This window comes from Adiantum capillus-veneris, chromosome 23 (assembly GCF_014529385.1).
Source record: "Adiantum capillus-veneris isolate H3 chromosome 23, ASM1452938v2, whole genome shotgun sequence".
In the NCBI taxonomy this organism is placed as follows: domain Eukaryota; kingdom Viridiplantae; phylum Streptophyta; class Polypodiopsida; order Polypodiales; family Pteridaceae; genus Adiantum; species Adiantum capillus-veneris.
In genome coordinates this window covers 6616210-6760388 of record NC_140953.1, presented here as the reverse complement: position 1 = coordinate 6760388, position 144179 = coordinate 6616210, and the positions used below count along the sequence as shown (strand labels likewise).

The following is a 144179-nucleotide window of genomic DNA, read 5'->3' as shown; positions in this document are numbered from 1 at the left end:
ATCTTCAATTAGACCCACACAAAATTGTTGTTTTTGCTCTCCAAAATCCATCTTTTTGAAGACGGTGGCTTTGAGATGTAAGTCCCAAAACTTTTCTACATATTTGTGAATAGATTTGTAGGGAGACAGCTTCAAGCTTCGCCATTCGGTGAGTACTTTGTCTTTGGCATCCTTAGCTAAAAACTGCTTCATGATGGAAGCTCTTAAAGCTTTCCATGTTCATGAGCTTCATCGTTCGCCCGTAGGCTAGACCACCATTGCCTGGCGGACTTTTGCAAATGCATAGCTACATGGCATAGCTTAGAGGACTCCGTGAAGCCCTCACCTCCAAACGCCGCATTGAATTCTTGAATGAAGGCCAAGACTTTGTCCGTAGCACCAAAGGTGCCATCATAGGTAAGGAAAGAGATGTTCCTTCCTCCCTCTTTGAACTTTTTGAGCTTGGACAACCTCTTCCATGCGGCATAGGATTTCCTATGGCCTCTTCTTTTTGGTGGTTCGAAAGATGCACCATCACTTTCTTCAGAAAAGGAAGAATTTGAGGAAGATGGAGAAAAGGGTGACCTCTTTCTCGCCTTTTTCTTCCCTTTTTTATATATCCTACCGGTAGGATGTTATCTTACCAGTAGGATTTCAGAGATAATCCTACCAGTATGATAACATCCTACTGGTATGGTTACATCCGATCGGTATGGTTAGATCCAACCGGTATGATAAAATACAACCGGTTTGATATTATGCTTTCGGTATACTGTTATCCTACCGGTATGATGTTACCGGATGTTATCCTACCGGTATGATGTTATCGGATGTTATCCTACCGGTATGATGTTATACTATCCAGTATAATAACATTATACGAGTGGGATAACATCATACCAGCAGGATGTAATCATACCGGTATGATAACATCATTATACCGATTTTCAAGAATTCATACCGATTTTATACCTGTTTGACATTGTCTGATAACAAAGATCTCTTGCCTACAGGAAGAATTATCCAAATGCTTGGACCGTGAGGAAACCTTTGGTCTCTATGTCACGTTTGTGACAGGCATGATTAGTCAACCAATGCTACCTGAAACCATAGTCTTGCCTGCACGAGTAACAGCTCCTGGACATAGTGTTGTTCTCATTGATGTGTGCAATGCTTGTGGTGTAGAAATTCATGATCACAATCGCTCAAGACATGTTGTTCTATTGCCTTGTTCACATGCAGACCATGCATTCTGCTATGCTCACTTGGCTGAGAAAGGAAAGTGCATGCTTAAGGATTGCCTCGGAGTTATTTCTGCAGAAGACCAATCCCTTGTAAAGAAGAAGCCAGTTGAACCATGCCCGAAAACAGGTGAGAAAATTGTTTCAATGGGTAATCAGGTGGTTGATTTTTGTCTTCTCTGATGTTTTTTCAAAGTCAAGCTGCTTCAGAACTACTGCCGGTAAAGACACAGGAAACGATGCAGTGACGCCTGCATACAAGACACCTGTGGAGGTATTGCTTGATGAAAATGTCCCTGGTAATGCTGAGAAACCTGTTTCGGAAACAACAAAAGAAGAACAAAACTTTGAGGTAAAGGAGCAGAGTACGACTGGTGCTGAAGAGAAAACCCAGAATGAGGAAGACGATGTGTTGCTAGACAGCGTGCGGGTGACAAGATCAAAGACCCCGAGAAAACGAGGCCAACGTGGAAAGAGTAAGTTTTTTCATTGATTATGGCTCTAATAAGTGATCTCTTGCTGCATAGCTTTCTAAAGCTGATGGTCGTGTAGATGTCAGGCTGGAGGGAAGTTCCGAGGAGACCCTTGCTCAGCATATAAGAAAGGCAAAAAGAAAAAAAATCGAGAAGACTGGAGATGAGAAGCCTGAAATGGAGCAAAAAAGCAAGGAAGAGGAAGAGACCCAGGGGCAGCCAGAAGAGGAGATGGACATAGAAGACACTAAGGAGATGCAGAATACCGGCACAAGTTCTGACCCTAAACCCAGAGCCTGCAAAAGATTATAGTTTTCCCCCCCCATGTTTCTTTTTATGTAACCACTTCTGAAATTAATATAGCTTTCTTTCCCATTCGACGTCTCTTTCATCTTGTGCCTAATTTTTGAACATTGTGTGTTTTTATTGTATGATTTCAATCTATTGATATGTCCTAACTGCATATTTAAATTTGAGTCTTGTGTAATTTTGCATCTGCAGATATGTTTTCAGTTGAAGAATGGCGCCTTGCAGATAGGTTCAGGGCTGACAAGCAGAATGGCAGGGCTGACATTCATGCAATATGGAATTGCATGTTGTCTCTTGCAGTGCTCGTGTTTCCTCTATGGTATAGACTAATTAAAAGAATCCCACTGATATGGCCAAGGCCGCCACCTCCGTTGAGCGTCCAACGTAGGCTTCTCATTTTGGACCTTAATGGATTACTGCTCAAGAAATTTGATGGAAAATATGGTGAAGAATTGCCCCACTGGCCATAAATGCGGTATGTTGTTGAAGGGGATACACAGTTTTGGGTAAGGCCCGATGCAGAAGTGTTTCTGAATTTTTGTTTCAGATGGTTCGAAGTGTGGATATGGAGTTGCTGCGAGTTTGAGAATCTCAAACGCACGCTAGCGACGACAGTGTTCCCTGACCACCACAAAAGATTCAATAGAGTGGTAAGTCAGGCGCAGTGCACAAGGGACCCTTTTAAATTGGGCGCGACAGATAAACCGGTGTTCCACAAGAATCTCGAAAATTTTCCTGACCTACCACCTGACACACTTATCTTTGATGATTCTGGATATAAGCTAATGTTTAATCCATTGGGGTCATTTCTTGTTTTTCCCAAGCTAGAAAAGAAGTCTAAAGAAGTGCGCGCCTGTTTTCTGTCAACCACTGTCATAAACTAGCTGGCACACTGGTTGTACTCTAAGGACAGAATTGAGTATACAAAGAGGACTGTAATTTATGCAGACGGACAACCTGACGACACCTATGTGCGTCGTTTTTATTGGAAATGGCGGATTGACTTTTTCAAGAAGAAAGGAATAGATTTTTATATAAAAAGAAAGCTTCATAAAGTCTATGAAGTGGGTGACTTTTGTCGATGTATTTTTTTGTCGATGTATGTTTTTGTCGATGGATGTAAATGGAGAATTACTCAGCCAAAAGGCTCAATCAATGTAACAGAATTCATGTATAATACATTTACAAGCAAGTTGCATGGAAATACGTTGTATTCTGTATTTGAAGTATATTGCAAATAAAAAGAGAGAGTGAGAGAGAGTGTCTGATAACGGTATTATACTGGGCATGACTGGTATGATACTGAGAAGTGAGAGAGAGAGAGAGAGAGAGAGAGAGAGAGAGAGAGAGAGAGAGTCGGATACAAAGAAGTGACATGTATGATACCGATATGATTCTTTCAAGTGACTGGTATGATATAGGTATGATACTGAGAAGTGACCGGTATGATATTGAGAAGTGACACGAGAGAGAGAGAGAGAGAGAGAGAGAGAGAGAGAGAGAGAGAGAGAGAGAGAGAGAGAGAGAGAGAGAGAGAGAGAGAGAGTCTTATACTGAGAAGTGACTGGTATGATACTATGAAGTGACTAATATGATACCGGTATGATACTGAGGAGTGATCGGTATGATACTTAGCAGTGACAGAGAGAGGGAGAGGGACTGGTATGATACCGGTATGATACTATGGAGTGACCGGTATGATACTGAGACGTTGCACACACACACACACACACACACACACACACACACACACACACACACACACACACACACACACACACACACAGAGGGGGACTTGTATGATACCGGTATGATACTGAGGAGTTACTGGTATGATACCGGTATGATACTGAGAAATGACAAAGAGAGAGAGAGAGAGATAGATAGAGAGAGAGAGAGAGAGAGAGAGAGAGAGAGAGAGAGAGAGAGAGAGAGAGAGAGAGAGAGAGAGAGAGAGAGAGAGAGAGAGAGAGAGAGAGAAAGACAGAGGAACTTGTATAATACCGGTATCATACCAGTCACTCCTCAGTATCATACCGGTATGATACTGAGAAATGACTGGTATGATGTTTAGAAATGACACACAGAGAGAGAGAGAGAGAGAGAGAGAGAGAGAGAGAGAGAGAGAGAGAGAGAGAGAGAGAGAGAGAGAGAGAGAGAGAGGGAGAGAGAGAGGGAATGTATGATATGGGTATGATACTGGGAAATGACTGGTATGATACTATATCATATTGGTATGATACTGGGAATTGTCTGGTATGATACCGGTATGATACTGAGAAATGACTGGTATGATACAAAAATGATACTGAGAAGTGACAAAGAGAGAGAGAGAGAGAGAGAGAGAGAGAGAGAGAGAGAGAGGGAGAGAGGGAGAGAGGGAGAGGGAGACAGTTCAGTTTACAGTAATAGGCAGATATACACAAAATTATGCATTATGCATTTCTTAAGATGGTTACAGCTCAAAAGGCATACTATTGTAGATAGACTCACTGACATCAAGTGATATTGTATATAGTTTTGAGTTGTTGGGATGGGGTATCATGGGGATTTTGATTGCCCGAACAAGATGTGAATATATGAACACCTCTAGCTTTTTGTCCAAAAGCTCGTAGGTCTGCTCATTTATCATACGATAGTAAAACCCTTTGATAGCATAGGATCCTCGCCCAATGATATTGCCCTAGTCATCTTCAGCGTCTGAATGAAACTCTTGAATAGCTGCAATGCATTTCACTATATAGAAATCCACTTTTTCTTCATTGTCATTTGGTGCGGGAACAACAAAATTATCACCAACAATAAGAGCTTGACTGAGGGTGTCATAGTGTCCTTCATATGCTGCATCCTCATTTATTTTGTCGTCATCGTCTTCCCCTTCTTCTGTAGGCTCCAAAATAAGGTATGTCCAGAAAGGAACGTGTGACTTGCTCACACATCTCCTCCACTTTTCCTGTTTACATGCACTACAGAAACAAGACAGTGAACGTGTTCTCAAAGCAGTTGTATCATGCTCTGAATATGGAGAAATAGAGTGCATTGAGCGGGTATTTTTTACAGCCTTCACATCCCAATTTTTTCCCCTTTCAACATCTCCCAATTCAATCACCCAAAAAATCCTGCTTACATAACAGGCCTGGGATGCATAGGTGGCTGTAGCACCATCTGACAAGGTCCGTCTCAATAATGCCACAACATCTGTAGCACAGTCTATCTTTGGGCAGTTTGGCTGCAATTGGTATTGAGTTAAAGACCTTTTTATCACTGCTCCCGCACCGTCGTGTTCTCCCTTACCATGTCCGGATCCAAAAAAGTTCCAAGACATTTTCCATCCCGTAAAAACACTGTATCTGCAATTTATTCAATGGATAGAAGAAGATTAATATACTCTTGGCACAATAAAATTACCAAAAAAAACACATATTATAATATTACTGATGTTAGACACTTTAATGCCACTATTATAGGTCTCTATATTAAAATCACCTTCAAATAATGTTTGTTAGAACATGGTATACCTGGCAAGGAAATAGAATGGTCTTCTTGCTTTGAATTGTGAAGCTGCTCCATCAGACCATACCCAATGATGTTTTATATTTAGACCAAATTTCTTTAGCCATTTCGCATGTTTCATAAAACAGTGTTGAACAAAATGTGTGTCATGTTGCTTGTCATCCGAAATGAAGAAGTGAATTGTCTTGTGGATGTCACCTACATAATATAAAAATCAGAAATTATTGAAGGCTTAATACAAAAGAAATAATATTGATCTAGGGTGATGTCGTTACCTGCAATTCGGAAATATGCTATGTGCACAAAAATAGTTACTTGATTTGAATACCAGTGCATGGACTGAATCTCATTTTGTTCTTTGAAACTATAATTTTCAGCAAAGTCAAAACTGACACAAAAAAATCTTCTGGAAAGCTTTGTATACATTCCTTATATTGTTCTGCTTGCCATCTATACACAAAATTATGCATTATGTATTTCTTTGAACATGACTGAGAGATCCTGGCATGATATTTCCTTATGCGACAAGACTTTCCTTTTCTTCTTCAGACCGTCACTCGTAGTTCCTACTTCTAGGTCCTCAAAAATCTTCACCACAATCTTTTTAGCAATAAATGCAGCCTCTGTAGCACAAAAGTCTAGCTTATCCGGGCCACACCTTTTACATTGACCACTCAAGCAGGCAAGAGCATGGAAGGTGGACGTATCTGATTTAGGACACAGTATAGAGTCCAATAAGGCTGTTACACTCTTGATAGGGTTTTTTGGTGCCTTGCATCCACCATTGTCTTTGCATATGTTGCATTGACAATGGCAAGCTTTTCCATGCAGACCGAATACAGAACTTCGCATGTGATTTATGGCATCCTTTATGAAGGACATTTGAACATGTGAAATGTAGCAGCAAGTATATCGGTCTCTCAATTTCCGCAAAAAATATGGCTTCATGTACTCAAACTCCCGCTGCCTTATTACAATTTCAGGGTATTGTTCTTTGAAGTTGAGAAAGAGCTCCACCTACAATGAAAGACATATATGGTTAAAGAACATTGAAGAAAACTACAGGTTTTGAGGAAAACTGTTACATTACTATAAACCAGTATTTTTATTTCAAACCACTATGTTTTTTCACTTAATTGGTTAGGTAAACCAGTATATATGAACACATGTCCTTGGTACGTACCAGTGGTATATAAGTGTCAACCAGTGCAAATGTTCTTACTGATGATGTAAACCAGTTTTTTCATTTATAACCGGTATGTTATTTACCTAACCAGTACAAGTGAGCACTTAACCACGATGTATACCAGTGATAAATAAGTGTTAAAAAGAATGAATACATGCCCTTGGTACGTACCCGTGGTATATAAGTGTCAACCAGTTCAAATGTTCTTACTGATGATGTAAACCAGTTTTTTCATTTAAAACCGGTATGTTATTTACCTAACCAGTACATGTGAGCACTTACCCATGATGTGTACCAGTGAAAAATAAGGGTTAAAAAAATGAACACATGTCCTTGGTATGTACCAGTGGTATAAAAGTGTCAACCAGTTCAAATGTTCTGACTGCTGATGTAAACCAATCTTTTCATTTAAAACCGGTATGTTATTTACATAACCAGTACATGCGAGCACTTAACCACGATGTATACCAGTGATAAATAAGTGTTAAAAAGAATGAACACATGCCCTTGGTACGTACCAGTGGTATATAAGTGTCAACCAGTGCAAATGTTCTTACTGCTGATGTAACCCAGTCTTTTCATTTAAAACCGGTATGTTATTTACCTAACCAGTACATGTGAGCACTTACCCATGATGTGTACCAGTGAAAAATAAGGGTTTAAAAAATGAACACATGTCCTTGGTACGTTCCAGTGGTATATAAGTGTCAACCAGTGCAAATGTTCTTACTGCTGATGTAAACCAGTCCTTTCATTTAAAACCGGTATGTTATTTACCGAACCAGTACAAGTGAGCACTTAGCCACGATGTATACCAGTGAGAAATTAGTGTTAAAAGAATTCAACACATGTCCTTGGTACATACCAGTGGTATATAAGTGTCAACTTGTTCAAATATTCTTACTACTGATGTAAACCAGTCTTTTCATTTAAAACCGCTATGTTATTTACTAACCAGTACATGTAAGCACTTAACCACGATGTATACCAGTGAGAAAAATGTGTTAAAAAAAATGAACACATGTCCTTGGTACGTTCCAGTGGTATATAAGTGTCAACCAGTTCAAATGTTCTGATTGCTAATGTAAACCAGTCTTTTCATTTAAAGCCGGTATGTTATTTACCTAACCACTACATGTGAGGACTTAATCACGATGTATACCAATGAGAAATAAGTGTACAAAAAAATTTATTGGATATGTAAACCGCTATTTTCCTTTCAAACAGATATGTTTTTTACCTATCTAACATGACAAACAGTACATGTGAACACTTGACAAGTATATGTGAACACTTAACCACTATGTATACCAATGAGAAATAGGTGTTAAAATATTTTTACTGGTTATGTAAACCAGTTTTTTACCTAACCAGTTTATACATATCATACGCGTGTGAAAGTATGCGTCTGCAAATGTATGTTTCAACAAACATATGCGTATGATAAAAACTATGTTTCCATTTATATTCTCCTTCACATCCAATATTTATCTACTCTTAGTCTAGGACCAAATATAGATTCCCCTTATTTCCATTTATAACTTCCTTCATATCCGATTTCATATCTACTCTTATCAACCCATTTATAGAGAATATAGGTCATGAATGCAAATATTAGAAAACAAAAATGGATGTAGTGAAGCAAGTTATTACTTGAGATTGTTCAAGAAGATGCACAGGATGTTTGACATATGAATTTCTTCCAATACGCCTTCTGCACACATCCTTCTTATTGGGTGAAACACGAGTGTTAAGACATCCAAAAAGAGAAGATCAACTCTTTCTCATCAGGTGTTATGAAGCCACGATCCATGGGCTGTCGAGCACACAAAGAGATTGGCAAATTGCCATCACCTGCTGCCCTCAACGGATTCTTTGCAGCTATGAAGTTCCTCTTGTGCAAATTTAGCAACTTAGATGTAGCTGAAACATTCACTTTTGAGGTAGATGTACACTCAACATTCATAAGCATTGTGGTGATGAACCTTTTAAGAAAGAGCTCCTGTCCGCTCTTGGGTAATTTGATTACATCTATTGTCTTGCTATGGCTTCAACGAAGGTTGTTTGTGCCCTGGGCATTTCAAGGTCTCCAAGAGAACGATGATTGACAAACTTGCACAAAATATCTGAGCGTGATGCAACATCGAGGGCCTTTGTACGCCGATTGAAGAGCATAAAAAGTTCATTGCAAAGTCTTTGACGCTTTGTATCATCAGCATCATTTTGATCATTATATTCCTCACGTGCTACCTGCTCAAGCTTGTTCTTAGCACACTGCTCCCTCTTTCTCCTAGCATGATATTCCTTGACCGCATCAACAGCGTACCTAGCACACAGTTCACAGTGAGGCTAAGAGCAGTCACATACAGTGTGAGATTCTTACTCCATGCTAGAGAGGGAGAGATTGAGCGAGGTGATAGGCCTACAGAGAGCAAGAGCAGTATATGACAGCAATAGATGTGTGATAGGCAAACAAAGGCAAACAGCAATCTGTGCTAGTACACAGAGAGTTAGAGAGAGACAGGAAAACGAGAGAGCGGGAAGACAAAGAGCTGGCTGACGTGCATAGTTAAGAGCTACAGAGCCGTCTTCTATATTTAACAAAAAGCTGTGGAAATTCTATATTTAATTAAAAATCTATTCAAAAGAATATATCGAATTGAACTAATAGAGATGGTTTTATGTACTGGTTATAAAACCTCTGTCCGGGACAAGGTTTTTGGTCCACCTATTCATGCATCCACCCAAAAATTGTCACAATTGTCAGATAAATGGAAATAGAAGGTTGGTGCATGGCCCAAGGCAAATAGTGCTTGCAAATGGACCCTTTGAAAAAAGGGACATTGATGCTATGGGTCCTCTACCTAGAACAAAGAATGGTAAACTCTACATTCTAGTGGTTGTGGACTACATGACTAGCTGGGTAGAGGCTCAAAGTGTGGCAAGGGTAAATAGAAAAACAGTGAGTAAGTTTGTCTACACTAATATTTGTTGTAGATTTGGCACAACTCTAGAGATTTTTTTGGATAATGTTCCGGGATTCAAGAAGGGTTTACTCACTGAAGTTTGTGAAGAGCTTTGCATTCTACATCGTCATAGCACACCATACTACCCACATTCAAATGGTTTGGTGGAGAAGGCTAATGGTGTCATTGCAGGAATCATTAGAAAGATGGTGTAAAACAAGATAAAATTATGGGATAACTTCTTGGATGGTGCCTTGTGAGCATATTGAACCACATATAGGAAAGACACGGAGTTCACACCATTTCACTTGGTCTATGGTCAAGAGGCTTTGCAGCCTATCGAGCTCAACATTCCAACAATGCGGCTTCATGGCAAAGGTGCACAAGATGATCAAGAGGTATGGATGGATCGACTTCTAACGTTAGTGGAGCTTGAGTGGAAAAGAGAAGCAGCTTACGAGTGCTACAAGAGGAAAGCCACACAAGCGAAAGAAAAGCTCGACAAGAAGCTAAAGGACAAAGGCATCAAGGAAGGAGAGCTTGTGCTAAGGTATGTCAATCGCGTTGACAATCGTTTTGTTGCCAAGTTTGAAACTAGATGGCAAGGGCCATACATAGTCAAGAAGGCTTTCAATTCAAGTTACTATCAGCTTATGGACTTGAATGGTAAAGAGCACTCTAGGAAGGTAAATGGGTATCGCTTGAAGCCCTATTTGAGTCGCCTTCTACCAAAGGATCTACTGAAGGACTGTCAAAAAGCGACTATCTCATGTAAGTTTTGTTGCATGAAGCATGAGTGTGACAAGAAGCCACACAATGAAAATCCTGTCAAGGGACCAGATATCATAGAGGACTCAAACGAACTCTCTTTGCAAAAGATGCTCTATGATGGTACATAAATATACCATCATGATGGGGGAGGGCTGATGATAGCCGTTTTTCGGCTCTCTATAATCGCCATAGTGAGTTATCTCACCCTACCAAAATCACCTAAACATTGTGTCTATTCTTACCTTTTCATTGTACATAGGCGTGTGTTAGTTAGGGGACTTTCCCCATATCTTCTTAAAACCCTCAGCTAGCTAGTCACTGAGCTAGTTGAGCCAAAAAAATAAATAAATTGAAAAAATTTAAATATATTATGGCCCATTTGTGTGTATATATTTCATTGTACATAGGGCCTAAATATAGGGACTTTTGATAATTATTTTGGTATTTATTTAAATATTTCTACCTAGGTTTGCGTTATTTTGCTATATAAGCTATGTACATGTACTCACCATTACCATAATTTTTCTTACCTATGTATTCTATAAAAAATCATTTCATGCAAGCTTCTCTTATTTTTAGGTGAGAATACACTCCAAGGAAAAATCTCAAAAATACCTTTCACCATCAGTCATTGCGTTTCACTAAATTCCTATTTCCTAGAGGTATTTTTTCTTATTCTTGTAAATAAATATACCTAAATTTAAAAAAATGAGGGTCCACTCATTTGATTCCTTATATTCTCATAGATCTCTTTTTTCCATTTTATATTTATAAATAGCTGCTAACACTATTCTAGATTCCGTGAATAGTTTATATATTAGCCTGTTTTTTCCCATCATATCCATGTATTATATTTATGCATAATCCACAACCATGAATATTTTAATATCCCTAAAAATCAATTAGGTCATGCTCTCATGCAAGGAGGGGCTCACCTTTGGAGCCATATGCAAATTCAACAAAAGGGGGGCACTAAAGACTTTGTTGTGAAGAAAAACAGGTATTTTTGTGGGATTTGTTATATCCATCTCCACTCCAAATTCATAGCGGTGGTCAAAAGTGAAAATGTGGACCAAGAGCTGAATACTCACCTCAGAAATCTTGGTGATTTTTGGAGCAACCACCGGTGAGCTAGGATTTTTTGAGTGGACCCCAGTCTGCCCACTTTTCTCACAAGTAGCCCATAGTCTTCTGTCACCTCTTTCCACACTTCTACACAGACACACACACTCATTCCTCTCAATCCCTCACTCAAACCTGCACCTTTCATGGTTTCTCTCACCTTCTTCACCATTAAACTCCCCTCTTACTCCCATAGCTCTCATATGAGCTCTCCATGTACATAAACCATCTCTATGCCTCTCTCTATTACTTCCAAAGTACAATTCCATCTTACCTCTCTTCTATATACATAAAATTAAGCATGTAAACCATGCTTAACCTTTGAAAATTGAGATATCTCATCAACGGAATTGCCATTTTCATTGCAGTAATCAACCTTGGCAGCGGTGGCGTAAAGAAAAGAAGACGAAGAAGAGGATCAATAGTCATTTTGGGAACCTACACAAGTAAGTCCTTCAAGCTTTACCATCACAAGGATTTCCTCACTTCATTCAACCATCTTAATTCAACCATCCACCTCATTCTACCCATTGTAAATACATCATTAACTTTCTAGTGATTACTAACACTAACCACTAACATACTAACACAAAATAGTCATTGACCTAACCATAAAAGGCACCTCACCTCAAGATATGTGCATAGTAACTCTCTCTCTCTCTCTCTCTCTCTCTCTCTCTCTCTCTCTCTCTCTCTCTCTCACTCTCCCCTTCATTAAAAATATACTTTCATCTTATCTACCATCAATAATGCTCTCTTTTGAGCCCACATCCATGATTCAAGCAGACAAAGAAGGCCCGCAATGTTTTGATATTGAAAAAAAATCATAATCCTGATTTGTTAGCTTGTAAATTAAGATTTTCAATAATCTTAATGAGGGGTCTCCAACCTATAAATAGATCCCTCTCCTTCTTGTAAAAGAAACTCGAATATCTCAGATAGCACCCCAACACTCTATGCGTGAGGAGAAACTTAGGCATAGCAACCACTTTGTGAGCTTCACTTTTGGTGTGAGAGAAGCTTTCAAGCTACACATTGCAAGTGAGAGAGCGTGAGTTCCAAAAATCTCAAAACCACTATTGTATATGTTCCTTCATCATCAATAAATTGAGGTTTGGTGCATCAAAGGCGTGATTCGACGTTCAAATCTTCGTCCTTCCATTTGTGCAATACGGTTTGGTGAATTCAAGGTGACTTGTGTATTTTAAATTTCTATCGGTTAATCTTGTTTTTAGAAAGTGTTTCAGTGTTGTTTCATTGACAATTTTGTGTCCATTGTAAGAGGGTATTGTGGTGAGAGGTCTCCCACACCCTAAAACAGTGTATGTGTTTTGGCAATGTTTAGCAATCACTAAGCAATGAGTGAGTTTTGTACATGCTCTACGATAGCATCATAACCAATCATCTCCATTTGCAAGTCACAAATAAGGTATTACGCAAGATCCATTCCTCTCTCTCTTTCCTTTGCTCTAGCTCTCTCTAGTCCATTTTGTGTGTGTCTTGGTGTTAGGTTGCTCGTGTGTGTGTTTTGTGGTGTATCTTCTTGGTTGTGAAAAACTCTCTTGCGTCGTGTTTCGCATACCATAACTAGGTGGTGCCCCTATCTTGTTTGGGTTTGGCTATAGGTTTGTTGTTTTGTTGTGCTTTTGGTTGCCCCAGTCCCAATTTAGCAGCACGGGAGCCTTGAGGGGTGTTTAGAGGTTGCCTCTCTTGTTGCCCGCCCCAGACCGCCTCAATTTTGGTGCCGCCACTGAGGAGGGTTGTGTATTTTTGTGTAGGATGAACCTTTAGCATAGTCAAGTAGTTTGCATGAATCACGAAAATTTGTATGATCCTTTCGTTCCCATTGAAAAACAAAACGTACACATAATTGTTAGTACTAAGTTGGAAGTTCAGCGAGTGATTCATAGATTTTTGGGCAAATTATTTTAAGCAAATTTCAAGATGTCTTGCCGTATCAAGAGGATAGTAACTGATCAAGAACATGTAAAAATGTTTGAGGTGGTCCTTAGGAAAGATGCTAGAACTTGGTTTGACTCTTTGCCTAAGGAAGTTAAAGGGAATTACACGAAAGTTGTGAATCATTTCAAGAGATACTTCTTTGATCCCCAAAACACTCAAAAGCTATGGCAAGACATTGTTTCTCACAAACAAAAAGACTTAGATGACTACTACATGTATGAACAAGAGTTTCTACGTCTTTGGGTTGTATGGGTGAGAAATGTTGCTCAGCTTGGTGATGGTGCAGAGTTCCTAAACAAGGAGAGGTTCATAGCCGGTCTCTTTCGTACACTCAAGATAAAAATTGAGGCGGGTGTATCTGATACCTTTGATGCAGATAAAACTAGGGTTGTTGAGAAGTATAGGAAACTCAAGTGTCTAAGAGAAGAGGTTCCAATAGAGCGTCCTAAACCTAAGGGAGAATTGCAAACATCAACATCCTAAGAGATTTCGGAAATAACAACATAGGTAATTGAAAAGTTAAATGAATCCTTAAGTAACTTGTCAATTCACCTTGCACAAGCTGCAGGTCCCAAGGGACAAGCAAAGAAGTCAAAAGAGCGAGAGCCACCACGACCTAGGAGAGTCTTGCAATGTTGGAATTGCGGAGAGTCTGGACATGGGATGTATAATTGTCCTTGGCCCCGTGGGGAGCCAGGGAGACCTAATTTGAATTACCTAGTGATGCATGTAGGTAAAGGAAATAGTCAACAATCACGGCTTCTACAAAGGCCAAATAGATCAAGACCACCTCTACGAGGAGTGGAAGGAGTTCCACGTTTGCCAGATCCAAATGTGCATGTGGTAGAGGTGAAAAATTCCAATGAGGTGGACATGGAAGCAAATGGCATTAAGTGTGGCCGTGGAAAAGGTAAGGAGAAAGAAGGAGTCACGTCACAAAGTTACTATGGACAAGAAAAGAAGGCAAAGGAGACCAAGGAAACCAAGAGGACTCGACGTCGTATCAAACTCCAAGACTTTCTTCTTGGACATGGTATGGCACCGTACAACTTGTTGGAAGACATGAGAGGTAAGGGTCCTGATATCTCATGGCCTTAATTTCTTGCATGATGTCCACAAGTTAAGAGGGATTTAACAAGGGCAGTTAGCACTAGGAGAAAGGTAAAAGAGAGTGTGCCTCTTGTAAAAATCGCACAAACTGAAATGAATAAGGACATTACACTGGTGCTAGACTGTTACATCAAAGGAAGATTGGTTAGGAAAGGTCTAGTGGATGGGGGTGCACAAATTTTCATCATGATAGAGAGACTCATGCAAAGACTAGGCATGCACATCCATGAGACACCTGAAATCAAAGTCAAGGTGGCAAACAATAGCAAGTCTAGGTGTGTAGGCATTTGTAAAAATGTTTTTGTGGAGGCCTTTGGCATTAGGAAGGCGGTGGACTTTTATGTTATGTCGACCAAGGGAAGTGGCTATCTATTTATCCTTGGAAGACCATAGCTAATGAAAATGCGAGCTTTGTAGGATTGGGAGAGTGGGAAGTTAATTTGTAGGAATGAAAATCATAAAAAGGTTGTCTTTGACATGAAGGAGCAACGCCAAGAGGAGCTCCATGAATAATCATCTCAAAGTGAGACGGAAGAAGATTGGACCGATAACACTTTAGAATAAGAAAGTAGCGGTAGCATTACTGAAGAGGAGTCTTCCATCGAAGTCATGGGGGTAAGGTTTAAGCCAACCAACCAAGAGACCTCTTGTCAAGGTTTGGAGGAGGTAGGTTCCCAAGAGAACCAAAATGTGGAAGATGAAGGAATGTTACAAGCTATGTTGTCTACAACACTTACAAAGGATGAAAGAGAAGAGTTCAAAGGTGTGTTAAGGAAATTTCCTAAGCTTTTTGCTAAAGACTACACCAACGTGTGTGGAGTAGATGATGTTCAACACAATATCGAGCTAAAGCCAGAGACCAAACCTAAAGCTCAAAAGCTACGAAGGTTAGGAGTCATCAAGGAGCAGGATTTACTTAAGGAGGTAAGAAAGCTTCTAGCAGCAGGTTTTATTTATCCAGTGGAGAATTCGGAGTTGGTCTCTCCCATTGTTGTCACTCCCAAGAAGAACGGCAAGTGGAGGGTGTGTGTGGATTACCGTCCACTAAATTAGGCAACAAAAAGAGATCACTTTCCCCTCCCATTTCAGGATGAGATACTGAATGAGGTAGCTGGTCGTGATAAGTGCACTGTGTGTGATAGCTACTCAGGTTACTTTCAAATAGGGATTGCATTGGAGGATCAATTGAAAACAACCTTCATCACTCCTTGAGGTTGTTATGCTTTTAGAGTCATGCCTTTTGGCTTGACAAATACTCCTGCAACTTTCCAACGTTTCATGAACATGGTGTTTCAAGCATTCTTTGGAAAGTCAATGAGGGTGTTCATTGATGTTTTCTGCATTTATAGCTCAAAATCATTACATCTACAAAGGGTAGAAGAAGGTTTAAAGAAGCTCTACGACATGGGAGGTCAACTCAACCCCAATAAGTGTCACATAGGTGAGGATGAAGTGATCTTGCTTGGTCACAGGGTTTCCTATAAAGGCATTCAGGTGGATCGTTCAAAGGCAAAGGCTCTTATTGAGCTCACATCACCCAATAATCTCAAAGAGGTCATCTGATTCATTCAAAAGGTGAAGTATATCTCACGCTTCATTCACTTAGCTTCGGAGTTGCTTCACCCTTTGCAAAAGTTGACACAACAAGTAGAATTTGCATGGTCTGATGAGCTTGAAGAGTACATTTGTAACATTAAAGTCATCTTCTCAGAGCTACCAACACTCATGCCTCCTTGTTGGGAGTACAAATTCTTTGTTAGCTCTCATGTTGGGAAAGAAATAATTGGTGCGGTTTTGCAACAACAAGATCCCCATAGTACCCGGATGCGACCCATCTACTTTGCTAGCAAAGTCATGAATGATTTGGAGAGAGGCTATACAGAGGTAGAACTCATGATGCTTTCTCTGAGAAAGTTTAGGTCCTACTCGCTACGAAAACCTTTTGTAATTCTCACAGTAGAAAATTTGTTTCCTTGGGTGTCATCTCAAATGAATCTTAGTACTAGGATCTCAAAGTGGATTATGGAGTTGCAAGAGTTCCAATACTCTTTCAAGGTAGAAGATAGTGTGCGTTCACAATTGGCAGGGATCCTTACTTATAGGGTACATGAGAAGGAGATTAAGGTGCCTGAAATAAAGACCCTACCATTGCCACCACCAAAAAGTATTCCTAATGCTTTTACCTTGTTCTTTGATGGAGCTTTTCGACGAGCCACAGGAAGAGTAGGGGGAGGCCTAATGTTGTTCAACCCAAGTGGAGAGGTGGTCATGAAAGAGAAGGTCAATCTACCAAGTTCAACTAGCAACAATGAAGTAGAATAAGACACTAATTCATGGTTTGAAGATGTGCATTAGTCAAGGTATACAACGTCTCATGGTAAAGGGGGATGCACTTCTCATCGTGAAGCAAATCTTAGGCATTTGGGCATGCAAGAATGAAAGCCTCAGGACAAAGGTTCATGCCATTCGTAGGTTGTTTAATCAGTTTGAAGAAGTGCAACTATATCATATTCCTAGGAAACAAAATGAAGATGCCGATTTACTTGCACAGCAAGCAGTTACATGTGTTGAGAAAGAAGTGCGGGTCATGAGGGAGAGTTTCCACAAGACTTCACTAAAGCTCAGAAGAGGAGACTCATGAAGAAGGCAAGTTTCTATCACTTCCTAGAAGGCTCCCTCTATCAAAGAGGGAAGGATCAAGTGTGCAAAAGAGTACCAACTATCGAGGAAATTCTTACCATTCTAAAAGGTTTTCCTGAAGATGCATGTGGTGGTCATTTTGCCCAAGAATTAACTGTGAAGAAGATTTTGCTTGCAGGGTATGTTTGGCCAAGCTTGCATGTGGATGCTCAACATTGGTGTAAAAATTGTCACAATTGTCAGATAAATTAAAATAAAAGGTTGGTGCATGGCCCGAGGCAAATAGTTCTTGCAAATGGACCCTTTGAAAAAAGGGACATTGATGATATGGGTCCTCTACCTAGAACAAAGAATGGTAAACTCTACATTCTAGTGGCTGTGGACTACATGACTAGGTGGGTAGAGGCTCAAAGTGTGGCAAGGGTAAATGGAAAAATAGTGAGTAGGTTTGTCTACACTAATATTTGTTGTAGATTTGACACACCTCTAGAGATTTTTTCAGATAATGGTCCGGGGTTCAAGAAGGGTTTACTCACAGAAGTTTGTGAAGAGCTTCGCATTCTACATCGTCATAGCACACCATACTACCCACATTCAAATGGTTTGGTGGAGAAGGCTAATGGTGTCATTGCAGGAATCATTAGAAAGATGGTGCAAAACAAGATAAAATTATGGGATAACTTCTTGGATGGTGACTTGTGAGCAAATTGAACCACATATAGGGAAGACACGAAGTTCACACCATTTCAGTTGGTCTATGGTCAAGAGGCTTTGCAGCCTATCGAGCTCAACATTCCAACAATGCGGCTTCATGGCAAAGGTGCACAAGATGCTCAAGAGGTATGGATGGATCAACTTCTAACGTTAGTGGAGCTTGAGTGGAAAAGAGAAGCAGCTTACGAGTGATACTAGAGGAAAGCCACTCAAGCAAAAGAAAAGCTCGACAAGAAACTAAAGGACAAAGGCATCAAGGAAGGAGAGCTTGTGCTAAGGTATGCCAATCGCCTTGACAATCGTTTTGTTGCCAAGTTTGAAACTAGATGGCAAGGGCCATACATAGTCAAGAAGGCTTTCAATTCAAGTTACTATCAGCTTATGGACTTGAATGGTAAAGAACACTCTAGGAAGGTAAACGGGTATCGCTTGACGCCCTATTTGAGTCGCCTTCTACCAAAGGATCTACCGAAGGACGGTCAAAAAGCAACTATCTCATGTAAGTTTTGTTGGATGAAGCATGAGTGTGATAAGAAGCCACACAATGAAAATCCTGTCAAGGGACCAGATATCATAGAGGACTCAAAAGCACTCTGTTTACAAAAGATTCTCTATGATGGTACATAAATATACCATCATCATGGGGGAGGGCTAATGATAGCCATTTTTCGGCTCTCTCTAATCACCATAGTGAGTTATCTGACCCTACCAAAATCACCTAAACATTGTGTCTATTCTTATCTTTTCATTGTACATGGGCGTGTGTGAGTTAGGGGACTTTCCCCATATTTTCTTAAAACCCTCAGCTAGCTAGTCATTGAGCTAGTTGAGCCAAAAAAATAAATAAATTCAAAAAAATTAAATATTTTATGGCCCATTTGTGTGTATATAATTCATTGTACATAGGGCCTAAATATAGGGACTTTTGATAATTATTTTGGTATTTATTTAAATATTTCTACCTAGGTTTGCGTTATTTTTCTATATATGCTATGTACATGTACTCACCATTACCATAATTTTTCTTACCTATGTATTCTATAAAAAAACATTTCATGCAAGCTTCTCTTATTTTTAGGTGAGAATCCACTCCAAAGAAAAACCTCAAAAATACCTTTCACCATCAGTCATTGCATTTCACTAAATTCCTATTTCCTAGAGGTATTTTTTCTTATTCTTGTAAATAAATATACCTAAATTTAAAAAAATGAGGGTCCACTCATTTGATTCCTTATATTTTCATAGATCTCTTTTTTCCATTTTATATTTATAAATAGCTGCTGACACTATTCTAGATTCCATTAATAGTTTATATACTAGCCTGTTTTTTTCCATCATATATATGTATTATATTTATGGATAATCCACAACCATGCATATTTTAATATCCCTAAGAATCAAGTAGGTCATGCTCTCATGCAAGGAGGGGCTCACCTTTGGAGCCATATGCAAATTCAACAAAAGGGGGGCACTAAAGACTTTGTTGTGAAGAGAAACATGTATTTTTGTGGGATATGTTTTATCCATCTCCACTCCACATTCGAAGCGGTGGTCAAAAGTGAAAGTGTGGACCAAGAGTTGAATAATCACCTCAGAAATTTTGGTGATTTTTGGAGCAACCACCGGTGAGCTAGGATTTTTTGAGTGGACCCCAGTCTGCCCACTTTTCTCACAAGTAGCCCATAGTCTTCTGTCACCTCTTCCCACACTTCTACACACACACACACACACACACACACACACACACACTCATTCCTCTCAATCCCTCACTCAAACCTGCACCTTTCATGGTTTTTCTCACCTTCTTCACCATTAGACTCCCCTCTTACTCCCATAGCTCTCATATGAGCTCTCCATGTACATAAACCATCTCTATGCCTCTCTCTATTACTTCCAAAGTACATTTCCATCTTACCTCTTCTCTATATACATAAAATTCAGCATGTAAACCATGCTTAACCCCTGAAAATTGAGATATCTCATCAACGGATTTGCCATTTTCATTGTACGAATCAACCTTGGCAGCGGTGGCGTAAAGAAAAGAAGACAAAGAAGAGGATCAATAGTCATTTTGGGAACCTACACAAGTAAATCCTTCTTCAAGCTTTACCATCACAAGGATTTCCTCACTTCATTCAACCATCTTACTTCAACCATCCACCTCATTCTACCCATTGTAAATACATCATTAACTTTCTAGTGATTACTAACACTAACCACTAACATACTAACACAAAATAGTCATTGACCTAACCATAAAAGGCACCTCACCTCAAGATATGTGCATAGTAACTCTCTCTCTCTCTCTCTCTCTCTCTCTCTCTCTCTCTCTCTCACTCACTCTCCCCTTCATTAAAAATCTACTTTCATCTTATCTACCATCAATAATGCTCTCTTTTGAGCCCACATCCATGACTCAAGCAAACAAAGAAGGCCCACAATGTTTTGATGTTCAGAAAAAATCATAATCCTGATTTGTTAGCTTGTAAATTAGGATTTTCAATAATCTTAATGGGGGGTCTCCAACCTATAAATAGACCCCTCTCCTTCTTGTAAAAGAACCTCAAATATCTCAGATAGCACCCCAACACTCTATGCGCGAGGAGAAACTTAGGCGTAGCAACCACTTTGTGAGCTTCACTTTTGGTGTGAGAGAAGCTTTCAAGCTACACATTGCAAGTGAGAGAGCGTGAGTTCCAAAAATCTCAAAACCACTATTGTATATGTTCCTTCATCATCAATAAATTGAGGTTTGGTGCATCAAAGGCGTGATTAGACGTTCAAATCTTCGTCCTTCCATTTGTGCAATACGGTTTGGTGAATTCAAGGTGACTTGTGTATTTTGAGTTTCTATCGGTTAATCTTGTTTTTAGAAAGTGTTTTAGTGTGTTTTCATTGACAATTTTGTGTCCATTGTAAGAGGGTATTGTGGTGAGAGGTCTCCCACACCCTAAGACAGTGTGTGTGTTTTGGCAATGTTTAGAAATTACTAAGCAATGAGTGAGTTTTGTACATGCTCTACGATAGCATCATAACCAATCATCTCCATTTGCAAGTCACAAATAAGGTATTACGCAAGATCCATTCCTCTCTCTCTTCCCTTTGCTCTAGCTCTCTCTAGTCCATTTTGTGTGTGTCTTGGTGTGAGGTTGCTCGTGTGTGTGTTTTGTGGTGTATCTTCTTGGTTGTGAAAACCTCTCTTGCGTCCTAGTTCGCATACCATAACTAGGTGGTGCCCCTATCTTGTTTGGGTTTGGCTATAGGTTTGTTGTTTTGTTGTGCTTGTGGTTGCCCTAGTCCCAATTTAGCAGCACGGGAGCCTTGAGGGGTGTTTAGAGGTTGCCTCTCTTGTTGCCCGCCCCAGACCGCCTCAATTTTGGTGCCGCCACTGAGGAGGGTTGTGTATTTTTGTGTAGGATGAACCTTTAGCATAGTCAAGTAGTTTGCATGAATCACGAAAATTTGTATGATCCTTTCATTCCCATTGCAAAACAAAACGTACACATAATTGTTAGTACTAAGTTGGAAGTTCAGCGACTGATTCGTAGATTTTCGGGCCCTCTTAGGTTGGCCGAGATAAACGCTTCAGTATCCTTTTATTTTGCCTCTCATTAGATACGACCTTAGTTTGGATGTCTATATTTTTGTTTTGTTTTAAGCATTAGGTCATGCATAGACAATGGATAATGGCCCAGGAATAGAGGTTTTTGCCTTCCATTTCACTCCACACATTAGAATAAACATTTCAATCAGTAGAAAAATCCATTTTTAACAACATATGGTGTTCATGTTTGGTGCCCAAAGAGTATGAGAAATTCTCACGTCACCAAACCCTGTTATCCTGCCTCTTATTGATAATCATAGGTCATTTGATGTGATTTTTATTTTTTTTTGTAGAATAGATTGCAATTTAGAAAACATTATTGTGTAAATCTTTTTAAGAAAGAAAAACAAAAACGTGTTGTCACTTGGAAACTGATTCAATGGAGGCCCAACGCCAAATGTCCGGATATCCTCTTTTCTTTGGAGAGCCTGGAGAGGATGGAGAATTATTTTTAGCAAATTTCAAGATGTCTTGCCGTATCAAGAGGATAGTAAATGATCAAGAACATGTAGGAATATTTGAGGTGGTCCTTAGAAAAGATGCTAGAACTTGGTTTGACTCTTTGCCTAAGGAAGTTAAAGGGAATTACATGAAAGTTGTGAATCATTTCAAGAGATACTTCTTTGATCCCCAAAACACTCAAAAGCTATGGCAAGACATTGTTTCTCACAAACAAAAAGACTTAGATGACTACTACATGTATGAACAAGAGTTTCTACGTCTTTGGGCTGTATGGGTGAGAAATGTTGCTAAGCCTGGTGATGGTGCAGAGTTCCTAAACAAGGAGACGTTCATAGCCAGTCTCTTTCGTACACTCAAGATAAAATTTGAGGCGGGTGCATCTAATACCTTTGATGCAGCTAAAACTAGGGTTGTTGAGAAGTATAGGAAACTCAAGTGTCTAAGAGAAGAGGTTGCAATAGAGCGTCCTAAACCTAAGGGAGAATTGCAAACATCAACATCCTAAGAGATTCCGGAGGTAACAACAGAGGTAATTGAAAAGTTAAATGAATCCTTAAGTAACTTGTCAATTCACCTTGCACAAGCTGTAGGTCCCAAGGGACAAGCAAAGAAGTCAAAAGAGCGAGAGCCACCACGACCTAGGAGAGTCTTGCAATGTTGGAATTGCGGAGAGTCTGGACATGGGATGTATAATTGTCCTTGGCCCCGTGGGGAGCCAGGGAGACCTAACTTGAATTACCCAGTGATGCATGTAGCTGAAGGAATTAGTCAAGAACCACGGCTTCTACAAAGGCCAAATAGATCAAGACCAGCTCTACGAGGAGTGGAAGGAGTTCCACCTTTGCCATGTCCAAATGTGCATGTGGTAGAGGTGACAAATTCCAATGAGGTGGACATGGAAGCAAATGGCATTAAGTGTGGCCTTGGAAAAGGTAAGGAGAAAGAAGGAGTCACGTCACAAAGTGACTATGGACAAGAAAAGAAGGCAAAGGAGACCAAGGAAACCAAGAGGACTCGACGTCGTATCAACCTCCAAGACTTTCTTCTTGGACATGGTATGGCACCATACAACTTGTTGGAAGACATGAGAGGTAAGGGTCCTGATATCGCATGGCCTTAATTTCTTGCATGATGTCCACAAGTTAAGATGGATTTAACAAGGGCAGTTAGCACTAGGAGAAAGGTAAAAGAAAGTGTGCCTGTTGTAAAAATTGCACAAACTGAAATGAATGAAGACATTACACCGGTGCTAGACTGTTACATCAAAGGAAGATTGGTTAGGAAAGGTCTAGTGGATGGGGGTGCACAAATTTTCATCATGATAGAGAGACTCATGCAAAGACTAGGCATGCACATCCATGAGACACCTGAAATCAAAGTCAAGATGGCAAACAATAGAAAGTCTAGGTGTGTAGGTATTTGTAAAAATGTTTTTGTGGAGGCCTTTGGCATTAGGAAGGCGGTGGACTTTTATGTTATGTCGACCAAGGGAAGTGGCTATCTATTTATCCTTGGAAGACCATGGCTAATGAAAATGCGAGCTTTGCAGGATTGGGAGAGTGGGAAATTAATTTGTAGGAATGACAATCATAACAAGGTTGTCTTTGACATGAAGGAGCAACGCCAAGAGGAGCTCCATGAATAATCATCTCAAAGTGAGACGGAAGAAGATTGGACCGATAACACTTTAGAAGAAGAAATTAGCGGTAGCATTATTGAAGAGGAGTCTTCCATCGAAGTCATGGGGGTAAGGTTTAAGCCAACCAACCAAGAGACCTCTTGTCAAGGTTTGGAGGAGGTAGGTTCCCAAGAGAACCAAAATGTGGAAGATGAAGGAATATTAGAAGGTATGTTGTCTACAACACCTACAAAGGATGAAAGAGAGGAGTTCAAAGGTGTGTTAAGGAAATTTCCTAAGCTTTTTGCTAAAGACTACACCGACGTGCGTGGAGTAGATGATGTTCAACACAAGATCGAGCTAAAGCCAGAGGCCAAACCTAAAGCTCAAAATCTACGAAGGCTAGGAGTCATCAAGGAGCAGGTTTTACTTAAGGAGGTAAGAAAGCTTCTAGCAGCAGGTTTTATTTATCCAGTGGAGAATTCGGAATTGGTCTCTCCCGTTGTTGTCACTCCCAAGAAGAACGGCAAGTGGAGGGTATGTGTGGATTATCGTCCACTAAATGAGGCAACAAAAAGAGATCACTTTCCCCTCCCATTTCAGGATGAGATACTGAATGAGGTAGCTAGTCATGAGAAGTACACTGTGTGTGATGGCTACTCAGGTTACTTTCAAATAGAGATTTCATTGGAAGATCAATTAAAAACAACCTTCATCACTCTTTGGGGTTGTTATACTTTTAGAGTCATGCCTTTTGGCTTGACAAATACTCCTGCAACTTTCCAACGTTTCATGAACATGGTGTTTCAAGCATTCTTTGGAAAGTCAATGAGGGTGTTCATTGATGTTTTTTGCATTTATAGCTCAAAATCATTACATCTACAAAGGGTAGAAGAAGGTTTAAAGAAGCTCTACGACATGGGAGGTCAACTCAACCCCGACAAGTGTCACATAGGTGAGGATGAAGTGATCTTGCTTGCTCACAAGGTTTCCTATAAAGGCATTGAGGTGGATCCTTTAAAGGCAAAGGCTCTTATTGAGCTCACATCACCCAAGAATCTCAAAGAGGTCATCTGATTCATTCAAAAGGTGAAGTATATGTCACGCTTCATTCACTTAGCTTCGGAGTTGCTTCACCCTTTGCAGAATGAAGTATATGTCACGCTTCATTCACTTAGCTTTGGAGTTGCTTCACCCTTTGCAAAAGTTGACACAACAAGTAGAATTTTCATGGTCTGATGAGCTTGAAGAGTACTTTTGTAACATTAAAGTCATCTTATCAGAGCTACCAACACTCATTCCTTCTTGTTGGGAGTACACATTCTTTGTTAGCTCTCGTGTTGGGAAAGAAATAATTGGTGCCGTTTTGCAACAACAAGATCCCCATAGTACCCGGATGTGACCCATCTACTTTGTTAGGAGAGTCATGAATGCTTTGGAGAGAGGGTATACGGAGGCAGAACTCATGATTCTTTCTCTGAGAAAGTTTAGGTCCTACTCGCTACCAAAACCTTTTGTAATTCTCACTGCAAAAAATTTGTTTCGTTGGGTGTCATCTCAAATGAAGCTTAGTACTAGGATCTCAAAGTGGATTTTGGAGTTGCAAGAGTTTCAATACTCTTTCAAGGTAGAAGATAGTGTGCGTTCACAATTGGCAGGGATCCTTACTTATAGGGTACATGAGAAGGAGATTAAGGTGCCTGAAATAAAGAACCTACCCTTGCCACCACCAAAAAGTATTCCTAATGCTTTTACCTTGTTCTTTGATGGAGCTTTTCGACGAGCCACAGGAAGAGTATGGGGAGGGCTAGTGTTGTCAATCTACCAGGTTCAACTAGCAAGAATGAAGCAGAATATGACACACTACTTCATGGTTTGAAGATGTGCATTAGTCAAGGTATACAACGTCTCATGGTAAAGAGGGATGCACTTCTCATCGTGAAGCAAATATTAGGCATTTGGGCATGCAAGAATGAAAGCCTCAGGACAAAGGTTCATGCCATTCGTAGGTTGTTTAATCACTTTGAAGAAGTGCAACTATATCATATTCCTAGGAAACAAAATGAAGATGCCGATTTAGTTGCACAACAAGCAGTTACATGTGTTGAGGAAGAAGTGCAGGTCATCATGGTGGCAGCACTTGTCAAGCAACCCAGATACCAGGGTTTGGAGTCATTGGCTCCCATTATTAGCTACATTTTGGAGGGAAAGTTTCCACAAGACTTCACTAAAGCTCAGAAGAGGAGACTCATACAGAAGGCAAGTTTCTATCTCTTCCTAGAAGGCTCCCTCTATCAAAGAGGGAAGGATCAAGTGTGCAAAAGAGTACCAACTATCGAGGAAATTCTAACCATTCTAAAAGGTTTGCTTGAAGAAGCATGTGGTGGTGATTTTGCCCAAGAATTAACTGTGAAGAAGATTTTGCTTGCGGGGTATGTTTGGCCAAGCTTGCATGTGGATGTTCAACATTGGTGTAAAAGTTGTCACAATTGTCAGATAAATGGAAATAGAAGGTTGGTGCATGGCCCGAGGCAAATAGTGCTTGCAAATGGACCCTTTGAAAAATGGGACATTGATGCTATGGGTCCTCTACCTAGAACAAAGAATGGTAAACTCTACATTCTAGTGGCTGTGGACTACATGACTAGGTGGGTAGAGGCTCAAAGTGTGGCAAGGGCAAATGGAAAAACAGTGAGCAGGTTTGTCTACACTAATATTTGTTGTAGATTTGACACATCTCTAGAGATTTTTTTGGATAATGGTCCGGGGTTCAAAAAGGGTTTACTCACAGAAGTTTGTGAAGAGCTTCGCATTCTACATCGTCATAGCACACCATACTACCCACATTCAAATGGTTTGGTGGAGAAGGCTAATGGTGTCATTGCAGGAATCATTAGAAAGATGGTGCAAAACAAGATAAAATTATGGGATAACTTCTTGGATGGTGCCTTGTGAGCATATTGAACTACATATAGGGAAGCCACGGAGTTCACACCATTTCACTTGGTCTATGGTCAAGAGGCTTTGCAGCCTATCGAGCTCAACATTCCAACAATGCGGCTTCATGGCAAAGGTGCACAAGATGATCAAGAGGTATGGATGGATCGACTTCTAACGTTAGTGGAGCTTGAGTGGAAAAGAGAAGCAGCTTATGAGTGCTACAAGAGGAAAGCCACACAAGCAAAAGAAAAGCTCGACAAGAAACTAAAGGACAAAGGCATCATGGAACGAGAGCTTGTGCTAAGGTATGTCAATTGCCTTGACAATCGTTTTGATGCCAAGTTTGAAACTAGATGGCAAGGGCCATACATAGTCAAGAAGGCTTTCAATTCAAGTTACTATCAGCTTATGGATTTGAATGGTAAAGAGCACTCTAGGAAGGTAAACGGGTATACCGAAGGACAATCAAAAAGCGACTATCTCATGTAAGCTTTGTTGCATGAAGCATGTGTGTGACAAGAAGCCACACAATGAAAATCCTGTCAAGGGACCAGATATCATAGAGGACTCAAAACCACGCTCGTTGCAAAAGATGCTCTATGATGGTACATAAATATACCATCATCATGGGGGAGGGCTAATGATAGCCGTTTTTCGGCTCTTTGTAATCGCCATAGTGAGTTATCTCACCCTACCAAAATCACCTAAACATTGTGTCTATTCTTACCTTTTCATTGTACATAGGCATGTGTGAGTTAGGGGACTTTTCCCATATCTTCTTAAAACCCTCAGCTGGCTAATCAATGAGCTAGTTGAGCCAAAAAGATAAATAAATTCAAAAAAATTAAATATATTATGGCCCATTTGTGTGTATATATTGCATTGTACATAGGGCCTAAATATAGGGACTTTTCATAATTATTTTGGTGTTTATTTAAATATTTCTACCTAGGTGTGCGTTATTTTCCTATATATGCTATGTATGTGTACTCACCATTACCATAATTTTTCTTACCCATGTATTCTATAAAAAATCATTTCATGCAAGCTTCTCTTATTTTTAGGTGAGAATCCACTCCAAGGAAAAACCTCAAAAATACCTTTCACCATCAGTCATTGCGTTTCACTAAATTCCTATTTCCTAGAGGTATTTTTTCTTATTCTTGTAAATAAATATACTTCAATAAAAAAAAAGAGGGTCCACTCATTTGATTCTTTATATTTTCATATATCTCTTTTTTCCATTTTATATGTATAAATAGCTGACACTATTCTAGATTCCATGAATAGTTTATATGCTAGCCTGTTTTTTCCCATCATATCTATGTATTATATTTATGCATAATCCACAACCATGCATATTTTAATATCCCTAAGAATCAATTAGGTCATGCTCTCATGCAAGGAGGGGCTCACCCTTGGAGCCATATGCAAATTCAACAAAAGGGGGGCACTAAAGACTTTGTTGTGAAGGAAAATATGTATTTTTGTGGGATATGTTTTATCCATCTCCACTCCAAATTCGAAGCGGTCGTCAAAAGTGAAAATGTGGACCAAGAGTTGAATAATCACCTCAGAAATTTTTGTGATTTTTGGAGCAACCACAGATGAGCTAGGATTTTTTGAGTGGACCCCAGTCTGACCCCAGTCTGCCCACTTTTCTCACAAGTAGCCCATAGTCTTCTGTCACCTCTTCCCACACTTCTACACACACACACACACACTCATTCCTCTCAATCCCTCACTCAAACCTGCACCTTTCATGGTTTCTCTCACCTTCTTCACCATTAAACTCCCCTCTTACTCCCATAGCTCTCATATGAGCTCTCCATGTACATAAACCATCTCTATGCCTCTCTCTATTACTTCCAAAGTACAATTCCATCTTACCTCTTCTCTATATACATAAAATTCAGCATGTAAACCATTGTTAACCTCAGAAAATTGAGATATCTCATCAACAGAATTGCCATTTTCATTGCAGTAATCAACCTTGGCGGCGGTGGCGTAAAGAAAAGAAGACGAAGAAGAGGATCAATAGTCATTTTGGGAACCTACACAAGTAAGTCCTTCTTCAAGCTTTACCATCACAAGGATTTCCTCACTTCATTCAAACATATTACTTCAACCATCCACCTCATTCTACCCATTGTAAATACAGGATTAACTTTCTAGTGATTACTAACACTAACCATGAGTTAGTTGAGACCTAACAAAGAAAGAAGTTAGGTATACACGGTCTGCCAACTAGAATAATGCTTTCGAAAAGCTTATCTCTCAACCTGTGCTTACATTGTCGGATCTCTCAAAGCCATTTGAGGTCCAATGTGACACTTGTTGTGATTTCCTTGGAGCTGTTTTGCTCCAAGAAGGGCGTGCCATAGCCTATGAATGTCGAAGGCTCGACCCTATTGAGCAAGCTCTAGGCATATATGAAGAAGACTCCTCGCAGCTCTACATGAATTAGACTCTTGGAAGCACTATTTATTGCGGACTCCTTTCATTCTGCGGACGGATCACCAAAGCCTTAAGTACTTTATGATGTAGACCAAGCTCTCCGACAAACAAATGAGGTGGGCAAATTTCCTTTCGCAATTTCATTTACATATTGCTCACATTGCTGGCAAGCATAATCAAGTAGTCGATGCACTCTCAAGACGGCTGGGAGTGAATGCGGTTTCCATAGCAACTCACAACAATGATCTATCTTCTATGATAGATGAGTATACTATTGATCTTGATTGTAGAGATGTGATTTCAGCCCTTGCATTAGGGAAGAAAGAGGAACCCTTTACTTTACAAGATGGCTATCTTCTCTATGGCAATAGACTATGCGTTACTAACTCACTACGTGAGAAAGTAATGTATGAATCTCATGCTCCTCCTTATGTGGGGAATAGAGGGATTCAGTCTACACTAAAAGGGATAGAAACATATTTCTATTGGCATGCCATGAAAGCAAACATACAAGAGTATGTTTCTAAATGTGTGGTATGCCAAAAGACGAAGTTTGATAGAGGGAAGCAACCTAGATTGCTTCAACCTTTGCCAATCCCTAATTCACGATGGGAGAGCATATCCATGGATTTTATCTTTGGATTGCCTAAGTCTATCCATGGGAATACAGGCATATGGACGATAGTAGACAAGTTTAGCAAACAAGCTCATTTTATACCTGTCAAGAAGACTATCAAAGCCCATCAAATGACAACCCTCTTCATATCACAAATCTTCAAGTACCATGGCTTGCCAATGTCCATAGTATTGGATAGAGATCCTAGAATGACCAGTACATTTTGTAAGGGTCTCTTTAAGAATTTAGGGACAAGGCTAAACTTCTCTTTGGCCTATCACCCTCAAACGGATGGCCAAAGTGAAATAGCTCACCTAACAATTCTTGATCTACTAAAAGCCTATGTTGAAAGTAGATCAAAGGTCCCAATGGGAGAAGTACTAATCCTTAGTGGAGTATGCCTACAATAATATTGTACATACCTCCACGAGAAAAGCACCTTTTGAGGTAATTGAGGGAAGATCCAAAAGTCCCCTCACACGGGAAGATCTTCGCTGCAGATGAGTATAGCCGATACTCACAAGAATCTTTCCAGAAGATTAAGGATGCTATCTCCATCTCACAACAAAGGCAAAAGGCTGCTGTTGATAAGCACTGAAGAGCTCAAGACTTTAAAGAAAATGATTGGGTCTTGCTTAAATTTACCAAGGCTTGATTAAGGCACATGACGGGCAAGAGTCCTACGGGACACCAAAAGTACTATGCTAAGTTAGCAAAAAGGTACTATGGTCCCTTCCAGATTCTTAGACCAATCAATCAGATGGCCTATGAACTCAAGTTGCCCAGTCATTGGCTCATACACAATGCTTTTCATGTGAGCCTACTAAAGCCTTACAAAGGAGAGCCACCTCAAGAACCAACTATTGAAGACCCACCGGAGATCGAGGACCAAGAAGAGGTGCTTCAACCCGAACCCATTCTCCGACATGAAGACAAGGTATTGAGAGGCGGTAAGATTATACGATGGTATCTTATTAAGTTTAAGAACTATCCTTTTGAAGATGCTAGATGGCTCCAAGGCATACAATTAAAGGATACTCTAAACCTTGTCAATGCTTAGAACGCTTCCTTAGAGTAAGAAAATGTAAAAATGTTTAAAATGAACAAAGTTTTTGTCTTATAAGACTCTCTTTTTCTTTATTGTGCCCAACTCTTAAGAAGTATGCATGCTTAGGATCAAGTTTGCCGAGACGATATCTTCCAAACACCAAGTAGAGCTTGTCACTCTACTATGGAAGATTGATAGGACTAATGCGCATACATGCTTGTGTCAGCTTAGACTCTCAAGTGCCAAATGGATTAGTCATCCATTTTGGAACGATGTCGTAGGTAAGACAGGGATCCTCTACCTGCTAGAAAAAGGACTAATGACTAGGCTTTATCTTCTCTACCTCATAGTCGAGGACAACTATGATTTCAAGAGAGAGGTACTGTCATAATAACTAATATCTAATTCTCCTAAATAATGTTCTCATGTTAAACTGATAATTTAACATGGGAAAGTACCAAGGGAGAAAAAGGTAGAATATTGGCTAGGCTGGCAGAGTGGTCACAGTAGGGATCCAAAGGAGGAAAAATAGGGATCCAAAGGGGGGGCCATCTGCAAAAGAGCAATGTGCATCAATGGGCTTCAAAGACCCTAAGGTTCAACCCATTAAGACTTACAAAGTGCTAAGATTCCAAAATTCAAAGGTCATGTCCAATGGTCAAGCTCTAGGTAAATTGGATGCTTGTGGGAAGACTCAAAAGTCTTCCCACATCCCTATCCTTGAGGGGGCGAGCCCTTTTAGTAGGGGATGAGAGAGAAATACACACAAACACTCTTGCAAGCTCCCTTTACACAAAGGGCATAGTGGACACATGTCAGCTCCCTAGCCCAGTTGCCCCCAAGGTGCATTCAAATCCTATTGGATGGCCATAGAGGTGGACCAATGAGAATTAGGCTAGAGTACATTTATTTTAATTCATTTAAAAACACTTGATAAAAGAACCAATAGAAATTAAGCTCTCTAGAAGACTATTGGACAGTCTCCCAAGGGGTCCAATGAGCATTCAGCAGCCCAATGGCTTGCCTGATTCCTATTGGCAAGAAGACTAAGGGTTCCAATGAGAGTTTAATTGCATTATTTAAATACCTAAAGCTCTCACAAAAGGGGAAAGGGGGACACATGTCACAAGGCTATCACTTATGCTTCTTAATTGTCATTGGCTAAGCTTTGCAGGGTCCAATAGGATGCCAGCATGTGCAATTAGCAAGAGGGGTCAACCAAGAGAGAGAGGGGGGCTGATTTTTGCAACCAATTATCACACACACACTCACACAATCTCATGTGTGAAGTAAAGAAGACTATCTTCCTTTCAAGCTTTAATGGAAAGCTCATCATCTACTCCAAGTTTGTGAGAAGGGAGGCCTACACCAACAACTCTTGGCTTTGTGATGCAAATCCAACCAAGAGCCAAGCTTCAATGGATGCTCATCTCCTCTACCATGCTAATTACTAAGCTATGCTAAGCTATTAAGTGTGATTATGTGAGGAGACATACTTCTTTCTCGTCAGAATAGTCCTTCTTACTCTCAATCTACTCTCGTACCCCGCTAGCTCTCACCATCTTCGAAGGTGTGTGAGGTCTTGGGTCTGAGACCGTGAGGGAATTGATGTTGTGTTTTCATGTGTAAGCTTGGTGCTTGAAGCTTCCATCTTCATTGCACCAGCAAGTTATTGAAGGAACACAAAGTATTGTATTGTAAAATGTCTCCCTTGATGGGGGAAACCTATAATACCAAGCCTTTTGGGGGGGGGGGGGGGGGGGCTCCATGTAAATCCGGTCCTCAACTATTGTCAATAGCTTAATTTCTCTCTCTTTTTGAAGTATTGTTCATGCTTATCTAACTAGGTGTTATGCTTTTGTTGCTCTCTCCATCCAAGCACTCTTGCTATGCACATTAGGAATCTATTCTAATGAAATGCTCACTATGTCTATGTTATTTTCGGCTACACACAATTTACTAGACCATTAAATGCTAAAATGTTCTTGTGTCCAACAAATGCGTTGCCTTAGTTGCTTTACAATGCAAAGCTAATCCTTCATCATCAAGAAACCTTCTCTTATTGATTTAGGCATCTTAATGTCTCCTCGCTGCAAATAGTACCAGACTTGAGTAAAGTCTTCATCCGTGCTATAGAAATCAAGAATGGCTTTAAGGTGAGTGTGATATCCGAAAGTGATGACGTGAGTAGGGATGTCATAGCTGTTGTCCAAGCTATGCATGATAAAGGTGATAATCTTATTCTGCCTATTTGGACAATGAGCGAAGTTGAGGTAACATATTGTAAAGTTTGGATCTTTGTATTTGTTTGGTTATTTTCAGCCTCTTTTTCGCAGGTTTATAGTAGTATTCATGTCCAATATTTAGCTTACATTAGGACTTAATACTTTGTTCCTTTAGAAATTGGTGTTTGGAGTATGATTTCTAGGAATAAGTCTTTGATATGTCTTATCCTTGTCAGTTTAAAGTTAAGTACTCCTCTCAAGTTTTAGTCAGTAAGCTGCTTAAACTTATTTTGCTTATGCCTTTTCTAGAAACATTTTTAAGTGAATAATGGTTTGTTTTATCTAGTTTTGTTTAGTAGCAAATAAAGTGATTTAGTTTTTACTTTTTTTCCCTCTTGTTTTCTTGTGCCCCTTGCTTTTGTAGTTTTGTGAGTGTTTTATCCCCTCTTATATTCGTAAGTTCAGACTATTCTAGACTGATGAAGGTATATATAAGAAATTTTCCCACCGCATTTGCATAAGTGATAGCTTCTTGTGTGTGATGAAATAGGTCAAGCTTTGGTGATCGATTTTGACCACGATAGTGCTTCTATATGGTCAACATATGAACTCCAAGAAGCAATGTCTTTTGGTAGGTGTACTAGTTCTTCTCTCCATCTTGCAACTTCTGACTCTAATAAGCAATTGGTTTGCTTGCATCATGAGAGTGTTAGTGCCTAAATGTGAAGCATCATAATGTACTACAAACCTTTGTTCAAATTGGGAAGATCAAGAACAATATTCCTGCTAGCTTCTTCCTTCAATCGTTGGAAGGCTCTCTTTTCTGTCTGCGTCCACATGAAGGCAGCTCTCTTTTTGCCCAAGTCATGAAAAGGTGTTTCAATGTGTGCAAAGTAGCAAAGTCCATGAAAGCTTTGATGCAATTTGCACTTGATAAGCTGATGGTATCTACTCTTCAAATCAATCTGACTGAAAATTGAAGCTTCTCTACGTGTATCCAAGATATCATTGATCCTTGGAATTGGGTTTTAAAAAAAATTCCTTTGAAGGTCTTCAAGGATGAGAACGTCTTTTAAGGGGGGGTGATCTCGCGTAGCTTGTATGGATGCTCGTGGACCGCCTAGTGGTGGTAGAGCTCGATTGGGCAGCTACTAGTGACTCGACGCCGATGTAGGCCACCACTATATAGCCATGCTTGAGATGCTATCCTCGTTATGCGTATCCTGTGTGGTGCATTGAGCACTTTGTGGCCCCCTACGATTGGGTGGTGAGCAGGGCTCGCCAAAAACTTTTTTCGCAACCAGAGAGAAAAAGGACACACTTAGAATTCTCCCGGCGTTTAGGTCAAAAGTTGAAGTATTTGCTAGTTTTTACAGTAAAACTTGTAAAATTTTAGGTGTTTTCTCAAGGTAGCCTCAAAATCTAGTTGGGATTTTTGGCCCGGAAAAAAAACACTCGTTTTTGGCGAGCATTGGTGGCAAACCTGAGCTCCTTATCTCCTCCTGCCAGCTTGGCCATGGTTTTAACTTGTTGTGGCGTGGCTGCAGCATAAAAGCCTCATGTGCAGAAAACGTGTTGGCGCCATTGAATGAAAGCCATTTTTGGTGGTCCAGTTTTGCCAGAAGCCCAAGTAGCAAAGCATGCTAACCTTCCAGACATCTTGCACGAGGTACCAGGGTGTATGCCAAAGTTTTAGTTGCGGGACGAAAGAGAATCACATGAAGCCATGCGAGGAAGAATGCCATATCTTGCTAGCAAGAGGACAGGGGTAGTCTGTCCTCCTTGGAAGTCATGCTTGAAGTAAGATGGTGTCAGTAGGAGTCCTACATCAAAGAGCCAAAGAAAACCACCTTTACCTCGTAAGGAAGGTGAGAATGCCAACTCTTCAACAGCAGGCAACGGATTCTGGTAGTACCATCTTTATCAACTAGCCAATGCTTCTATAAGTAATGCTTGTAGACATAATCCGTGTTCCACATCTCAGGAGAGTTTGTTTCTCTCTCTTCCTAATTGCTTTTTCGGATCTTGTTTCTGTGTGTTTCTCTATATGTGTAGATATCTGTGTGTACATGCGGTTCTTCCCTTATGTAATCACTGGTTCCTTGTATGTCATGGTGCAGAATTGGGCTTTTCCTGTTGTTTGGACTATCTTGTATACACTGATGGATGTCTCTTCTTGGCTGTTTTGGCGGCTTCATGGAGGTCAGTTTTCTCTGATTAGCAAGCAAGTTATTTTTCTCAGACCATCAAGCAGCTGTGTGCTTTGCACTTTACTTGTATGTCTGTATATTTGAATTCAGAGTGTGCTTATGTGGAAGTTCAAGTTGACTTGGTTCAAATTTCCCATAGAATTCATTATTTTACGTTTTGTTGTAAGGTTGTTACCAACAACTTCCTCATGGTTTCATTGTGTTTCCATCTTTTGTGATTATTTTAGTAACTGAAATGCACACTTTTAATTATTATTGGAGTAAATTCCCAAAAATGAAAATATACACTCATCCTTGCATGCATTTGCTGCATGCTTGTAGTATGAAATGTTTTTACATGCAACAAGGAGTAATTGCAGGGAACGAAAGTCTTGAGATATAGTTCTATATGAAATTTTTCTGGTATAATATGTGTGCATTCTCCCTGGGAATCCTTACTGTTTGCATATGGAGAAACTGTGTAAGTCTGTCTGGCTCTAAACACAAGAAGATTGTCATGTAGGAAAATGGAGTCTTTTTCAGTGTTTTTCATTCCATGCATAACATCATGAGCTTCTGCTCGAGAGGCACCACATACCTAGCTAGGTACGATTGGGGGGCCGGCGGTCCCCTACCCCCAATCGTACCTAGCTAGGTATGCGGTGCCTCCCTCACTGAAACTCATGATGTTTAGGTAAGTCACAATGTGGGAATTTGGGGCCGGCGGTCCCCTGCCCCCAATTGTACCTAGCTAGGTATGCGGTGCCTCCCTCACTGAAACTCTTGATGTTTAGGTAACTCACAATGTGGGAATTATTGTGAGAATTTATCTAAAACTTCTTGTGAAACCGGCTAAGAAAGTTGAAATGAGCTAGGCAAGAGGACCTCACTTTGTTGAATTTACATTCATGTGCCTAGAGAGTATCATTTTCAAGAGTTAAGCACTTTCCCACATCATTGATACTATCCATGGGATCGAATTTCATACATAGAAAGCTAGCGCTAGCACTTTCTGGCAGAAGAGGTAGCAGGAGCACCTTGCTCAACAGGCAACTTCTCAGCAAGACCAACCCCCGCGACAACTCTAGCGTTTTCTCTCAACAGAAGGCCTAGCGTTTTTGCACCATCTCAGCCCTGGCATTTTTGCACAGCAGATCAGCCTAGTAGTAGTAGCAGAACAGCATAACCAAGCCTAGCGTTTTTGCATGGCAGAACCAACCTTGGCATTTTGCATTGCAGATCAGTCCCGACATTAGCAGAAGTATCAGATCCCTAGCGTTTTTGCATCAGAGACCAAATCAGTCCCTAGCATTTTTGGAGCAGCATGACACACCGGCGTTTTGCAGTTCCATCACGATAGAATCCATAAGAGCACCAACGTTTTTAGTTTTTAGTATAGACACTCCGCAGAACAAGTCCCGAACCTCGCAGATCTCATCTTCCTGTTGAAGATCCTCTCCGCACGGTCAGATCTCGCAAAGTTCACAGATTCAGCCCGGAAAATGCGGATTTCAGCATCTGCATTTTCAGCGCATCGTCGTCATCGACATCGTCATCAACATAGAGTCACAATTCAGCAGATAAAAATTTACAGATTTCAGCCATTAACGTTTCCAGATTTCAGCCTGCCGTCTCATCGTCGTCCTCATCGTCGTCGACATCGTCGGCAAGTCCAAGCATTGTAGATATTTGTGCAATCATAAGTAGACCGCTCTCGCCATAGAGAGTGGGGCCTTCGGAGGAGGGTTTGGCAACATCTCTAGTGTCGTATTCTCTTCTCTCTCTATCTCTGAGTCGCAGTACCTTCATTCACAGTGTTCACCACTTTGTTTGTGTCCATTGCACTCTCTCACTAAAGGAACGGAAGGCTCTCCCTTCCATAAGTAAAAGGAACCCTTGAGCACAGTTCGGAGTACTCATCTTGAGTAAAGTTCAACATTCACATCTGCTGCACCTTACATTGGTATCAGAGCTTTGGCAGTGTTCTGTATCACTCAAGGAAAGAACCACAAGAATTCTTTTTTTCTTGTTGTGGTTGCACGTAACCAAAGACTTCTTGGGTGTGTCGATTCCTAATCGTGTTTTTGAAGAGTGACAGGAATCCCAAAATAGAAGGGCTTGTCCAGCCTCCCCTTGTGCCTCTTTTCACTCATTGAGAGGGGACCGTGCACTTAGCGACTGGCCAATCGATGTGAGGTGGAAAAAAGAAACCTTGGTGTGAGCGCAAGGCCACCAAGGGGTGCGCCCACAGAAAAGAGAAGATCTCCGGTGAAGAGAAGATCCTTCTCTAACACAGATTGTAAGCGAAAGAAGAACCTCAAGAACCTGAAGACTCAAGAACCGCAAGAACTGCAAGAACCTCAAGAACCTCGAGACTCAAGAACCCCAAGAACCAAGACTCCCAAGAACCCAAGTTCCTTGTGAACTTAAGAACCCAAGACCACAAGAACCCACGACTTCAGTGGATGGTCATCACCCAAAGCGGAATGGATACTTCGCATGGAGGTGGTGAGCATGGGAGTAGCGAAGAAGAATTGTCCCCATCAGGAGGTTTTTCTGACGCTCCCTCTTCTCTATCTATGCCAAGGATTGTACCAGTTCCTATGGAGGCTTGGTGCAAGACGATGATGGACATGATGCACGAAGCAAGAATGGCAGCCATGGAGCGTGAGCGCGAGCAATTACGCTTGGAGGCCAAAAAATTTGATCGCAAGTACGCAGAAAGAAAAACAAAATTGGATCGCAAGAAAGTTGTTTAGTTTTCCTCTCTTCTTTCTAATGTGCAGGCGTAGATTGAAAAGAATCAGGAGAAGGAGACTCTCTTAGTCTTTTTTCCAAAGTATGAAACACAGGATTTGCATGATGATAAGCATGATGAATTGCCTGATGATTGAAAAGAATCAGAAGAAGGAGACTCTCTTAGTCTTTTTTCCAAAGTATGAAACACAGGATTTGCATGATGATAAGCATGATGATTTGAATGACAATGACAAGTATGATGATCACGATGTGATTTCCCACAAGCATGATGATTTATATGATCAAGACGTGATTGCTCACAAGGATGATGGTTTAGTTGATGCTTTTTCTAGCGAAGCTATTGGAGGTTCGATCAGTCACGAAGAATCGATCTTCACTTTCGAGTCGAGGTCCATAGCACCCTCCCAATCAGATTCGATCAAACACGAAGAACCGATCTTGGCTCTCGAGCCTAGGTTCAAAGAACCCTCACATGAAGTATTATGTGTTCGAATGGTTAGTCAGCTCGCATTGTACGAGTGTTTCATTCGTGATCGTTTTCTGTATTTTAGTCAGCGTCTTTATGAAGACATTTCCCAAGGATGGTTAAGCTAAGGCCCACTAAGGAGCAACCAGACTAAAAGCACCACCAAAACCAACAAGTTTTGGCAACAAAACACAAAGCATACAACATGAGCTCAAAAATTGGGCCCAAGCTAAGTTGATTCCTCTGCATGGAGAACAAAAGCATTTCCAACAGGTGGCCATCAATGAGGTACTGGCTGAAGATCCCTCAGAGTCCCCCTCTTGGCCAAAAGTACTCCCTGAAGAGCAAGCATTTCACAAAGAGAAAGAGTTCTCCAAACGAGTCAAGTAAGAAGTCCTCCATGAAGTCAATCTAGGCACCAACAATGAATCTAACATCGTCCAGGCTAGCAACCTTGAGGCCAAATTTAAAGATAAGCTCAACTTGTTGCTTCAAGAATCTAATGATGTCTCTGCTTGGTCCTACATAGATATGAAGGGCCTCGGCCTAGACTTTTCTCAACATAGAATCATGCTCCAGGAAGATGCTAAACCAATCCGACAACAAAGGTACAAAATGAATTACAACTATGTAGTCCGAGTAAAAGTGGAAATAGATAGGTTGCTTAGGGTTGGATTCATCACACCAGTGCAAATAGCTACATGATTGTCCCCCATAGTCATAGTGCCCAAAAAAAACAAAAAGCTCAGAGTTTATGTGGATTACCAAAAACTAAATGCTATCACAGTCCTTGACCCATTCTCGATCTCTTACATTGATTCACTACTAGATGATGTGAACGAGCATGGAATATACTCCTTTTTAGATGGCTTCTTGGGCTACAATAAAATCCAAATGACAATAGAAGATAGAGAAAAGAAAACTTTTATCATGAAATGGGATGCGTACATCTAAGAAGAAATGACATTTGGTCTCAAGAGTGTCCAAGCTACTTTCCAAAGAGCTTTCTCTAGAGTGTTTGAGCCGTACTTACAAACCTTCATGAGAGTCTTTGTAAATGATTTAACTATATTTGGCAAGCAGATGGAGGACCTCCAACACCTTTGATTATGCTTTTAGAAGTTTGGTGTAGTCTTATGTACAAAATCTCAATTTCAATTTTGACTTGATAGATGTGATCCTTGCATCAAGGTCCCCCCTCTGATTTAAAACTTGATTAAGAAATCCCTCTTTAGTAGGTAGTTAGGAAAAAATCAAATTTTTTTTCTCTACTCCTGCTTCTAGTAATGTTTTGCAATTTTTCCCAATTCCCAAGTCTTTTGCCTCCTTTTAAGAGTACACTCACCAAGTTTCACAATGTTTGAACAATTGGTTTTAAGCTTACCCTCAATTTTAGCCAATCTTTTCAAGTTTGAGAGCTAACATTTGACCTTACACTCAAACTATATGCACAAACTCACTTTCGATCTGTTGGTTTGCTTTCTTGGGTCATGAATGATGATGAAGTGTCTTTGTCCCAAATTTTGGCAACTTCTAAAGCTTGGATATGAGGAAAAGGAAAGAATAGTGATTTTTTTCTAAGAATCACCTACAATGCTCTTCTAGATTTGGTGCCTCTATCACACTCTAGTAAGCACAATTGATTGCCTGTAGCTTGGACACCAACTATGCTTCACTTTGCAGCCAATTTTAACTCATGTGCTTAAACAACCATATCTGACACTCTGGTCAAGTCAAAAAATGCAAAATTTCTTCCTATCAGCTTTGTTGGAAAAAATCACAATTTTTCCCAACAGAGATTGATGACCAACTTTTTCAATTTTCTATTTGATGCTCTGCACTCACACACTCCTGTGCATGCAGCCTATGCCCTCAAATCACAACTTTCAATGATGTGTTTTACTTCTTGGATATTCACTGCTGTTTCACTTCTTGGATATTCACCACAATTTGGATATAAAATGCAATGATGGTCTCTTTAACTCATTCCAGATCCAAAATGGTAAGGGTACCTATCAAAACTCTTCTACTTACCCTATTCCTATGACAAAAGAAAATAACTAAAAAACAACTCAAATCACAACTTACTACAAAAACTCTGAAATCTACATTTTCTTGCATTTTTCAACCTAGTGCAATCTTTGTTGCTCTTATAACCAACAAAGCTATGCACCAAGCTTCACACTTACTCTCAACACTTTACTCTATCACTTTATCAATTTTATGGCGAGAAACTCACCTTTGAAAACACAGAGACCAAGGATGTCTCAATCTCCACTCCTAATCTACCCTATCTAAGTAGCCTACTCAGGCAACTCTGCCGGTTTTGTAGGAGTCCACACTAGCTACTAGGTACTCTGCTCCCTGACAATAGCACCAATGTTTGGGGTTGTGTCATCACCTATCACATCTCACAAAGAGACGGGACCCAATACCAAAATGTCTATCCTAGGAAGCAAGTGACTTGACTAGGGCATGGAGGCATGCCAAGAGATTGTCAAGCACTTATCTGAACACAATACACTCTGTTAAAACTATCTATGTATGCTCTAAACACAAAAAACATGGTTCTTATCTCTAAAATCCATTCACACATCAACAAGCAAAACCAATAGCAAATCAACTCCAAACAACACCAAACTTAGTAGGCACTATACTTGCAAGGTCAGAATCTCTTCTAGACCATCAAATCCTAAATTTTCACTTTGAAAAAATCACAATTTTCTATAGATGCAAATTACAGGTCACTAACTCTAAGGTTTATCGCGCCTAAAGTGCTTCTAAGCGTCGGCACTCTGACTCAACCGAATACTCAAAATGACGCTTGGAATGAAAGATATATCACTTGCAAGGTTGTGGGAGTCGATGCTTGGATCTCACAAAATGCTTGCAATGTTGATATCCACGTGTAGAGCGCTCCTCAAGGCTAGCATGATGGTGTCTCAAAATTCTGATACGATGATCGTGCGGTGTAGTGTAAAGAGATAAAGACACAGTAGTAAGAGGCAATACACGATGTGTAGAGAAACCTTATCTGCTTCTAACTTTTATTAAGAGTGATTGTGTTCAAAACCTTAAAAAAATTCCTTTTATATCCTGGCTAAGGGTCTCATATGTACAAGGGATGAAATGCTTCAAAAATAAGTGACTAGCATGACAGATTATCTAACTCAAGATACAATTTGGAAGCACATAGCCCGGATTCTGCATAAATAAAAAGTTAACAAAGATGTAATGGCTTCCTGGTGGAAAAATTACAATAGTTTCCACTTACAAGGGTTCAAAAAATCTATCGAGCATCCTCTTGTTGGAATCTTCCAATACAGCTTATCATTCTTTCTCTTTCTACTTCTACTCTTGAGTTCTTTTGCAAACATCTTTTCAATAATGTCCCTTTCTCTAGCACTTTCTTCCCAAGCTTTCTTATGAGCCACAATATCTATTAGCTTTTTTTCCCTTTGTCCATTTTTTTCTTTGGTTCTTCTCTCTTTGGTATGATCATCCTCTGTGTCAGAGCTAGAACTCTCTTCATATTTGTTCAAAAGTTGTGCTTTCGTTTTCCTTGAATTTAGTTAGAGGTTCTTGCCTATCGAGGGCCATAAGTTGTCCTCCATTTGCAATGCTTGGTAGGCAATTCTTGTTAAAGCTTCACCTCCTTTGATGTAAGTTACCTTGTCTCCCTTATGTGTTTTTATCTTGGTTAACTGATCATAGAAGTATTTGGCAAAGCTCATAGTTCTCATCCCTCCATACTTACTTACATGTGTCGTGGCATTAGCCATTGCATGGCTAGGGTTGGTGTACCTTTTCAGCCAACTCTTTGTAAAGTGAAAGTGTTGCTGGTAGAGCCTCAATGGTAATTCTAACTCCTCCTTCTCGAAGTGTACAAAGGTGGCTAAAGGTTCAGTCTTTATGAAGGTGTTTGAGGTATTTTGGTCCTTTTCCTTGATTCTTATCACTTCACCCACTATATATCCCAACTTTCAAAGCATCATTAATAATCTATATGCGGGCATCCACTTGTTGTTCAAAGGAATTTGTTAGCTTTGCATATACATACTCTAGGAATGTTGATAGCAGCTCATGTGCTCTCCTAGAGTCTATGCCACATGGTGGCATCTCAAAATACCTATGCAATCCTATTCTAATAGATTCTATCTTGACTTTACCTTTGAGGGCTATCTCTAAAGCCTCCTTTGACAATATCTGACATTCTACAATGGTCCCATCTCGATCCATGAACTTGGCTTGAAAGATTGTGGTTGAAAATTCTCTAAGTTTTTCTTTATCAATCCATAAGGTTGTTGCTTCCCTTACTCTAGCTGATAGGGCTCTAAGATCTCAAGTCTTTTGTTCAAAGTTTTCTTCCTTGGAGTGCTTTTATCTAAGTCTAACATGATGCCCAAAAGAGTTGAAAACATCCAAGTGTGAATTCTCCAAAGTGTCAAAAATTTTCCTACATGTTGGAAACTTCTTCCATTGCATTCCTAGACTTTGCTTGAAGGTAGAAACTTGTTTCTTTACACAAAATATGTCTAGACTCTTTGGGGTATACAACCATGTAGAAGTAATGAAAAAATACCTAACTATAAGTAATCATGGTTATTTACTTCACACAAACAACAATTGTAGTTTGCCAAGCCCACATCACTAGAAACAATATTGATAGAGTTAGCAGCTAGATCCAAAGGCAAGCAAGACAAGAAGACATGCAAAAAGCTCAATCTTGACAGTTTGCCCTCTAGGAATAGTTGAACACTTTGCCCATGACAACAACACAACTTTTGTAGTAGGTGCCGCGGTTTTGAAAGTTCCTACTTAAGAAAATCGCAACTAGCAGCAAGACTATGGAAACACAGAAGCTAGCCCACTCTGACTCGATAGCCATTCATGTGGCAGAAGTAATCCTAGTCGCACAATGCTAGCCCCATTGTACAATGATCAAGTGCTAGCTGTCACAATCGGCATTGGAGGCCACAATGTACCAAATGTGCTATTAGATGGCGGTTCTGACATTACTATATAGTGCAATTGAACATAACTAAATTGAAAGTTGCTCCTTTTGCTATGCAGATGGCCGCCGACCAATGGCTTGTGTTGCTATTGGGTCTCACTTGGCACCTAGATGTTGCAATAGCTACATGCCGTTCTCCAAATGGAAGATATCATTTCAGCATACCCTTTGCTCCTTCGTTGGCCATGGTTGAAGCAAGCCAAGTAGAAGCAAAATTGGGAAACCAATGTGTTAACATTAGGAAGGGCAAGAAGAAACTCAAAATGGAAGTCCATGTGTGGGCCAAAGTGGCACCATTGGTGCATCCCACTTACACAAAGATATCTACCTTGCAAAAGGCCTAGATGAAAATAAAGCAGAGCAGTACATGGTTGTGAAAAAGAGTCTAGTTGGCCTCTTTGAAATTGACGTGGATGAGATTATGCACAAGCATAAGACACTTGTTTCTAAAACACAATGTGTGCAGTGCAAATTAGAATCATGGGCACAGTCTAAGTTACAAGATAGTGACAAAGAAAAAGTGGCCAAAATAGCTCAACCCATCACTGTGATGGATTTGCTAGAAGCATCACCAGCTCAGCCACCAACTTGGGTAGAAGTTTTGGATGAAGAAAAGGCCCTTCTACAAACAACGAGAACTTTCCAAGCGAGTGGAGGAGGAAGCACTAATGGATTTGAATCTCGACACTAAGGAGGAGTTGCTGATGCGGTTTCGGTCAGTGTTGATCTCAACCATGAATTTGGGTCCCATTTGGAATCACTCCTCTATACTTTCAAGTATATCTTTGCTTACTTCCTATGTTGACATGAAGGGCTTGGATCCTAGTTTTTCTTAACATAGGATTGTTGTCAAAGACACGCACCTGATTTGGAAGCAATGTTATGGCATGAATCCCAATTATGTGGCTCAAGTCAAGGAGGAGATAGATAAGCTGCTCAAGGTCGGCTTCATCACCGTGGTTGGTACCACTACTTGGATTTTGCCCATTATTATTGTGCCAAAGAAGAACAAGAAGCTCAAGGTATGTGTGAATTACCACAAGTTGAATGTTGTGACCATCTTGGACACTTTCCTAATGCCTTACATTCATGCTTTGTTGGATGATGTAGCAAGACATGAGATGTACTCCTTGGATGGCTTCTTAGGGTACAACCAAATTAGAACAGCTTTGGATGATGTTTGGCCTCAAGTGCATGCAAGCGACTTTCCAGTGAGATGTTGTAACACCCCTGTAGTTTTCAAAGATTTGGAGAGCACTTTTGTAGTCCGCTAGATCTCTACAATCCCATCCGTCTCATCTAGATTTCAATAGAAGTACAAGAAGACACTTTTGGGAGAGTTCAAAGAAAGCATAGTCAACAACCTATTTCCAACACATATGATGGTCTATTAGGTGCTTTGACAATTGAGAGTTGCAATATGAACTTGGTTCATAAAGCCAACACTTCTTTCCCAATTTAATGAGGCACAATCGCTAACTTGGGCACCTAAAATAGATCTTGACCCAAGATCTAAAATCTATGTATCATTGAAGTGATTTTTGGAAAGTCACTCAACTCATTGGGTCCACCCATCTATAGGATGGTTGCCATCATTAGTCGACTCATTGGGTCCACCCATTTATAGTATGGTGCCATCATGGCAACCATCCACCCACTTTCCACCCAACTCACCGAAAATCATCTTGTTATCTAATTAGTCCTACCACACTATGAGACATATATATACACGTTTCTTAATTAGCATTTTGCACAAGTTAATTAAGACAACCTTTAGAGACAAGGCAATTCACAAATAAGAAACCATATCCACAAAAAATTTATACATCTCAAACTCTCACGCTGGGTCAAATCCAAACTGGCTATCCTGGAGTGTCCAAAAAATAACAACCTCCAGTGTCTAGAATTATGGACATCAGTCAAAATCCTACTAGAAACCATCATAGCTTATCCTCTCTAGTCCAAGGCTTGCAACAAGGGCCAAGCCATCCTATTGCCTCCTCATGACTGCCACTCGCTCAACCCCTGTGCCCCTCAAAGTGGATGTCTACTTGTGTGGTGGGCTCATCACCGCATTGGCCTGTGTCCACAATATTATCTTGAACACTTATACTTCCAAAGAAGCTTCATATCCCGGACGGAATAGGAGAGACTCACCCTGGGCCAATTCTCAATGCTCCTGCTATCCTTTCTAGGCTACCACACAAGCAAGGATGGGTCAACAAGAGTAGGGAGAAGAAAAACTATCTCACAATCCTTCAAACAACATTCACAACTCACCATAATTGAAATCAGTTAACCAACTTTAAACCAAGAAGTAACTTAGGATAATCCAATGGTATATGGTGGCAACTTAAATCCATTTCGAGAGTAATTTCATCTCAATTTGACAATCATAACATTCTCACTTTGCTATGAAATCCATATGGATACTTAGAACATGAAAAGAGTGTCAATCACAGGTAACTTAGGTACCTAATATGCATAGAGTGTCTCTTTATTTAACCAACTCACCATAATTGAAAGCATTTAACCAACTTCAAACCAAGAAGTAACTTAGGATAATCCAATGGTATATGGTAGCAACTTAAATCCATTTTGAGAGACATTTCATCTCAATTTGACATCATAACAGTCTCACTTTGCTATGAAGCCCGTATGGATGATTAGAACATGAAAGGAGTGTCAATCAATGTAACTTAGGTACCTAATATGCATAGAGTGTCTCTTTATTTAAGAAGAGAGAGTCTACTTAGAACCATAAGTCAACCATTCTATTTAACAAAACAACATGGAAAGAAAGATGTTAAAAGTCTAGATCGTGGTTCCACCTAAGAATGACCAATAGTGGTCTATGCATCTATGTAATCAATTTCTGTAAAAGTTATTTACCCTAGATAAAAATCACTATGAAGTAAAAAAGATCCAAAAAGAAACAACATATAATGAAACCTAACTTGTTGATCCATTTGGGGGGGGGTTTGTACCATTGGAGTGATCTCACAATGGGGCATGCATTGCCCTTCACCACTCAGTCCCATGTCCTTTAATTTGCCTATTCTTGCTTGTTTTGTCACCATAATTGAAATGCTAGCTGATGTGAAACTAAGAAGGTGATTTATGTGTGCATCGGTGCAAGTGTAGAGTGCAAGGTGAGTATTCAACACACTTTTTAGATTCATTTTTTGACTATTTTAGGGTCATTGTTGTGAGAGCAAGAAAGTGAGTACCTCTTTGGAGAGTTATGCAACTTAAAGTGTACTTACATGGGGGGCAGGGGATGTCCTAAACTTTGAAGTCCTCTCTGCAAGGAGAATGGGTGTGAGAGCTCCCAAAAGAGTGTGTGTGCCAAAAGTGTGTGTGTGGGGAGGGAGGGACAATGACCAGGCATGTTGAAAGGGGGGGGGGGGGGGGGGGGGGGGGGGGACATAGCTGCTAGAGGAGGAGGGTGTCCAAGAAGGGAAGGTGTGTGATGGGAGGTGTGGGTGCACATGGGCTAGTGCCATCATTGCACCTCCACAGGCAAGTGAGGTGCAAGCATGGAGTGCAATGATGGCTAGTGCCATCATTGCACGTCCACAGGGCAAGTGAGGGTGTAGGCATGGAGTGCCATGCCTCTGGATAAGATAGGGAATGGTGCCAGTGTGGATGGATAAGATTATCCTCCATGCAGATGCTATGTGAGCGCCACCTAGGATGCCTTACAAGGCCATCCTAGTGCTAAGTGTAAGGGGCCGTTCCCATGTAAATGTGGCAAGGTAAAAATACATGCATAAAGCGTAAAATTGAGGTTTTTACCTTGTAAATATGCTAGCAACTATGCATTTATCCTTGATAACATTAGCGATGATAGTGTCTTCGGTGGCATCCATGGTGGGATCCACAGTGCACAGCTGCTGTCGATCGTTGGCGACGGTGGCTAATTTTGTAAAAATGTTTGGCACGACGCTCTGATGAAAAAGGTCAATTTTGGCGTGTAAAATTCTTGTCTTGCCACTTGCTATTTATGGTTAAAGTTCTAACTTTTGACTTGTGAATGAATCTTACAGATTTACCGATTTTAGTTTTGATTATTTTCTATCCCAGGTATAGCTCTGCTTAAGATTTCATTTCTCAAGTCACAATCTCAAAATTCAAATTGTAAACAACTATAGAGATAGTGACCATAATAGTAAGTTCTTAAGCTTATTACTTTTATCTATACAAAAGACCTTTGTTACAACACAAGTGGGTATGATACATGCTTTCCCCCTTAAAGACATCAAGATGTCCTCATCTCGACTTGAATTTGGGGTAATGCATGAAAACAGAACTTTATTCTTCCTATGTAGCATCTTCTTCAATAAAATCCTTCCATTGTATCAAGTGTTCTCTAAGGGCTCTATTGCAAAGGATCATTTCCCTAGTATCTACAACCTTTCCCTAGTATCTAGCATTCTAAGAGGATGCATTTCAAGGACTCCTTGAGTTGGCATTACAAATTCACTGTCATGAATCACATGATTAGACTTAGGGACATATGGCTTAAGTAAAGCTGACATGAAAAACGTGCACCTTCAAGTGACTTGGGAGTCAAAGCTTATATGGATTCTTTCCTAGGCATTTCACAATTTTGTAGAGGTCATGATATCTTGGACTTGGCTTCTTGTACTTTCCAAAATATAGGGAGTTCTTTGTACATTGCACTCGTCACAAGAAAACTTTATCACCTTGCTTGAAGAATCTTTTTGACCTTCTCAAATTAGCGATCTTGAGTTGCTTTGATATCACTTTGTATACCCTTACATTGTTCTTCCATCTCTTCAAGCATTTGCATAGATGCTTTAACTCGAATGGTGGGGTCTGAGAAATTTAGGGGTGAAAGATATTCTTGACCATAAAGAGCCTTGAATGGAGACATGCCAATAGTTTGTATGATATGAAGTATTGTAGGCAAAACTCCACTAGAGGAAGATATTGAATCCACTTGTTTGGTTCTCCACTTGTTTGGTTCTCCACTTGTTTGGTTCTCTAGCACAATAAGCTCTCAAGATATCTTTGATAACCTGACTAACTCGTTCAGTCTATCCATCAGTCTCTGGATGATAAGTAATACTAAAACATAGTTGTGTCCCAATAGCTTCAAATAGTGACCTCCAAACGTTTGAAGTCTGAATCTCAATCACTATGACTATGCTCTTGGGTAGTCCATGAAGCGTAAAATTCTCTTTGATAACGATGCAAGAAATATAAGATGATTTGAAGGTCTTCTTCATTGACATAATGTGAGCAACCTTTGTAAGCATATATACAACTACAAAAATTGAATTGTACCCTCCTTCAACTTTGTGAAGGCTCGTGACAACATCCATAGTAATACATTCCCACTTCATTTGAGGAATGCCCAAGGGTTCAAGTTTACATGGGACCTTGATCCTTTTGGCTTCGATTCTTTGGAATGAAAGACATTACTTAACATAACAAAGAATGTCTTTCTTCATCCTTGACTAGAATACATTAAGCATTTGTGTACATAGCCAAGATGTGTCGCTATAGGACTTTCATGTGCTTCATACATGATTTTCTTCTTCAAAGAAAGATCTCTAGGAATATATAACCTATACGCATAGTATAGGTAATCATCACTGAGAGAATAATTTTTCATCTCCAATTTCTCTTTCTTTGGTAGATCTTCTCTTTAAATCATCTCCAACAATCTTTGATATTCAATATCACTGAGTGATGCCGACTTAACTTCTTCTAGGATAGGATGATTGGGCATAGAAATTGCACTTGAGAGGGACTTATGAGTGACTAAAGTGCATTTGCTACTACATTCTCTTTTTGGGAAGAAAACTTGATGCCAGAGTCATATTCTTGTAATATTTCAATCCATCTTCTTTGATGCATATTTAGCGTGGGTTGAGTAAAAATCCACTTCAAGCTCTTGTGACCTATTACTAACTGAAACTTAGGTCCCAATAGATCATGTATCCAAAATTTTAAACAATGAATCACAACCAAAAGTTCTAAATCATGAATGGCATAGTTGGCTTCATAAGACTTTAGCTTGTAGGACATATAAGAAACAAGTCTTCCTTCTTGAGTTAGAACTCCTCCTAGGGCAAGTCCACTAGCATCTATAACAACTGCAAACTCTTTGGAGAAATTTGGAAGCTTTAATACGAGTGTTGATGTAAGAATATCCTTCATCTGTTTGAAGCTATTCTAATGGATAGGCAACCTCACAATCTTTGATTCTTTCTTGTCTATTAAGGGGACTTCTATCTTTGTGTAATCCTGCATGAAAGTCCTATACCAACCAGTGGTTCCTAGAAATCCACAAATTTCCATGATTGATTCAGGCATTGGCCGTTCTAGAGTATCCTTAACCTTGGTAGTATCTAGTGAAATACCATCTTCAAAAACTATAAATCCAAGATACTCTATCTTAGGAGTGAAGAAACTGCATTTACTCTTCTTTGCATAAAGTTCATGTTTGTGTAAAATCTATAGGACTAGGTGAATGTGCTTCTCATTTAGCGTAAATGAGAATATCATCAAAGAAGACCAACACAAGCTCATCTAGGAACGGATTAAATATTTCCTACATTAGATGATTGAATGTTGTCGGGACATTGGTTAACCCAACTGGCATCACTGTGAACTCATAGTGGCCATATATAGTGTTGAAAACAACCTTGTTTATATCTTCTTTCTTAATTCTTATCTGCTAGTATCCAAATCTTAAGTCAACTTGGTGAAAACTTTTGATCCATGAAGTCTATCACAAAGCTTGTTAATCCTAGGGATTAGATATCTATTCTTGATAGTCTTTTGTAAGTCAATGTAAAGGCAAAGCATACCATCCTTCTTTCTCTAAAAAAGAATTGGTGCTCCCCATGGTGAATTGCTAGGATGGATAAATCCTTGCTCTAAAAGTTGATGAAGCTCCTCCTTAAGCTCAATGGCTTCTAGTAAAGAAATTTTGTAAGGTCATTTTAACAGGTAAGAGATCTCTTTTTAACAGGTTAGAGATCAATCGTATGATCCACTTCTCTAGGTGATGGGAGCTTTTCTAGTTCCTTTGAAAAAATGTCCAAAAATTCATGAATCCATGAAGGCATTGAGTTGACATTAGGCTCTTCTATCTTGTTCAATTTAATGAGGAATATATGTTCTCTTTTGAACTCCCTTAAGAAGACAACTAGTCTTACATAGATGAGGGCTATCTTTACTTGATTATCCTTGAGCTAATATCAAAGGAAAGGCTACCTTGGGAGTAGTGAATACTAGCATGGTTATTGATTAACCAATCCATTTCAGGATACCATCATAAATTCCTAAATGTGGTACTCTAAACGTTTCAATATGAGTAGGTCCTCCTCCTAACTTAGATTTCATCTTTCCCACGGAATGATAAGATAGTTCTTCTTTCCTACTTCCACTACCAATTTGTTTGTTGGCTTTGAATTAGCTTTTACTTTTGCAAGCATTTAGGGGAAAGAAAAGAATGCATTCTACCACAATCAATCAAAAGGTAAAAAGAGTTACCTTGATGACTGTTTGGAACTTGAATGACTAAAAACTATTGATTGAGTCATTGATTCTCTATAGCAGCATTGATAGTGGCTCTTTCCTCTTCTTCAATCTCTAAATTAGGTTCACTAATAATGGCATTTACACAAGCAACTGCACCTCTTTCTTTTCTACATCCAGAGGCATTTCCTTGAGGTCTTTGATTAGAAGTCTTACCACAACCCGAACTTGATGGACCAACTTGGGATTTAGAATTGGGATATTTGTACTTGTAATGTCCGAGCTGATTAGAAGTGAAATATCTTGGTTTTCTACGAGGTTCAAAATTTGTAGCAACATAAGCTCTAGGACTAGTGTTGAGAGGTCATTGAGTAGTGATATGGTTACAATTTGGTTGAAAGTTATTCTAAAAACATCCTCTAGACCTCTGATCATATCCAAAATTTCTTCTCCTACCTAGGCAATGTTTCACTTTCTTTATGAAAGGCTCTGCACAAATCAGGGCATCTTGAAGATTGATCGGTCTCATCAACTCTAGGTAAGAATCCAATGGTCTATTTGGGCCTTGGCAAAATCGTGCCACTTGCTGAGCTATAGTCATCTGAAGTGCGTACTTAACAAGAATGACAAACTTGGAGTAATACTTCTGTTGAGAAAAATTGAGCTGCTTGAAACTAAAGAACTCATTCATCTTGATAGATTCATGAGGTTCTGAAGGTGGAAGTTAGCAGTCTTTTACAGCCTTCTTAATGTTTTCCCACATCTGAGTCTATTCATTAACTCCATTGTCTTTACACCATTGCTTCCACCAAAGCTTTGCCTCTCCAATGAGACGAAATATTGCAAGCATAGATTGATTTTTAGCTCTAGTTCCAATAGCTAAAAAGTAGTCATCAAGAGCTTCGATCCATACTTCAACATCTCTATCTACCTTAAGATCAGTCCCATTGAAGGAAGGAGGTTGCATCTACTTGAGCAAAAAGATATTATTCTCTTGCATGCTTGTATGCAAAGAATTTTGATCAGGAGTGTAGATAAAGCAATGAATGTACTTAAAATCTTGAATACATGAAAGATATTCTTCTCTTGCATGCTTGTATACAAAGCATTTTGATTAGGATGTAGATAAAGCAATGAATGTACTTAAAATCTTGAATACATAAGTGATTCAAAAATGAACGCAAGAGAACTCCACTCTTTATATTATGAACATCATGTACAAGTGGAATGGGTTTTTACAAGCGATGGAAGAATGCTACCAAAAAAGATTTAGATACTCCTAGGGAACACAACTTTAACCTTTCATAGTAACCAACTCTAGAGGTTCTTGCATAGGTAATAAGATACATAGTTCTATTGGTTGTGGTGGTAGTCCAAAAAAACAAGATTTCTGGACTGTAATCCTATTGGACATAAGTATTCTAGATACTTCATTGTAGAAGTAACAATTTTGTAGCTTGTGAACCTAGTTGATTTGTAACATAAGCGTCATAATATGGAGTGCTCAAAAACCAGTACACGTTAATAAGCTTCAATCTCTCCATGATTCAAATGCGCTTCAAATTTTCCTTTAGTTCTCCAATAAGATCATCTCGAATGAAAAGATAAATAAACCTTTGATACCATACATCTCCTCTGTGTCATCCTAAAGGAGCATGTTTAAATGGATGGAGTGTAATTTTGTCAATAGTTCTCATCATTAGACATCAAAATGTGTAGCTTGGAGATATGAAAGTAGTCTCAAACATGATTTGAAACAGAAGGAAACAAGAGTATAAATCCAACTGATCTTGGTGTACAAGAAGTCATTAAACCAACACAATCTCTACAAGAAAAGAAAGTGTATAAACTCATGAAAATAGTGGAAGTCTTATTTATTTATATCAAGTTTTCTACAACAATTTGAACTATGTACAAGATGTGATCATGTATATACAAGGGTCTAATCATGAAGCTTAATAGATGTACTAGTCCTAAAGTAAGGTGGATCTTCAGTGTTTTCAATGTGATAAGTCTCTAGAAGAGGAGGTAGACCATTCCTATGACTTCAAAGAACAACTACTCAATCAAGAGGTATGACTTGTGCGACTTCATTGTAGACCCAAGTGTTTTGGATCAAGTCAGTTCATTTATAGTCACATAGTTATCGTGGCATGTACCAATGAACCAAAACAAACAAATAACCTTCAGCTTCTCTCCTTATCAGATTTTCCTCAAGCTTATCATATCGGATTTTCCTCAAGCTTATTGATAAATTTCCAACCTTGCTTGGTCGGATATTGAAGTAGTGTCATAAAATCTAATATCTAACCAACCCAAATGATTTTCTCATATTAAATTGATCACTTAATGTGGGAGAATAAATGGAAACAAGTGTTAAGATATAGATATGTGCTTATAGATCTATCTCAACACGGGGCCAATAGTAAAGGGGCCCAAATGAGAGATAGTCTATCAAGAGCAAGGCTAACCAATGGAGCATAAGACCTTAGGGTTAGCTTCATTGAAGACCTCCAATAATGTGTGTAAAAGTCCTTTGACCTTAGGTAAGCTAGGGCTGAGCTTGAGGTGGGAACCCGGCCCAAGCTCGAGGTGCTTGACCTGCTTGAGGTGCTTGTCGTGCTTGAGGTGTTTGTCCTGCTTGAGGTTCTTGACTTACTCCATGCTTGAGATGCTTGACTTGCTACATGATTAAGGTGCTTGAGGTGCCTTGAGATGCTTGCCTGAGATGCTTGTGGGAACACCCCCTAGTCCAAGTGCTTTGTCATGCTTGATGACTAAGGTGCTTGAGCTCCTAAAGTCAAAAGCATCCCTACAAGAGGGGGGGGCGAGCCCTTTTCCTAGGGATTAGAGAGAGAACACACACTCACACTCACAAGGGAAGCCCCAACTTGAAGAGGCAGCAAGGACACATGTCAGGTCCCTACCCATGTTACCTTCATGTGTTGCTTGAAGCCTATTGGCTAGGCTTCAAAGGGGTCCAGTGATAAATTACTTGAATTATCTAATTGTTTTTGCATTTATCAAGTCCTCTCTCTCAAAGGGGAAAGGGGGACACTTGTCCCAAGGCTACCCATGTTGCTTGTAATGGCTCCTGCTTGTGATTGGCTAGGCCTGGAGGGGTCCAATGAGCTTCAAGCATGAGCTACAAGGGGGGGTCGACCCAAGCAATCTAGGGGGGTGCTTAGGGGGTATACTCACCCACACACACTCACAAACACTCTCATTGTGTACTATGCAAAGTGCAAGAGCTCCCTCTCCTTCTCCAACCAAGTAGAGGTTGAGAGCCTACACCAACACTCTTGGCTATGGAGTGCAAATCCAACCAAGAGCCATGCTTCAATGCTTAAGCTTGCCATCTCCTTCTTCTTCATTACTATGCTATTATGTATGCTAGCAACAAGAGTATGATAAGTGAGGAACTAATTCTTTCTCCTACGAAATGTTTCTTCTTCCTCTTCCCTACCCTCATTCCCTGCTAGCTCTCTCCACCTTCGAAGGTGTTTGAGGTCTTGGGACTGAGGATTGGGATAGTTAAAGCTTTCTTCAAGTTTATGTTATGTTTGTGATGCATGAAGCCTTCCATCTTCATGGCATCACCTAGGTCACAAGGAACACAAAGACTGTATTGTAACAAGTCTCTCTTTATGGGAGAAATCATAATACAAATGCCTATTGGAGGGGGGACCGGCTCCACATAAATCCGGTCCTCAACTATTGTCATGTTCTCTAAACTCTCTCTCTTGCAAAAGTATTGTCTATGCCAAGTTAACTAGTTTCTATGATTATGCTGCTATCTTCAATTATGTCAACCCGCTATGCTCACAAAATCATTTCTTGAAAGTACTCTCATTAAATTCCGCTACTCTCACATATTAAGGCAAATTCCATTACATTGGTATCAGAGCATTTGGTTTTTCTTTTCTTGCTTAAGAAGAGAGGTCCTTAAGTAGCCTATAAATGGTTGATGTTGTTAATTATAATAGAGTAAGTGGAATTGGGATCTAATATCGGTTTTGTTAAGCCCACTATGTGGGGGATGGTGCACACCTCGGGAGATTTGGACTTAATAATGGAGTCTTTTTAAACTTGCCTACGGCTTTACCATTATTGAGCCATAAGAAGTCCGAAAGGAGCTAGCCCTTGGCAATTCCGCTATGTTAGACCTACTCCTCTACTCTCTATAATTAACCACTTTGAGCCGTAGGTGTAGATACTTAAGAGCCGATTTTCAAAGGCTAAGAGGAGTGGCAACTAAGGTTTTGTATTGCCAAAGCATACACTAAGTATAAACATAAATTTTGTTAACATGGCTGACAATAATCAAGAGAGTAGAATGAACATTGATAGCTTTGATTTTGCACATGAAGGTGCTAATGATGATGCTCCTATGTTTGTGAATTATCTCGTCACTAGGTTGTAACAAGCTATGGGCAACCCTGTTTTGCAAGCCGAAGTTACTCAACAACTTCGTGCTTATGGAATTTCCCTTCCTCTCCCAGAGGAGAGAGAGCTTAGGAGGCCTCTTGAAGAGACCCCCAAAAGAAGACTCTCTCCCATTCGAGAGGAGGAATCCAAAGAGCAAGAAAGCAATGAAAGTCTAAGTTCTTCTGAAGAGGTGGCTCCACGAAGACGGCGGTCTAGACGATCGCCTACTCCTCCCAAGAGGAAAAGAGCAACCTATAGTCCTTCTCCTCATCAGTCTGAAAGGCAAGAGAGGAAACACAAGAAGAAAAGGGCTAGGAAGAGGTCACCCTCTTCTCCTTCTTCTTCACCTTCCTCCTCTTCCGATGAAAGTTATGTTTATTCTCCTAGAGAATACAAGAGGGGAGGACATCGAAAATCATTTCCTGCATGGCGAAGGTCACAAAAGCTAAAGAAGTTCAAGGAGGGAGGAAAGAGTATCTCTTTTCTCACCTACGATGGCACCTTTGGTGCTACCGACAAAGTGTTGGCCTTCATCCAGCAATTTGATGCGGCCTTTGGGGACGAGGGTTTCACAGAGTCCTCCAAGCTACACCTTGTAGCTATGCACTTCCAAAAATCAGCTCGTCAATGGTGGGCTAGCCTTCGTGGCAATGGAGAAGCCCCAAAGACATGGAAAACTCTACGAGTTTCCATCATGAAGCAATTTCTTCCAAGTGATACTAAAGATAAAGTTCTTACCGAATGGCGCAGCTTGAAGCTTCTCTCTCATGAGTCTATCAACAAGTATGTAGACAAGTTTTGGGATTTACATCTCAAAGCTACTGTCTTTCAAAAGATAGACTTTGTCGAGCAAAGACAACAATTCTGTGCGGGATTACCTGAAGAGATGGCTGAATATATCAACTCTCAACGGCCCGGTACTATTACCGAAGTAATCCACCACACCATGGTTGCTTCACGCATCAATTTCCATCAAGGGGCTAGATGTAATGTCAAGCCCATGGAAAACAAAGATAAAAATGATGCAAAGGGGAAATCCAATGCTCAAAATAATTCCCAAGGCACTTCCAACAACAACAACAACAACAATCGGTCCAAGGAGAAGGGAGTTTACAAAGGTAAAAACAAACTCTCTCCTTAAGAGCTTGAAGCTTTTCGCAAGGACCATAAATGTTTCAAGTGTGGGGAGCAAGGACATGGCTATCGTTCTTGCCCCAAGAAGAATACTCGCAATGAGACTCCTAGGGCTTCCACCATCGAAGCTCCAAAAGAGGATGCTCATTGCAAAGGATCATCACTCTCCTATGCTTGGGGAAAGGTAAGAGAGCATGATGCCTTCATCTTGTTTGACCCTGGCTCTACTCTCAACTTCATATCAATAGAGTTGGCCACCAAGTTGGGCATTCAAGCTTTTGAGATGGGAGATATAGTAACAGCTGATGCAGCTTTCAAGGGACAACAAGCCTCCGTTACTCCCTTGATTGGGAAGTTGAGGCTTCATGTCCAAAGCTATGTTGACAAAGAAGATTTCTTCATCTCTCCTCTCCAACATCAGGAAGTTATCCTAGGGGCACCATGGTTTGATCGCATGGCTGCCAACATGAAGTTCCCTGAAAGGAGAATTTACTTCACCTACAGGGGAAAGAACATGTATATAGATGCTAGTGAGCGTGGTCGCACTATTCCACTTGTAAATCCTCTTTCTTTTGATAAATCAATGAAGAGCTCAGTTTTTGCGTACATGATTTATGTCAAAGAGTCTCTAAAAGCTAATAATGTTTCATCAAATGAAAATGATAGGAATCAAGAAGAGTTAGACTTGTCTACTTTTCTAAAAGGATTCCAAGATGTGTTCATCGATGATATCCCTATGGACCTACCTCCAAAACGAGGGGATGATGACCATCGTATTGACTCCTTCCAGGAAGCTCACCACCTAACAAACCTCCTTATCGAGTCTCACAAGCTCAACAAGAGGAGATTATGAGGCAAGTACAGGAATTGGTAGACAAAGGGATGGTGAGGCCTAGTTCCTCTCCCTTTTGTTCTCCAGTCCTTTTAGTGCAAAAGAAAGATGGTACATACCGTATGTGTGTGGACTATCGAGCACTAAACCATATCACTATCAAAAACAGATTTCCCGTGCCTCGGGTAGAAGATCTGTTTGATAAGCTACAAGGCTCTACCTACTTCAGTAGGATTGACCTTAAGAGTGGCTATCATCAAATAAGGATAGTGGATGAAGATATCCTAAAGACCGCGTTTCGCACAACATTTGGTCTTTATGAATATCTAGTCATGCCTTTTGGCTTGACTAATGCACCAGCTACTTTCAATCGTCTCATGGAGAAAATTTTTAGACCATATCGTAAATTCACTGGAGTGTTCTTTGATGATATCATCATCTACTCCAAGTCTTTGGAGGAACATAAGCAACATCTCCAAGTGATTTTTCAAGCCTTGAGGGAGAACAAACTTTTTCTCAACCAAAAGAAAAGTGAATTCTTCCTTCAAGAGATTCAATATCTAGGTCATATTATCTCTCACGATGGTATTCGTATGGATCCATCAAAGTTAGAGGTAATAAAATCATGGCCTAACCCAAGGAATCTACATGAGCTAAGAAGCTTTATTGGTATGTGTGCATACTATAGACGCTTCATAGCAAAATTCTCTCAAGTAGCAGGACCACTACACGACTTAACAAAGAAGAACGTTAAGTTTGTATGGACTGCTAAGGAGCAAATTGCTTTTGAAAAACTCAAAGAGAAGCTTACTTCCCAACCAGTCCTCGTGCTTTCGGATCTCTCAAAGCCATTTGAGGTCCAATGTGATGCGTGTGGTGATTGCCTTGGAGCGGTTTTGCTTCAAGAAGGGCATGCCATAGCATATGAGAGCCGAAGGCTCAATAGTGATGAACGAGTCTTGGGAATTTATGAGAAAGAGCTTTTACCTGTTCTACATGCCCTAGATACATGGAAGCACTACCTATTGGGGACTCCATTTATCCTACGAACCGACCACCAAAGTCTCAAGTATTTCATGACGCAAACCAATCTTTCCGACAAACAAATGAGGTGGGCAAATTTTCTTTCGCAATTTAATTTCCATATTGCTCACATAGCTGGTAAGCACAATCAAGTTACTGATGCACTTTCACGACGACCAAAAGTTAATGCGGTGTCTATAGCTACTCACAATGATCTATCCTCTATGATAGATGAGTATGCTACTGACCCTGACTTTAGAGACATAATGTCAGCCCTTGCTTTGGGGAAGAAAGAGGAACCATTCACCTTGCAGGATGGTTATCTTCTCCACGGAAATAGGCTATGTGTTACCCATTCCCTTCGTGAGAAGGTTATGTATGAATCCCATGCTCCTCCATATGCAGGGCATAGAGGTATTCAACCTACTCTCCGAGGAGTAGAGACGTATTTCTATTGGCCTACCATGAAAGTGGACATACAAGAGTATGTTTCAAAATGTGTAGTATGCCAAAAGACCAAGTATGATAGAGGGAAGCAACCTGGATTACTCCAGCCATTGCCTATTCCAAATTCACCATGGGAGAGTATATCCATGGATTTCATCTTTGGATTACCCAAGTCTATCCATGGGAATACAGGAATATGGACAATAGTCGACAAGTTTAGCAAGCAAGCACATTTTATTCTTGTCAAAAAGACTATTAAGGCACATCAAATGGCAACTCTCTTCATATCTCAGATTTTCAAACACCATGGATTACCCAGATCCATCGTGTCAGATAGAGATCCTAGAATGACCAATAATTTCTGGAAAGGTCTCTTTGAAAATCTAGGAACAAGATTGAATTTCTCTTCGGCCTATCACCCACAAACGGATGGCCAAAGTGAGATAGCCAATCTTACGATACTCGATCTACTCAAGACTTATGTTACCGAAGTAGATCAACGCTCACAATGGAAAAAGTATTTACCTCTAGTAGAGTATGCCTACAATAATACTGTCCATACTTCTACGGGGAAAGCACCTTTCGAGATCATAGAGGGAAGACCTAAAAGTCCCTTGCTACTCAAAGTACATGGGAAGATCTTCGCTGCCGATGAGTATAGCCGTGACCTACAAGAATTTTTTCAAAAGATTAGGGAGGCTATAGCCATCTCTCAACAAAGGCAAAAAACTGCTGCTGATAAGCACAGAAGAGCCTTAATGTTCAAAGAAAATGATCGGGTCTTACTCAAGTTTCCTAAGGCTCAATTAAGGCAAACGACGGGCAAAAATCCTACGGGCCATCAAAAGTATTATGCTAAACTAGCAAAAAGATACTATGGTCCTTTCCAAATCTTGAAGCCCATCAATGAGACGGCTTATCAACTCAAGTTGCCCAACCATTGGCTTATACACAATGCCTTTCATGTAAGCCTACTTAAGCCCTACAAAGGAGAGCCACCAACTGAACCAATTATTGAAGACCCTCCCGAAGTTGAAGACCAATAAGAGGTGCTACAACCCGAAGCTGTCCTTCGGCATGAAGACAAGGTACTACGACATGGTAAGATAACCCGACGGTATCTTATTAAGTTCAAAAATTATCCTTTTGAAGATGCTAAATGGATGCAAGGAGTACAACTTAAGGATAGTATGAACCTTGTCAATGCTTACAATGCTACATTAGAGTAAGCAAATGTACAACTCTCTTTTAAATGACTCATGTTTTTGTCTTATAAGACTAATCCTCTTTTTAATTGTGCACAAATTTAACTAGTGATGGGGGCTTTTCATAAGCCAAGCTCCCATACCCCTCTTCTCTTGTCCCCACCCCATGAAAACGCCCTCTTAGGGAGGGAGTGATAAAAGACATTGGAAAAAGTAAGAAAAAAATAAAGTATGATTATGTAAATATATGAGAAAGGTAAAATAGGCCTCCTCATGCCTACGGGGCAGCCCATCCCCACCTTGCCTCCTTTTTCTTCACTGTTGCCCCGCCGTGTGTCCCTTTTCCTCTCCTCCACTCAAAAGGTCAACCCCCTCTCTCTTTCCCTTGTCCTTTCTCCTTTCTCTCTCCCCTCAAGCTACCCCACCTCTCACCAATAATGCATTATAACTCACTAATAATGCACCCTAACTCACATGCAACTTACCCTATCTTCCAAAATAGTATACCCCACCCCCTCTTTCTCTCTCCTATCATATCCCATGACCCAAATACCCCCCTCTCTCTCTAAAGGGCGCCATGTCTCTTGTCTTGTAGCTAAATAACCTCCCCCACACTCACACACTCAGTTTCACTGAAAAAAGGTGCCCACAGACCCATCCCCACCCGGTGGTTACCTGATTTTTCTTGTGTTCACACACATCTGCACACAGATTCACCTCTGAACACACTCCCCTCTCTCCCCTCTTGTAATTACTTTATTCTCCATGTCACCTCTCATTTTTTTTCATCAACCCATCTCTCTCTCTTAGTCTCTCTCTCATGAGACTGTTGTTCTGACACATATACACACAGCAGACAAGTGGGGCCCACAGTCACATGGCCTATGTAGATAATGATTTCTTCATTTCTAAATTCTAGAATTTCTCCCCTCTCCTCCCCTATATAAAGAGGGGTCACCATCACACTAAGGACACAACATCACCAAAGAACACACTATGCACTGTGTGTGCCTAGTGTACACACACACACCCACACCATCACCATCACCATCACCGCAATCACCATGCTTGTTTTGAGCATGACCTCTACACCCTTGGCTATGGAAGATGAAGGGTAACTAAATGAAGGATGATGGCCATAATCCTCGTGCGAGTCTTCGCCATCAACTCCCACCTATCCGCCATGTGCTCTACCACTCTCTCCCTTCTCATTCCCCTATCCTATGCTCCCTATTTCATCGCCTAATTCTCTAAATAAAGCTTGAGGTTTTGTGAGTATGTTTTCTTGCAATGTTTTGCCCATGTGAGGTGTGCGAAATCGCCACCTAGTCTTGTGTTTTGGAGTGAGCTTGTGTATGTGTGAAGGGTGTGCGGATTCGCCATCCTTTTGTGGTGCCTAAGTACTAAGCCGCTATACCCCCTCCCTCACTCTCTCTCTCTCTCTCTCTCTCTCTCTCTCTCTCTCTCTCTCTCTCTCTCTCTCTCACTTGATCTCATTCTCTTTCCTCTTCATCATTACTCCCAAGCATCCGTCTCTCTTGGATGAAAACTTTGTTATGGTGGTGTGTTGTTTGTGTCCTAGCCGCTGAAGCTAGGTGGTGCCCCCTGTTTGCTTTACCATGACAGGCTCGAGGCGCTCCATTCGGTCCCCGGTGTTTTAGAGGCCGTCGGGGGTTCGGGAAAATTTTTCTCCCGTCATTTGGTGCCCCCACGGAGGATCTTTTCATGAAACCCTTCAATTTACAAGACTGAAACCCCTAAACTATTGTGAATGGATGAATGGCTAGCAGGATTTGCTAATTGGACGACAGAAGAAGAAGAGATCCAAGCACAACTAGACGAACTCCACATCTCCATCGAAGCTCGAGTGCCAGGCATAACGGTAATCGATTTGTAGTGGGAGAGTCAACCAACATGCCAAACCCAGTGGATATACATAGGCCAAGTGCCAAGAAGAAGAAGGAGAAGGTCGAAACCATGTCCGCAACCTACAACCAACCCACAACAACAAAATGGAAGGAGCTCTACACAATAGAGAATCAACACTATTCTACTTTGAGAATCGGGTAACTCAAGTCACCGAGGTAATTATCACAGTCAGTTTTCAAGTCGCACCTGATGCTGCAGCACAGATAACGGAAGCATTGGCTCACACTCTCACTAGAGAAACTAGGGATCTACTGAGTTTGTTTCAGGAAAGAACACCACCCTCTCCCACAAGCTTGGACAGTGACTAAGCACCTCTAAGCTTCACATGAATCAGTACAACCTACCTCAAGACAGATCACACATACAAACACGTGTACGCTCAATCAAGGTAATATTGGATTTGAAGGCTCACTACTAGCACGTCATTGACACCATGCCGGGTGGGGAGCGGTTTTTGGAGGTTCTGGCATCAGATCAACCATTTGTCTTACCTTTGGTACAAGGCAATGTACCGTTTGAAGTTTTAATCTATGTCCTAGTATAAGAGGGTATACACGCCTCCTTGTAAAGAAGAAAAAAAACTTTTGCAAGTTAAGCAGTGTGTCTTTCTAGCTCTCTCTCAGTAATCATGGCAAGTGTAGCATTTCCAACATTTAAAGGAAAGAAGGGGGAGGATTTGGTAATAGACTTCTTAGATGACTTTGAAGTAGCATGTGTAGTGAGCAACAAAGATACGGATGAATCCCGGGTTAGAATATTTAAGCATCTCATGAAGCTAGAAGCTAGATCATGGTACAATGCACTTCCACAAGCAACCAAGGATGACTGGGAACCCTTAAAAACCGCTTTTAAGAGGCGCTTTGGGGGAGGTACCACTTCAGAAAAGTTGTGGGACAAGTTGAGAGACTTGAAGCAGGAGGGTCTTTTAGAATATGCCACCTATGAGTCCAAATTTGTGGATTTGTGGGAACGGTGGGTTGAGTCACTGGCTAGGGGGGAAGCTGCATCCGATTTCCTAAAAAAAAATCGGTTCACGCATGGCTTATGGCCGCTTCTCAAGGAGAAGGTGAAAGGTAGATTTCCGGCTACGTACGAGTTAGCCGTTGAGATTGCTCGCCTTAAAGACAAGAAGCTTCGAATGAAAGCCAAAGAAACCGAGTTAACAGAATCAGGAACATCGTGTCGACCAGCAACTACGACAACCACCATTCCACCACCACCACCGGCTCTTGGGGTAAGAGATGACCAACAAGATATGTTGGCCCATATTACTGACCAACTACAGAATTTGTCTGTCCACTTAATACAACAAGGGAGGAGTCAAGAAAGAGATCAAGACCCTGGAAGAGCACGACGACATAACAAGGAGTATCATTGCTACAACTGCGGAGAAGACGGTCACGGTATGTACTACTGTCCCAAACCACGACAAAACTATAATAGAGGAGGTAGGAGGAACCAATTGTCACCCCCTAGAGAAAGAACACCCCCACCCCGAGCACCACCCCCACCAACACAAATTCTACGTCCACCCCAGACACCACTACAAGCATCCATCCCACCTCTTCCACCAGCCCCACCACCTGATCGCCCTGTAAACATCATAAGGCTAGAAGAGAAAGGAAAAGCCATAGTAGTGGATCCACCCAGAGCAAAGGAGAGGGACAAGGGTAAGAAGAAGGTAACCTTTTTAGAACCACTTGAAGCCATGACTGTGAAAAGAGCTAGGAGGGAGAAAGCTACACAATCAGATGATGAGAGAAGCATGAGAGGAGAAACTAGCAAGAGGCCATCCAAGCCACGACGGAAATTGGGCATCACCGACTTCCAGCTAGGGGAAAGTTCTAAGCCCTATGATCTAACATTGGATGTGGCAGAGCAAGGACCGAAGATTACATGGCCACAGCTGCTACATCTTGCACCAAAAGTAAGGCGACAATGGTCTAAAATGGTAAGTACAAGACGCTCCAAAACAAAGGTAGCCGGAGCAATTTCGGGATACAACATGGATGACATCCTTCCAATTGTCGACGTAAACATAAAAGGAAAGAGGGTTGGAAACACCTACATTGATGGAGGTGCACAAATCTGTGTAATGAGCGAAGCTATGATGCTTCGATTAGGGCTCGAGGTTGACAGGCCTTCTCCATGCAAGGCAAAGATGGCAAACAACGCAAAAGTAAAGTGTGTGGGTGTGGTAAGTGCCGTGAAAATCAAAGCTTTCAACACTGAGGTAGAGGTAGATGTTTTTGTAATGCCTACTAAGGGGGAGGGCTATCCACTAATTTTGGGAAGGCCATGGTTGATGGCCATGAAGGCAAAACAGGACTGGGGTACTGGCCTTCTACGCATGACCGGTAAAAAAGGGGAGACAATCTACTACGACATGAGGATTGGCAAGCAGAAGCAAATGAATCTGGAAACATCGACAGATGAAACCACTAGCGAATCTTCCAGTTCTGAGGAGGACACCACATCCACCGACGAAAGTGACACTTCCATTGATGTGATGGGTATCATTATGAAGGATCCACAAAGGGTAAGCACAACTGGTGATCCATCACCAAAAGGGCAACCCAATGAAGAGGAGAGCAAATCACCTAGCCTAGGAGGAAGTAGGTTGAAGGGTATGTTGTCTACGGAATTAACACTTAAGGAGAAAGATATTTTTTTGCAAATGTTGATGGGATTTCCTAACCTGTTCATTGACAACTATGAAAGAATCACAGGCATTACAATGGTGGAACATCATATTAAGCTGAAGGAAGGGGTAAAACCAGTTGTGCAAAAGCTACGACGATTGGGGGTCATACAAGAAAAGGCACTCTTGGCCGAGGTAAGGAAACTGCTGGAGGCAGGATTCATCTATCATGTAGAAAACTCAGAATGGGTGTCACCCGTAGTGGTGACGCCTAAAAAGAATGGTAAGTGGAGGGTCTGTGTTGACTACAAACCACTAAATGCAGCTACAAAGAGAGACCACTTTCCTCTCCCTTTCTTGGATGAAATTCTGAATGAAGTAGCGTGTTTTGAATGCTATACCGTCTGTGATGGTTATTCTGGATACTTTCAAATACGCATAGCCTTGGAAGATCAGCTAAAAACCACTTTTATCATGCCATGGGGTTGTTTTGCATACAGGGTTATGCCATTTGGTCTCACAAATGCACCTGCCACATTCCAAAGATATGTCACATATGTTTTTCAACCGTTCTTTGGAACATCCATAAGAGTGTTCATTGATGATTTTTGTATATATAGCTCCCGTATTTCACATTTAGAAAAGGTAACTGAAGGTTTGGCCAGGTTGCAGAGCCTAGGTGGGCAATTAAATGTGGATAAATGCCACATTGGGGAGAGTAAAGTCATTCTACTAGGCCATGAAATTTCAGCAAAAGGTATCAACGCCGACCCAAGTAATGTGTCTGCACTCATAGCCCTACCTTCACCAACGACCGCTCGCCAACTGGTCTCTTTTCTACAGAAGGTGAGGTACTTAAGTAGATTCATACATCTACTATCACAACTTGTTCTACCACTGCAACAACTCACTCAAAGATCAACTTTCACTTGGGACGAGGAAAGCGAACATCACTACAACAAGGTAAAGGAGGTCTTAGCCACTCTGCCAACTATCTCACCACCTAAGTGGGATGAAAAATTCTATGTCACCTCAAGTGTTGGTGATGACTCATTGGGGGCTGTGCTACTCCAAAAGGATACGACGACATCTTTCATGAGGCCAATCTACTTCTCTAGTCGAATGATGACAGAAGGAGAGAAAGGTTTCACCCATGTGGAACACTTAGTCCTAGCTCTTAGATTTGCAACTACAAAGTTTAGGTCATATTTGCTACCTAAGCAATTTGTGATTCTAACCACGGATGAAATATTTCCCTATGTTGTACAACACATGGATGTGTCTGCTAGAATTACTAAATGGCTAGTTCGTCTGCAAGAGTTTGACTACACGGTACAGGTAGAAAGCACGACAAGGGCAAGTTTGGGGGGACTCATGACCTACCAAGTCTTTGAAAGGAAGGAGAAGCAATCTAAGGAAGGAGAAGTCCGATTACCTCCAGTACCACCGATGGTAGAAGGAGCATACTCTCTCTACTTTGATGGAGCCTACAAGCGAGCGTCCGACAAAGCAGCTGCAGGCATAGTGGTCTTTGTTGACAAAGGGACAAAGGTATTTTCGTTGGGCCAATTGTTAGATTCACATTCTAACAATGAAGCTGAGTATGCAGCACTAACCAAGGGTCTACAATGGTGCGTCTCGCAAGGTGTACAACGCCTTAATGTATTTGGGGATGCTCTACTTCTGGTAAGGCAAGTAAATGGAGCATGGACATGCAAGAATCCTAGTTTAAGGACTAACTTAAGTGGTGTAAAAACCTTGTTGGGTAAGTTTGAAGAATTTCAAATACACCATATCCCAAGGGCTCAAAACCAAGAAGCAGATGCCCTAGCAAGTGAAAGACTACAGGAAGTGGTGGTTGGAGCAATAAAACTAAAGCTCCCTCTATTTCAAGGCAGTGATGCCTTGCCTGACATCATGCATTTTTTGGAAACAGGGGAATGCCCATCAGATTTAACAAAGGGACAGAAGCAATGGCTGACGCGGAAGGCCACAAGGTATCGACTCATCAATGATGGTTTGTACTGTAAGGGTAAGGACCAAATACTCAGGAAGGTCCCTCTCTCTCAGGAAATCACGGGAGTAATTGCTAGCTGTCATGACGGGGTTTGTGGTGGTCACTTTGCCCTAGACATAACAAGTAGGAAAATCTTGCAGGCAAGCTTCATATGGCCTAGCCTCAACCGTGATGTACACCACTGGTGCAAAACATGTAAGTTGTGTCAAAAGGCCGGCACTAGGTCACTTATGCCTGAACCACAGACACCTATTCTCTCATATGGCCCATTTGAAAAATGGGGTATCGATGCCATTGGGCCATTACCTAGGGCCAACTCAGGAAAATTCTACATTATCATGGGGGTCCACTACATGACTAGATGGGCAGAGGCTACAGCCACCACTAGAATCACAGCGGTAGAGGTAGCTAAATTTATCTACGAGCACATATGCTGTAGGTTTCGCACACCTTTAGAGATCATCTCTGATAGAGGGCCAGGTTTCAGAGCAGACTTGGTAGGAGAATTAATGCAGAAACTGGGCATTACAAGGAGGCACTCTTCACCATATTACCCTCAATGTAATGGCCTAGTTGAAAAGGTAAATGGAATGGTTTCTAAAATTATTACCAAGCAGGTAGACAATCATCCTGGAGACTGGGATAAGTATCTACTACCAGCTTTATGGGCCTACAGAACTTCATTTCGTACATCCTTGGGATTCACACCGTATCATCTAGTATTTGGTAAGGAAGCAATCTTGCCCATTGAAGTGCAACTACCAAGTCTCAAAGTAATGGCAAGCCAGCTTCAACAGCCCAACATGCATTTGAGAGATCACATCATCAAATTGGAAAGACTGTAGCTGGATAGAGAAGAAGCAATAAATTATTATGCAGCTCAAGCAGAGCATAGACGGCTTAGCTTTAACGAGCATCTCTGGAAAAAGAATTAAAGAAAGGAATGTTGGTGCTCCGCTACGACAATCGCTTCGACACGCGCAAGGATAAGAAACTCCTACTCCGATGGGAAGGTCCTTTCATCGTCAGGAAAAAGTATGCCAATGGAAGCTACCAGCTTATGGAGGCTGATGGAAAACTTCATAAAACCAGGGTAAATGGTTGGCGACTTAAACCTTATTTTCTTCGATTTGACCAGGCTCCACCTATTGACATTCCAGATGAGGATACACCATTAGCCGCCACCTCCGACGATAATGATCAAACAGATGAGCTAGAGACATGAATGCCTCTAGCCAAAAGGGGAGGGCTAATGATGGGGGCTTTTCACAAGCCAAGCTCCCATATCCCTCTTCTCTCGTCCCCACCCCATGAAAACCCCCTCTTAGGGAGGAAGTGATAAAAGACATTGGAAAAAGTAAAAAAAAAATAAAGTATGATTATGTAAATATATGAGAAAGGTAAAATAGGCCACCTCATGCCTGCGGGGCAGCCCATCCCCACCTTGCCTCCTTTTTCTTCACTGTTGCCCCGCTGTGTGTCCCTTTTTCTCTCCTCCACTCAAAAGGTCAACCTCCTCTCTCTTCCCCTTGTCCTTTTTCCTTTCTCTCTCCCCTCAAGCTACCCCACCTCTCACCAATAATGCATTATAACTCACTAATAATGCACCCTAACTCACATGCAACTTACCCTATCTTCCAAAATAGTATACCCCACCCCCTCTTTCTCTCTCCTATCATATCCCATGACCCAAATACCCCCCTCTCTCTCTAAAGGGCGCCATGTCTCTTGTCTTGTAGCTAAATAACCTCCCCCACACTCACACACACTCAGTTTCACTGAAAAAAGGTGCCCACAGACCCATTCCCACCCGGTGGTTACCTGATTTTTCTTGTGTTCACACACATCTGCACACAGATTTACCTCTGAACACACTCCCCTCTCTCCCCTCTTGTAATTACTTTATTCTCCATGTCACCTCTCATTTTTTTTTATCAACCCATCTCTCTCTCTTAGTCTCTCTCTCATGAGACTGCTGTTCTGGCACATATACACACAGCCAGACAAGTGGGGCCCACAGTCACATGGTCTATGTAGATAATGATTTCTTCATTTCTAAATTCTAGAATTTCTCCCCCCTCCTCCCCTATATAAAGAGGGGTCACCATCACACTAAGGACACAACATCACTAAAGAACACGCTATGCACTGTGTGTGCCTAGTGCACACACACACACCCACACCATCACCATCACCGCAATCACCATGCTTGTTTTGAGCATGACCTCTACACCCTTGGCTATGGAAGATGAAGGGCAACTAAATGAAGGATGATGGCCATAATCCTCGTGCGAGTCTTCGCCATCAACTCCCACCTATCCGCCATGTGCTCTACCACTCTCTCCCTTCTCATTCTCCTACCCTATGCTCCCCATTTCATCGTCTAATTCTCTAAATAAAGCTTGAGGTTTTGTGAGTATGTTTTCTTGCAATGTTTTGCCCATGTGAGGTGTGCGGAATCGCCACCTAGTCTTGTGTTTTGGAGTGAGCTTGTGTATGTGTGAAGGGTGTGCGGATTCGCCATCCTTTTGTGGTGCCTAAGTACTAAGCCGCTATACCCCCTCCCTCACTCTCTCTCTCTCTCTCTCTCTCTCTCTCTCTCTCTCTCTCTCACTTGATCTTATTCTCTTTCCTCTTCATCATTACTCACAAGCATCCGTCTCTCTTGGATGAAAACTTTGTTATGGTGGTCTGTTGTTTGCGTCCTAGCCGCTGAAGCTAGGTGGTCCCCCCTGTTTGCTTTACCATGATAGGCTCGAGGCGCTCCATTCGGTCCCCGGTGTTTTAGAGGCCGTCGGGGGTTCGGGGATCGCTTTGCTCCCGTCACTAGTATGCATGCTTAGAATCATGTTTGTGATGACGACGTCTCTCAAACACCAAGTAGAATTTGTCACTCTACTTTGGGAGAATAAAATGGACTAAAGAGCAGACATACTTGCCGCAGCTATGTCTCCCAAGCACCAAATGGATTAGTCCTCCATCTTGGAAAGATGTCGTAGGGTAAAAAAGGGATCCTCTACCCGCTAAGTACGATTGACTAATGACTAAGGCTTAATCTCTTCTACCTCATAGTCGAGGACGACTATGATTTCAAGAGAGAGGTAATGTCATAAAATCTAATATCTAACCAACCCAAATGATTTTCTCATATTAAATTGATCACTTAATGTGGGAGAATAAATGGGAACAAGTGTTAAGATATAGATATGTGCTTATAGATCTATCCCAACATGGGGCCAATAGTAAAGGGGCCCAAATGGGAGATGGTCTATCAAGAGCAAGGTTAACCAATGGAGCATAAGACCTTAGGGTTAGCTTCATTGAAGACCTCCAATAATGTGTGTAAAAGTCCTTTGACCTTAGGTAAGCTAGGGCTGAGCTTGAGGTGGGAACCCGGCCCAAGCTCGAGGTGCTTGACCTGCTTGAGGTGCTTGTCGTGCTTGAGGTGTTTCTCCTGCTTGAGGTGCTTGACTTACTCCATGCTTGAGGTGCTTGACTTGCTACATGATTAAGGTGCTTGAGGTGCCTTGAGATGCTTGCCTGAGATGCTTGTGGGAACACCCCCTAGTCCAAGTGCTTTGCCATGCTTGATGACTAAGGTGCTTGAGCTCCTAAAGTCAAAAGCATCCCTACAAGAGGGGGGGCGAGCCCTTTTCCTAGGGATTAGAGAGAGAACACACACTCACACTCACAAGGGAAGCCCCAGCTTGAAGAGGCAGCAAGGACACATGTCAGGTCCCTACCCATGTTACCTTCATGTGTTGCTTGAAGCCTATTGGCTAGGCTTCAAAGGGGTCCAATGATAAATTACTTGAATTATCTAATTGTTTTTGCATTTATCAAGTCCTCTCTCTCAAAGGGGAAAGGGGGACACTTGTCCCAAGGCTACCCATGTTGCTTGTAATGGCTCCTGCTTGTGATTGGCTAGGCCTGGAGGGGTCCAATGAGCTTCAAGCATGAGCTACAAGGGGGGGGAGACCCAAGCAAGCTAGGGGGGTGCTTAGGGGGTATACTCACCCACACACACTCACAAACACTCTCATTGTGTACTATGCAAAGAGCAAGAGCTCCCTCTCCTTCTCCAAGCAAGTAGAGGTTGAGAGCCTACACCAACACTCTTGGCTATGGAGTGCAAATCCAACCAAGAGCCATGCTTCAATGCTTAAGCTTGCCATCTCCTTCTTCTTCATTACTATGCTATTATGTATGCTAGCAACAAGAGTATGATAAGTGAGGAACTAATTCTTTCTCCTACGAAATGTTTCTTCTTCCTCTTCCCTACCCTCATTCCCTGCTAGCTCTCTCCACCTTCGAAGGTGTTTGAGGTCTTGGGACCGAGGCTTGGGATAGTTAAAGCTTTCTTCAAGTTTATGTTATGTTTGTGATGCATGAAGCCTTCCATCTTCATGGCATCACCTAGGTCACAAGGAACACAAAGACTGTATTGTAACAAGTCTCTCTTTATGGGAGAAATCATAATACAAATGCCTATTGGAGGGGGGACCGGCTCCACATAAATCCGGTCCTCAACTGTTGTCATGTTCTCTAAACTCTCTCTCTTGCAAAAGTATTGTCTATGCCAAGTTAACTAGTTGCTATGATTATGTTGCTATCTTCAATTATGTCAACCCGCTATGCTCACAAAATCATTTCTTGAAAGTACTCTCATTAAATTCCGCTACTCTCACATATTAAGGCAAATTCCATTACAAGTAGTATGAGTATCAATGCCAAATATCATCTCTATTTCATCTTCTTTCAATGCATGTAAAATGCAGCATGGTTAGCCTCTCTAGTCTACGCCACGTTGCTTGTCGGAAGAAAAATTCATTTCAGGGACAAAGCAGTCATGAATATGTAGTTAACGACCATATGACAGTGATAAAGATCCGTCTCCTCCTACGGACACACAGGAAGGAAAATCATCCTCATGAAGTCACATACAAAACAAAAAAATTCCTATAACTAAACCTTAGGCTCTAATACCAAGTGTAATGCCCTTGCAACTTTCAAAAATTTGGAGAGTGTAGATCTCTCTCCCATCAGTCTCATCTAGACTTCAATAGAAGTACAAGAAGACACTTTTGGGAGAGGTCTAACTCTACTAGCAAAGAAAGCATAGTCAACAGTCTATTGCCAACACATATGATGGTCTCTCAAATGCTTTGGCAATTGAGACTTGAGATCTGCACGTGCTCATAAAGCCAACGCTTTTTTCTGAACAAGGCATAGCTACTAACTTGGCCCTAAAAACAAAGGATCTAAGATCTACGTATTGTCAAGGTGATTTTTGAAAAGTTACATTCCGACTCATCAGGTCCACCCACCCGTAGGATGGCTCCATTAGGGCAACCATCCATGCACCTTCCACCCAACTCATGCAAAATCATCTTGTTATCTAATTACTCCTACCACATTGTGAGAGATATATCGATAGGTTCCTTATTTAGCATTTTGCACAGGTTCATTAAGATAGCCTTTAGAGACAAGGTAATTCACAAACAAGAGACATCACATTAAAAAACGATATCCACTGAAAGTTTATATACATCAAGCTCTCAACTTGGGTCGAAGCCAAACTCGCTATCCTAGTGTGCCAAAACCATATGAAAACCTCCGCATGTCTAGAAAGTGTAGATGCCGCCCAAAAACCTACTTGGAACCATCACAGATCATCCTCCCTCATCCGAGGCTTGCAACAAGGGCCAAGCCATCCTATCATCTCCTAAGTACTATCACTTGTTCAACCCTTGTTCCCCTTCGGAGGGGACGACTACTCATGTGATGGGCTTGTCAGCGCAGTAGCATGTGCCCACAATACCGTGCAACATCTTGAATACTTATGCTTCCAACAAAGCTTCATATCGCCAATGGTGTAGTCACCTTGGGCCAACTCCCAATGTTGATACTATCCCTTCCAAGCTACCATACAAGCAAGGACGGGACACCAAGAGTAAGGAGAAGAAAAATTGTCACAATCCTTCAAACAACATTCACAACTCACTATAAGCATTTGACCAACTTTAGACCAAGAAGTAACTTAGGATAATTCAATGCTATATGGAGGCAACTTAAAGCATTCTAAAGTTGGTTAAGCATTTAACCAATTTTAGACCAAGAAGTAACTCAAGATAATTCAATGCTATATGGAGGCAACTTAAATCCATTTTGAGAGACATTTCATCTCAATTTGACAATCATAACATTCTCACTTTGCTATGAAACCCATATCAATACTTAAAACCATGAAAGGAGTGTCAATCACAATAAGTTAGGCACCTAATATACATAGATTGTTTCTTTGTTTACGAAAAGAGAGTCTACTTAGGATCATAAGTCAATCACTTTGTTTAATGAAACAACATAGAGACATTGAAAGTCTAGATCGTGGTTCCACTTAAGGATGACCAATATTGGTCTATGCACCTATGTGGTCAATTTTTGTAAAATTTATTTACGCTAGGTAAACATCACTATGAAGTAAAAGAGGTCCAAAACGGAAAAAATATAATGAAAACTTAGTTTTTGATCCATTTGGGGTGGGGTTTGTACTGTTGGAGTGACTTTTCAATGGGGCACGCATTGCCCTTCACCACTCGATCCCGAATCCTTTTGTTCGCCTGTTCTTGCTCGCTTTGGTGCCATAAAAGAAATATGAGTTCATGTGAAACTAAGGAAGTGATTTATGTGTGCATAGGTGTAAACTGTAGAGTGCAAGGTGAGGAATCCAACACACTTTAGATTTGAATTTTGATTAGTTTAGGATCACGACGAGAGAGCTAGAAAGTGAGTACCTCTCATGAGAGTTATGCAACTTAAAGTCTATTTACATGGTGGTTTGGTGTGGGGGGGGGGGGGGGGGGGGGGGGGGGGGGGGGTGGTGGTATATAGCTACTAAAGGAGGGTGTCCAAGAAAGGAAGGTGTGTGCAAGGGGTGTGGGTGCACGTGAACTGGTGCCATCATTGCACCTCCACAAGGCAAGTGAGGATATACGCATGGAGTGCCATGCCTTTGGATAAGATAGGGCATGGTGCTAGTGTGGATGGATAAGATTATTCTCCATGTAGATGTCATGTGAGCACCACCCAAGATGCCACACAAGCATCTATGCCATGCAAGCGCTAAGCATAAGGGGTCGTTCCCACGTAAACGTGGCAACAAGGTAAAAATGCATGCATAAAGCAGAAAATTGAGGTTTTTACCTTGTAAATGTGATAGCGAGCATGAATTTACCTCCAATAACATTAGCAAGTGTGTCTTGGGTGACTCTCATGGTGGAATCCATGGTGCCTATCCAACGATCATCCGTCGAGCATCGACGACTGATTCTGTAAAAATGTTTGGCGCGACACCGTGATGCTAAAGCTCAATTTTGACACGTAAAATTCTTGTCTTGCTACTTACTATTTATGGTCAAGGTTGCAACTTTTGACTTGCAATTGGATATTATGATTTACCATCTCAATATCAATTAATTCCTACTCTAGGTAATGCTATGCTTAAGATTTCATTTCTCAAGTTAGAATCTCAAAATTCATGATTTTGATTTACTGATCTCAGTATCGATTAATTCCTACCCTAGGTATAGCTATGCTTAAGATTTCATTTCTCAAGTTAGAATCTCAAAATTCAAATCGTACATAGCTAAAATGGATATAGTGAGCAAAATAATAAGTTTCTAAGCTAATTACTTTGATCTATACAAAAGATTGTTACAAATGGGTATGTTCTAGCTGTCTCTTGAATTTTTGAGCCTTTTTTTAGCTTTCTTTATGGGCATCTTTGTGGATGATTTCACTGTCTTTGGCACTCAAGATACTCATCTAGATCACATTTGACGGTGCTTTGACAAGTGTTGTGAATCTCATCTAGGCCTTAAACCCTCAAGTGTGCGTTCTATGTTAAGAGCGGCATGCTCTTACGACACATTGTCTCAGCCAAGGGAATTGTTGTAGATCTTGCTAGAATGGCCATAGTTTAGCTATCAAAACAACCTCAAATAGTGAAGGAGCTTCTACAATTTTTAGGGCAAGCTTGGTGGCATGGTTGTATGCTATGGTATCTTGCCAATATAGCTATACCACTAAATGAGCAATTGAAATTGAAGAAACTACAATGGACCAAGGAATGTGACAAGGCATTTCAAACAATTTTTAGGGCAAGCTCGGTGCCATGGTTGTATGTTATGGTATCTTGCCAATATAGCTATATTGTTAAATGAGCAATTGAAACTAAAGAAACTACAATGGACCAAGGAATGTGACAAGGCATTTCGTACTCTAAAAATTAATCCTCTCCAAGGCGTCGATTGTGCAGCCTCCCCAATGGCATTTGCCACTCCATGGTTTTGTGAATGCCTTGAATGTGGCAATTGGTTCGGTGTTATGCAAGAAGAAAAAAGTGGAGAATTTGGTTTAGTCTATCTATTATGCAAGTCAGCATCTAAGTTCAGTTGAAAGGGCTTATTCTATTATTCAGCAAGAAGCGCTCATCATGATCTACTTCGTCACCAAGTTCTGAATTATCTTCTTCACAACAAGTTTATGTTTCATGTGGATCACTCAATTTATTGTACCTAGTAGGAAAGCAAATCCTACATGTGGATCACTCAGTTTATTGTACCTAGTAGGAAAGCAAATCCTACACGACAAATTTTCCCATTGGATGATTATCTTGACAGAGTTTGAGTTCGATTCACTGTGGTTCATACAATTGGAAAGCAATATGCTGTACATATTAGTTATCACGACAAGAGGTTGGTGATTTACCAGAAGGCATTCAAAGCAAGGGAGTTGATGATGACCTACTGGATGCTTCATTATTTGTGGGCACCATCCAGCCTGTGGATTGGTATGAGGAGATGCTTTCTTTGTTGCAAACTGACTACTTCCTTGAGTATTTCAACCGCAACTAGCACTCCAAAGTCAATACTTTGAAGTTGTTTTAGAGTAGCTTTATTGCCATTTGGCTGATGACATTCTCAATCTATTCCGTCACCAAGTTTTGGCACTATCTACTTTGCAACAAGTTTATGTTTCATGTGGATCACTCAGCTTTATTGTACCTGGTAGGGAAGCAAATCCAACATGAAAAATCTTCCAGTTGGGTGATTATGTTGACAGATTTTGAGGTCACTATGGTTCATACAACTAGAAAACAGTATGCTATATGTGTTACCTATCACGGCTAGAGGGTGGTGATTTATTGGAAGGCGTTCAAGGAACATGACTTGATGATGACCTACCAGATGCTTCATTATTTGTGGTACCATCCAACCCATGGATTGGTATGAGGAGATGCTATGTTTGTTGCGAACTGACTACTTCCTTGAGTATTTCGACCAAACAAGCACAAATGAATGGCACTCCAAAGCTGATACTTCAAAGTTATTATAGAGCACCTTTATTTCCATTCGACTGATGATATTCTTCGTCAATGTGTGCCAAGCCATGAAAAAGAAGTCTTTCTTTGAGAGGCACATGAGGGCATAAGAGCTAGTCACTTCTTCAAAGAAGTAATTGCCTGCAAAGTGTTGTGACTGCCCGGCTCTGAGGGCCTACTATTTTTTGAGATGCAATGCGACATGCATGATTATGTGATATCCCTATCAGAGGCTCAACGAACCTACCCCACTGTGCTACCACTAGGTCCATTTGAGGAGTGGGGCCTAGATTTTGTTGTCCTTTTAAGCCCACCACATGGTTGAGTAGTAATGTTTATTTAGTGGTGGCTACATAGTACTATACCAAATGGGCAGAGCCAAAAGCCTTAAAAACCAAGGAGCCAAATTCTTGCACAAAAATATTATCACCAAATTTGGTTATCTAGTGGAGTTATTGAGTGATCAGGGTATAAATTTTTGAATCATGGTTTGGATTCGAAAAACTTACATGTGATTGTGCATAAGAAGTCGAAGTACCATGTTTTGTAAGAAATTAAATCTGGCCTGGTTTTGTAAGGGTTCTTTGGAGTTACTTAAATCCAAGAGGGTGTTGTGTATAAAATTGTTCTTAATTCTTATTTTTTGCAAGAATAGTTTGTAATACTATTAGAAGGGCTGAATAAACAAACAATGTTCATAAATTAATGCAAAGAGTGCTATATGTTTCCACAATGTGGTAGTAATTAATTAGATAATAGTTGAATCGTGTGAGTGCAAAGTGTGGAAAAAGTGACAGAATAACTATGGACACGTGGACCCAATAAGTGGGCGACTTTCAATTTAAATTTTTTGCTAGAAAGCACAAGAGACTACAAAAAAGAAAAGTCTCAACGGTTGTGCCTCTTAGAATAACTATGGATATGTGGACCCAATAAGTGGGGTGACTTTCCAACTTAACTTCAAAGCACAAGATACGGAAAAGAAAAGTCTCAATGGTTGTGCCTCTTAGATGTGGGGAAAAAAACATTGAGGTTTACTTTCTAGAAAGCTTAAAATATGCTAAATAAATCGTGGGCAGGGAGAAAAATTCTTTTTTTGATGCACGATCTAAAATGCTTTGTAGAGTTAAAATAAGGAGAATTATGGATTGTTGCCCGTGTTGCTATGTCGATCATACCCGTTCCCATCGTTTTGAGTACCTAACATTTATGTTCAAAATTTGGATGAGAAAGTTATGGTCGAAACAAATCTTGGGCAGCACCAGTGTTAGAACATCTTACATACAGGTAGACCTGTGAAGTCTATGTTGATCAAAAGAAGACAAGAGGCTGATTGATGGTGGCTTTTATATCACCCAATGACAAGGTCTTGATGGAGAGTATAAGACTACTATATACAAGAAGACTGTAAGGCTTCTTGTCTTTCTCTCTCATCTATATCTATGCTTGTGTGCAGGGTTGTGATATCCACTCATGTATGGACTACGAAGGGTACCCTTGTTTTTACCATGATTGAGATTGTGATATTATCTAAAGATATGCCTCTATACTATTGGTACTACTAGCCCCTACTTAGGTCTAATAGTATTATCTAGCTCTACATGCATTCCCAGGTCTATATCTAGGTGTATGTCCAGGTATGTGTATGTATGCTTGTATATAGACACTATGTATGGAAGCATAGTACCTGATAGTTTAATGCCTTCTCTTGTGTATGGTCCTTTTCTAACGTGGCATCATGATCAAGTTTCACCCTTGATTTTACCACAATTGAGACTGTAATAATATGTAAAGGGATAGTTCTATACTATTGGCACTACTAGCCCTTGATTAGCTCTAATAGCATTGTCTAGCTCTATATGCATGATCTATATCCACGTCTCTGTATGTATGCTTGTATATAGACACTAAGTATGGGAGTATACAGACACTAGTCTAGAGTATTTTATAGTGAATAGGTTCTTGGATAAGACATTCTTTAAGGTTCCACATACTATATTGATGTAGATATGTCATCGGGAAGTGAATTTAGGGGAAGAGATCATAACTTTGACTTGTTTCACAACCTGTTAGAGAATCCTACACCAGATGAGATGTGACCAAGGGGGTGGGGTAAGACCAATAATGGACTTTAAATAGACATCACACCCATGTACCTAACTAGTCTAATTGTATTCTACTAGGTATAGCCCTCCCATGGTGGTGATAGTTCTAGTGCTCTCGACCTATTCCAACCAATGCTGATATTGAGAGCGTACTCCATGCATACTACTCAGGACCTTTTTGGTAGATATTTCTCCCTGCAGTTGGCCACCTCTGATATCTTACCAAAGCCCACATATATGCAGATGCCATTTGTGCAAAGCTTCCCTCCAAGTACATAATCTTCAATGTTTCCTTCCACACTTTCAACACCTCGCCCATCACAAAATCCCATACCTATGGCTTCTACCTAGGAATCACCATAATACTGCCATCACATATACACTCCTCAGTTTGTGTACGGCTTGTCTCAATCAAGGGGTACCAGTTGTTGGGATCCTTGTTTTGGAGGGGTAATAGCTCTTCTGGTCCTGATGTCGCACAGGCTTCTCCTTATCCTTCCAAAGGACGTCCACTTAGCTAGGATCCCACCATGTTTTTGGATGAGGACCATCATGCATCCACATCAGCACAAGGTCTCTACTACAACCTAAATCTAGATGGCTCTGACAATTATGATGATAGTCAAGGCGTGAAGTTTCAGAGCCATCTTCATATCCTAATCCACAACATTTACGATGATTGTTTTGTTAAGTTCAAATACCAAGACCCTTATTCTCTCAAAGCCTTCTCTCAAGATTATTGGACCTATATAAAACTACATTTGAATGTAAGAAGACCTCATTTGAGGGGATATCTTGTATGAAATCAAACCTCTCAGGAGGGGATATATTTATTACCAACAAACCTCTATGAAGGGGAGGTCTCAAGATTGAGAATGGCAATGCTACCTTGTCGATTGAATCTCTTATCATGGTTCTTAGTACCTCTACATGTATATTTGGAGTTTAGATACAAGAGCTATGGCTGAAACAAATTAGGGCATTCCCCAATATTAAAAGTTTCACATCATCAAAGACAAGATTGTGACAAAGAACACGAGTCTACAACTTGATTTCTATGAGATTGGGATTGTGAGCAAGAATGAAATTAAGAAAAAAATAATGATTGCAATTGAGAGTTGGATAGCTCAAGGGTGGTTGAGAGGAAGAGCTACTCATACAAGATTTTATGACTATAACAAAGATGTACACAGCAAGCACATGGGTGGTCTTGAAAACAAAATGAGCTTAGTCAAGGAGTACTTTTCTCTCTTTCTTATAACTTGATTGTTTAATACATGATCATGCAAAGTAGATATATCATGTGGTGATTATATATGTCTTGATCATACGAAGATCTTTCTCTCTCTCGTCCCTCAAATTGTACAAATGTATACTCTCTTGTAGAGTTCATGTGTCTTGTATGTAGAAGGCTTAGAATTCTTTTGATTTGTCATATATTTTATTTTCTATAATTTTAGGATATGGCTTCTTTTTATGAATGATGTAGGATTGTTATAGTATCTCCCAAATAGTTAACATCTGTCCACACTTCCTTAACCAATAGTTTGCAAAAATTCTAATTTGAAGAACCTTTAGGGGATGTATATTTAGGACTCTCTCAACTCTTTCTTTTCAGTTCACTCGCAGGAATTCTCAATGGAAGAACCTTGAGCAGGGTCTTGAGTATATGGGACTTGTGCGGCGATTCTACCATCGAACGCGGATCCGGCAAGCCTACAACCGGACTCTCCGGCATCAACCGTGAGCAAGGCTGTGGAAGTATGCCCATCCACATGTATGGCACTACTATCATCCACCATGGATACCCTCTTACATGGCTGGCCCTTATACAACAAGGCGTCATGTAATATTCCCATAGGCACAAAACCTATTCAAAACCCCAAACAAATCGGAAATATCCAAAACTCCAAACAAACTTGAAAAGTCAAAAAGCCAAAAAGTCAAGCTTTATCTCCTCCAAGCATAGCTTGCATGTGCCTAGATTGATATCTAGATTGTGGGCACAAGTGAGGTTGTATTGAAGGCTTTCGCTGATAATACTTTTGATTTCCTCCTTGACATCTCTGCCATAACACTCTTGTGCCTCATGATTTGTCCATTTTGAACAAATTGAGCACCATTTTCTAACCTGAGGCGGTGGTAGATTATTTTACGTCAGATAAGCAAGAAATTGGGATGTAGGATGTTCATCTCTGCACGAGCCACATATATTGCACTGAACCAACCTCCTTTTTTCCCTTTCTGCTTCAAAAGAGAGAGAAATGTGACATAAACAAACTTGAAAATTAGATTACTTAATGACTCAAAATAGATGCACTGTCCTTGAACCTCTCATTCTCAAATTGTCCCTATCTTCAAGAATTTATTGCAACTAGGGCCTATGTGCAACTAGGGCTGGATACAAACACCTTACCATATGAACCCCCTGTAACACACTTGCCATATAATCTCCCAACTCCCTATTTCCATGCTTTGGCAGGGGCCCACCCCTTTAGTTATGTACGATTGGGCGGTGGAGATGAATTTAGACAGGCCTTTGGTTTATATTCTTATGAGCTTTTCTTTGTTGCCCCCTCATTCTCGTATATAATTTGTTCAAAGACCACTGTGAAAAGTTTTGGTTTCTCTGTTCATTGTCGCAGTATGGGGTGGGAGTATAAAGTGTCGCAAAAGGAGCAGTAGCCTATGGGGCGAAAACGAGATTCCAGAATAAAGGGCGGCACGTCTTCAAGCGAGGCACACGCGGCAGAGCGCCGACTGATCAATATCTTCGTGCCTGCTCCGAGTACTTGAATTTATAACTAGCTGATAGCGCATCAAATTAATTAGTAGTAATTAGTCGGCATAATACGATGGGCGCTGGATCCAACGTCCTCTACTGCAACCAGGAGCTGACCAGGGGGCAGCGACTCACGTCCAACAACTCTCTCTACGAGCTCATCATGCAGGACGATGGCAACTTTGTGGAGTACAGTACCGGAACAGTGTTGTGGGCGGCCGACACTATAAGGGGTATGAGCCTCCCGAAAACAACCACGGGAGGGGACCCCCCATCTAAACACGCTAGCCTCACTCCACGCACTCGTGCACCGTGGGGACTCCGCGCAAGGTTCCCCAGGGCACGCTATGACCCTCCGTGAGTGCGGGGGAGCCTGAGGCTACGTGGGGCTAAGGACCCGGAACGCAAGACCCGCGAAACGCACCACGGCCGTCCACCCAAGAAACGCAACTCCGCCCGAGCCAGTCCCGTCCGAGCCGGGCCCCTTGAAGGCAACTCCGCCCGATCCGGTCCCGTCCGAGGCGGGCCTCTTTGAAGGCAACTTCGCCCGAGCCAGTCCCGTCCGAGCCGGGCCTCTTTGAAGGCAACTCCGCCCGAGCCGGGCCCCTGAAGGGCAACCCCCACGACCCGAGCCGGTCCCGTCCAAGCTGGACCCTCTTGAAGACAACCCCCACGACCCGAGCCGGTCCCGTCCGAGCCGGGCCCTCTTGAAGGCAACCCCCACGACCCGAGCCGGTCCCGTCCGAGCCAGGCCCCTTGAAGACAAACGCACCTTGACCCGAGCCGGTCCCGTCCGAGCCGGGCCCTTTTCTCCGCAAACGCGCCCACCACGCTTCTCCGCATTGACGGCCCAAACTTCCGGGTCGTCACACTTGGTATCAGAGCCACCCCCGCATGACGGCCCAACCTCCCGGTTCGTCACACTTGGTATCAGAGCCACTCCCGCATGACGGCGCAACCTTCGGGTCGTCACACTTGGTATCAGAGCTCCAGGCCCCGTTCCCGTGACATGCCCAACCCCCGGGCCGTCACACTCCAAAACATAAAGGAAAGATGCGAGCCAGACAGGGCTCTTTATAACAAAATCAAAAAGAGAAAAACGCGATGGACTAACTCAACTTAGTTCGTCGCGCCCGGCCACTTTTGTGGCCCATGCTGAGCTGAAGACCCACTCAAGTCTACAAGAGACCACAGGGCACCGAGCTAGCCCTCCAAATGACGTCCACACAGGGACCAACTGGGATCAGTTTGACGATTGAAGAGTCAGCCAAAGCCTTCATGGTGTTATGACGACCAAAGCTACTTCAACCTAAAGACTGAATCTAACCAAGTAACCTTACCCGATTCCAGATTCAGCGATTGGAAACCAAAGCTGGTGTCAGCCTAAGTCCACAACGCGCGTCAAAATGATGGTGAGTTTCCTTGCAACTTCGCAAGGGCTGCATTGCGACGGACCTTACTTCCAATTCGACTTTCAAAAAAGTCTCTGCGCGGGCCAACGCAGCAGGTGGCTCCGCGCACTCCGGGTTACCTTTTGGGGAATGCTCAAGTATGGGGAATTCTACTTGGGTATTCAAAGCATACCTTTTCAGCCTTCTGCAAAAAACCACAAAAATACACACACTTTATTTTCAAAATTACAAAAACAAAGCATGCTATCTACTTGCATTTTCGGGTACAGTTTTCACGCACTTTGCACTATATGCACCCCTTAGACCTTTGGCCCAAGAAACGCAACTCTGCCCGAGCCGGTCCCGTCCGAGCCGGGCCTCTTTGAAGGCAACTCCGCCCGAGCCGGGCACCCTTGAAGGCAACCCCCACGACCCGAGCCGGTCCCGTCCGAACCGGGCCCTCTTGAAGCCAACCCCCATGACCCGAGCCGGTCCCGTCCGAGCCAGGCCCCTTGAAGACAAACGCACCTTGCGGTCCCGTCCGAGCCGGGCCCTTTTCTCCGCAAACGCGCCCACCACGCTTCTCCGCATTGACGGCCCAAACTCCCGCGTCGTCACACTTGGTATCAGAGCCACCCCCGCATGACGGCCCAAACTCCCGGGTCGTCACACTTGGTATCAGAGCCACTCCCGCATGACAGCCCAACCTTCGGGTCGTCACACTTGGTATCAGAGCTCCAGGCCCCCGTTCCAGAGCTCCAGGCCCCGTTCCCGTGACGCGCCCAACCCTCGGGCCGTCACACTCCAAAACATAAAGGAAAGATGCGAGCCAGGCAGGGCTCTTTATAACAAAATCAAAAAGAGAAAAACGCGATGGACTAACTCAACTTAGCTCGTCGTGCCCGGCCACTTTTGTGGCCCATGCTGAGCTGAAGACCCACTCAAGTCTACAAGAGACCACAGGGCACCGAGCTAGCCCTCCAAATGACGTCCACACAAGGACCAACTGGGATCAGTTTGACGATTGAAGAGTCAGCCAAAGCCTTCATGGTGTTATGACGACCAAAGCTACTTCAACCTAAAGACTGAATCTAACCAAGTAACCTTACCCGATTCCAGATTCAGCGATTGGAAACCAAAGCTGGTGTCAGCCTAAGTCTACAACGCGCGTCAAAATGACGGTGAGTTTCCTTGCAACTTCGCAAGGGCTGCATTGCGACGGACCTTACTTCCAATTCGACTTTCAAAAAAGTCTCTGCGCGGGCCAACGCAGCAGGTGGCTCCGCGCACTCCGGGTTACCTTTTGGGGAATGCTCAAGTATGGGGAATTCTACTTGGGTATTCAAAGCATACCTTTTCAGCCTTCTGCCAAAAACCACAAAAATACACACACTTTATTTTCAAAATTACAAAAACAAAGCATGCTATCTACTTGCATTTTCCGGTACAGTTTTCACGCACTTTGCACTATATGCACCCCTTAGACCTTTGGCCCATGCATAGCCAAGCTCTCTTTTCCCTTCGTTCGACGAGGACGTCGAACTTTCTTCAACCGGGGGTGTATATAAGGGGTATGAGCCTCCCGAAAACGGCCACGGGAGGGGACCCCCCACCTAGACACGCTAGCCTCACTCCACGCACTCGTACACCGTGGGGACTCCGCGCAAGGTTCCCAGGGCACGCTATGACCCTCCGTGAGTGCGGGGGAGCCTGAGGCTACGTGGGGCTAGGGACCCGGAACGCAAGACCCGCGAAAGGCACCACGGCCGTCGACCCAAGAAACGCAACTCTGCCCGAGCCGGTCCCATCCGAGCCGGGCCCCTTGAAGGCAACTCCGCCCAAGCTGGTCCCGTCCGAGCCGGGCCTCTTTGAAGGCAACTCCGCTCGAGACGGTCCCGTCCGAGCCGGGCCTCTTTGAAGGCAACTCCGCCCGAGCTGGTCCCGTCCGAGCCGGGCCCCCTTGAAGGCAACCCCCACGACCCGAGCCGGTCCCGTCCGAGCTGGGCCCTCTTGAAGGCAACCCCCACGACCCGAGCCGGTCCCGTCCGAGCTGGGCCCTCTTGAAGGCAACCCCCACGACCCGAGCCGGTCCCTTCCGAGCCGGGCCCTCTTGAAGGCAACCCACAGGACCCGAGCCGGTCCCGTCCGAGCCGGGCCCCTGAGCCAGTCCCGTCCGAGCCAGGCCCCTTGAAGACAAACGCACCTTGACCCGAGCCGGTCCCGTCCGAGCCAGGCCCCTTGAAGACAAACGCACCTTGACCCGAGCTGGTCCCGTCCGAGCCGGGCCCTTTTCTCCGCAAACGCGCCCACCACGCTTCTCCACATTGACGGCCCAAACTCACGGGTCGTCACAGACACCAAGGCCACTTGGAAGAAGGGCTTCTATGCACGCATGCAAGCCGATGGCCGGCTTGTGGTGCTGGACGGGAAGAAGAACGTGCTGTGGGCCAGCCACGACACCCCACACGTCGGCTGAGGATAAAACCCGAGCTCTCATGCCTTACGTGGCTTCAGAGCTCCTACGTGGCCCGCCTGACTTCTTTCTCCTTTCCTACGTGGCCACGCGCCTTTTCCAACCCCCCTCGTGCATGGCCGTCACTTCCTATCATTAAAAAAGCAAAACTCCCCGTCTCCCCTGCCTCCTCGCCTTTTTCACTCTCTCTCTCCCTCACCCGTCCCCCTACCTCCAGCCTGTTGCAGCTCCACCCCCGCCACCCGGCCATTCAAGGTGTGTGTGTGTGTGTGTGTGTGTGTGAGAGAGAGAGAGAGAGAGAGAGAGGGCTAAGGGGTGGGGCATTGTGAAGGACATACAAATCCGTAAATGCACACATAGGCATCTGCACTTTCATAGAGGGTGAGGATAGCCTTAAATCATCCCTCCTGAGGGTCGTTGATGGCAGCTCTATTTCGACGAGCTCATAATTCTCGCAGGAAGGAATTTAGGGCAGCCGGAATTTAGTATCCAAGCGGGCTTAAATGAGCATTTTCAATTTGATTCATTCATGAAGTTTTTGTGCAGATGGGGACCGACATACCGGGAAATATACCCATGGTTGTGCTCTCTAGTTCTGATGGCAAAGGTGAAACCATGTTAGCTCCACAAAGGATTTCACAGCGGCGACGAAGACGAAGAAGACAGCGAAGCCGAGTTCCTTCCGGCACGACGGTATCGGTGATATCTTCTGATTCTAATGAAGAAGGTACAGATGTAGACATCTCGGTTGTTGTACAAGGCTTTGCTACTCTCAATATTGGAGAAAAGGGAGCTGGAGAAAAGCACCTTGTGAATGTGGAGGTGCAAACAGAGATCTCCATACCACCAAAAGTGTTTGTGGAACCAAGCATGGTAGATAGGGTGCTAAGTAGGACTTGTGGTGTTCCAAAAAATCAAGCAAAGCAACAGGAATTCATGTGGCTTATTTTCCTCCACTAAATCAACCAATTATAAGCAAGGAAGACACCACATTGTTGTTGAACAAGACTGCCTCGAAGAACAAGGTGAGCTATGGCCAGACTTATGAAGAAGATGTCGGTACAAGTGTTGCCCAGAAGAACATCTCTCGCACACAAACAATGATCTTTGGCCAACCCTGTAAAGCTACTAGCCCTACACGTCCCTTCGCATGCATTCACTTGGAGGGGAGTGTGAAGCTCATGTGTGAAAAACTTGGCTTAATGCATGAAGTGGAGCCTCTTCCCCTCCCAAATGATACCCCTTCAAGTGTAGCCCCTTTTCCTCCATGTGAGCCTCATTGCCCTCCTTCCCACAACACACGGTCTAAGGCAAAAAAGAAAGACAACAAAAAAGGTGTATGAGGAGGATCTTTCAGCTTTACCTAGTGCCATGCAATGGTTTTTTGGTTTTATTCATTTTGGGTTGCTCTTCAAAATCGTAACTTTTGGCATAAATATGTAATATCGTCCCCAAAATTGTAACTTTTCGCATCAATATTTGATCTCCTCCATTTGTAATATCTATCTTGTCCTAATTCTTGTGTTGTCATTTGTTTTTTCTTTTGAGACAAGAAAAATTGCTGCTCAGTGTGATAATTTTCTATTTGAAGTTTCTCACAACTCTCAAAAGCTGGCCACTTTTAACTTTTATTATGCATTTTTCTTTACTTGCTATGGTGGAAATGCAGATGTGTTTGGACGGGAACTTTTTCATATTTAAGGTGAATATTTTCAGCATGTTGCTCTTGAAGTCCCACTTTATGGTCAAAGTTTTGGAGAGTTTGGTGGATGTTTGCGGAGGGCTCTGAATGCAATAAGCATGGACATCGGGAGTAAGTCGACACAAGTGGAGGTCCATTTTAGGTTTTCTAAAGCTGATCGTTTAACTGCCATGGCTCATGCCCACAGGTCTGCGACGAATACCGGCTGGTGTTGGAGAATGATGCCAACGCCGTCGTCTACAACAGCAAGAACGCTCCGGTCTGGAACAACCATGCCAACAAGCAATTAATTGTCACCGACGGAAAGCAGCGTCTTGCTCAGCCCAATTAATTACTATGTGCAAGGTGCAGCTGGTTCCGCCCAGTGCAACCTTTTTATAATATAGCGTAAGTACATGGCTGCCACATCCTAAATAAAGGCGGACCGCCTCCGCTCGTATCACAATGTACGACTTGGTGCTTTAAAGCAATGGACTAATATAATAATATGTGTGCAAGCACTGTGTATAACATCATGCATATATATACATATATATATACATATATATATATATATATATATATATATATATACACACACACACATGCATGTGAGAGAGATGAGAGAGAGAGAGAGAGAGCGAGAGCGAGACAAAGAGAGAGGGAACTACGTACGTATATTATAAATTAAGGCTCTACAACAGTGGTCAGGCTCACCAAGATAGTGTCTATGCTTCCTACCTCAAACCCCTTGCCATACCAGGAAGCTCCTATGGTTTTTTATCCAGTTAACTCATACTAGAATATACACCTTTGAAAGCTTTCACGTGTTCTCACTCAAATTGCGGCTTCACCTTGTACCCGTCCTACACAAAAGGTCCGACCCCGCCGTCCCAACAAAACCGCCTTTGCGTGGGTATCACAACGGACTGATCTACGAAGGGTCTAGAGTAAAAGCACGGATTTAGAAGGGTGTGTTCAATCAAGAGCAGCCGCCACATATGATCCAAGCTTATGCAAATGAAGTTGATAACCCTGTAGCTGTTATTGTGACACATGGTAACACAAAACCCACTCTTGCCGCATGAGAATTTGAGACATTATGATCCATAGCAAATACGCACCATATCATCCACAAGAAAATGGTCAAGCCAAGTATATAAAAAAAGTCCCATACATGGTACTCACCAACATCATGAGTAATTCAAGATCTGATTCGATCGAAAGTTTCATTATGCTTTATGGGCTTAGAGAGTAGTCCATAAAACTGCCATTGGTGTAATACCTTTCAATATGGTATATAGCTTGGATACAATTCTTCCATTAGAATTCATGATTCCCAAATCTATGGGTTACGAATAAATTAGAATGAGATAGACACGTTCTCTTAAAGAGACCTACTGAGTGGGAAAGACCTGGAAAAACATGCTTACAAGCGGTCGCCAAGATTTACATCGAGAAAAGACGGCCGAGAAGGCTCCACGATGCACATATCACAAAAAAGAACTTTAAGGTCGAGATCTTGTTATAGCCTACACTTTGAAACAATATGCTAATAAACTCAAAAAATGTGGCTTAGGAGCATTTGTAACAGTTGATATATCCAAAAACGGGAAATCAAAACTTGGACATCTCATGGTAAAGACATGCCCATTTGTGTAAGAACTCTTCGTAATCCATGTCACCTGCTTCAATGTTGTCGCGGCGAGTGCAAGCGGAGTAATGACCTCTTTACCAATTGCCAGTTCAAAGGGCGTAAAACCAGTGGCACTGTGTATGGCACTGTTATAATGAAACTCCACCACATCCAAGTATTCAGCCCAGTCTTTCTGATCTGCATTGACATAGCTCCGAATGAAGTCTTCGATGCCTTGATTTAGTCTTTCAGTTTGGCCATCTGTTTCAGGGTGATAGGCTGATGAAAATCGAAGTTGGGTGCCTAGAAGTTTGAACAATTCTCTCCACATGTTTCTTAAGAAGCGACGATCCCGATCGGATACGATGGCAAGGGGTAACCCATGATATTTGAAGACCTTAGAGAAGAAAAGCTTGGCCACCTGGTAGGCTGTGAGTGGAGGTTTTGTTCCGATGAAGTGTGCTTGCTTTGAAAAATAGTCAGCAACCACCATTACGCCAATGCAGCCATTGGAGAGTGGAAGATCTACTATGAAATCCATGCTGACCATATCCCAAGGTCGGGAAGAAATTGGCATTGTGTGAAGTAAGCCGGCCGGCTTTACGCGTTGTGCTCTTACTAGCTGACAGGTGGGGCAGGAGCGCACATATTCAATGACATCATCTTCAATCTTTGGCCAAAAATAGTCCTTTTTAAGTTTCTCAAAAGACCTCTTCTGACCCCCATGACCGGCCAGTTTACAATCATGTGCTTCAAAAAGGAGACTCTTCTTTAGAACTTCATCATTCGAGACGTAGATGCGATTGTGAGCATAGAAGATGTCATCTTTGATGTTGTAGAGACCAACTGCGGCTTTACCTGAGTGAAAATCATTACGCATGCGATGAACCACCGGATCTTGTTGTTGAGCATCTTTAATTTGTTGCTTGAGTGTGCTGCTGAAGGTTGTGATTGCTGCTACGGTGGGAAGTCGGCTGAGAGCATCAGGCATTGCATTGGCTTTTCCTGGCTTATGTAAAAGTTCAATGTCAAACTCTGCTTTTGTATCCTGCCATCTGGCCTGTTTGGGTGTTAGTTTTGGCTGTGTCTGGAAGTATTTGAGGGAAATGTTATCTGTGTAGACCTTGGTATGTTTGTCTTTGACATAGTGCGCCCATTTTTGCAGACAATGAGCCACCACCTGCATCTCCTTTTCATGCGTGGACCACCGCTGTTGGACATCTGAGAATTTGTAGATCCATAAGCTACTAGATGACCATCCTGCATCAAGACCCCGCCAATTGCGATGTTGGATGTATCTGTGTGAATTTCAAAGGGTTTCTAAAAATCAGGGAGTTTAAGGACTGGAGTATTGCACATAGCCACCTTCAATGCTTCGAATGCAACAATTTCTATGTCTTCCCACTTAAACCGTTGATTGCTCATGATGTCCGTTAGGCGGGAAGCAATCTTGTTGAAGTCGCGGACGAACTTTCGGGGGAATTGACAGAAGCCGACAAATTCATGAACTTCTCGTGTGCTTGTAAGTGGTGTCCACTTAATCACTGCTTCGACCTTCTTCGGATCAATTCGGATGCAATCAGCTGACACAATGAAGCCTAAAAATTCAATCTGTTGCATGGCAGATTCACACTTCTCCAGTTTTGCAAACAAGTGACGCTCGCGGAGACGTTGAAAAACCTTCCGTAGATGCTCCAGGTGCTCCTCTAGTGTGTTACTATAGATGAGGAGATCGGCAATAAAAGTGACCAAGAAGTCATCCATCATGTCGCGGAAACTGTCATCGATTTCTCGACAGAACGTGTCTGGGACCCCTGTGAGACCAAAACTGAGTAGCAGCCATTCATGTAGACCGTAGTGAGTGCGAAAAGTCGTTTTTGGAATGTCCTTGGTGGCGATGCGGATTTGATGATACCCAGAGCGTAGATCGATGCGAGTGAAATATTTTGCATGACATAGACGATCTAGTAAGTCATCCACAAGGGGAACTGGGTATATGTTTTTGACTATTTGAGCATTGAGGACGTAATCGACACACAGTCACATAGACCCATCCTTCTTCTTCAGAAACAAGACTCGAGCCCCGTACGGTGATGTACTTGGCCGAATGAAACCCTCCTCTTCTAATTCTTCTAGCTGTTTCTTCAGTTCTCATAATTCTGTGTCATTCATTCGATAGGGTCCCTAAGATGGTGGACTACTACCGGGGACTAGTTCAATCTGATGCTCCACACTGCGTTATGGTGGTAACCCTGCAGCTGCTCTGGTATCACTTCCGCAACCCCTACTTTTGCCCGAGAGCCAATGGGGAGGTGACTTTCTTCTTGTTGTTTCTCCACTCTACGTAGAATGCATAAGTGTACCTCTTCCCCTTTCTTCATCTCTTTTTGAAGTTGTTTGGCCTGCATTAAGTGGAGACGAGGAGGGGCTGGGTGTGGCTGAATAATAGGAGAAGTATTAGACGTAATTGTGGGGCCGGGGTAACAGGTGTTGGAGTTCGGCTGCACAAGCGGGTGCGAGTGTCCTCCACGGGCAGCCGTTTACACGAGACTAACACTGGCCCTTCGTCTCCTAGCAGTGACATGCGGTTGATCTTTAGGCCATAGAGGTTAAGAACGTATTTTTCATAGAAGGACATGCCACAGATCATTTCAAATTCATCCATAGGCCCGACTAGAAAATATGCCTTGCCTTTCCAATGTCCCACTTGCATGGTTACTCGTGCTGGTGAGTCGCGACCATTGATTGAGCATGAGATTCCTGAGTAAACTTTACAGATGTCTCCACCGATTGTGTAGTCTGCAGCCCAAGGCGTTTTACACATTCAGGGGTCATGAAGTTATGTGTTGCACCTGTATCCAACATGATTGTTTGTGGCTTTCCGCCGATTCGTGCATCAGAGAAGATGTTATGAATGACCCCAACAAAACATCCCGCCCTCCCGCCTACCAAACAGCACGTCCCCAACAAAACGTCCTGCCCTCCCGCCCACCAAACGGCGGCACCTCCAACAACACGCCCCACCCTCCCGCCAACAAAAGGGCGCATCGGCAACATCACGTCCCGACCTTCCGCCCTCAAAACGGCGCGATGGCAGTGAAACGGCCCATCCGCCCAACTTAAACACAAAACGTCGGCGGTCCACTCTACATCAAACGGCGCCCCTCTGGCACTCGGTACGGGGCGGCCCAAACACAAACGGCCCCATTGGCCCAACAACATCAAACGGCGTCCCTCCGGTGATTCTGTACGCGGCGGCCACCCTTCGGCGACATACGGCAAGAAAGCGGCGTCAACGGCAGACATCGGCAAATTGGTCTCAAAATGTCCACGGCCCCTCGGCCCCAATCAAACAGAAACGGCCCATCGGCCCAAACACGCATAAACGGCCACACGCTCGGCCCACACACGCATAAACGGCCCCGTCGGCCCACGTAAACACAAACGGTCCATTGGCCCACTCACGCATCAACGGCCTCACACTAGGCCCACTCACGCATCAACGGCCACACACTCGGTCCATGCACGCATAAACGGCCACCCACCCGGCCCACTTACACACAAACGGCCAACCAACCTCAGAAATGCCATGTCAACCAACTCTCGCCACATGCAACGGGAATACGTAGATCGGAGACCCCCACTCAGTCGGCAATCGGAACGGCCCCAAATCAACCTGACGGAACAAACAGCAAGAGTAGAAGCAAAACCGGCCTTGTCAAGGCAATCACTACAAAGCAGACCAACACTACAAGAGGCTATTCATATTAGTGACGCTCAAAAAAAAATTTCCCGGTGTCGCTATGAGCGTCGCAAATTTACAAAGAAATTTGCGACGCTCATAGCGACGCCGACTGAGCTAAAAAAATAAGAGAGAGCGCCCAAAAACTCAGATCTAAGATCTGAGTTTTTCGGCACCCTCAAGCAAGGAGCAGGTAACGCTCTCCCCCTCTCTCTCTCTCTCTTTCTTCTCCACACACACACATACACACACACGAAGAGAGGAAGGAGAGCCAGGTATGCTCCTTCCCTCTCCTCACTCTCATGTTCCCTTCCTCTCTTTCTCTCTCCCTCTCTCTCTCTCTCACACACACACACATACACACACACATAGTGTTTTTGAGAGAGAGAGAGAGAGAGAGAGAGAGAGAGAGAGAGAGAGAGAGAGAGTACAAATATAAACAAAAACGCACACACACATACATAAATAAAGAATGCACACACACATTGAGAGAGGAAAAGAGAGAGAGAGAGCATGCATAAACAAAAAACGCACACATTGAGAGAGGAAAAGAGAGAGAGAACATGCATAAACAAAAAACGCACACATTGAGAGAGGAAAAGAGAGAGAAAACATGCATAAACAAAAAAACGCACACACATTGGGAGAGAAAGAGAGAGAAACTAATTTAACGTCGTAGGAAACTAATTAAAATTAAAAGACCTAAAGATCTAGCCGACGAGGAGTTGAACTCAAGACCTATTATTCAAGAGGGAAATGGCATAACCAATCTATCATACTTGGCATGGGTGATAGAAAGGTTATACCATTTATCTCTTTTTATTGGCACACACATCCACACACGCGCACACACACAAGAAGAAGAGAGTTATAACGTCGTAGGAAACTATCCTAAAAGACGTTAAAAATTAGGTTAGATGTAGACTTACGTTAAATTAGATTTAGGTTTATTTAAGTTAAATTAAATTAGATTTAGGTTTCTTTTTAATTAGATTTACGTTTATTTACGCTAGATTTAGATTTACGTTATATTAGATTAGATTTAGGTCTCCATAGACTGCGATGCTTGTATGAAGCGGTTGAAGAAAGCCCTCAATGGAATATAGGGTATTGCTGCCTTCACTCATGGTGGGCTCCGTCGATCCAAAAGTACTGGTGAAATGTCTTCAGAAGATAGGGAGGAAGGTGAATCTTCAGGGCGGCAAGAGTCACTACATCCCCGACACAATGACCATCTAGACAACCTCTAGTCATTCAACAGCAACTTCAAAGTTAGTAACAAGAGCAAGAACGGTCTAAAGGGCCAATTGCTGTCGTCAGATGTGGATGGAGATGAGGCAGCGTCACCGCCGGAAGTTAACTCTCACATCTTTAGTGATGAGAATGCCAACTCTTGCCGAGTTATGTGAAAAATTATGTATTAAATCAGTTTTAAGGTTCTTATAATCCCTGTTAGTTTAGTTCTTTGTTTTTAATATAACATAATTTACGTTAGATTTAGATTTATGTTATATTAGATTAGACTTAGGTTTATTTAGGTTTACCCACACACACACACACACACACACACAAGAAGAAGAGAGTTTTAACGTCGTAGGAAACTATCCCAAAAGACGTTAAAGATTAGGTTAGATGTAGACTTACGTTAAATTATATTTAGATTTAGATTTAGGTCATACACAGCAGCATGGTGTAAAGGTCGACATTTTAGGGTGGAACGAATCGACAAAAAGCGTTTTACTCAAGATTGTGGAATCATGGCAAAATTTGAACAGTTTAGTCGACGACGTTCCTCTGATGCAGATCCTGTGGTGGCGGAACTCACTTACTTCGGCACGCTGCAAGAGATTTTGAGGATCGATTACAGAGGATTTTTTGTCGACTTGTTCGACGTGCAATGGTTCAAGATAATCATGGAGGGTCGCAACGCTACTGTGCGTAGAGGAGAGTCTGGTTTTCTTGAGGTGGATTCTACTAAGAAATGGACTGACCTAAGAGACTTTCGTACTACCCGAGCATTGTGAACAAGTAAGTATGTAAATAGTTAACATCCCCCTTTTACAAGTTATGTGCTTGAAAGCTCTCATGTAAGTTATGTGGCTCTGGCAGGTAATATTTCATCCTACAAAGTCTACATCAAACTGGTGGTACGTCATAGAGGTAGCCCCTCGTAGTGCAAGGACGTATGAAGGCTACCATGTGCCAATCACAACGGCATCAATGGAGGAGATCAGAGAAGATGCTCAATCAGAAGCCGCTGCGGTGGTGTCAGACGAGCATCAAGATGCTACTACTCTATATGGGGTGCATGCAGAGGAGCTACAAAATGAAACAGAGGATATGTGTTTAAACGGAGAGCTCTATATAGATATAGGAAGTTATGCTGAGTTATGCGAGGATGAGAGAGAGATCTCTTAAAGCCACAAATATTGTATTTGAACAATTTTGCTCCGTGTTGTAAAAGCTCTGGCTCTCTAAGTACCTTCCATGGTGTATAACGCTCTTTTCTACTCGCGCTCACATCTTTTGATTGAAAATTCTGAGTTTTCGACTTGCCTCTTCTATCACTCAATTCATTGCGTCATTGTATTTATATGCGTCATTACGTCATTGTATTTAATGGTCTTTGCGTCATTGTCTACTCTATTCATTCAATATTAAGTTTAAATATTCGTGTGTTTAATGCAGGTATGGATGATGAGGAGTTTCTTTCTTCTTTGTCACCGCAGCAGAGACAGTGGTACGTGGAGCGTCATCGCTCTGGCGCATCATCGCGCGTTCCTACTCCATCCGCATCTCCCTCTATTTCGGAGCATTCGGCGCGCTCCGAAGCTTCGGCGTCGACGAGACGAGCTTCACACTCGTCTAGACACCGGCGCTCTAGTGGTGGCGGTGGCGGTGGCGGTTGTTGTGGGGATTCCGTCACCGATGCCTCCACACCGCCTCGTGTTCGACGAGGCTCTTTACCCTCCCCTTCTTTGCCCACCCCCACACCAGCCACATCATTGCCATCTACGCCAGGTTTTGCACGGCTGACTGTTCCTAGCAGCTACACACCTCTACCTACTCCGCCAGGAGCCACCCCACTCGACACTCCTCGCTTCAGGGCCCAGACGCCGGTGGAGACACCTGACGTCCGTACCCCCATCGACACGCCGCTAGAGACCCCTGCCGGGACACCCAGGTTCACGCGTCACCGGCCAGAGGGCTTACCTTACTCCGTCGACTTCAGCGGCGGCATCATCATGGATGATGACGGCAAGAAGGTGATCTCGCGCATGCGTGGTCTTTGCTCTCAGCTGTTTAGACACTACATACTAAACAAATGGAGTGAAGTACCAAGTGATTAAAAAAACAGAGTCATCAGCATACTTCATGATGAGTTTCCCGTTCCAACATGGGATCAGCGCTTCAATGAAGACCTGATGAAGATTCGAATGCGCGAATATTGCAAACACAAGCGTTCCGAAGTGCAAAAAGCAATCAAGCATGGGTGGAACAAGCCAGATTGGCTGGCCAAAGAAGATTGGAAGAATGCGAAGAAAGCAGCGCGCGAGAATCCGGACAAGTGGAAGCAACAAAAGGATGCAGCCAGAGCGCGAGTAGAGGCAGGGAGCTCGCACCACTTGGGGAGCGGTGGATGGGCATCATTTGAGGCCGATTTTATAAGTGTTTTCGCATTGCTCTTTATGTTCGATAGTTTAGGGTTTATGAGTTTTTTAATTCTAACATAATGAATTCTTTGTATGTTTTGACAGTGGTCGATGACAGGACGTGATCCCACACCGTACGAGCGTGAGTACGCAGGCAGGAAGGGCTTAAACGCCCTGATGGACATTCTCAGTTCTCACGGCGGCATGGTTAGTATTAGGGTTTACTCTTTTCTATTTTTTGTATTGTTTTATAAATGTCGTTATATGTTTATACTTACTGAAAGCTGTCTTATTATCTTTTTTTGCAGAATCCGACAGATACGCCGCTTGGACGCGATGAGACGTCTGACTAGACGACGTCAGTTTAGCCGTAGCTAGATAGCATTAGTTTAGGGTTTCTCATAGCTTATGTATCATGAGACGGATTTTATACGTCTTTTTGAACCATGTATATTATTACATTTGTCACCGCAGTTCATTTTGCCAATCAATTCTTTATGCCTATGATGTTGTACAATTGTCATTATTACATTTGCCAATCAATTCATTTTGCCTATGATGTGTACAATTGTCAATTTTACGCTTGTCAATTTTGCAAACAATGCGTCTTGTGGGTGACTATTTTGGGTCTATTATCTACCCTTGCACTTTTTTTAAAAAGTGAATCAAGTACAATATGGTTGATGGGTGGCAGGGCATTCAATGCCCTGCCACCAAAAAAAATTTCTCTCGGGCGTCGCTATAACCGTCGCTATTTATGGCTCTGTAGCGTCGCTATAGACTTCTGTGTAAACGTCGCTATAACCGTCGCTATGAGCGTCGCTATATAACGACGCTCTCGTAGCGACGCTATTAGCGACGGTTTTAGCGACGCCGGGGGTTATAAAAACCCATTGTATTTCCGTCGCTAACAGCGTCACAAGAGCACACAACCTCTTGTAGTGCAAGGCAACCGCTCCACCCACACATAAATTTTGTGAACACAGGTGACAAAAACACGATGCTCGCGGGAAGCAGGAATCTGAAACATCCGACTCGGAATCTGATTCTGAAGATGAAAGGTACAGCAGAAGGTTAACGGCACGTCGGCAACGGCGAAGCAAATTCATCCTTGAGTGAATCAGCTGCATCAAGCGGGCGTCGAAGGCCCTTACCGCCACGAACAAAATACAATGGCAAACGGAATGCACTGACGCTTCATAAGTGGATAGCTGATATAGAAGCATATCTCACATCATGCAGAACAAGTAGAAAACTGTGGGTAAGTGTAGCATCATCTTTTCTGGGGGAAGACGCAAGGATGTTGCACTTATACGATATCAAAGCCAAATGCTGCGATAACTGGGATGAATTTAAACATCTTATGCAAAGATACTTCACACCCGCCTATGAAACCCACAAAGTCAGCGATCAACGGTGAAGCCAAACTTAAAACGCAACAGGCCCCTACTATGCTCAAAGTTGAAGGCGAGTCTCCCCTCAACCAAACATACAGGACCGTCTACATGAAGCTAATTTCAAGACTAACATTGTGCCTCGCTCACAACCCACATAGAAAACTCCAAGTGAAAACCTTCACTGCCGAACATCTCTTTTCTGCTCACCAGCCCCGCCTACGCCAAGCAGCTCAAGGCATAGCAACAAAGCGCCCCTCCGAAAACCTCAACATAAAGACAAGCAGCGGTACTCTGATTCTGAGTATGATTCAATGTATGATTCTGATTCTGAATCTGAAGAAGAAGAGGTAGCAGCTAAGTCTCGGTACGCGGCGCCAAAGCTACAAGGGCTCAAGCTCAATCATGCTGCACTAACAATATCAGCATTCAAGCCGAAGACAAATGACGGCGTGCCACCATCTGTTTTCAAGAACAACCGAAGCATTGTTAGTCGATGCTTGTATGTGTTGGTCTTGACATGTTCATTTGTATATAGCTCATGTAATTTTTCTAAATTTTTCTTTGTCTTTCGTGGTGCAGGACTTCAATATGCGTGAATCTCAACCAGATCCCACTTCTATGAGCCAGATCGACTTTATGGGCTTCGTCATACAGATGACCCCTACTCAGATGGCAACAGCTTTGCAATATTGGGTAGCACGCGGTACTGGTACAACACCACCACGTTGGACATCCGAGGCTATGGCACCTGTAGGTGTGACACCAGTGGGCGGTAGAGGTCCGAGATCACAGCCGCTTTGATGCCCAAGGGGTCTATGGGTCCATCAACAGTGCCCCTTGCTACTCCTCCCGCATCAGCAGGCGCATCTCCCAGCCATGCTCGCATTCGATGTTCTTGGCAGTCGTCGAGTGGAGGTGGGGGTTGCTGTGGGGGAGAGGCTACAAATGCTTTGACCCCTCCTCGCTCACGACCCCTTCGGATGCAAGCACACCGCTAGGCACACCTCGGACACCTTGAGGGACACACGAGCACAGTGCCTCCAAGATCTATCACATACGAGAGGATGGCCAACCCGACATTGATGCGGTCGGGACTGAGATCAGACAGCGGATTTGCCAACTTGCAGAGCTGTAGTTTGCTAACAACATTATGGATCCTTGGCCATAGCAGGATCACGACAAGATCAATTACATAGTGGAGTCCATCCTTTGAGAGTACAAGCCTGGCTCCGGGTTCAAAGGAGGTTCCCAGGAGGTGGATCATGAGTGTTGCATGGGACACCATGAAACAATGTCGAGATCATGCTCATCGATGTTTTAGGCTAGGCCATTCGAAGCCTAGTCGCATCCCACACGAGGCATGGCAGCAGATCAGAGAGGAGGAGGAGTCGACATACACGAGGTTCAGACAACAGAGAGATACCGCACAGATTTGCCTATCTTCTAGGGGTACATCTCACCTCGGCAACGAGGGATTCGACACCTTCCGCTATGAGTTTGTGAGTATCGGATGGCATTTTTGCATTTTTTCAGGAATGCAAAAACCTTCTCACACAATGTTTTAAATAAAATGCAGAATCTGGCAGTGAAGTGGACACTGACACGCAACAAGGAGACCACTACATATAAGCGAAGATTGATTCCTCTATTAGAGGATCTCGAGGCCGGAGGAGAGACTATGTATTGGCAGGACTTAGACAGCCGCCGCTGATATATTGAGGTGAGACAGTTGAGGCAAACTATTTGGTCTTTATGTACATGTGAGATTAACTAATTAATATCACTCTAATTTGTTAATTATTTATCCTTTTGTGTACATGTGCAGGTGCTGATTCTGACGATGGCTACTCTATGCAACAATAGTCTTTTTTGTAAATATGTAGTGTGGCATTGTATTTTGGACATTGATCTATGATGGTTTTGATGATGGTTATATCTGGTTTTGGTTATGGTTGTTTTGGATTCATCATTGTTTTGGACAGGTCGTTGTTATGGTTAAGGTTATGGTTAGTCATGGTTATAGTTATGGTCAAGTTGTTATATGGTTATGGTTATGATTGCATTTATGGTCAGCCATGGTTATCGTGCATTATATATGGTTGTGTTTTCTGACAAGTTTACGTTGTTGCAATGTGTTTTGATTACATTGTTCACATTTTTTCTTTCTATTACAACATTCAGCCTTAAATCTCGTGTGAGATCCTACATGGTTATCATGTAGGAGGCATGGTTTCTTTTTTAAATAGTGACACTGAAACAAATGAGACTGCCAAAATTTTTGCGGGAGAATCGTTGCTTTTGGTGTAGCTTGTCAACTACTTTTGAGGTTTATAGAAGCCTATCCAACACTGTTGGGAGAAGGGTTCCATTATATTCGGTCTTTACATACCAAGCGTGTTTCTATAGATGACCGCTTTAGCTACACTATCATCATGAAATAGCTCTAGAATGACCTAAGCTAGCCAGATTTATACAGAACATGTTAAAAGGTTGAGACTATCCCATTTATATATGTCATAATAATCAATATCTAATTCTCCTAAATGATTTTCTCATATTAAACTGATCATTTAATGTGGGGAAGGCCAGGGGAGAAAAAGCTAGAATATTGGTTAAGCTAGCAGACCGGCCACAGTAGGGATCCAAAGGAGGGAAAATAGGGATCCAAAGGGGGGGCCATCTGCAAAAGAGCCATGTGCAACAATGGGCTAAAAAGACCCTAAGGTTCAGCCCATTAAGACTTCCAAAATGCTAAGGTTCCAAAATTCAAAGGTTGTGTCCAAAGGTCAACCCTAGGGAAAATTGGATGCTTTGTGTGTGCCCTAAAAGTCTTTGCACATCCCTACATGGGAGGGGGCGAGCCCTAAAGGTAGGGGATGAGAGAGAAAGCCCCCCACACACACACACACAGGCTCCCTTTACACAAAGGGAATGAGGGACACATGTCAGCTCCCTAGGCCAGATGCCCACAAGGTGTGCCCAATTTCTATTGGATGACCCTTGAAGTGGACCAATGAGAATTAAGCTAGAGTAAATCTAGTTTAATTAGTTTAAAAAAAATTAATAAAAGAAACCAATGAGAATTAAGTCTCCTAGAAGACTATTGGGCAGTCTCCCAAGGGGTCCAATGAGCATTCATGAGCCCCATGGCTTGCCTGATTCCTATTGGCCAGGAGGCAAAGGGGTCCAATGAGAGTTTAGTTTAATTATTTAATTACCTAAAGCTCTCACAAAAGGGGAAAGGGGGACACATGTCAGAAGGCTATCACTTATGCTGCTTAATTGTAATTGGCTTGACTTGGGGAGGGCCAATGAGGCTTCAGCAAGAGCAATTAGCAAGAGGGCTCGCCCAAGAGAGAGAGAGGGGTCTGATTTTTGCAAGGCATTATCACACACACACTCACACAAGCTCATGTGTGAAGAAAGAGAAGACTATCTCTTCCCAAGCTTTAGTGGAGAACTCATCACCTACTCCAAGCTTGTGAGATAGAAGCCTACATCAACACTCTCTTGGCATGTGGATGCAAATCCAACCAAGAGCCAAGCTTCAATGCATGCTCATCTCCTCTACCAAGCTAATTACTAAGCTAAGCTATGCTACATATGAGTGATTATGTGAGGAGATGTACATCTTTCTCGTAAGATACTCCTTCTTCCTCTCAATCTACTCTCATACCCTGTTAGCTCTCACCATCTTCGAAGGTGTGTTAGCTCTTGGGTCTGAGAACGGGGATAATTCAAGTTGTGTTTGTTAAGTGTTTTGCTTAGTGCATGAAGTTTCCATCTTCATTGCACTGGCTAGTCTTGAAAGAACACAAAGAATTGTATTGTACAATGTCTCTCTTGATGGGAGAAACCATAATACAAAGCCTTTTGGAGGGGGGACCGGCTCCATGAAAATCCGGTCCTCAACTGTTGTCAATAGCTTAATTTCTCTCTCTTTTGAAAGTATTGTCGATGCTATCTAACTAGGTGTTATGCTTTTTGTTGCTGTCTCCACCCAAGCACTCTTGTAATTCTCATTAGGAATCTATTCTAATGAAATGCCCACTATGTTCATGCTAATTTCCGCTACACATAAGTTATTAGGCCTTTAAATGTTACAATATAAGTGATTCAAGAAACCCTACATTGGCTATAAAGATCCTTACTCACATATTGCTGCTATTAAACAAGTGCCAAGAGTAAAACAAGTGGCAGACCTTTATATGCATTTTAGGGTTTTTGTTAACCTTGGAAGATAAAGCCTTGATGTGGTTTCAATCACTCATAATGAATCGATTCAAGAATATTGATGACCTCACAAGATAATTTGTTGAAGAGCTCACAAAAGGGGGCATCAAACACAACATTGTGTCATTAATCCATAACTTCAAGCAAAAGGAGAAAGATTATGTGCAAGATGCAGCCACAAGGTTGAGATAGTATGTGGATGGGGTGTCGTAGGAATGAGTTGCTTGCTGAAGAGAGACTTGTATCAAATTATTGAGCAAAATCTCAAAAAAGATGTACCAAGTGATGTCAAATGTTGGAAGTGTATTGAGGAAGCTATTGATTTACAGGACAATTGTGAAATGTATGGAATGTTGAATCATCAAAAGAGACTTCTAAATCAAAGGGAAATTTGAGTGACACTTATTCTACCAAGGAAGCAAAACCTCTACATGCTAAAGTTATTATTGAGAAAGTTGCAAAATAGCTAATAATTCAAGCCTTTACAAATATCAAGTGCAAAGAGCTTATGGATGTCAAATGTGTGCAGGTGACCACCTTGCCAATTTATGTTGTATCTATCCTATTGGAAGAGCATAAATACACGAGCCACTATTGAAATGGTGTGAAATTGAAAACAAGTATGGAAGCCATGAGACCCATGAGTGTTACTATAACACTAGCCGTGAGCAAATGTAGTACACTACAAGGGTACAATAGTTGCCACAGAGGTGTGGTCCACCACCCTCGAATATGCAAAAAAACCTTTACCAAGGGTGCAAGGAGTTGAGCGAGCACAACTCGTGCTAGGAAATCAACCTCCTTTACCTCAAGAGAATTAGGTTCATGTGAGATATATGACGAACAGTACTTGCCCACTCCTGCGCTCTCCTGTTCTTGGTGCTGCTTCTCTCATCCATAGCCGATTCGTGTCTTTTGGTAGTCCTTGAGTGTCGCTGCGTGAAGTTGAAGGCTTCAGTGTTCAACACTTTAGGGCTACGGACACTCCCAAGATAGGATCCTTGCGCAACTTTTGACTGAACAGATTCCTTGTTTTGCTGACTCCATTGCTGCGTTATCGATGCTACATCCGCCATATTGATGCTCTCGGCATTCCCAACAGCCCTGTAAAGGGCTGAGGATAAATTTCGAGCACTACCTCCAGCGTTGCGGAGGTAATGCCTTGCCAAGATGGCAACCAGCCCACCGTGGCACGTCGCATATACTCGTCGCAAAAAGGCTCCAACGATGCAACCAGTCTTGCACGCGCACAGTACACACGTCACCTGACTCGCCTCTGCTCGTCGTTGCCAAAAAGCTGCAGCCTGCCCTGGTACAGTACTGCCATGCAGACATTTGAATTTAGAGCCTTAAATTTTAGGGATTAGAAAAATTACCAAAATACCCTTATAATTTGTGAAAATTCCCAAAATACCCTTCAAATTCCGAAAATTCCCAAAATACCCCCAATATTTTGCCTTAAATTCTTCAAATGCCCTTCAAATTTTCTAAATTTTCTAAACTACCCCTAGTTGTGAGAGTAAATTTCTCCAAAAATAAAATAAAATTTTGTAGCTTTTCATAAGACGACTGATTGTCTATCGTACAAGATGCTAAAACTAGAATTTGAGGTGCTTTTGGGATGAATTCTTTCATTATTTTTAGACATGATTACCTTCTTTGTGATGTAATTTGTGACAAATTACATGCTAAGTACTCGAAAACGGATCTTAGTAATTGTAAAAAAGGAATAAAGATTAGAAAATGTTGAACAATCCAACAAAAATAGATATAAGGGTATTCTGGGAATTTTGAAATTTGAGGGATATTTTGAGAATTTCCACAAATTAGAGAGGTATTTTGGTAATTTTCCCTAAATTTTAATTGACCCACATATTGGTAGTAATATGCTAGCAATTTATCTTTAGAACTTAGTTCATTTTTTTCAAACTTCACCAGCGCCCTGACCCCCCCCCACCCCCCTCCGAAAAACACACACTCACTCTCTCTCCCTCCCCCTCTTTCAAAATTAAGTGAACAGACAAAGAAAGCATTGTAGTGATTTTAGGCTCAAACTTGAAGTGTTAATGGGGTAGGGAATGGTCCGTCAGTGACCATTCCCCGTAATCACTGCGACCGCATGGCGATCGGCGGGGAGCCGGGAGCCATGGCGGGAGCAGTGATTACGAGGGAATGGTCATTGACGGAACATTCCCGGCCGTCAAGTGTTGGGGGGAAGGGGGCCAACAATGAAAACTGGGTGCACTGATCAGAGCAGACTGAAGCGATGACAAGGACATTAATGTAGGCAGTCGGGGGGCCACTTCATCATTCGATGACTTGGCTGTAGATGTACCTGCACGCTTGTGAACGAGAGAAAGGCTCGTCGCAAGATGGATCCTTCACAAGATAGTCTGTCACCAGTGCGAAGCTTCTCAAGAATATCAAGCACCTTATCTATACAGCATACCACAACTCAGTGGCTTGCAGACCACACGGATTCCGATTGTTGAGTTGGTTGAGTTTCATTGCAGGACACTCGAGAAATTATGTGCATTGATATTCCGATCGTCGCTGATGTGTCAAAAGCAGCTGACATTTTTGTTGGGGTATAAAGCCCAATGTGGTCGCCCAGGTAAGTGGGCGGGCCGCCAGGTATGTACACATATTCTTTTGTAAAAACCTAATAAGAACTCACTATGCTCTACACATTACAGTAGAGCGAGTTCACCATATCGTCATGCTCTTCTTCTCGCACTCTCTCTGGCGTTGCACTTCGGCTCGTACTCCTTCAACTGGTATCACAGCTCAGATCGAGGCTCGGGGCAGCACTGCAGGAGGCTAGAGTCACCAGCTCAGATTGGAGTGAAATTCGACAGGCGAAGACACGGCCCCTAATCCTGTGGGTAAGCCTGAAGGGCTTGGTGTTCTCAGAATTTCATTCTGAGGTCATCTCGGCCACCGTTCGGCTTCGACAAAGGTCTGCGCAGGCCATTTTCGACTACGTGGTCTCAGCGGGTGCAGATCCGACTCTGCAAATTTGGGGTTTTTCGGCCTACGACTGCAGGTGTTGAGGATATCGACACTCCCAGAGTGTTGATTTGTGGGTGTCTACACATCGAAGGACGGCTCACAGTTCTTGGAGGCGTGTCACATACGACACAAGCGCATCTACACACAGACTGTAGGCGACATCCACTAGTTCATCAGGTAGCTTGTGTTTGCTGCTTGATATTCCAGATTTCATCCTGACATTGCAGGTACTTCCACATGGGATGTATTGTCAAAGATGATGTATGTTTGTTGAGGGTTTGCTGGTTGTGAGTCACAGAGCAAACAACCGCCGCAGCGGTTACAGCATATAGTGGGAAATTTGTGGATGTATGACTTTGTGGGAAGTCTATGTACTGTCATATTTACTGCAGCCTTTGTTGAGGGTCGAGTGAGGTTTTATTGAGCTGGGGGATTCTCGAATGTTGAGATCCTTTCGGTGATACAGGTCTTGGAGCGATCCCTCGAGCACCCTTAGATAGGCACCTAGGATGTATTGATTGTGAGTTAGACAGTTGGGATTGCATCTTTGCTTTACTGCCGTTGAGGCATTGTCGCAGTCTATGCTTACAGGACAGTGACAAAACAGTCAGAGACAGTACAGGTGCACGACAGGTTTACCCACAGCTTACAGTGTCAGAGAGACAATGTTTTTGAGCTGTTTTTTGGTCTGTTTTTGAGTACACTAGAGCCATTTTACAAAGGAGACTGTGCCGAAATTTATGCAGAATTTGAAGCTTTCTTGGTTCATTTGACAGGTTGATATTGGTTCAGAGGTCAGTTTACAGGGGAAACTCTGCCAAACTTTTCCCAGGAAAGTAAACTACTGTGAAGCGTAGCTATGGCTGGATCACAGGACACTGCTCTTTACAATATCAAGAAGCTGGATGGAACCAATTTCCCATTGTGGAAGCAGTAGATTTGACACGTGTTGGTACAAAAGAAGCAGATAAAACCTATAAAGCTCAAGGCGATAAAACCAGAAGATATGGACGAAGATGAATGGAGCGAAATGGATGAATTGGCACTTTCTACCATTATGCTGACTTTGGCAGAAAGCGTTTACTTCAATGTAGCAGACGAGATGTCGGATTATCAAGCATGGTTAAAGCTGAGTGATCTTTATGAGAAGCAGAGTCACAGGTATACTGGCTTAAGAAGCTTGTTGACTTGAAGATGAAAGAAGGGACACCTATGTCCAATCATCTGAATGAATTCAACACAATCTACAGTCAGTTGTCAACTCAAGGTGTCAAGTTTGATGAACCTGTTAGAGCTATGTTCCTGTTGATCACATTGCCGGAAAGTTGGGACACTTTTCGCACAGCTTTGAGTAATTCTGCACTTCCAGATGGTTTGAACATAGCAGGTGTAGAAGGAAGTCTGCTTACTGAAGAAACCAATAGAAAGACAATGGACAAAGGCAAAGGAACAACCTTAGTTGTCAGGGGAAGGACCAAAGAAAAGTACAAAGGTGGAAAGAGGAATCAGTCTCGTAGCAAGTCCCGCAATGCTAAAGGCAAGAGTGACATAGAATGCTACCATTGTGGCAAGAAGGGTCACATGAAAAGAGACTGCAGAGAATGGAAAGCAGAAAAAGGCAAAGAGAAAGCTGGAGACCATGGTGAGAAGAACAAGTCCTCAGTGAAGATTCAAGAAATAAATGTGACAAACACTATTGCAGAGGATGACAGTCTAGTGTCAGGAGACATCTACTTCTAGAAGAATACAATGGACTCAGCTCTTCTTACAGCATCTGATGGAAATGCACTGAGTGACTGGATTATAGACTCAGGGGCATCACTTTATGTGTCTCCAAACAAGGAGTGGTTTACCTCTTATGTGACCACTAAAGATCATGTTCGGCTAGGCAATGGGCAGACATGTGAGATTTTAGGTGTTGGAGATGTTCAATTGAAGTTTCAGAATGGCTCTTCTTTCACGCTGAAGAATGTGAGACATGTTCCCGCAATTACAAAGAGCTTGATCAGCACAGGTTTACTTGATGATGCTGGCTACGTGACCATTTTTGGACAGAACATGTGCAAGATATCCAAGGGTTCTATGACAGTAGCACATGGAGTAAAGTCTGGAGGACTTTACATGATTTATGCATCAAATGTCTCTAAAAATGTAATCAATGTAACCGAGCAGCCGAACGTTTCTTTGTGGCATAGCCGGTTAGGACATATGTCCAAGAAGGGAATGAAAATCTTGTCTCGTTCTGGTTATTTGCCTGGCTTTTCATTTAATGATTTTGAATTCTGTGAACATTGTCTGTATGGTAAGCAAACACAGCAGCCACATAAGCATAGAAGCAGTAGAAGAGATACACAGTTGGCACTTGTTCATAGTGATTTGTGTGGACCTATGCCTAACCTATCTCTAGGGGGAGCTTCTTACTTTATGACATTTATAGATGATTACTCGAGGAAATTATGGGTTTACTTTCTCAAGCACAAGGATGAAGCGTTTAGTGTTTTCAAAACGTTTGTGACACTTGTGGAGAATCAGAGTGGCACGAAGCTTAAATGCTTACGCACTGACAATGGTGGAGAGTATGTTTCAAAGGCCTTTCAGTACTTTTGTGAGTCAAAAGGTATAAAACGTGAACTTACTGCTCCTTACAATCCTCCTCAAAATGGTGTTGCTGAGAGGATGAATAGGACCATACAAGAGAAGGTCAGAAGTATGTTGTCTAATGCAGAGCTGCCTAATGGGTTTTGGGCTGAAGCTGTATCAACAGCTGTTCATCTTGTAAATAGATCTCCTAGCAAGGTTTTGCAGAAGGATTCAGTGCCAGAGATGGTATGGTCAGGCAAAATGCCCTCATACAAGCATCTCAGAGTCTTTGGATGTGAGGCATATACTCACGTTCCAAAGGAATTTAGGAACAAACTTGAGCCAAAGAGTAGAAAGTGCATCTTTCTAGGCTATGGTAATTCTGGTGAGATGGGGTACAGACTTTGGGATCCCGAATCCAGAAAGGTTGTCCGCAGCAATGATGTTCACTTTAATGAATCCAAATATCATTCTAAACCAGAGAGGGTTGAGGACATTACAAGAGTTGTCTTCCAAGAAGATGGACCTGCACGTGCAAGACAAAATGTCAGAGCTCAAGAGGAGCAAGGACAGGATAGAGTGGAACCACAGGTTGTGGCTGAGCCTGAGCCACCTATTGTGCGTAGATCTGGACGTGTCACGCGACCTCCTGATAGGTTTGTTCCATCTATGAATTATGTCATGTTGACTGATTGCAATGAGCCTTCATGTTACAAGGAAGCAGTGCAAATGAAGGACTCCGGGAATTGGAAATTGGCCATGCAGTCAGAGATGACAGCTCTGCATAAAAACAAGACATGGAAGCTAGTTAAATTACCACAGGGCAAAAAGGCTCTACCTTGTAAATGGGTTTACAGGTATAAGATCACCGCTCATGATAGTCAGCCAAAGTACAAAGCAAGGCTTGTTGCCAAGGGCTTTAAGCAAGAACAAGGCATTGACTTTGATGAAGTCTTCTCTCCGGTGGTCAAGATGACTACATTGAGATGCTTTCTTGCATTGGTTGCCATATTAGATTTGGTGTTGCACCAAATGGATGTCAAGACAGTGTTCTTGCATGGTGATTTAGATGTGGAAATTTACATGCAGCAGCCAGAAGGGTTTGTTGAGAAAGGCAAGGAAGATTGGGTATTCCAGTTGTTAAAGAGTCTTTATGGCTTAAAACAATCACCGAGGGCATGGTACCATAAATTCCACAAGTTTATGCTTTCTCAAGGCTACAAACGTAGTAAGTTCGATCACTGTCTATATACAAAGAAGGCTAAGGATGGCAGTTGGATGATCCTTATTTTGTATGTGGATGACATGTTGATTGTTGGCAAGCACTTGGAAGAAATTTCAGCTTTGAAGTCAAAGATGGCAAAATCGTTTGACATGAAAGACATAGGTGAGGCAAGTCATATACTTGGTATGCGCATTGAGAGAGACAGATCAAAGAAGTCGATTTGGTTATCTCAAACCGAGTATATTGACAAGGTTTTGCAACGTTTCAATATGGAGAAGGGAAAGGCATTGAGTGTTCCATTGCCACCATATGTGAAACTTAGCAAACAAGATTTTCCTGTGTCTGAGGAAGAACAGGCTGAAATGGATAAGATTCCATATGCGTCTGCAGTGGGTAGTTTGATGTATGCAATGATTGCTACTCGCCCAAACATTGCATTTGTCTACTACAGAGGCTGAATATGTTGCAGCATCAGAGGCATGCAAAGAATCAATTTGGCTTAATCGACTAGTAACAGATTTGGGAATCAAAGAAGAGATGCCTGTGTTATATTGTGATAGTCAAAGTGCTATACAATTGGCTCGCAATCCAGTTTATCACTCAAAGACAAAGCATGTGGATGTGAAGTATCATTTCATCAGGGAAATGCTCGAGGATAAGCAACTTCAGCTTGTCAATGTTCACACCACAGAAAATCCTGCTGATCTACTTACAAAAGGACTTCCCTCAGAGAGCTTTGCGCATTTTCGCAAGCAGTTAGGTGTAGGGTAGTACATCACTTCTCTACATCTCTTGTATATTAGCTTGTATAGTAGCTTCTCTCACACTTAAAGTACCACATTGGACTTTAAGTGGGAGGTTGTTGGGGTATAAAGCCCAATGTGGTTGCCCAGGTAAGTGGGCGGGCCGCCAGGTATGTACACATATTCTTTTGTAAAAACCTAATAAGAACTCACTATGCTCTACACATTACAGTAGAGCGAGTTCACCATATCGTCGTGCTCTTCTTCTTGCACTCTCTCTCGCGTCGCACTTCCGCTCGTACCCCTTCAATTTTGTGTGTTCATTGGGGAGGCCTTGGTTGGTCAATATAATGTAGATTATTACACATGCTGATTTGGCAAGCATCTAATGATTGCACAGTACATTACGGCTGATAAAGTCAGCTAGATAGACGACAAGGATCAACAACCCCCTGACCCCTGACCTTGACGAATATTTATACTAAAAAAACATAAAATTACCACACTATTGTAAAATTATCCGATCCTCCTCATGAAATCCTACAGTAGGCTACTTGACTTGAAAACCTTGACTGGCGACAGTTTATGCCATTCCTATGACCTTCTACCTCCCCCCCCCCCCCAAAAAAAAATAAAAGACCTCGCAAACATCTCTTAAAACAATTTTTTTTGCAACTCTTCATCGGAATATTGGTTCTCCTCAATAGAAGATGATAGAACTAGGATTTAAAGGGCTCTTCAAATGAAATCATTCATCATTTTTGAACACAGGTAGCTCTATTTGTGAGCTCATTGGTGAATATGGAGCAGTCAAGAACAATTAGTGTCATAGCTGTGCAAAACCAAGCAGGTGGAACAAGATTTCCTACTGTATAGTAGCCAAGACCCATAGACACTAAAGATTTCCAATAATCTAATTAAAGAATTAGTTCCCTATTCTTTGGAAATTTAGTAACAATTCATTGATATTTGTTATCGCTTTGGAGGCAAAGTGAGCACATCTATCGCAGTTTCTAGTAGCTCGATCTTAAGAGTCTTTTTTGCAAATCCATCTCACTACATCCTACACCCATTTAACTTTTACGAGTAGTATACCAAATTAAACGGCTTTTCTGATACTAACAAAAGATGCCATATTCAATTGCTTCTTTCAATGCTCTTGAGACTTGCAAGGTATGGAGCAATTATGTCTGAAGATAATGAAGCAATTCATCTCCAAAGCCTACAATTTATTATATAATCAACTCAAATCCTAGATTTAGCATCTTGTATTGATAGACAATGAGTCTTCTTATGAAAAGCTACAAATTTTTTACTCTTTGGAGAAATTTAATTTCACAAGAGGTATTTTGATAATTTTCAAGAAGCAACAAGTTGAGGTCTTACTAAGGCTCAGTAAAGAAAATAAGGACACTAGCTTGGAATATTGGCAAATTTAATAAGTTTCTCTCTCTCTCTCTCTCTCTCTCTCTCTCTCTCTCTATATATATATATATATATATATATATATATATATATATATATCGGACACTGCATATCGGCATCCTGGCCTTTCGTACGAAGCAGCGCCTGCAACATCGATCTGTGACTAAGCCTGTGCGGCAGTACAGCAAATTACAGCATTGCATTCCGCACAGCTTTTGGCGGACAGGCCAGCCACGCTGGCAAGCATGCTAAGGTGGCAACGGGCGCCCTCCTGCCACGCTGGCAAGCATGCTAAGGTGGCAACGGGCGCCCTCCTGCCACGCTGGAGGAGCGCTCGAAATTTATCTCCAGCCGTTTTTTTGCCATATCTACACAAGCTTAACGTTTTGAATCAGCCTCAATAAGATACTTGTGTGAAACAAAATTTTATTTTCCAAATTTATTGTGCAATCAAGCGGCCCTTCCCACCCTTGGAGACCTTTGCGACATATTTTTTTTAACCCTATAGCTTTATTTGGAGATAGTTCCCTCCTTGGTGGTTAGAAGCAATTCCATAACCTTCACATTGGTGGTAACTTTTGAGCGGCATTTACTACAAGCATCAAAATTTACTTAATCGGTGAAAGCTTCTTTTGGCATCGACTATGTCTTCACGTAAACCTTACAACAAAGCCCATGTCACAGACTATGTTGGACCATCCTGCTCCTACTTAGAGGAGGCTCCTCTTTGCACTCGTCCTCTAGGCTCACCCCTCGTGGAGCCTATTCCCTCTACCTACGCGCATCTCTTCCCTACACCGGCACCAACCAAATCTGCGATGGCTTCTCTACCATTGGCAACCACATATCCGGCACCCTCCTGTACCCTTGTCGACCTTACCCCCATGCCAACCTTCAATCTGTACTCCCAGTCCTTATCACTTCCTACTCTTACCGAGTCCCAAAGTTATCGGCATCAAATTATCGCACTCGGAAGATCTTCATGCGTCTTCTGATTGAAAGTGTAGATGTTTGGCAGGAAATTTCTACTCTGACAATTGTCCCTCTTGGTCACTTCTCCTTCCTAGATTCCCGTTCCCAAACCCTAATTATCTATGCCATGACTTCATCAAGTGCTCCCCAATTTATTACGGAGAATAATACGGCGGTTCAAGCTATGTGGGAAGACATTCAACTTCATTGCGGGGATACTTCATTGATTAAGGTCTCTAAGCTAGAAGAAAATTTGGATCGCATCTTTATCCGCGACTTCCACAACATCATGGACAAAGTTGTTGAGTTCACTCGGATTAAGCGACAACTAGAAGAGGCCGGACATCCTATTGGTAATCCCGTGCATAAGTTACTTAATAAATTGACTAACCCTTTTGATGCATTTAAAGAGAATGTCCATATTCGTCTACCTATGCCTACTTATCTGGAGATGGTTAGTCTCCTCTATGATAAATGTCTCATGCGAGGCCAAGGCAAAACCAATGCTACACTTGTGGCACAAGGCAAACCCCAAGGCAAAGGTAAAGGACAATCTTCCCAAGCCAAACCTTTGACTCAACAAGGTAACAAGCACAACAACCACAAGGAAAAGCGAGAATGCACATTCTGTGGTCGTTTCGGACATCTTGAATAGCACTGCTACACCAAGCGACCTCTCCAAGAAGGCCAAAGAAAAACTCAAAACTCCAAATTCTACTCCCTCCTCCAAGGACAAGAAGGAATATGGTAATGCTAAAATCGCTTTTCTTGCTCGCTCTCCTTGTCTCTCTCTACATGTGAAGCTTCTTCTCTCTCTAAAAGTGAAGATTGTCTAGTTGTCATCAATTCTCCTTCTCCACATGACCTTGAGGCATCTTTCAAAGAGGAATGAATTGGTGATAGTGGTGCATCCTCTCACATGACATCATCTAGCAACTTAATGGAAAACTATAAAACTACATCTTAATTGGTACACATCGGTGATGATTCAAGCTTGCCTATGGTCGGAGTTGGTGAAATTTCATTTGGAGATGCTACACTACATGATGTTTTGTATGTGCCTAAACTCTCAAAAAACCTCTTCTTGGTTTCTGAAGCTACATCAAAAGGATTAGGAGTCTACTTCAATGATGAAGTGATTGAAGTTATTGATCGCAAGTCCCTCTCAATTGTTGGACATGCCCTTCAAGAAGGAGGTCTCTATCGCATCAAATCTTTTACTTCTAAGATGTCTCCTCATGATTCTCATATTCATTAGTTTTTTGCTCCATCAAAAGCACTTCTCTCTCATGAAGAGATCCTCTTATGGCACTATCGCTATGGGCATGTTCTTATCACTATTTTGCAACAGATTGTCTCGAAGGAGATGATTCATGCACTCCCTCAGTTTCACCATTCACACCATGTGTGATCCTCTTGTGCTAAAGGCAACCAACACAGAGCCTCTTTTCTAGAGGAGGCTACCTATCGAGCCACTTGTGTTCTTGAGTTGGTTCATGCAGATCTTGTGCGTCCACTGGAGGTGGACTCACTTGGTGGCTCCAAATACTTCATGTTCCTAATGGATGATTTCTCTCGCAAAACTTGGGTTTGTTTTCTTTCCAGGAAGTCTAATTCTTTATCTTACTTCAAAGTGGATAGTTCAAGTGGAGAATCAAACAAGATCAAAGGTTTCATTCCTCAAGACTGACAATGACAGAGAATTTCTACCATTTAACAACGTTCTTGCTTCTAAAGGTGTCCAAAGGCAAACTACCATTCCTTACACTTCTTCTCAGAATGGTGTTGTTGAGAGAGAACAGTATTGTGAAAGAAATGGCTTGTTCTTTACTACAACATGCCAAGCTTCCTCCAGCCTTTTTGGGTGAGGCTATAGCCACTTCAGTATACATTCTTAACTGCTCTCTCACTAAAGCAGTAGACAGTTAGATTCCAGAGGAGGTATTTTCTGGACGTAAACCTGATGTCTCTCATCTTCGTGTCTTTGGATGTGTTGCTCATGTGCATGTTCCTGTTTCCAAGCGGACTACTTTAGAGGCAAAGTCTACACAAATGAGCTTTACAGGTTATAATCTTTGATCTAAAGGTTTCTGCTTTTGGGATCCTTCAATTGGAGATATTGTTCTCTCTTGTGATGCTCGCTTTGATGAGTCTCAGTTTGGTGTTAATGGTGTTGAAACTATATCTAACACTAGTGATCCATTTGACATTCTACAGCCTCTCTTTACTCCCTCTCTACCTTCCACTACACCCAGTGTGTCTTCTCCATTGACTACCCCTTTGTTGTTCCTACTCCTCCTCTACATCTACTCCTATGTCTCATCCTCTCCCTACCTCTACTATTGTTGTGGATGTAGGACCTTCCTTTAGACATCTGTGTCCTAAGTGGGTTTGCACTTTATTATGGGATTTGGGTCTCCTTGACTCGGAGCTTCAGCAACAACAAGCCTCTTTAAGTCCTCGGCGCACTCATGAAACTGTGAACTATGCTTTGATGTCACAAAGCGATCCTCGAACCTTCGATAGCAGGGGAGGCTATGACTAACCCTAATCGGCGTCAGGCTATGGAGGTAGAGAGTTTTGATATTGAGGCAAACAAGATTTGGAAGCTTGTTCCATGTCCTTCTCACAAAAAGGTAATTGGTGTAAAGTGGATTTTTAGAGTCAAGTTTAAATCCGATGGTACTCTTGACAAGTACAAGGCTCGTCTTGTGGCCAAGGGTTATGCACAACATGAAGGTGAAGACTTTGAAGAAACATTTGCTCCCACTTCTCGCGACACTACCATATGTCTTGTGTTTGCATTAGACTCATTTTACTCATGGCCTATGTATCAGAAGGATGTGAAGTCTTGTTTCTTGAATGGTGACCTAGAGGAGGATTTTTATGTTGAGCAACCACCAAGTTTTGTTATTCCTGGATATGAGCCCAAGGGATTCACCATGGAAAACTTGCCGCACCACGTAAGTGCAAGGGAGGGGGGATTTTTTACAAGCTACATAAGCGTATAAGTTAGGGGCACGCCCCCAATAATTTATCTCCCAAGTTGAAAAATAAGGGAGGGGGTATCATATTTATTGGTGGTGGTGGTGGTGGTGGTGGGGGGGGGGGGGATGGGAGAAGTGAGAAAAGAAAAAATGAGAGGAAGTTTTTGTGTTTCAAAATCATGGCTTTCCAAAAGAGTCTTCCCTTGAACTCCTGAGTAAATAGCTACAAAGATACATGCAAGAACTATCACTTGCTTTGTATCAATTGCTTGTTTTGAGATTAAAGTTTATTTGTTGAAGGATGAAAGCTATAAAGAGTTTTCATAGATGTTTTTTGAGTAATTTAGATGGGCCAAAATTGGAGGAGTAGCTAGAGTGCAGGCTGGACGGGCACATAGTTTGAAAGTCAAACTAAGACACATTGATATAAGTGGTTCCTTAGTATGTTGCCAGTCACTATGCTACATGCTCTTTGACTAATTTTACTCAGTTAGATCATGAGAGACCTAAATTTTATATGTAAGATAGGGGTATGATAATTTTCTTCATTGATTGTCGTATAAGCATAAAAAGGGGGGTCATATTCCGTAATATGAGTCGTATATAGGGGTTTTATCAAAGTTTTCCGCTCGCAGGTGGCATCCCATTTTGTATATAGAGTGAATCCCCCGGGGATATGAGGAGTACGTTCTCCTATTATTGAAGGCTCTCTATGGTCTTAAGCAAGCTCCTCGAGCTTAGTATCAGAAGATGGATAGCTTTCTACTCTCTTTGGGATTCCAAAGAACTTATGGAGATCCTAACATTTATGTGCTCATGACTGATGGAGAGATATGCATCATAGTGCTTTATGTGGATGATTTGATCCAGACAGGTTCACACCCAAATCTTATTAGTTGGGTTGACACTCAACTTTCTAACTCTTTCTCTATGACTGATTTAGGACTCTTACACTACTTTCTTAGACTAGAAGTTTGGCAATTTGATCATGGTATCTTTGTTTGCCAAAAGAAGTATACCCAACAGCTGCTTGACAAGTATGGTATGTAGGATTGTTATACTCTCACTTGACCTATGGATCCCAATGCCAAGTTATCCAAGGATGATGATTCACTAGAGGTTGATGCCACTCATTATTGAGAACTTATTGGTTCTCTTTTCTATTTGGTTAACACTAGGCTTGATCTATCATATGTTATGGGTGTACTCAGTCAGTTTTCTATTTAGTCTTGTCGTTCCCATTGGCAGGCAGCCCTTTGAGTTCTTCGTTGTCTTTGTGGTACTTTGGAATACAATATCAGTTATTCAAGTGGAGATTCTCTTGTTGGCTACATTGATGCTGATTGGGCAAGTTGTGGATACTAGACGTTCCACTTTGTACTGTTTCATGTTTGGTTCTGGCATTATTTCATGAAAGTCACAAAAGCAAGAAAAGACATCTACTTCATCGATTGAATCAGAGTACAAGTCTTATTGTGACTCATGTTCTGAAGCACTTTGGCTTCAACAGCTTTTGGACCATCTAGGCCATCCTTTGACATCTCCTATTCTTCTTTGCTCAAATTCTTGAAGTGCTATTGCATTGGCACAAAATCTAGTGGTTCCTGGTAAAACCAAGCACATTGAAGTTCATTTTCACTTTGTTCATGATTGGATTGTTGATGGTAAATTTTGTCTAAAGTATTGTTCTACTAAGGACAACCTGGTAGATCTTTTCAAAAAGCCTCTACCTCGACCTACTCTTGATTATCTTCTATAGTGCACTAGCATCGAACCACCCATCTGGCGCTGAAGAGGAGGTGTTGGAGATTGTGTCATCCCCACATGGATGCACACTTGGTGCACATTAGGCATCTTTCTTGTATTGGCACAGTTATAGCCTGCATAGCATTTTATTCTTAGCAACCTTATTCAAAGGTTATTATTTCTTGGTACTAAACTCAAGACACCTACTATCATGTCTAGGGAAGTGTTAGGTTTATATTGGCTGGTCACTTGACTCTTTGTGTCCTTACTCTATCACAAATTTGTGAAGTGCATAGTGTTCCTTGGAGTAAGCTCTCCCTTTCAATGTCTCTCACAAAGAAGCTGAGTAAGCGCATCCATCTACCAGCTATTTGGTGAGTTTTTGCTCATTTTATGCATCAAAAGTGAAATCTAACTTTAGTAGAGGATTGTCATTGATGATGAGTTATTTTGTCATTTTATGCATTAAAAGTAAAATCTAACTTTAGTAGAGGATTGTCATCGACTAGACAATAGGTAGCATCTGATAGTGAAATTGACATGTCCAAAAATCACCTTTGTGTATAATTGTAATTTTTTAAAGAGGTTGTTTTGAGGTTTTGAGACCATGAGTCAGTACCTTAGACTGTAGGCATCCATCCTATCAAGTTTTGTTGCATTGCAACATTCTTTGATGTCGAAACAAGCTTGGTGAAAGTAGTAGCTTGTTTATAATTTTCTTTTTTTTCCTCATTTTTGAATGTTCTAAAGTCATGGCATTGTTCCTTATGTCTTACAGAATTTGGTTGTGTTTGGATCCCATTTGCTCATGATTTCAATGTGATTTTCTTGTGGCTGAGTGAGGTAGTAGAGCCTAGCAGTTTCTAATTGTTTAAGTGAGCTTTTGAGTAGATGAGAACATAGATATGTGTGTTCCATGAGCTTCACAAGTTTATGAAGCCTTCATGCACTAGTCCATAGGTTAACTGCACACCTTTCATTTATATTTGCGATTGCTTCTTGCTATGCTATATATCGATCGACGTGAGGTGAAGGGCTTGTAGCATTTTGGCACCATTGTTGGAGATGCACCAACCTCAACAAGAGAAATAGGTATGGTTGCATATTTATCCATTACTGAAGGAGTACGAGCGGAAGTGCGACGCCAGAGAGAGTGCGAGAAGAAGAGCACGACGATTTGGTGAACTCGCTCTACTGTAATGTGTAGAGCATAGTGAGTTCTTATTAGGTTTTTACAAAATAATATGTGTACATACCTGGCGGCCCGCCCACTTACCTGGGCGACCACATTGGGCTTTATACCCCAACAACCTCCCACTTAAAGTCCAATGTAGTACTTTAAGTGTGAGAGAAGCTACTATACAAGCTAATATACAAGAGATGTAGAGAAGTTATGTACTACCCTACACCTAACTGCTTGCGAAAATGCGCAAAGCTCTCTGAGGGAAGTCCTTTTGTAAGTAGATCAGCAGGATTTTCTATGGTGTGAACTTTGACAAGCTGAAGTTGCTTATCCTCGAGCATTTCCCTGATGAAATGATACTTCACATCCACATGCTTTGTCTTTGAGTGATAAACTGGATTGCGAGCCAATTGTATAGCACTTTGACTATCACAATATAACACAAGCATCTCTTCTTTGATTCCCAAATCTGTTACTAGTCGATTAAGCCAAATTGATTCTTTGCATGCCTCTGATGCTGCAACATATTCAGCCTCTGTAGTAGACTGAGTAACACAATCTTGTAATCTAGAACGCCATGATACTGCTCCACCAGCCAATGTAAAGACATACCTTGACGTAGACCTTCGGTTGTCTAAGTCACCTGCATAATCTGAGTCTATAAAACCCTTTACACTTATCTCCTGACTCCCATAGCATATACACATACTCTTTGTAGCTTTCAGGTATCTCAATATTCCTTTCACTGCCTCCCAATGTTTCTGCCTGGGTTTGACATGTATCGACTTACTACTCCCACTGCAAATGCAATGTCTGGGCGAGTAGCAATCATTGCATACATCAAACTACCCACTGCAGACGCATATGGAATCTTATCCATTTCAGCCTGTTCTTCCTCAGAAACAGGAAAATCTTGTTTGCTAAGTTTCACATATGGTGGCAATGGAACACTCAATGCCTTTCCCTTCTCCATATTGAAACGTTGCAAAACCTTGTCAATATACTCTGTTTGAGATAACCAAATCAACTTCTTTGATCTGTCTCTCTCAATGTGCATACCAAGTATATGACTTGCCTCACCCATGTCTTTCATGTCAAACGATTTTGCCATTTTTGACTTCAAAGCTGAAATTTCTTCCAAGTGCTTGCCAGCAATCAACATGTCATCCACATACAAAATAAGGATCAGCCAACTACCATCCTTAGCCTTCTTTGTATATAGACAGTGATCAAACTCACTACGTTTGTAGCCTTGAGAAAGCATAAACTTGTGGAATTTATGGTACCATGCCCTCGGTGATTGTTTTAAGCCATAAAGACTCTTTAACAACTGGAATACCCAATCTTCCTTGCCTTTCTCAACAAACCCTTCTGGCTGCTGCATGTAAATTTCCACATCTAAATCACCATGCAAGAACGCTGTCTTGACATCCATTTGGTGCAACACCAAATCTAATATGGCAACCAATGCAAGAAAGCATCTCAATGTAGTCATCTTGACCACCGGAGAGAAGACTTCATCAAAGTCAATGCCTTGTTCTTGCTTAAAGCCCTTGGCAACAAGCCTTGCTTTGTACTTTGGCTGACTATCATGAGCGGTGATCTTATACCTGTAAACCCATTTACAAGGTAGAGCCTTTTTTCCCTGTGGTAATTTCACTAGCTTCCATGTCTTGTTTTTATGCAGAGCTGTCATCTCTGACTGCATGGCCAATTGCCAATTCCCGGAGTCCTTCATTTGCACTGCTTCCTTGTAACATGAAGGCTCATTGCAATCAGTCAACATGACATAGTTCATAGATGGAACAAACCTATCAGGAGGTCGCGTGACACGTCCAGATCTACGCACAATAGGTGGCTCAGGCTCAGCCACAACATGTGGTTCCACTCTATCCTGTCCTTGCTCCTCTTGAGCTCTGACATTTTGTCTTGCACGTGCAGGTCCATCTTCTTGGAAGAGAACTCTTCTAATCTCCTCAACCCTCTCTGGTTTAGAATGATATTTGGATTCATTAAAGTGAACATCATTGCTGCGGACAACCTTTCTGGATTCGGGATCCCAAAGTCTGTACCCCATCTCACCAGAATTACCATAGCCTAGAAAGATGCACTTTCTACTCTTTGGCTCAAGTTTGTTCCTAAATTCCTTTGGAACGTGAGTATATGCCTCACAGCCAAAGACTCTGAGATGCTTGTATGAGGGCATTTTGCCTGACCATACCATCTCTGGCACTGAATCCTTCTGCAAAACCTTGCTAGGAGATCTATTTACAAGATGAACAGTTTTTGATACAGCTTCAGCCCAAAACCCATTAGGCAAATATGCATTAGACAACATACTTCTGACCTTCTCTTGTATGGTCCTATTCATTTTCTCAGCAACACCATTTTGAGGAGGATTGTAAGGAGCAGTAAGTTCACGTTTTATACCTTTTGACTCACAAAAGTCCTGAAAGGCCTTTGAAACACAGTCTCCACCATTGTCAGTGCGTAAGCATTTAAGCTTCTTGCCACTCTGATTCTCCACAAGTGTCACAAACGTTTTGAAAACACTCAACGCTTCATCCTTGTGCTTGAGAAAGTAAACCCATACTTTCCTGGAGTAATCATCTATAAATGTCATAAAGTAAGAAGCTCCCCCTAGAGATAGGTTAGGCATAGGTCCACACAAATCACTATGAACAAGTTCCAACTGTGTATCTCTTCTACTGCTTCTATGCTTATGTGGCTACTGTGTTTGCTTACCATACAGACAATGTTCACAGAATTCAAAATCATTAAATGAAAGGCCAGGCAAATAACCAGAACGAGACAAGATTTCCATTCCCTTCTTGGACATATGTCCTAACCGGCTATGCCACAAAGAAACGTTCGGCTGCTCGGTTACATTGATTACAGTTTTAGAGACATTTGATGCATAAATCATGTAAAGTCCTCCAGACTTTACTCCATGTGCTACTGTCATAGAACCCTTGGATATCTTCCACATGTTCTGTCCAAAAGTGGTGACGTAGCAAGCATCATCAAGTAAACTTGTGCTGATCAAGATCTTTGTAATTGCGGGAACATGTCTCACATTCTTCAGCGTGAAAGAAGAGCCATTCTGAAACTTCAATTGAACATCTCCAACACCTAAGATCTCACATGTCTGCCCATTGCCTAGCCGAACATGATCTTTAGTGGTCACATAAGAACTAAACCACTCCTTGTTTGGAGACACATGAAGTGATGCCCCTGAGTCTATAATCCAGTCGCTCAGTGCATTTCCATCAGATGCTGTAAGAAGAGCTGAGTCCATTGTATTCTTCAAGAAGTAGATGTCTCTTGACACTAGACTGTCATCCTCTGCAACAATGTTTGTCACATTTATCTCTTGAATCTTCACTGAGGACTTGTTCTTCTCACCATGGTCTTCAGCATTCTCTTTGCCTTTTTCTGCTTTCCATTCTCTGCAGTCTCTGTTCATGTGACCCTTCTTTCCACAATGGTAGCATTCTATGTCACTCTTGCCTTTAGCACTGCGGGACTTGCTACTAGACTGATTCCTCTTTCCACCTTTGTACTTTTCTTTGGTCCTTCCTCTGACAACTAAGGCTGTTCCTTTGCCTTTGTCCATTGTCTTTCTATTGGTTTCTTCAGTAAGCAAACTTCCTTCTACACCTGCTATGTTCAAACCATCTGGAGGTGCAGAATTACTCAAAGCTGTGCGAAAAGTGTCCCAACTTTCCGGCAATGTGATCAACAGGAACATAGCTCTAACAGGTTCATCAAACTTGACACCTTGAGCTGACAACTGACTGTAGATTGTGTTGAATTCATTCAGATGATTGGACATAGGTGTCCCTTCTTTCATCTTCAAGTCAACAAGCTTCTTAAGCCAGTATACCTGTGAAGCTGAACACTGCTTCTCATAAAGATCACTCAGCTTTAACCATGCTTGATAAGCCGACATCTCGTCTGCTACATTGAAGTAAACGCTTTCTGCCAAATTCAGCATAATGGTAGAAAGTGCGAATTCATCCATTTCGCTCCATTCATCTTCGTCCATATCTTCTGGTTTTATCCCCTTAAGCTTTATAGGTTTTATCTGCTTCTTTTGTACCAACACGTGCCAAATTTCCTTCTTCCACAATGGGAAATTGGTTCCATCCAGCTTCTTGATATTGTAAAGAGCAGTGTCCTGTGATCTAGCCATAGCTACGCTGCACAGTGGTTTACTTTCTTGGGAAAAATTCGGCAGAGTTTCCCCTGTAAACTGACCTCTGAACCAATATCAACCTGTCAAATGAACCAAGAAAGCTTCAGATTATGCATAAATTTCGGCCGAGTCTCCTTTGTAAAATGGCTCTGGTGTACTCAAAAAACAGACCAAAAAACAACTCAAAAAACACTATCTCTCTGACACTGTAAGCTGTGGGTAAACCTGTCGTGCACCTGTACTGTCTCTGACTATTTTGTCAATGTCCTGTAAGCATAGACTATGACAATGCCTGAACGGTAGTAAAGCAAAGATGCAATCCCTACTCTCTAACTCACAGTCAATACATCCTAGCTGCCTATCTAAGGGTGCTCGAGGGATCGCTCCAAGACCTGTATCACCGAAAGGATCTCAACATTCGAGAATCCCCCAGCTCAATAAAACCTCACTCGACCCTCAACAAAGGCTGCATTAAATCTGACAGTACATAGACTTCCCACAAAGTCATACATCCACAAATTTCCCACTATATGTTGTAACCGCTGGGGCGGTTGTTTGCTGCGTGACTCACAGCCAGCAAACCCTCAACAAACATACATCATCTCTGACAATACATCCCATGTGGAAGTACCTGCAATGTCAGGATGAAATCTGGAATATCAAGCAGCAAACACAAGCTACCTGATGAGCTAGTGGATGTCGCCTACAGTCTGTGTGTAGATGCGCTCGTGTCGTATGTGACACGCCTCCAAGAACTGTGAGCCGTCCTTCGATGTGTAGACAGCCACAAATCAACACTCTGGGAGTGTCGATATCCTCAACACCTGCAGTCGTAGGCCGAAAACCCCAAATTTGCAGAGTCGGATATGCACCCGCCGAGACCACGTAGTCAAAAATGGCCTGCGTAGAGCTTTGTCGAAGCCGAACGGTGGCCGAGATGACCTCAGAATGAAATTCTGAGAGCACCACAGGATTTGGGGGTGTCTTCGCCTGCCGAATTTCACTCCAATCTGAGCTGGTGACTCTAGCCTCCTGCAGTGCTGCCCCGAGCCTCGATCTGAGCTCTGATACCAGTTGAAGGAGTACGAGCGGAAGTGCGACGCCAGAGGGAGTGCGAGAAGAAGAGCACGATGATATGGTGAACTCGCTCTACTGTAATGTGTAGAGCATAGTGAGTTCTTATTAGGTTTTTACAAAACATACCTGGCGGCCCGCCCACTTACCTGGGCGACCACATTGGGCTTTATACCCCAACAATTACTTCCTTTAGATCACCCTAAACTATTTTCTTCTTCCTTTTGTGTTTATTTTGGAGATCAAGGATCTGTCAACTAGTGAGGGTAGCTAGGGAGTGAGTGTCTTACCAAAAACCTCTCAAGTGTCGGTTAGCATCTTGAAGGCTAATGTTGTGTTCTCAAGATAAGTCGTAGAGTCCTCGCTAGTTTGAGAAGCAACATTTCATGCTTTTACTATATTTTTTACACCTAATATGTCATGAAGATCATTGGCATCAAAAGGCGTAAATTTTGTAGGGAATGAGGCCAAGAATTGGTATACTTTTTATAAAGGCAAGTGTTGGGTCTGGAGCGATGCATTGCCTATACTTTGTAAGCCCCGTTGTTCTATTAGTGCAAATGGGAAAAACTGAGTGATAGTGACACAAGGTGGCTCACAGATAAATTCAATGTATTGTGGCTCTAACACAAGTGAGGATGGCAGTGTAAATGCATTGACCTTTTATTTATCGGGTTCTTCATAGTCCTCATCAGTGTCATTTGTTTCGCCTTCAGTGTCCTTCGAGAATGCTTTAAAGAGCTCGTCATTTGGATCAATGATGCTCATTTTTTGTGGCACTTGAAAAACTAATATCCGAGGAGCTATGACTACCAATTGCATGGAAGATGTTGCTACAGATGTGCTTGAAATCTCCATTGATAAAAGCCTTAATCAACCGATAAGGTTGATGAGCGCTAATAGCTGCTTGATTAGCTAGTGTGTTTGAGCGTGGGAGCATATGAATGCTCTCTGTGCAATATGATTTGTTTTATTTTTTGACTACAGATCTGAAGAAACTGGAGACTTACGATGTTCAATCACAAATTGACCTACAACCACCAGGCCTCATCGTGTTCGAGATCATGGCAACTTGGATCAACATTGGAAAGGGAGGCTACTTGGGTTCAAGGACCATATGAATAATGGGACGGTGGCTATTGTTCAACATGTGTATTCAATGCCTAATATGCATTTGAGGCACACAATTATCCAAGAGCTTTTCCACCTAACTTTTCCACCTAACTATAAGTTGCTTCTCTTGTTGTTGCACTAGACATGTGCATTGAGATTACCTATGTGTTCAAGTATGCTAGTAGGTTTATTTTGGGCCATTTGATATCTATGTAGAAATATTTCCATCAAACTTGGTTGAGGAGCAACCATTAAGAACTCTCTCTCGAACCTTTCAAGCTCTTCATGTTGACGGTGGTGCCATGATGATTCTCGATGTGCAACCATCGATGCTACTGCAAAGCAGAATCTTCTTCAACTCACACACATATGTAGTGCCCACCTCTAAGCATGGTTATGGTAAGATCTCTAGAATAGACGTGCCATCACTTCTTAGCATGGAGTGGACGCAGCCTGATGTTTGGTCCATCTTATCCATAAAGGAGAAGATGATTTCTAACATTCTTTCCTTGTTGAAGTTTAGGAAGGCTTCTAGGTTTGTAGGTCTAAGTTGGTGTTGTCCCGTGCATGCTTTTGTGCATTTATTTAAGGCCCTGCCTTTCAATGTCACACCCACTATGTTTACATGCAAGAATGTTTCTTATAAAGCATTACAACCCTTGTAAGGAGAGAATTGGGGATATATAGAGGGTATGCACCAGGGGGATAGATATCGATGTAAGGTAGGAGATTTGGGTATTGGGATATGGTACTTAAAGCTCTGAACAACTTTGTATATATGCTTCCACTATGAGCGGTGGATGTGTAAGACTGACAAATAGATACCTCTACAAAGCCTTGAAGCTAATCTTGGGACATTTGACATTCATATTGCAATTCCAAATGATGTCTCTAAAACTGTGCAAGTTAGTGATCATCAGACCCTTTCTAACATACGAGAGCATTTGATCATGGGTCATGAAGGGGTCCAAGATGCCTACTTTCGTTTCAATCAACGCAAGGTGAGTTCAATTTCCCCCTTTTGTCTAGTGAATTTGTTTGAGCAGTATTCTGACAACTTGTTCTTTTGTTGTAGATTGGGAGTCGAATGGGAGCAACCATGAAGGTGCAAGAGGAGTGGACACTTGTTGGAGGGCTTCTTTTGGTGTGACTAACACACACTTTGTTAGCAGACATTTATGCCAATCTTATGTTAAATGACTTTTGTGCTAACATCTAAATGGCTACACCAAATAATGGTGTCAGCAATTTTGTCAAATTGAAATGGTTTAAGCTTAGTTTTGTAATGTGTCTTGGTGTGTGAACTTTTTTTTTTTTTTTTGGGGGGCCCGGGGGGGGGGGGGGGGGGGGGGGGGGGGGTGTTTTATATAAAGGCTAGGGACTATTTTCATTCCTCATAGTCCCACGAGAGAGAGAGAGAGAGAGAGAGAGAGAGAGAGAGAGAGAGAGAGAGAGAGAGAGAGAGAGAGAGAGAGAGAGAGAGAGAGAGAAAAGCTCCACCATGGCAGCCCATGCTTGCAGCTCCTCCCATCCCACACCAGCAATAGGAGAGCCACACATGCTACTTGCACGCTTTCTCTTATTCCTAGAGGACATTGAGTGGAGAGGTGTTCATACCCTCTACAGCTTCTTCACCCCCACAATGGTTCTGCAAAAAACACTGGATCTTCACAGTGACACCTTGCGGGAATTCATAGAGTACATGAATGTCCACATCCTCAAATACACTGTCAAATTATGTGGAAGTGACACAGAGTATGCCCTGTGATCAGCTATGCTACATATATCAAGGTGACCACGCATTCTCCAAGTGGCTTGCACGCTTCGAGGAAATTACGTTGGAGGCCCGCCACGTACGAGAAGTGCCCGCCGAGGAAGCGGTGGCCTTCAAGAAGCGCAAGCTTGGCAAACATTTCTTGTCCAAACTTGCAACAATTTTTTTTTCTTATGAACGAGGAGACTTCTGACAAGGATGTGGAGCTTCCACATCTAGCACTAGGAGGTGTGTTGCACGATGCCAAGGCTCCCAAGCCCACTATAGTGGACACCTCCAATGAGCAAGGTCAATTGCTGCTAGAGTATCCCAGCGGGTTGGAGGAAGCAATTGTTGCATATTAGTAGGATGTCCCTTGTGCTGCACCTGAAGACCCTTCAGAGGACCCCAACATGATCCCCGAGGTGGAGATCAGCCGCCTCTCCAACATTATTGTGGAGAACGAGGAGTTTATTTTTGTAAATGATTTGGAGAAGGTGTTCGGGTTACGGCTGGACAAGTGTCTAAGCGTCTTATGTGCCAAAACAGAGCATCTACTCCCACTAGGGGACTCTGTTGCCTTGGTCACTTCGGATATTGCAGTTGCAAAGTAGGCAAACGTCATGGAGGAGGAGTTCTTGGCAACCCAAGCCAAGGTTGTGGCAAAGCAACAACCTCTGCCTATTGAGTCACCTAACTCTGATGCCCCAAGCATTGTTGATAAGAGGAGATCATCCCTCAACCTCTACCTCACACCAACTATGGACGACGACGATAGGCTGGATGCGGTATTTGTCTTCCTTGTGTAATTGGCTATCTCAATGTATTTTCCTAACACAAACTTTTTCAGGATGTTTTGGATATGGATGTGTGGACACGTCGCAAGGGGGGAGAGCGCAACGTTTTTGACCCACAAGCAGCACTTACAAACTACCCATGGGTGACATTTGCATTATCCACAAGGACTTCTCCCTTGATGGACATTTTGCTTCGTGGGTCTTGAAGGCTTTCAGAAAGCTCATGTGTCTATCTACTATACCTTAGACTGTGCGTGTAAGTTTTCTTGTAAAAAATCCCTTGCAATGGCCACTTTTGGCATAGGTTATTGCGGCAAGGTGTTGACCCATGTAGCTATCAATCAAGCCCTAGGAGTAGAAGACCCACAAGCCGTAGCAGCCTCAGTCCTAACTTCCATCCTACCCAATGCTAAAACTAGAAGCAAGGAAGTTGCGCAGCACCTCCTAACACAAAACCAATAATCAGCACCCTTTGTAATTCCACATATCAATACAATATCAGTTTCACGTCTACTTTTCCATCCTTACTGCAATTTGGAGTGAATACATGGATCTCAATGAAATTTAATTTTATAGTTTTGAATGTGAAAATTTATTGAGTCTTCTTTGTTGCCTTGAATGTTTACTTGGTGTAATTCAAAAGCTATGCTTGTGCAAGTGTTGTGTTGTTCAGTCTCTTCTCTATTGTGATGACGAGGGTCCTAACTTGCCAGAGGGAGGGGTCAGTGCATAGGAAAGTAACGGTATTAGGATGTGTAGTCAGGTTTCAAATGGTGTCCTAAGTGCAAATGTTGTGCTTGATTTGTCCCACAAAGTGCAAAGAACCCTATCCACAAGGCAACAATTTTGGGCAAAACAAGTGCAAAAAACCCCTATCCACAAGGCAACGATTTTGGGTGAAACAAGTGCACTTGTTTTGCCCAAAATTATTGTCTTGTGGATAGGAGTTTGTATGACTGTTTGGGTCAATGCAATCATATCTGGTGTCTTTAGGTTATAAATCAAAGCCATTTGGGTTGTCTTTCAGTCTTCCTCAAGTACAGAAAGTGGGGAAGACATTGGCTACAAAGAATGTCAATGAGCACTTTGTTGGGCCTCAAATGACATTTGAAAGGCTCCCATATCATCTGGTTTGGCCCTGCACTTGTTTTACACAAAATTGTTGTCTTGTGGACATGGGATTTTTTCACCTCCTAGGACAAACCATTCGATATGGGAGCCTCTCAAATGTCATTTGAGGCGTGCTGGGTAGGTTTTGTACAATTGTGTTGCAAAATACTCTTCCACCCCCCCTCCCGATCTCCCCCTCCACATTCAATGGCATGGGAACTCAAACCCCTTGACAATTCACAGAATACTTATAACAAATTACTGAACTCAAATTTAAAACAAAGAACTTAAATGATAGCGACACATTGCAAGTTAAGTAAACCATCATTTCATTTCCAAGCTTGAAGTCATTACAAGTCCATTACATAAAATTCTTGCACTGTACATATTACATCCTCGAGTCTCCTCCTATTCTATGGGCTAGTGCCAAATCTTTTTGCATTATAGTGATGCACTTGGCATGGATTTCACACAAATTTGTATCCTCAAATAAGCCCACCAGGTATGCCTCTGCAGCTTCCTGGAGTGCTTTGAGGCCGATGGACTGCATGCATAATTTTATGTTTTACCTTTACAAAATCTCCCTGCATGTCCTTGCAAAAGGAGCCCTTTGGATTAGTAGTTTCATAGTCTTATGATAGTGCCAGGATCTCAACAAATGCTTGGAAAAATCTACGCACTCTGCAAGATCACCTATGCAGTGTTGCTTGCCCTCCTTCCTGTCGTCGAGCAGGTTTCTTGTAGAACTTCGTCTTGCAGCAGCACTTGGAGGGTGGGGCTGGATCCTCTAGGACAAAGTCCTCGTCGGTAGACTCCTCCTCTCGAGGTCTTGTTTTTGACGGGCATGCCCCCACTCCCCTAGGGAGTGTCTTCCCTACTGAGGTTTTCCTCACACTCCCAGGTATCTGTTGCCCTCCCCATGCTGGAGTGGTGTCTTTGGAGTCTATCTCCATGCAATCGCAGTCCTCCTCCTCTGGCCCCCGACTTGCATGTAGCTTCATGCATTTTCAGGGTGCCTGCAATGACTCACCTTGCGTTGGTCGCTTGGTGCCCTTGCCTATGGTCTTTGGCCAATTCCATTTTGTCATTTACTTGGTGCGTGCCATGGCTATTGGAGTGAGAGGAGTGTCAGTTTGAGAGAGCTGCTGTGTGTTGAGAGGGTGTTGTGTGTTTATGAGAGGGGTTTGACCTATTTATATAGAGGGATCACAAGGACCCATTCACACACTGGTAAATGGCGACTAAAAAAGGACCTAAATGAAGACTCAAACGATACCCTTAACATGCCTCAATGATAAAAATAGACATGATCAAGGTCTAACAACTTGCTATCCACTCAAAATTTAGACATATCTAAGCAGCTCTTGCCCAAATTTTTCCTATCCTAATCCTTGAAGCTCGCCACACTGCATGTCGCACTAGACCCTATGATGTTCTCCATCTCTGAGCCAATCTGCAATGTGCAGCTCGACGTGCTTCCTTTGCCAAAAGCGACTCCCTACATCACTCCAATCGATCAAAAGTTGTACGATAAAACCAATCAAACATTTCCCTTAAATAACTAGATCGCACCAAGCTCCCTCTATGTCGGTGTTCTTGAAATAGACTCCCTTGGCACGATAGTGTGATTTCTCCATATCTTGTGTGCTCCAAACATCTAGTGAACCAAACCTATTCATAAAGTATGCACCATGTGCATAGAGGATATGCTGCCAAACAACAAAAATCATGTTTGTGCCACTTTACAATGTAAAAAAAACAACAAAAACAAAATGCAAAATGACCATTTTACCATGTAAAATCATGTTAGTGCCACTTTACCATGTAAAACAAACAACGAAAACAAAATACAAAATGACCACTTTACCATGTAATGTGTAATGTTTGTTTCATCCCAAGCTGTCACAACCGCATTGGTGAACTCCTTCACCAAGTTTTGAAATTGTTCACATTGTTCATTTTGGTGGTGCTTGCAAGACACATTACCTTGACCATTTTGTCAAAGTTAGCCCATACTAGCTTTTGATTGTTGACATTGTGTACATTGCTATCATTGTCCGTTGTATGCTTGCAAAGATCTTTCCACAACTCCCAAAGGCCTTCCAAAGATAAAGATGTTGCACTTGCATTTGGATGTTTGGGCAAAGGCTTCTTGAGAAAATGTCTTGTCTTTAACCTCTTCATAGATACCTACTGAGCAACCTCATGAGCACTCCTATTCTTCTTTTATGCAATAATGGAGGTATTAATCCCATGACAACCAATTGAGTTCAAGAGTGATTCCACTTTGAAAATGGCTTCTTGCGACCTCTCCATAGGCTTCATTGTGAAAGCGTAGTCTATATAAATCTTGAGCAAATGAACAAAGATGTGCATAAAAGCATGCCACGTTGTCGTGCTGTGGCACGTACATAATGGGAACAGGTGCTACAAGATTTATTTTGAGACTTTTAGATATATGAGAATATCTTCTATAATGTACATATATATAGCTAAGTATAAGAATAAGCTTCCTACCTCTTTTAGTATTTATCTCAAACGTAATATATTTTTTACTTTACTGTTAGAAAGTATTGTGAGAAAAAGCATCAACGGTTGTGCCTCTTTAACGTTGGAAAAAAAGCGTTGGTGCTTTCTTCTTACTATCTCATAATTATCTAAAACTCTAGCTAGATCCTATAGCTATTGAGATTCCCAATATATATTTTTTCTAAGTATTTTCCATATTTTTTTTCATATTTCTTTTGGATATCTACTAGGAAGATATTAAATCCTAGTAGGATCCTCTCTTGCATAATTTTCAAAGATGCACCTATTCTAATTCATTATTAAAAGGATGCCAAGGTCATGCTTTCATACTGCATGAGGTGTCCATTGGAATCAAATGGAGCACCAAGCTAAGAGGTCCACCAAAAGACCTTTGTAGTTTTAAAAAATACATTATTTGGCTGAATTTTTGGCACATAGAAGACCTTCGAATCTAAAGACATGTTCAACATGAAAGTTGTAGCTGATAAGGTCAGCTTTTTGCTCAATTGTTTTTAGAATTTTTGGAGTTATGAGCGTTGAGCTATGATTTTTATGGTGGTTTGTCCACATCAGGCAAGCACAAGTCATTTCAAACTTTGCTAGTTCTTGTTCACATTGGCCAAACTCTTTCTTGGATATTCCTTGAGGTCTCTCTTCACCTATAAAAAGGGCCCTCTTCTTCCTTGAAAGGGGCATCATCAATAGGGAGTGAAGGGGGGGAGGGAGTCACCATTCATTAGAGAGTGAAGGGAGTAGTGCCACATTGTGATTAGCCATAGACTTAAGCACAATCTCTACACTTGTTCCTTGAGGAAAGCTAGCCAACCTTGTATAAGCTTCATAAAATCTAATCAAAGAACTTGAATTGGGTGCATCAAACCAAGGCTTGAGTATTGTCTCTACCAATCTCTTCATCAAAGTGGCAAACACTCTCAAAGGTCTCACGAAGAGTTGTGTTTTTGTTGGTTTTTGCTTCTTGTTTTTCATCTCTAGCCTAATCTTCATCTCTATTCCTATCTCCTAATCTATTCCTAACTCTAGCTATTATCAACTTCCAATTCTCCATATCTCATATAAACATTCTCACCCACATCTTTGCTCTTTAGAAGCTCATTCTCTCTACGAGATCTAGGTTCTCCTTGCTATGGGTACATCTCTCTCCACGGTATCCTTATTGCCTACGGGCAAGAATGGGGCTTGGGAGGGAATTTCTCTTCTTCTTCTCTTTTCATTTCTCTTACGTCTATGCTTGTTTATACTTGAGCTATCTTAGATGAATAACCCTAATCCACATGCTATAAATTTCTTTACATTTCACTCCGTGCAATCAATTCGAATTAATGTTTGGATTAGCCGTAAAATTCATTTCCAACAGCGAATCGTATTTCTCTTTGGTGCCCAAAGGCTAAGAATAATTCTTCAATCGCCGGATCCCATTATACTACCCCTTATAGACTATAACTTCTCTTTTGATGTAAATATAGTCATATTGTTGTAGGCCTTAAAGATTCTTGGAGTTATGAACCTAGAAGACCTATACACTCGACGTGAAACCTCTAGGGTGAGATTTTGTGGGAAGCCATGGGTGATCAAGCGGAGCAACATGGTATGCATTTTGACGTAGCAACAATGAAAATGTTTCAAGCATTTGCAATGTTCATGCAACAACAACATGCCACTGAAAGAAGGGAGATTTCAACAACCAAAGCCATACAAGCGGTCGTCAACAAGATGGATCAATTTGATGGCAAAGATGTGACCAAATACCTATGGGAGTATGTGAAGGAGATGGAGCTTCATCGCGTCACAGAAGGTGAAATGATTCAAATCTTTGAGCTAGTTGTGGTTCCTGAAATTAGGGAACATGTGAGGGCAATTAAAGATGGGCATGGGCAAAACTGGAAAGAACTCAAACTAGATTTGAAAGAAGAATATTTCATGGAGGATTCAGAGAGAGTGACCAAAAGGACATTCGTGGAGTGGGTAGCCAAACCAAAGGAAGGATTCTCAATAACAGAGCTACTGAGGGAATTTGAGTGGTGCTATGCACAACTCACAAGGACAGAAAAGGCCACACTAGAAGCAGAAAAGACAAATCTTTTCTTACAAGATGCAAGTAAAGAGTTCCAAGAGAATTTGGAGTTGTTTCTTGAAGATAAAGATACAGAGCAAGGACTAAAGACCATTTGGAATGAGGTGGAAGGTGTTGTCTCACTACTTGCCAAGCAACAAAGAAGGAGAGACAAGATGGTAGTCAACACTACAAGTCCTTCTTGCTCAACCTCTGACAAAATGGTAAAGCCAACCTTTGTAGCTCCTAAGTTTGATGATTCCATGCTAGATGAGATTGTAAAGGGAATGTGTGACCTAAAAGTAAAACTTGCAAAGCTTGAAGAGAAAGGCCAACCATTGGGTCTAGTTCCTAGGCAAAGACAACAACCCAAAGAAGTGTTTGTTCACAGATCCATTTGGTGTGATAGCACATACCATGTAAGAAGGGATTGTGATAGTTTTAGTGATGCTTTAAGAAAAATGTTGTTTTTTTTAAGGATGGTAAAATCCACTCAAGGGAGACAGATTTACCATTGAGAACTAACTTTGGAAAGGGGGGAATGCAAACTTTAGTTGAAGATATGGTAGCTAACCATGCCACCTCTTCAATTGAGGTTGCTACTTATGGAGTGAAAATTGAGCATCATAGTGATGAAGAGATGAGTGATCACCATGGTAGACTTTGGCCAAATGTCATGGAACTAGCTAAGAAAGGAAAGCTTACAAAGGAGATTCTAAATGAAGCAGGTGATTGCATACATCTTGAAACAGTATGGACTGATCCAGTGGACTCAATGTCCATACATGCCTATATTACAAACTGCCAAAACCATAAAGCCATTGTAGAAGAGAAGCGCGGGCGTGAAAATGGTGATGAAGGATCTTCAAAAAGAGCTACAAGAAGTGGAGGAAAGAATGATGCAGCACCTTCTCGGGCACCTCCAACACAAGAGACACCTTCACTAGAAGTGACCATGGAGGAGTCTACAACAGAAAAGAAGAAGGAAGTAACAAAAGATAAGATAAAGGTCCAGCTTACAAACTACAATCTGACATTGAGCTTGCTACAGATTTGAAAAAAGTGCTAGAGGAGAGGATTTTGAATAGCAAAGTTGAGTTTACTTTGGGCGAAGTTCTTGGCATAGCCAAGCGTGAGTTCCATGAAGAGATCATTGACATCATCAAAAGAAAGAGGCAAACACTTGGAGAGGCTATTCGTCCACCAAGCTGAAAGCGATACTGCAAACACACAAGGGATACAAGTTCAAGCTAAAGAGGGTGATGGAGCCGTGGTAGGATGCTACCAATCTTCTGGGAAGGTAAGACATGTCCAATTTGGTGATGATGAGGAAGAAGTTCAAGGCATTCCTAGGAGCCACTATTCTAGAAGTCACTGGGCACGAGCTACTACAGAGACCTTGGTCAAGGTAGGTGATCTTGAAGAACCATTTGTAGCCTTAATTGATCGTGGATTAGAAATAAATATAATGTCAAAAAGTCATTTTAACAAGTGCAAATGGCCAATGGACACAGAGCACGATTGGATGGTCAAAGTGGAAAACAATTCATTAGGTGAATTGTATGCAGCATGTCCAAGTGTAAAGGTGACAATAGGTGATGTAAAGATTGAACAAAACTTATTTATACAAGAAACATCTTCATATCATCTTATCCTTGGGCAACCCTACATTGTGGGTGTTCGAATGGAAACAAAGGTGATGGATGATGGTTCAGCCTATGCCAAGATACGAAGCAAAGATGGTAAGCGTGCTATTCAATTTCTCACTGTTTTTGTAAACCACGAGAGAAATCGTGACAACCTTAGAGAGCACCCTTTACCAAAGGTTAGCAAAGAGTTTCATGATCACAGGGAAATGATGGGTTTTGGCCGCGTACCATTGTAGGGCGGGATTACAGTGGTATAAAATGAAAAGAGTTCTCGCCTGATCCAAAAATGGGTGAAACTTTTTCTAAAATCTCCTTGGTAACGAGGAATGGATCAATATTTTTTACAAAACTTGAAGATTTGAAGAGATGTGAGAGGTAATATGTACATAGTGTACTTGAAGATTTGAAGAGATGTGAGAGGCAATATGTACATAGTGTACAAATAGGCATGAAAGAGAGTGGATTGTTGGAGCTTGGTGAAAATGTTTTGGGTTTGTGTGAGCAAGTTTCTTAGGTAGATACTATGGATGAGCTTGATGCTATAGTGGAGCTAGTTTGCATCTTGGGAATGAAGTTGTAGAAGTGTGCTCTGTGGAGATGTATCAAGTCATAGAAGCCTTTAAAGAAAACAAATGTTCCGAGCAAACAATTGGCCCAGAAGTCCATGTTGAAACCAAATACAAAAGTGTAGCAAAGAAGGTGAAACCAGTAGCTTCACCCTTACCACCCAACAATAGGGAAACAATTGAACATGCTTCTTTACAACCAAGTTTGACGAATCCTAAAAACATTAGGTACACCTTCACAAAGGAGTATTTTCAAGAGTTGCAAATTGGCTACAAAGGGTTTCTAACACAGGAAGAGACAAAGTGCTTCAAAGAAATGCTTTCAAAACATGGTAAGGCTTTTGCGTTTGAGCCACATGAGATAGGATGTGTTGATCCTTCTATTATTGCTCCTATGGTAATCTTTACAATATCTCATGTACCTTGGAACTTATGACCTTTTCCGGTTCCAAAGGCTCATTTGCCAAAGCTACTACAGCTATTGAATGAGAAGATCAAAATAGGGATTTTGGAGCCATCTTGTGCTCCATATTCAAACAGGTGGTTCACAGTCCAAAGAAGAATGGTACTTTACGCTTCATCCAAGATATGCAACCAGTGAACAAGGTGACAATAAGGAATGTAGGTACAAGACCAATTGTGGATGAGTTTGCGAAAGCATTTGCAGGAAGGAAAATCTACTCAATGGGAGATCTCTACTCAGGGTATGATCAATTTTAGCTTGCAATTGAAAGCAGAGACTTGACAACCATGAGGACACCTTTAGGTTTGGTAAGGATGTGTACCTTGCCTCAAGGAGCAACCAACTCAATTGCACATATGATGAATGGGATGAATAACGTCTTACATGACTTTATTCCTCAAATCACAATGCCTTTCATCGATGACTTGCCTATCAAAGGATGTGAAGAAGGTGAAAAAGATGCAGCTTTGGATTTCAGGGGGTGCCGCAAATTTGTGGCAAATCACATAAATGATTGTGATAAAATTTTGTCCAGGTTGGAGGAAGAGAATCTTACCTTGTCAGGGAAAAAGTCTATGGTTGGCATCAATGAAGTGCTCATTGTGGGACATATGTGTGGGCCATATGGTAGAAAACCTTGTCCGTCAAAGGTACATGCCATCCAAAGAATGAAAGAAATATGCACTAGCATCACTGAGGTTAGAAGATTTCTGGGTGAATGTGTCTTTTACGTTATTTGGATTCCGCACTATGCACATGTAGTTGATCCTCTTTATCGATTGCTAAGGAAGAATCAAAAGTTTAAATGGAAAGATGCACATGTAAAAGCTAAAGGAGTTGCTCCAATCAGCACCAACTTTGAGAAAGGTGAACTATGAGTGTGAAAGGCCAGTGGTTGTCACAGTTGACACTAGTCCAACAGGTATTGGATGGGCAATAGGGCAAGATGATGAAGAAGGCCACATGTATGTGGTGAGATTTGGAGCAAAGGTTTTAAGTGCTTGCCAAAGAAACTATCCACAGGTAAAGAGAGAGTTGTGGGGTGGTTACCGCACTAAAATGCGATAAGGAGTACCTGATCGGAGCATATGTGGTGGTAGAAACAGATTGTCTCCCACTTCTTGGCATGATTGCAAGCTGCTCAACCCCGGACATTGCCATGCTAAGGTAGATACATTAAGTCCTTGAATCCTGAATTCAAGCATATTGCAATAAAGGATAATCTAGTAGCACCATGCTATCTAGGACAAGTTATGAAGATGAACAAGGTATGATTGATGAGAGTGATGATGTAGGCACAAAGTTCTATTCCATTGCTCATGTGAAGGCTGATCATGCTTGCATGGCTAATTCTCTTGATTCATTTTTAGAAGAGATATATGATGGAGATTGGCTGCTTATTGGACATTATTTAAGTTCTTTAACAATATAGGATGGTTGGTCGGATCAAGAGTTTAAAAGGATACGCAAGAACTCATATGGGTACTTTTTGAAGGATGGTTACTTATGGAAGTATCCTAAAACAAAAGGTGCTACACCACAAAGGGCTATATGTGATAAAGAGACTCAAGTAAATCTCATGCAAGAGTTTCATGAGAGTCTATGGGCTGGACATAGGGGTGTATGGACAACCTTCTCAAAGTTGAAAGAAAGATACTGGTGGAAGGGTATGTATAAAGATGTATCCCAGTTTGTAGAGTCTTGTGTAACTTGTGAGATGTATTCAAATGTACGGCATCGTGATGGGCTACACCCTACATATCCACTTTCCATGCACTACAAGTGGGTTGTGGATCTAGTCACAATGCCTCTAGGACTCTGGCAGATGAGATACTTAGTCCTTGCACGAGAGGACTTAACTAACCAGGTTGAAGGACGAGCATTGAGGGCAAAAACCACAGAAGCTGTATGCAAATTTCTTCTTCACGATGTGATTTGTCGTTATGATTGTGTGGGAAAAATCACTGTAGACAAGGGAAAACTAGATGCCGAAGAAGCAAGAAAGTTCTTTTCCAGATTGGGAATCAAGCTTTCCCTTACTACAGCTTACAATCCGGAAGGAAATGGAAAGAGTGAAAGGGGGCATCCTCCTATCATAAAAGCTTTGGCCAAGATTTGTGAAGGAAGAGTTGAGCTGATGTATGGTCAAAAGCCTGTGATGCCAATTGAAGATACAATTCCCACATGGAATATACTACCTTGGAAGGATGGGCTTAACAGGAAAGAGCTTCTTGCACTATGTATAAGGCCTGAAGACATTGAGACTGCAATAGAGCGATTGAAAAATGCAAGGTTGAAAAACAAGGACTACTTTGATAAGAGGCATAGGCTCAGGAGCAAGGCAATTGATGAACGTGATTGGGTTTTAGTGTACGATAGTAGCTTTGATAACCAGCATACATCCATGCGCGAGTTCTCGAAAAGATGGTTTGGACCATATATTGTAAAGCATGTGCATGAAAATGCTACTTGTAGCTTGTCTGAACTAGATGGGACAGCAGTAAAGATTTCCATTGCAGGAAAAAGAATCAAAATGTTTAAGAGAAGAGAAGACAATGGTCCACAGTCAATGTTGAGGAGGAGGAAGAGAACATTGCAAATGAAGATCAAAGCGAAGATGAAGCTTTGGATAAAGATGAATACAAGGAGAATCTACAAGGGGATTGAACTTGCAAAGAATAAATGTGGCACATACCGGAGGATGTGCAGGTTTAGAGGGGGTGGATGTCGTGTTGTGGCAAGTACATAATGGGAACATGTTCTACAAGATTTATTTTGAGACTTTTAGATCTATGATAATAGCTTCTATAATGTACATATATATAGCTAAGTTTAAGAATAAGCTGTCTACCTCTTTTAGTATTTATCTCAAACGTAATATATTTTAATTTTACTCTACTGTTAGAAAGTACTGCGAGAAAAAGCATCAAAGACTGTGCCTCTTTAACGTGGAAAAAACAGTGTTGGTGTTTTCTTCTTACTATCTCATAATTATCTAAAACTCTAGCTAGATCCTATAGCTATTGAGATTCCCAATATATATTGTTTTTAAATATTTTCCATATTTTTTTCCATATCTCTTTTGGATATCTACTAGGAAGATACCATTGATCATCTTGTCACTCTTCGTGTTCTCATGGAGGAAAGTTGGTTGAAAGGCAAGCGATTGTATTGTTGTTTTGTGGACTTTAAGAAATCCTTTGATATGATTCCACGTAACAATTTGTGGAGAAGGATGGAAGAACTCCAAGTGCCAAGTGAGTTTATGCTTGCGGTTTCTCGAATCTATGAGAAGGTGATTTGTCAATTGCGCATGGGAAGAGAAATTTCAGAAATTTTTGTAAGCACTATTGGGGTTAAACAAGGATGTCCATTATCACCAACTCTCTTTGGTCTATGCATCGATCAATTGGAACAAATGGTACTTGACTTTATGCAAGAAGAAGGCATTGAAGAGGTGACTATTTGCAATGCGGTAATCATGCTTTTGTTGTATGCGGATGATGTAGTGCTTCTAGCACACACTTTAGAAGATGCACAAAAGCTTATGGTTGTCCTTGAGAACTTTTGCTTGCATAGTGGGCTGATTGTAAATGAATCCAAAACAAAGGTTATGCTTGTGAAAACCAACCATAAGGAGAAGCCATGCATTGTGTACAACAACGAGACACTTGAAGTTGTTGAGAGCTTTAAGTACCTTGGCCTTGAGGTTCCATCCAATCACAAGTGGCATGAATGTGCTATGCGTCGTTTGGAAGCGGGAAAAGAGAGCATATTATGCATTTGAGAACATGTGTAATGCGGGAAACATCAAGTGTTGGGTTCTCAAGAAGTATCTTTTTGATGCATTGGTGACACCGGTTCTTCTTTATGGAGTTGAAGTGTGGGGAGGGAGCATCTCAAAGTCTACTTGGAAAGAGTTTGAGAATGTCCAAAAGCGTTTTCTTACAAACTTTCTCCAAGTTAAGACACAAACACCATATATGCTCTTACTTCTTGAGTCGGGATCTCTTCCAATTGAGGTTATGGGCATGGAAAGGGTTGTGGAGTACATGATAAAGATGCGTCAAAACCCCTCACATCGACTTCCTACAATTGCATGGGAAGCAAGCAAAAAAGTTCAAAAGACGCATAAAAGCAACAGCTTGAGCACGGGATGGATGTAAGACATAAAGAAGTGGTTTGGGAGATGGGATGCATTACACTTGCTACATGATGCTTCAATTGACTCTGAGGTGATAAAGATGCGTCAAAACCCTCACATCGACTTCCTACAATTGCATGGAAGCAAGCAAAAAAGTTTCAAAAGACGCATAAAAGCAACAGCTTGAGCACGGGATGGATGTAAGACATAAAGAAGTGGTTTGGGAGATGGGATGCATTACACTTGCTACATGATGCTTCAATTGACTCTGAGGTGAATGAAGCTTTTCTACAACGCCAATGTATTACGGCTTGGGAGAAATCCGGTGGGTCACGCTTCATACATTACACCACCTATATTGCCCCCAACTACAAAACCATGTTCTTCGCTGAGAGAGGAAACTGTACTCAAACTTACATGCTTGAGCCTATTCCCTTGTCCGCGATACGCACTATCGTAGCAATTCGGCTTAGCTCCCATTTCCTTCGATGTGAGATAGGGCGTTGGGGCAATGGAGAAGAGTCAAATAGATTGTGCACATTATGCTCACTGCAAGTTCGAGAGTCTGAGTACCACACACTACTAGAGTGCTCAGCTTTTGATCACATCCAACAAACTTGCTTCTCTCACATTTTCAGCCATAACTTAGACCTACACACTTTCCTCTCCCAGCCAAAGTGTGGGCTCTTCATTGCGACTCTCATCACTACAATTTTGGAGCATCGAGAGTCACTCATCATCCATACACATACTACATCACATGTGACTTTGGTCCCATAGGTCATATTTGACCTCCGAGGACGATAATAAAATCTATCTATCTATCTCTCTCTCTCTCTCTCTCTCTCTCTCTCTCTCCTCTCTCTCTCTCTCTCTCTCTCTCTCTCTCTCTCTCTCTCTCCATTACACCACACACGTTGCCCCAAACTACAAATCTCTCTTCTTCTCGGAACGAGGTAACGGAAGCCATTCCTACATCCTTGAGCCGATCCCGTTGAGTGCGATCCGCACCATTGCCTCCATTCGTCTTAGCTCCCATTCTCTATGCTGCGAGACAGGACGTTGGGGCACTGGCGAGGAGTGTCATCGACTTTGCACCTTATGCCCTCGTCAAGTGCGAGAGAGTGAGTACCACACACTACTTGAGTGCTCAGCTTTGGACCACATTAGGTCCTCTTTTCCCCATATATTCAGCCATGATCTCTCCCTACATACCTTCTCTCCCAACCACGATGTGGACTCTCTATTGCGACGCTCATTTCATCCATTTTTAAGCATCGAGAGTCACTTATGAACTCCACTCACACCACGTGACATGTTCATTTGGTCCCATAGGTCATATTTGACCTCCCAGGACGATAATAGAACTAATCTCTCTCTCTCTCTCTCTCTCTCTCTCTCCTCTCTCTCTCTCTCTCTCTCTCTCTCTCTCTCTACGCACTATTCACCCTAGGTCGTCGGGGCTGCAGGGAACATAGCTGGCTGAAGGCAAGGGGAGAAAGGAGAAATTCCGGCCCAAAATAGAGAAAAAAGTGTGAAACTCCAGAAAAAAAGCATAATTTTCTAAAACTTCCTCTTGACAAAATCAAGGAAATGAATTTTTGTATGTGTGGAAAATGATTTTTCTCAACCACAGGAGTAGATGCTTAAAACTCTCTCTCTCTCTCTCTCTCTCTCTCTCTCTCTCTCTCTCTGTGTGGTGTGTGTGTGTGTGTGTGTGTGTGCATCAGTGTTCGAGAAAAGTACGTCAACTAAGCTTTGACCAATCGAATTAAACAATCAAAACAGCGGATTGAAGGGACGGGAGAAGGAGAAAGTCCGCTTGAAAAATTCAAAGAAAATAGAGTTAAATTGCAAAAAAAAAATCATCTATCTTGAAAAAAATTCTCCCCAAAGCAAAGTCTAATTGATTTTTTTTGGTGAAAAGACCAAACCAAAATACCCTCTAATTTGTGGAAATTCCCAAAATATCTCCCAAATTTCAAAAAGTTACCAAAATACCCTTGTATTTATGTTCCTAATCTAAGGCACAAGTAAGCAAGGAGCATCGAAGGCAGAAGCAAGGGCACCATCCTCAAAATATCGTGTCTTGCTGAGCCGATGGAGAAGTTGTAGTGACTACAAGGTACCTGGAAACTCTAATATGGCTAAGTTGTAGGCTGGTTATCTCTTCCCTAAAAATTGCAAGGCGACACAATGCGCATATATTGCAAAAGTATCCAGATGCCAGTGTTAAATCACTCGTGCGCCTATGTACTCTCTTCCATTAACATTGCAGAGCAAGAAGACGTGTCACGTCGTGTTTAATTGCGCAAACTTTGTGCGCGTGTGTGTGTCACGCTCGTGTGTTGGTCCAACTCAGAGCACACTCGCCGGTTCTATTGGTATCACCTCACTCAGGCAGTATGGCCAGACGAAACCATTTTCAACCACGTGGCCGCCTGAATTCCTCTTCATATATAGTATAGATGACCATCTCTCTCTCTCTCTCTCTCTCTCTCTCTCTCTCTCTCTCTCTCTCTCTCTCTCTCTCTCTACGCACTATTCACCTAGGTCGTCGGGGCTGCAGGGAACATAGCTGGCTGAAGGCAAGGGGAAAAGGAGAAATTCCGCCCAAAATAGAGAAAAAAGTGTGAAACTCCAGAAAAAAAGCATAATTTTCTAAAACTTCCTCTTGACAAAATCAAGGAAATGAATTTTGTATGTGTGGAAAAATGATTTTTCTCAAACACAGGGAGTAGATGCTTAAACTCTCTCTCTCTCTCTCTCTCTCTCTCTCTCTCTCTCTCTCTCTCTCTGTGTGTGTGTGTTGTGTGTGTGTGTGTGTGTGTGTGTGTGTGTGTGTGTGTGTGTGCGTGCATCAGTGTTCGAGAAAAGTACGTCAACTAAGCTTTGACCAATCGAATTGAACAATCAAAACAGCGGATTGAAGGGACGGGGAGAAGGAGAAAGTCCGCTTGGAAAATTCAAGAAAATAGAGTTAAATTGCAAAAAAAATCATCTATCTTGAAAAAAATTCTCCCCCAAAGCAAACGTCTGATTGATTTTTTTTGGTGAAATTACCAAACCAAAATTACCCCTCTAATTTGTGGAAATTCCCAAATATCTCCCAAATTTCAAAGTTACCAAAATACCCTTGTATTTATGTTCCTAATCTAAGGCACAAGTAAGCAAGGACGCATCGAAGGCAGAAGCAAGGGCACCATCCTCAAAATATCGTGTCTTGCTAGAGCCGATGGAGATAGTTGTAGTGACTACAAGGTACCTGGAAACTCTAATATGGCTAAGTTGTAGGCTGGTTATCTCTTCCTAAAATTGCAAGGCCCATTTTCAACCACGTGGCCGCCTGAATTCCTCTTTCATATATAGTATAGATGACCATCTCTCTCTCCTCTCTCTCTCTCCTCTCTCTCTCTCTCTCTCTCTCTCTCTCTCCTCTCTCCTCTCTCTCTCTCTCTCTACGCACTATTCACCTAGGTCGTCGGGGCTGCAGGAACATAGCTGGCTGAAGGCAAGGGAAAAGGAGAAATTCCGGCCCAAAATAGAGAAAAAAGTGTGAAACTCCAGAAAAAAAGCATAATTTTCTAAAACTTCCTCTTGACAAAATCAGAAATGAATTTGTATGTGTGGAAAAATGATTTTTTCTCAAACACAGGAGTAGATGCTTAACTCTCTCTCTCTCTCTCTCTCTCTCTCTCTCTCCTCTCTCTCTCTCTCTCTCTCTCTCCCTCTCTCTCTCTCTCTCTTCTCTGTGTGTGTGTGTGTGTGTGTGTGTGCATCAGTGGTTCGAGAAAAGTACGTCAACTAAGCTTTGACCAATCGAATTGAAAATCAAAACAGCGGATTGAAGGGACGGGAGAAGGAGAAAGTCCGCTTGGAAAATTCAAGAAAATAGAGTTAAATTGCAAAAAAAATCATCTATCTTGAAAAAAATTCTCCCCCAAAGCAAACGCTGATTGATTTTTTTTGTGAAATTACCAAACCAAAATACCCCTCTAATTTGTGGAAATTCCCAAAATATCTCCCAAATTTCAAAAGTTACCAAAATACCCTTGTATTTATGTTCCTAATCTAAGGCACAAGTAAGCAAGGACGCATCGAAGGCAGAAGCAAGGGCACCATCCTCAAAATATCGTGTCTTGCTGAGCCGATGGAGAAGTTGTAGTGACTACAAAGGTACCTGGAAACTCTAATATGGCTAAGTTGTAGGCTGGTTATCTCTTCCCTAAAATTGCAAGGCGACACAATGCGCATATATTGCAAAAGTATCCAGATGCCAGTGTTAAATCACTCGTGCGCCTATGTACTCTCTTCAATTAACATTGCAGAGCAAGAAGACGTGTCACGTCGCGTTTAATTGCGCAAACTTTGTGCGCGTGTGTGTGTCACGCTCGTTGTTTGGTCCAACTCAGAGCACACTCGCCGTTCTATTGGTATCACCTCACTCAGGCAAGTATGGCCAGACGAAACCATTTTCAACCACGTGGCCGCCTGAATTCCTCTTTCATATATAGTATAGATGACCATCTCTCTCTCTCTCTCTCTCTTCTCTCTCTCTCTCTCTCTCTCTCTCTCTCTCTCTCTCTCTCTCTCTCTCTCTCTCTATACGCACTATTCACCTAGGTCGTCGGGGCTGCAGGAACATAGCTGCTGAAGGCAAGGGAAAAGGAGAAATTCCGGCCCAAAATAGAGAAAAAAGTGTGAAACTCCAGAAAAAAGCATAATTTTCTAAAACTTCCTCTTGACAAAAATCAAGGAAATGAATTTTGTATGTGTGGAAAAATGATTTTTCTCAAACACAGGGAGTAGATGCTTAAACTCTCTCTCTCTCTCTCTCTCTCTCTCTTCTCTCTCTCTCTCTCTCTCTGTGTGTGTGTGTGTGTGTGTGTGTGTGTGTGTGTGTGTGGTGTGTGTGTGTGTGTGTGTGGTGTGCATCAGTGTTCGAGAAAAGTAAGTCAACTAAGCTTTGACCAATCGAATTGAACAATCAAAACAGCGGATTGAAGGGACGGGAGAAGGAGAAAGTCCGCTTGGAAAATTCAAGAAAATAGAGTTAAGTTGCAAAAAAAATCATCTATCTTGAAAAAAATTCTCCCCCAAAGCAAAAAGAATCTGATTGATTTTTTGGTGAAATTACCAAACCAAAATACCCCTCTAATTTGTGGAAATTCCCAAAATATCTCCCAAATTTCAAAAGTTACCAAAATACCCTTGTATTTATGTTCCTAATCTAAGGCACAAGTAAGCAAGGACGCATCGAAGGCAGAAGCAAGGGCACCATCCTCAAAATATCGTGTCTTGCTGAGCCGATGGAGAAAGTTGTAGTGACTACAAAGGTACCTGGAAACTCTAATATGGCTAAGTTGTAGGCTGGTTATCTCTTCCCTAAAATTGCAAGGCGACACAATGCGCATATATTGCAAAAGTATCCAGATGCCAGTGTTAAATCACTCGTGCGCCTATGTACTCTCTTCAATTAACATTGCAGAGCAAGAAGACGTGTCACGTCGCGTTTAATTGCGCAAACTTTGTGCGCGTGTGTGTGTCACGCTCGTTGTTTGGTCCAACTCAGAGCACACTCGCCGGTTCTATTGGTATCACCTCACTCAGGCAAGTATGGCCAGACGAAACCATTTTCAACCACGTGGCCGCCTGAATTCCTCTTTCATATATAGTATAGATGACCATCTCTCTCTCTCTCTCTCTCTCTCTCTCTCTCTCTCTCTCTCTCTCTCCTCTCTCTCTCTCTCTACGCACTATTCACCTAGGTCGTCAGGGCTGCAGGGAACATAGCTGGCTGAAGGC

The 144179-nt window shown here is 41.9% G+C and overlaps 1 protein-coding gene and 1 pseudogene across 1 annotated transcript; both read left to right on the top strand.

The window, feature by feature from the left end:
- The first annotated feature begins 34416 nt into the window (after window positions 1-34416).
- LOC147427372 (uncharacterized) lies at window positions 34417-95503 on the top strand. The gene is made up of 3 exons (XM_086497343.1): window positions 34417-34824; window positions 35077-35158; window positions 94440-95503. Exons 1-3 carry the CDS (start codon window positions 34762-34764, stop codon window positions 95099-95101), a joined length of 807 nt encoding a protein of 268 aa, XP_086353469.1. The 5' UTR covers window positions 34417-34761; the 3' UTR covers window positions 95102-95503.
- Window positions 85242-86085, top strand: LOC147427373 (uncharacterized; annotated as a pseudogene).
- Window positions 95504-144179: the final 48676 nt, after the last annotated feature.

What these genes read in the sequence shown, in the direction of transcription:
- LOC147427372 (XM_086497343.1), top strand. Translation starts at nt 34,762, where the DNA reads ATGGTGTCAGTAGGAGTCCTACATCAAAGAGCCAAAGAAAACCACCTT. An exon ending in ACCTTTACCTCGTAAGGAAG is followed by an intron (nt 34,825 to 35,076) that starts GTGAGAATGCCA and finishes GTCATGGTGCAG; the next exon opens with AATTGGGCTTTTCCTGTTGT. An exon ending in GTTTTGGCGGCTTCATGGAG is followed by an intron (nt 35,159 to 94,439) that starts GTCAGTTTTCTC and finishes TGTTTAATGCAG; the next exon opens with GTATGGATGATGAGGAGTTT.